We start from the raw sequence: 139,034 nt of genomic DNA, 5'->3' as shown, positions 1-139,034 counted from the left end.
CTAATGAACGAGCAGGGGGCAAAGTCTTTGTAAAATGAATGCAGAAATAAACAGGTCTCATCTCTTCCCCCTTCTGTCTGTTTTCTTTCTATTCCAGGTGCAATCGCTGGTTCCCCCTCCGGTGGTGGTTCTAGTAAGTCCCATGCAAATAAAGTAGAGGATGTGGCGTTGACGGGCGTCACTCTCTTTCTCTCCTTTATTTCTGTCCTACCCCTCTCACTGTTTTTCATCCTTTCATCCTCTTAAGCCAGTCATCTGCCTCTCTTCTCTCACTGCTGCAGCGCTGGTCTTGTCTGCTTTATTATTGATAGTCCTCCCTGTCGCCTTGGCCTTTCATCCCAACCGCACTAACTTAGACTGGAGGAATATTTCCACAGTTCTGCCTTTCTTATTTAGACTGAAGTCACTGGCTGGGAGGGAAGGAGGAAGAGAGAATGAGAGAGAAGGGAGGGAGGGTAGGGGCAGGAAGAGTGGGTGGTGCGTTGAAAAACATAGGCAGGGAAAGGGATGAGAGAGAGTGAGAAAGCGCGAGAAAGAGAAAGGGATAGAGAGAGAGAAGGATGGGGGTAAGTGTGTTGTAATGCAGTGCGAGGAGTGAGGAGCTCCTAGAGGAATGAATAAAAGGGAATTTGATTAAGGATTCTCTCTGTGGAGAGGCGCTCAGCTCCGAGCTGTTAGATAGAAACGATCAGCAAAGTAGCAACATCAGCGCTGACAGCAGTGGGTTCTCCTGGTGTAGAGAACATAGGAAGGACCGGACTGGGGTTAATAAGCTTGCAGTATATGCCTTCTAGATATAGATATAGTTTGTAGATATTCGTAGACGTAAATATGAGATAGCTGTGCTTTTCCACTAGTCTCATCGTTAGCTGGTGTCTTTGGATATGTTGTTTTTCTGTCAACTTGGAATATGCTTTCTCACAGAGACAGTAGACGCATCGTTGTCTGTGCCGTTCACTACAGTGACTGCAACCACAACTTTAGCCGCCACCACAACCACAACTGTAACTGAAACAGTAACTCCAAGCCCAATCCCCACTACTACCCCAGAGCCAGTCTCAACCACAACAGCTACTCAGGGGCTCTCTTCAACCACTCAGGAAGGTGGGAACTTGAAGACGGTGTGTGTGTGTGTGTGTGTGTGTGTGTGTGTAATACATTCTCTTTTATCCACCTATGTAACATGTGTGATCCGTTTGCCCAAGGCTGGATTCGCACCATGTCATATGATCACAATGTACAAGTGTAATTACAACCATTACCCTTACCAAAACCCATTGGTTGGGCGAGGGAGACATTACTGCTACAGTAGGTCTCAGGTCGGCAACATCACTGCGCCATGCTAACCATAGTCATCCACTACATATACATCTTGGGGACGTTACTGTAATGCCAGTGGGCGTTGTGCTATGGACAGTCTGAATGTATTTGTTCTGACTGGCTGGGTTTGAGGAACCAAGGACGGACATTAACACACTCTGTCAGGCAGTGAATGTAAAGTGGTCCTCAAAGCCAGTCCGCATTCCAACGGTCAGTCCCATGCTAAATTTAAACCTGCCATCATGGGAGAAAAGCGCTCGACTTCCTCCAGAAAAGCACTTAGAATGTGGGAGGAGCAGGAATGCCAGGAACGCTGTGATGTCGTCTGAATGTTTTAGGAAATCCTTTAAGTGCTTTTGTTGAACAGCGCAGCACTTTTGCCTTTTGGTCGACTTCAGGAGCTCTAAGAAGTGATAAGCTTTGGTTTAGGAGGAGCTGACAGAAGCTTTAGGACACAAAACAGAAACACTATCCTTTTATGACCCTCTCGTTGTCCACATTTTGGGCTACAGTAAATATGTTCCTACAGTGACATTGCAAAAAATGTTTCAGGTTTATCACGCATTGTGTATATTGAGAATGGCGACAGCTGAGACAGTTTGAATGGGACCACATCTCACCAAAATACACTACAGTATACTCCCAGTAAATCAACAGCTTACAGTTAAGGGCCTGTTTTATCTTATGTTTAGGGTATTTTATATGGCTTGGACCTGACCCCAATGTGAGAAGCGTCTCGTTACCAGTCTATAGTGTGTGTGTGTGTATGTGTGTGTGTGTGTGTGTGTGTGTGTGTGTGTGTGTGTGTGTGTGTGTGTGTGTGTTTGTGTGTGTGTGTGTGTGTGTGTGTGTGTGTTGTGTTGAGATGTACAGTTGGCATATGGCGCGGCACAGCGAATCTCATAAATCATCCTCATCCTCTCCTCTTCCTCCTGGGGATCCGAGGTCTGAGGGCTCATTCTCAGGGAGGAGCTGCCCCGCTGCTGAACACACACACACACACACACACACACACACTTCCCCTCCACATTTCTCCCACCATCCAACCTCTCCATCACCTGTCTACAGGTACATGCTGTGCTTGACCATGATTCTCCCCTGTCTCCTAGGCCCTAGCTCTAGCACAGACTCATTCCCAGTGTCTCAAGAGTATGACTTGTCTATGTTTAGATGGGCAGGTGCATAGAAGAGTGTTACTCCTCTAGGTACTAGTGTTACTCCTCTCTCTGCTTCCCTACACACAACATGCTGAGTGAGTCTGCATCTAGACAAAGTATGATTGACTAGTGTGTTGTTATAGGAGTAGAGAACTAGCTCCGCCCCTACAGTAGGTATCCCTCCCCCACTCTCACTGAGCATGCCCAGGCGAAGATTAGTACTCCAGAGGCCAGAAAGCCTGATCCACAGAGTCCTCAACTGATTGGTCAGATGGTTGTGGGGGGAGGGGTGGTAGGATGCATCAAATCCTATCCCACCCCACTTTCCTAACTCCCAACTCTCCCCAAATCAATAAGCACTACAGAGTGACATTTGTACACACACACACACACACACACACACACACACACATATAAGACTTCCTACATAAGAATATACAAATAGACCCGACCCCTATCCTAGGTGATTGTCCTTCTCTGCTCTATTGAAAGGCCATTGAGATCCATGGCACGCGTTGCATAAACAGTGCATCAAACCCAGCCAAATCACAACCCAAAGAATGGAGACTGTAGGAGAAAAATAACCATCCTGTCACTCCGCTGGGTGTCATTAGGTGTTCTAGCAAACATAATACTACCCTGAATCACAATAACATCGTTAGTGTGCAGCAAAGCGCTCGATCGTCCAGCGCTGCAGTAACAAATGACAAGGACACTAAGACTGACAGGTGACATTAAATGTTATGGCTATCATTTATTTTGCCTACATTAACCTAAGCAACAAATTATCCCAATATATGCGAATGTGTTTGTATAAAAGACGCAAAAAGGGGACATGGTGGTGAGTGTTTTTGAATGTGTGTGTGTGTGTGTGTGTGTGTGTGTGTGTGTGTGTGTGTCTGCGCATAAGTGTGTGTCGTAGGATCTACGTAGTGAGTCCATCTGTGCGGCGAGGCGCATGTCATCAGATTATGTAATTATTCAGAGCAGAGTTCACTTGGTGGCAGTGGGATGGAACTGTTGTATGGCTGTGGACGGTTCTAAGCCTCTGTCCCCTCTCTCTGTAGAATCTACCAGCATCATCCCCAGCTCCACGCCTGGGCCAGGAGACCCAGAGCTCAGCTCACTGCCCACTGAACCTCTCACTCAGACTCCAGGTGCTAGACTAGTCACTAGTGCATAGGTGACTGCTAGACTAGTCACTAGTGCATAGGTGACCGCTAGACTAGTCACTAGTGCATAGGTGACCGCTAGACTAGTCACCAGTTAGACTAGTCAATAGAGCAAAGAGAATGATATGTAGTAGTGCGTACATGTGTGTATTAGCCAGAGCTAGTCAGAATGTTAGACTTAATATATCTACCAGTCTGTGCTTAAGGATCTAGGTGAACCCCTTAAGATGATGCATTTAATTTGTTGTTGCATGTATCTGTGCATTTGGAGTTTATAATAAAATGTATAAACAAATGTAATAATCCATAATCTCAAAAAACAGGAATTACTGCAGACTCACAGACACACACGCACACATACACACACACACACACACACACACACACACACACACACACACACACACACACACAGGTGTCAACCTGCAGAAGCCTGTAGTAAAATGTGTCAAATGTTCTCACTTCACAATGTTCTCACTTCACAATGTTCTCACTTCACAATGCAGAAAAAACTAAATAACTTGCCTCTGCAATTATTTTCTCTCTTGCTTTGTTAAACTGGGCTATGGGACGGTGCTGCTTCCCAGTACTGAAAGGGTTAAGGCACAGCTTTTGTCTTTAGTCTATCTCAGCAGTGTGAAGTCTCACTTCCATTGTGTGTCTTCAGTTCTGTGCGTGTGTGTGTGTGTGTGTGTGTGTGTGTGTGTGTGTGTGTGTGTGTGTGTGTGTGTGTGTACGCATTGTGTATGTGTGTGTTAGTATTGAAGAAAAAGGAAAGTAAGGCTTTCTTTGGATAAACAATCTGAGGCAGCATCCCTTATGCTAATGCCTTACCCCACTCATCCCTCATCGCTTTCACACTCTTTCCTCAAGAGCCCCTCCCTCCAACCGGCGCCACAACCACCAACACTCCCCCAACGGAGCCCCCAGCTACGGACCCAGAGTCCCCCCTCACTGACAACATGCCCCCCACCACCACCATCATTACTACCACCAACGCCCCTCAGCCGCCTATGGAGGAATCTACCTCCATCACTGCAGAGGCCCTGCCCTCTAGCACAACCCCTCAGCCTATCACAGAGGAGCCCATACCACCTCAACCTATCACAGAAGAGTCCTCAAACCCTCAGCCTATCACAGAGGAGTCCACACCACCTCAGCCTATCACTGAGGAGTCCACACCACCTCAGCCTATTACAGAAGAGCCCACGTCTTATCCACCAATCATAGAGGAGTCCACATCCCCTCCACCAATCATAGAGGAGTCTGCACCACTAGCCCTAACGGAGAGCCCTCCCCCAATTATAACCCCACCCACAAAAGAATTGCCTGAGCCAGTGGTTATTGAGAGTCAAGGTAAGCCACACCTATAGTCGAACTCTGGTCATCAATAGATTTAGATTAGACATAGACCTATAGCGTAGATCAAATGTACAATCTAGATTACAGTCTTGATTATAATAATCAGAGTCATTTGTATGATTTCTGTGGTGTGTCTAAATCTCCTCATATGAAACAAGACGTTTTGAGTACTGAGCGGACGGAAGTGGACAACTTTGTCCTGGTCCTTGAACATATTACAGTATATTATATTACACAATGATATCATATCAGATGTCACTGTTCATTCCATTTAGATAATGACACTGGAACCTAGTTAATGTGGGTTAGCGTGTGTGAGAGACTGTTTGAGAGAGAGAGAAACGGAGGGAGGGAGAGGGAGAACATTGGCAGTAGTAATAAAGGTCCTGGTTCACTAAGTGTGATTTCTGCACGGTTCAGAAACACTGGCTCCCTGTGGAGACACTGGCAGAGGAACAGAGAGATATAGCGAGAGAGATAGAGAGAGAGAGAGAGAGAGAGAGAGAGAGAGAGAGAGAGAGAGAGATAGAGAGAGAGGCCAGAATCAGGAGGAGGCCAAAACAAAACTACTTCCATTTACATCACAACCCCAGGGAGTGTGTACATTAGTTCATAAGGGTGGTGGCGGGGGGGCATAGGTTGTTGATGGTATGGGTGGTCCTGCTTGATCAGAGTCACTCTCAACATATAGTGGTCCTTATTGTTAATTTCAAATGTTTTGCTTATAACTGTGTGTGCCATCTAATGAGTGCCTCCACTTGAGTTGCATGGTTATGTCGAGGAATGTTGTTAGGGTTAGGGTTAGGGTTACTGGAATCATAGGCACTCATCATCCTGCATGTAACCTGTTGGTTTAGTGTTTAGTGTCACTGTGTTGCTGTTGGCTCTCGATCACACTGCCAGTGACCGGAGTAGATGATCTGAGAGCTCCATCACTGTACCGCTTTGCTAAGCCCTCCACACACACACACACACACACACACACACACACACAAACACACATGCGTGCGCACGCACACACGCGCACACACACACACACACACACGCACACACACACACACACGTACAAACACACAAACACACGTACACACCTCCCCCAGCCTGAACGAAACTGCACAACCCCTGCTCCCTGGGTCTGGTGTCAGACAGTACGAGTTGAGCCGACGAGCTGATTGAGATTAATGCCAGTAGTGCTGTGAAACGGTCTCTCCCCCAAGGCAGCGTGGGTAACTGAGATTAAATGCATTTATGCTCTCTGTTGTGCTACACAAGCCTGTGAAACATCGGTTTCCCTGAAAGCCTACCCACTGGGAGGAAGTCAGTATGTTCGAGGGGGTGTTGTGGAGAATGGGGAAAGGGCTAGAGTCAAGCATGAGTGGGGGTCACGATGATGTGGTATTATGGCGAGATGCCAGCTGTGTGAAATGGGACAGGGAGTTTAGGGAGCAGCTGCCAGGCAACGTCCCGTCCCTCTGGAGCCCGCAGGACGGCTGTACTAGGATTAGTAGGCGGGAACTGCCTGAGGGGTACTCCACAGAGAGCATGTTAGCCAAAATGACCCTCCACAAGTACACCTGGATCTGTCCTAACACCCAGTAACCAGTAGAGGGGGCACTGCTGAATAGATGCATACAGTATTTGGTCTGGTCTTCAAAATACCCCAACTCTCTTCAAACAACAGAATCACATTTCCCAGTTAAAGAAAATACCTGATTCCCAAACTCACCTCATGTCTCTTTGTACAGCCAATGCTACAAATAGTGACAAAAAATAAAGATGATGAGAAGAGTGAGAAAGCCTCTGAAAAAGAGGGAAAAGAAGATGAGATTCAAGAACAAGAGTGAGGGAGAGAAACTGAAGAAGGCTTATCTGGTGCCTTTGTGTGTGTGCAGGGTATGTTGTCCATCTTTGGACTGTTTCCTCTGTGTATGAGAATGTGATGGACTAGATCTCTCAGTGTTCATTTCCCAAACCTGATGCCATCACTGTAGTGTCGTTATCAAAGAGTGACGCTATCTCACTGGTGCTCACAGTTACTCCAAAAACTTGAAGCAAAGGATTCTGGGAATGGCAAAAAGCCCTCTGGGAGTGGGAAACTAAACAAGAAAGAAACAAAAGAGAAAAAGAAAAACAGGAACAAAGGTTATACAGTAGCTGTTTGTGAGCTCTGTTCTGTAGTACTAGTAAGGTATATGTGTGTGAGTAAAAGTGTGAAGTAATCGCACTTACACAGTGAATCCTCCTGTATCTGTAATATTGAATGAGCAACATATTTCAACTGTGGCAGCATTCACTTCTGTAGCTGTGTGAATTAGTGTGGGCAGTTTCCCCACACTTAGTTGTAGAGTGACCTGTAGTACATGGGGAACAAGTGAAGCCTTGGAGAATCAAAACTGTCATGACCTTCAGATAAAAGGAAGGAGATGTTACTTTTTCACACCCTAAGTAAAAGAATTCTGATGTGTCGGTCTTCAAACCCTTTCTGATACTCACAGTTCCTCCCGAACCTGAGGCAGAGGCCCCTGAAGAAAGTGAAAAGCCCCCTGAGAGAGAGGCAGAGAAAGAGGAAGTGGTGGAGGAAGAGAAAGAGATTGAGGCAGAAGGTATATTGTTTAGCTGTAACGGTCTAGTGTTGTAGAGCTGGATATCTGTTAGAAGAGTTCGATGTTTCTAAACAAATGTAACAGTAACTGCTAGCTTGTTATCTATGTAATGGGCATCCTATTTATTGTTTCTTAATTTTCCTCTAACTGAACATGTGTGATCCTTCAGTGCTCACAGTCCCCTCACAACCTGAGGGAGAAGTGACTGAGACTGGTGACACAGAGGAGACTACACAACCCTCTGTGGAAGTAGGAGAGATTAAGGAGGAGGACAGAGAGAGAAAGACTGAGACTGGTGACACAGAGGAGACTATACAACCCTCTGTGGAAGTGGGAGAGATTAAGGAGGAGGACAGAGAGAGAAAGACTGAGACTGGTGACACAGAGGAGACTATACAACCCTCTGTGGAAGTGGGAGAGATTAAGGAGGAGGACAGAGAGAGAAAGACTGAGACTGGTGACACAGAGGAGACTATACAACCCTCTGTGGAAGTAGGAGAGATTAAGGAGGAGGACAGAGAGAGAAAGACTGAGACTGGTGACACAGAGGAGACTACACAACCCTCTGTGGAAGTGGGAGAGATTAAGGAGGAGGACAGAGAGAGAAAGACTGAGACTGGTGACACAGAGGAGACTACACAACCCTCTATGGAAGTGGGAGAGATTAAGGAGGAGGACAGAGAGAGAAAGACTGAGACTGGTGACACAGAGGAGACTATACAACCCTCTGTGGAAGTAGGAGAGATTAAGGAGGAGGACAGAGAGAGAAAGACTGAGACTGGTGACACAGAGGAGACTATACAACCCTCTGTGGAAGTGGGAGAGATTAAGGAGGAGGACAGAGAGAGAAAGACTGAGACTGGTGACACAGAGGAGACTATACAACCCTCTGTGGAAGTGGGAGAGATTAAGGAGGAGGACAGAGAGAGAAAGACTGAGACTGGTGACACAGAGGAGACTATACAACCCTCTGTGGAAGTGGGAGAGATTAAGGAGGAGGACAGAGAGAGAAAGACTGAGACTGGTGACCCAGAGGAGACTACACCACTCTCTGTGGAAGTGGAAGAGATTAAGGAGGAGAGGAACCAGGACAGAGAGAGAAAGACTGAAGGCAAAGGTATCTGTTGTAGATTAGTGGTAGAAGTCCATGTAGGCCTATGCAGCTAGTTTGTAGTAATGAGTGTGTGAGTTGGTATGATAGAGCCTACTGACAACTGTGTATGCAACCCTCACATAATCAGAGCTGTTTATCTGGTCCAGATGGGTCGGTTCAGGTATATCAGCTGTAGTTTAATTTACCTGAGACCCGTGGCAATTCAACAATACTCGACCCAGATCTGAGGCGTTAGTTTAAGTTTTGGACAGCTTAGGTCCCGGATCTGGTCTTGGGTTTTTGGGGGTTCAGGTGGACCCATGAAGACCTCTAAATGACTGGAACTGAGTAGAGATGGATGCTGTTTAAGATGCAAAAGCAAACACATGACAAAGAAGTTGCTTTTTCAGACAGCACCAGTCAATGTGTAGAGCCATTGATCCGGGCTGGAGCTAGAGACTGTAGCTGTCAGACAGCACTAGTCAACAAGAACAGCAGAGATCTAGATCTGCTGCAAAGCTCTCACTCCTCCTCTGTGGTAATCCTAGTTTCACTGAAACCTGAGACGGAAACCCGGGGTCAGGAGGCCACAAAACCTTCTGAGAAAGAAGCGGACACGGTGGAGAAGGAAGAAGAGAGTGAAGAAGAGCGTGAAAAAGAGGAGAGAGAGAAGAAGAAGAAAGGTAAAGGTACTGTAGTGTGGTATAATCGCTAGTGTGTTGGTGTAGGGTATACCACCTCAAGCGTAGAATCCGGTAGATCCCCAGAGCCTTGGGCTCATCCTTTCCATAGTTGGTTGGGGATAACCCTCCTCTCTTTAACATGCAGATACCTTAGCCCATAGGATATATGTGCTCCAGTACTGGCTGTTTGAATGTTGAGTGCTGGAGGGGGGGTGGGGGTTGGTTGTTAAATGGATCCAGAGAACCCATCTAAAACAAAGACTCCTTCATCTCCTAAGGGCTCCTGAAGCTCTTGCTCTCAGGAGAGCCCCAGGCCAGACAGCTGTTTGGGATCATATACGATGATTTCAAAGGTAAGAGATCAGCACTAGTAGGCGTAGGAGTGACTGGGGATGCATACATACCATTGCAATGCATGGAACGGAATAAGGAATGGTATCAAACGTGTTTGATACCATTCCTCAATTCCGTTCCATGCATTACAAGGAGCCCATCCTCTGATTTTTACCTCCACCAGCCTCCACTGATACATGCAGAAGACTGAGGCTTCATGAAACCCTTTGTGATTGTAAACTTAGATTAGTGGAATTAGGAGTACGTGGACGTACGTGGAGGATGTGGACATTGTCAATACCTGAATGGGCAGCAGACCAGTGGCTACAAAAAAACTGTGGAAAAATTCCTTTGAACCTGCATGTCTTAGTTTTTATTGTTTGACTATTCAACAATTGTTTTCTCTGTCTACCTCCATCCTCCCTCATCATGTGTTGATTGTATATGACTCATTACTAAGGTAAGCATAATGGATGATTTTTTAATTATCACACTTGTTAGAGCCAATCAAACAGGTCCACTCTCTCGCTGTCCAACATTGATATTATCTGTGTCAGTGATATTCTTTTGTCCCCAGATTTAACGGCTGTCCTCCATACTTCAAACACAAGGGTCTCTCCTTGTTATCAATTTACAGCCCTCCATAAAGATGTATCTTCATTTTGTGTTAATTGGTGAAACAATGTCCCATTCTCCCTCCCATCTGTGGAGTAATTGGGCATTTATATTTAATTAGCCGGTTTCTCTCTAACCCGGCTTCTGTGCTGAGAGAAGCACTTTATGTGGCTCCCTTAACCGGCTTCCTTAAAACCAGAACATAAATATTTCAGCTGGCATCATCAACCAAACAATAATAAAATAATAATGTGACGGCTGATTAAACAGCTAAACTCCGACTTTTTAATGTGCATTTAAATGTGTATTTGCATAAACATGCCTGGTAAACGCCTCTTTAGAGGACAGAGATGCCTCGCAGCACACTAACGCAGCCGACTTCTAAAGCTTAATAAAACCTTAATTAGGTACCGACCTCAGCCAAGATAATCTGAAAATGTGGAGCAACCCCCCCCCCCCCCCCCTTCACAGTGCAGAACTCGAAATTGCAAAGATATTACTGAGATTTCTCTCTCCGTGGGAGGAATGGAAAGTTTTTTTCTATTTTCTGCACATTTACTTGCATTAAAACTTTGGTCAGAGACTCGCTACATTTAGATCTGGTCTGTAAACATAGTAATAAAATGTAAGCATAATCACATGCATTTTAGATTAAAACAATTATAAGAACCTTCAAGGTTTTGAGTAGGAGTAGAACATGATAGCATTACGTTTAAATCTGATACTTTGCATGAAAGTAAATATGGACATTGATATTGGGCATTTCACATCCGTAACTTTCACTCTGCGTCCACTCATCGGAACTGTGATTTTGCTTAAAGTCTCCCATGTTTGCTAATCATGGCAATGTGGAAGACTTTGAGGGAAATCACCATTCCGATGAGTGAATGATGAATCACCGTTCCAATGAGTGGGCACAGAGTGAAAGTTCCGGATGTGAGAGCATTTGAGAGATAAGATAGGTCTATAACAAGGCTGTCAGGATCTTGTAACACCAAGAAAAAGATACTTTCATCTACCCTCAAACAAGCCTCTTTAATCTCACTTGCATTGAAATCAACTCAAATCCCCTCCCACAACACACACACATGCACGCACGCACACACACACACGCACACACACACACACACACACACACACACACACACACACACACACACACACACACACACACACACACACACACACACACACACACACTCCATCAGTAAAGCTCAGTAAAGCATAGTCAGCGTTTTTTCTCTCTTGGGGAGGTTATGTGGTAAAAGAGTGGGAGAGTTATCAGTTACAGAGTAGTCTCACTAAGTCAGGATCCTTATTTAAATGGAGAGACTGACGGCACAACCATTGAAAAGTGCTGATGGGAGGCGGTGCATCCGGTGAATTTCAGAGGAGAGGAGTGCTTCAAATGGAGGCGGGGATTTCAAACCAATGTTTTATAGATAGATCATGAAGTCACACAAGTCAATATGTAATAGTGTCTGCTGTGCTCTTCTCTCTCCTCTCAGACTGTGAGTGCTATGGCCACGCAAACCGCTGCAGCTACATTGACTACCTGAACATTGTGACGTGCGTCAGCTGCAAGCACAACACCAGGGGGCAGAACTGCCAGCACTGCAGGCTGGGATACTTCCGTAATGCCTCTGCTGAACTTGACGACGAGGACATCTGTATCGGTCAGTCTGAGGAGTCTAAGCCCACCTCTGTTGTGTGTGTGTGTGTGTGTGTGTGTGTGTGTGTGTGTGTGTGTGTTTTATAGAGGATACTTATGTCTTCTACTGAACAACGAACAATGTTTTGACCCATGTTGTATAAGCTTTATAATCAGCACATCCATCTCCAACCAGACACAGAGAGAAAGAGAAGAGAGACTTCTCTTGAGATAAGACTATTCCTCATGCATTTGCTGTGGAGATAAATCTGGTGTTGATTTGAGTCTATTTGTAGGTGAACTCTGGGGGGCTGGGGGGTAAACTTGCCACGGTGGGAGGACACACAGGGCCAGGCCTTGGAGTCAGCACAAATGAGGCCCCATTAGCTCACCTGCCAGCCTACTGGCACACAGAGCATGGCATAGAATCAATACAGAACAGACTCTTTCTCTCTCTCTTTCGCACGCACACACATGTACACGCACGCATGCATGCACGCACACACACACACACACACACACACACACACACACACACACTCCTTCCCCAGCCTCATAGAATAATTGATTCTCAATCCTCCACACTCCACACTCACAAAGCCTATATGAATGAACTGACAAGGAAATGTATTCTCTAACATGTTTACACATTTTACTATCCCTTTAATCCCCACCCCCCCTCCCATCCCCCCTTCTCTCTCTCTGTCTCTTTGTCCCTCTCTCCAGAGTGTAACTGTAACGAGATGGGCTCTGTCCATGACCGGTGTAATGGAACAGGATTCTGCCAGTGTAAAGACGGCGCTACCGGGCCCAAGTGTGAAGACTGTTTCTCTGGATACTACTGGAAACAAGGGTGTTACCGTGAGTATACAGGGGAAAAGACTAGACTGCACTTGCCTCTCTCTGTGTGTGTGTGTGTGTGTGTGTGTGTGTGTGTGTGTGTGTGTGTGTGTGTGTGTGTGTAGCTACCTGGGGGAATATGTCAAAGTACCCTTATTACAGGCCTGGAGCTTTGGCTATACTGTGTACCTCTTTGTCTTTGCGTGATCAGTCAATATTTCCTTTACTACCCGTGGTACTGGGTCATGTAGCTCATTACTGGCATCACCTGTTCCTCTAATTGATGATCCTGTCACACCTGAACCCCATTAGGGAACCGCCTTTCCCCAAACATCTACCATCCTGTCAGGGGCTGCATCTCAAACAGATCCCCCGATCCATCTGTGCCTTGTCCAATCAGAGGCTGCATTTGGAAGGAATCCCTATTTAATGTAGTGTGTAATCCAATTGGGTCAGTCAGAAGGCCATACACCCTTCAGTTTAGTGTGGAAGAAAACTGTAAAAGGTTGAATCCTTATTTGTGTTAAGAAACAAGCAATGGACGCACTGTAGATGCATAAAACCACATTGTGGTGTCTACAGCAAGAGACAAAAAAAAATCTCTCTTTCTCTCTCTCTCTCTCATACACACATGCACGCACACATGCAAATACACACACACACACACACACACACACACACACACACACACACACACACGCACGTACACACACACACACACACACATATCCACACACCGACTTTTTAGGTCAAGTATCTTGTGCAGTATAAACTACCTCTGTGTTTTCCCTAACCCGTTTTATAGCTTTTTAATGATGTTATTTTTTATACCTAGACTGAAAATACAGGAAATTAGACGCAGGGTCTCTTTGACCCAGAGAAAGTACATGTACAGGAAAATATACAGGGTAAAAAAAGGCAAAAAGGCAGATGTTACTTGTTGTGTTCCCTGAGGTGAGGCTAGGAGAATTTATCTTTTCCTTTTTTCACTTTCTCCCCTCTCTTTTCCTGTTCTTTACTTTCAATCGCTTGGTTCTCGCTTCATCTCCTTTTCTCATCGTGTTGTTTCCTTCGCACTACCCCCCCTCTCACCCCCCTCTACCCTTCCTTACCATAAACCTTACTTTTTACTCTTTGCTCTTTCCTTCCCCAATTCCCATTCATCTCTCATGACACCCTGTCACCGTGTCACTCCCTCTCTCTCTCATTGCACCTTCTCGCTTCCCTTCCTTTCCTCCTCTACCTCCCTCCACCCTCTCTCTCTCATTGCACCTTCTCGCTTCCCTTCCTTTCCTCCTCTACCTCCCTCCACCCCCTCTCTCTCATTCCACCTTCTCGCTTCCCTTCCTTTCCTCCTCTACCTCCCTCCACCCCCTCTCTCTCATTCCACCTTCTCGCTTCCCTTCCTTTCCTCCTCTACCTCCCTCCACCCTCTCTCTCTCATTCCACCTTCTCGCTTCCCTTCCTTTCCTCCTCTACCTCCCTCCACCCCCTCTCTCTCATTCCACCTTCTCGCTTCCCTTCCTTTCCTCCTCTACCTCCCTCCACCCCCTCTCTCTCATTGCACCTTCTCGCTTCCCTTCCTTTCCTCCTCTACCTCCCTCCACCCCCTCCCTCTTGTTGATTCTACCTCTCTCTTGCCCTATTTCTACCTTGGTCTCTCTCTTCCATAGCAAACATTTGTGATGAGGAGCTGCAGCTGTGCCAGAATGGTGGAACATGTTACCAGAACCAGAAGTGCATCTGTCCTCCTGAGTTTAAAGGGGTGCTGTGCCAACAGTCCCGCTGCGAGGGGGGCAAGAACTGCAACGCCGCCTGTGCCCCCCACCACTCCCTCGCTGCCCTGCTGCTCTGTGTTCTGCTACCCCAACTTCTGGCCAGATTAACTGCACACTGAGCCCCCCTCCTCAACCAGGGAGTGTGTGGTCAACCCAGAGTGGGATGGACCTGCTAGCTGGCCATGGACCCAACAGACAGACACACTTAAACACACACACACACACACACTCACATGCCTCACAGGACTGTTTCGGAACTGGGGAACTCCCAGGTGTGAGAGAGTATGAGTGGACGACAAGAAGGAGTGGAGAAAATCAGACAACCAACCACTGTCTCCCTTTATACCAGAGCTGGAGGAAACTCATACCAAAAAACCCCATAAACAAACATTAGAGAACACTTTAATCACTGCTGTTCACTACAAAGGGAGGCAATGTTAACATAAGGACGTTTCCTTTTTCTTTATTGATTGAGTTGCAGGCCCCTCTTTGGAGATACTGTTCAGTGTGTTTGGGTAGACTTGCGGGGAAGTGTGTGTGTGTGTGTGTGTGTGTGTGTGTGGGGGGGGGGGGGGTGAGGGGGGAAGGGGGGGGGGGGGGTCTGCTGCTGAAGCCTACTTAGAATATAAACAAGGTTTCATTTCTACGTAAAAATGAGACTTGTTTTTGCATTTCCTTTTTCTGCTGCAGTTTTTTTTTTTATCTTCTGTCATTGTATCTTATGTGCCCACTAACAGATGCTGAGATTATACATATAATTATAATATCCAGAGGGTTATGAATATTAAGATTTTAGTCACTATTATGGTCGTTATAGGAATGAGTGAGTGTTGCCACACTTAGCGAGATTTATCTTCACACAGTATTCAGGAAACAGAATTTAACTTATCAAAAATCTAAAAGAGAGAAAAGTATCAATATTATATGACATTATTTGAATATTTTTTGTAGAGATTATTTTTGTTTGGAGTTATAATAAATGAACTATTACAGATGAACATTTTATTACACTGTAAACTTTACAGTAAATGTGACTGTTATTTGCCTTTGCTTGTATGTTATTGATTCAATTAATTGCTCAAAGAGAACAAACTGTTGTCACAACCAACAGAAAACATCTGTTGTTGACTCTCAAGTGGAATATCTCTGAAAAGTTGAAAAAAGGACACCGTTCATGGTATTTTATTTAATTCAGTCCAGCTATGTAGAATATAAATGGGAGAATGAGGAAGAGGTACATCCTGTATTGAGCTGATGTGGTAACTGAATACACCCTTCAGCTTGAGACTGAACAGTTGGGAATTATAAACCTCTTAACTGCATATGTCAAATCACAAAGATTAATGTATTATATGACACAGAGTACAGTAGTTCATAACAGAGAATGTCAACTCTTCAGTAGACAAAGGATATCTCCCCATAACAATGTACAAACAATAAACATTTTATGACCCAGAAGGTTCTGAGGAATCAGAATGAAACCTCTAAGCGAGTCTTCTCTCACGCTGCTCCACTCAGATATCGCCGTGGAAACCCTGGGCTTAAAAGGTCATACTGATGATACCCATGGCACTGTGGCGTCCTTCACATGGACGTTTGATTGAAAAAAATAAAACACTTCTGTGAGAAAGTTCCCATCTTTGCTGATTCAGCTACATTTAAAGTACAGTAAACAGCTATGGTAAACAGAGGGATGAGAGATACAGAAATACTGCATCATTTTATAAAGAAGCACATCCAGACAAATCCAGCCACACTACATCTGTGAGAACTGAGGGGAGAGTGATTTATTTGTCTGCTTGTAGAATTATTAGCTATTCTGTCTGTAAGGCATATGTACCCCATCTCAGAAGAAGTCTGCTATGTTAACATGAAGGGTTGAGTGAAAATGAGTGAACTGAGGCATTTAGGGGAGTATCGTTCATGGATGTGACCCTGTTGAGAGACAGGGTACAGACCAAGGTGTGGATCAGGGAGTAGGTTATCCCCATCAGTTCCCATCGTATTATCAGTGTAATCAGAAGCGGAGGTAATAGGAGTGATAGATGGGCAAGGCCTCAATGAAATGAGACACGTGAGACGAGACCAAAATGCACCCTTTATTTTCGTCCTTCAGTATGGAGTTAAGAAAACAGGGCCTCATCATACAATTTAAAGACTAATGCCCAATATTGTAAGAATAAAACTGGAAGATCCTTGATAACTAAGGCATGGAATCAGTTTGGTAAGTAATGCACAGAAGAACAAGGCAAGAAAGTCCAATAACAATTATAGACGTAAAAATAGCAAATTCTAAAATAATATGGACATATTTAGTTCAGGGAAACTGTGGATCCTTTCACCAAGACCAGCAGTACATAACAAAGTACAGGTGTTTTGCATAGAAATGCTTTGACACTTTCATCATTGCTAAACCAAACACAGAAAATCAAAAACACTGGAAAAACTGTAGGTGAAATTTCTGAGATACAAAATGCTAGATGTATTTATCCCTGCTGAGACACCAGAAGCTCTCACTTTGTGCCCAAACACAAGGGCAGAGGGTCCAAATCCTTGTGGTGGTAAGTACATTGATATGTTCTTTCCCTAAAAGAAGCATTATTGAGAGGGTAACCAATATGATGTTCTGTTTGAAATTAGTCACTGTGAGGGCCGGCATTGAACCATTCAGAGAAACACAACGACAAATAAAGTGCATCAGTACAAACAAAAGCATACTCTACAGGTAAAAAACAATATTATGCTCACAACATATCATTAGACCACACAGAAAAACCTTTTTACTTTTCTAAATTAACTAGTAGTAGAAAAGAAATGTGTCCCAAATGTTGATTCCAGCTTCCACTGGGCAAAAAAAATAGCTTTGAAGTGTACAACATCATGCCTCATGAATAAATAAAACATATACGGCACTGGAAAATGTGGGGCGAAGATGTGGTCTGTGTAAAATATACCAGTAAAACAATCACTGAACACAGTAGAAAACAAATTGAACCCTTACGACTGTGCTAACAAGGATAAGACCTCAATATGCAAAATAAGCATATTACTATTTTTGTTGCAATCCAATAAGCTAACTCCAAGCAACGGTGGTAATTCTGTACAGTGATCTGTTTTACTGACCAACACCCAGATATCTTGCGTCTAGCACCCAAAGAAACCACAATGTTTTTGTCTCATGAAGACATAAACATTTGTATAGTAGCCTAATGCAGAGCACATGGAGGAATTGTGAAAGAAGAGAACTGAAACCATAGAGCACAATCAGGGTGAAGATATAGAGAAATAATTTGCAATGAACATACAGGTGAGCCAAAGCAGATATAGCGCATCAACCTGGTTTCAGTTTAGTTGTGTAAAGTCACAATTTACTTACCCTAACAGCCATTTCCTCAAAAACAGCTCCATTCCACACATTCAAGCCTTAACATTAACTAGTTCAAGTTACAGTGATATTGGGGCAGGGGCAGTATTCTGAGGCAGTCATCTCTCATTTTTCTCTGAACAAACAACACAAAAAAAAAAAGATAAAAACAAACCAAAACAAAAGACAGAGTTCTCATCTCTTTCCTCTCTTGGAGTGGGTGGGTGGGATCAATCGGGTGTCGGAGGCTCTTTTCTGTGGCGGCTGGGTGTGGCGTCCCAGAGTGTGTGTGTGGGGATTGTGAGGAGGGGAGTGGCGGTTATAGTTTGCCTGTCTGGGGTCTCTGAGCGTGCTGACACTCGGGGGGGGCATGGAGCCAGGTGAAGACCGTCTCTCCCTGTCCCGGTCCCGATCCCGGTCCAATCTTTGGTTGTGGGAGTACCCTGTGGGGTGAAGCTTCTCTCTCCCATCTCCTAAGCGTGGGTTTTTGATGCCCTCAACTCGTGGGTCACTGACGCTCTCGACTCGTGGGTCCCTGATAACCTCAGCTCTGTATTGGTAGAGCTGTGGGGCTGGAGGGTGCTGAACAGGTTGGGGAGCCAGGCGGGGGTCCCTGGGCCTGTCGGCAACCTGGGGTGGGGACGCAGAGCTGGGATGTTGCAGGGGTGAGGAGCCTCTGCCCTGGATGGAGGAGGAAGCTGTGGTGTGGCGGTGCCTGGCGAGGGCAGGGGCGGTGGGCCTCTCTGTACCCACCCTGGCAGGGGCGTCAGCGCTGGCCCGGAGGACAAGATCTCTGGGGGGGTAGGACAGGCTCCGGCTGAGCGCTGGCTCCGGCTTGAAGATCTTCTTGCCGTCGTTCTTGAAGGTGCTCTCCTCCGTCTTTATGATGGTGTCTCTTTTACCAGCGTCGTCTATCAGTGCACCCCACTCCTTGTCTGTCTGTATGTGTACCCCAGGAAAACAGAGCTTTAAAAATGCATTGAGTTCCATTGATTTGATAATAAATAACAATCAAATAATTCAAATTTAAATCACAGAATTCACCATTCATTTCTATGCTGTAATTTCTGCAACCAACTGTTAATATGAATGAATAGAAGCACATACACAGACATACAAACATACAAGGCCTTAGAGAGGGAATTTACCATGAGTGTCCGCAGGTGCCCCAAAATAAACAGACTGAATTTGGCCCGTGTGATGGTCACATTCAACCTTTGTCGATTACCCAGGAATCTGTGGGAGTGAAAACAAACATTACTCGGACCAAATCCTCACCCGGGTGCTACTCATTGGTAGTGGATGAGAAGAATTCTACCCCGCCCCCAAGTGGGTTGAAAGCCTGAGAAAAGCTTTTCCTAAAACCATTACCATAACCCATGGTAGTTCCCATTAATCTACCCCACTTTAATAAGTGCCCCTGCCTTCCCTCTACTCACCCCCCCTGCCTTCCCTCAACTCACCCAATTCCTCCTTCGTTACTCGCCCGGACGCAGGACACAATGATGCAGTCCATCTCCCTTCCCTGAAACCCATCCACGGTGTCCACCTCCACCCTGGAACACAAAGCAGGACAGGAGTCATTAAGAGTCATGCAAGTCATTAAGAGACAATTCTAACTTTCTTATATATTTTCAGACATCAAAAGCAGTCCAATGTCGAGATAAATCCACATCCCACATTCCTGCAGTGAGTCCTGCTTGAATTCAAATAGAGTGTGTGTATGTGTTGTTAGAATTTGAAGTTGAAAACAGTCCACGACACAGAGACATAATATCAGATGCTAGGGAATGGGGGGCCTAGGACATGTGCCCCTCCAAGCCCAGATTCCAATGCAAGTCTATATATATATATATATATATATTCACTGGGAGATGAGACTCCCAGAGAGAGAGAGAGAGAGAGATAATATGCCAGCCTGAAACATCATTTCTTTGTAACATCGAATAAATGATCCTCTCCAAAACACGTTGATCTCCTTATTTCATCTCATTGCAAACCTGAAAACGACTGTGTTGCTGCAGAAGAAATTACTATCAAACTTACTTACGAAATTACTAAATAACTATATAACTGTGTGTGTGTGTGTGTGTGTGTGTGGGTGTGTTGATGTTAACTCACATCAGGTGTTTGTTGCTCTCCTTGTTCACCTCTCTGAGGATCCTGTCCTTCTGGGCGTTGTAGGGGGTGATGACCCCCACCTTCACCTGTCGCCTCTCAGCTATCAGCTTCAGCAGAAACATCACCAGCTTCACTTCCTTCTCGTTACTGAACGATCTATAAAAACAACAATCAATCAAATTGTATTCATATAGCAAGCATTTGTCAGTAGTTGGCCTGACCTAAATACAGGGGGATCTGGGTTAGAAATCTGCATAGTGCCCTAGCACAGCAAACCAAATATGTGAACTCATAGGAACATCACAGGGAGCCATCTTACTCTCGTTCTTTGACCTCGCATCCATCCCTCACATCAAACAGTCGGTAGGACTGGAAGGGCCAGCTGGTGACGCACCTCTTCTCTGCAGTCCCACTGTAGACGCACAATAAACACACAATAACATGAACAACGCTACGTATATCCTAAACATGGAGAAAACGTTGCGTGTACATTGACATGACACCGCAGTATAGTTCAGAAATTAAAACTACATCATCCAGTTGATTTGGAAGGGTATTTAGTTTTTAGAAGAGGAGATGAACATACACGTCAGTTTTGAGAGCCTTGTTGTAGATGTACTTGGAGGGGAATTCACAGATGTCGGGGTGCATGCGGTACTGTAAGCTCAGGAAGACAACTGGACTGGCCAGGTTGCTGTCCTTACAGGTGTGATGTAGGCTCTTACACAGCCGAGCCATTAGGGACTGACCAAAATTGAGCTCCTTTGCTTTCTGAGAGAATATACAAAAGGTGAACAACATGGACAGATTGAACACATAATGACAGCAATACACAAAAACAAAAAAAGGTTGCTGCCCAATGATGATGCTATTTAAGTTGGAGAGGGGAAAGAAGAGAGAAAATATAGAGAATATCATGTCGTCTTAGTCTTCTCACCCTCATCAACACATGACAAAAGTTAGACACGCCATGTGTAAGTTCACCATGCCCCTTAGAAGGGTGCTTTACCTGTGAAATCACAGTAGGGGGCAGCTGCTCTGGGTCTCCCACCAGTATAAGTGCATTGGAGCGGTAGAGCATGGGGATGAGCGTTTCAGTCTCTGTGGCCTGCCCTGCCTGTACAGAGCCAAGGGAACAGAACAAACAAAGTGAGTGTCAGTGTTCGTCCTCGTTCGTGAGCAATTAAGAGCAGTGAAAGGCTCCGTCTCAAGCTTCCTTTCCTCAGCTACTCATCTGCAGTAATCTGTCTCATGTCTACCTGTTAACCGTTTGTCTTAGTGTAATTGTTTGTTATGTCTTTTTAGTTCGGCATCAGCTAATGGGTATCCTAGTAAAAATTTAAATTCCAATCTGCACTGACAGGTGAAATTAAATGTTTGTTGCTTGTTGCCGTCACCCAACATCTATCTGTGTCTTAAGATCAGTGCAGATGAACCAGGAGACGGGCAAAGGAAGCCACTTCAGACCAACTTCAATCCTTGGTGTGCAGATGCCAGATGGTCCCAGAAGCTGTGCAGGCTTTTGCTCTAGACCTTGATTACCAGTAGTTGAATTAGGCGTGTTAGTGGTGATCTGGAACAAAGGCCACACCTTGTAGGTCCTCCAGGACAAACTTTTCTTTAGATTATTGGGTAAGAGCTGTCAGGGTTCTGACCTCGTCCACTATGACGCAGCTGAAGGGCTCATGTCCCAGGCGACGAAAGGCTGACTCTAGGACAACGCTCCCGCTGGTGCTCAGGGTGCAGCAGATAATATGAGCATCCTGCAACACCTTGGCCTGGGTGTCCTGCTTCTGACCGCGAGTCTGGGAGGGAGGGAGGGAGGGAGGGGGTGAGAGGGTGAAAAGGACAAGGAAAGAGAGAAATGGTAAATAATAATTCAACAAATCTAATGAGCTCTTAAAGTTGCTAATATACAATAAGATATGTCATTTGGTGCCTCACCTGTTTGAGCTGATAGCTAAGCGTCTGCCTCTCTCTGATCAGTCTGGTACTCTGCTCCAGAAGATCACGGTACTGGGCGCAAGCAAAGCGATAAAACAGTATATGAAAAGCAAGTTTTGATGACAATTACAATCATTATGTCTTCGGCCAGCATGGACAGAGGACACAGCAGGGTGTATAAAATTTACTTTGCATACTTTTAATGAATGTACCAGCGAGGGTCAGCTCTCTGGTGGCCCCTGCTGGAGAAGGGCTGTGTATACCTCTTTAGAGTCCTTGTTCATCAAGATGAATCTTTTGGAGATTCTATCAATGCTCTCGTCCAGTTGCACTCTGCGTAGTTGGACATCTGGCTCGAGTGACATCTGTGCTTTTTCTAAAGGGGTCGGGGATTGACACAAATCAGCAAAGATCAGCAGTTTTCCCTCTCAATAATGATAATCATTTTTGTGAGATGATGTGATTGTTGGACATTTCATACTCAAAATTGGCTTCGAGTCTGCATGAGATTTGTTAAGGTATTGCTTCTGGCTCTGGTCTGACTGTGCCTGTGCGTGTGTGTGTGTGTGTGCGTGCGTGTGTGCGTGTGTGTGTTCAAGACTCACGTGTTCTGTTTTTTGTCTGACTGTCAAGGCTAAATAGCTTCAGACTTTTCGAAATGGCTCTGTCCATCCCAAGTCGCACCACATTTATGTCCCCGCAGTTGCCTGCAAACATAGCCAAAACGTCAACATTGATTTGTCATCAAAAGCTCTAAAAGTTCTAGGCATCCTGAGTGTGCTCAGGTACCGTACCCTGTGGGGACATGAAGTTCTTGCACTTCTCCTTAAAGACGAGGATGATCTTCTTCATCAGGTTGTCTATGGCGGCGTTGGATGGGGCACACAGGAGTACTTGCGTGTGGCGGGCTTTCGAATGCCTATTCCCTGGGAGAGGAGCCATACTCTGGTGACCCTGTTGGTGGTGACGAGCACAAACACATATGAACAAAGGTGATCATATCAAACTTTGACAATGTTAGCCAGAACAAGACAGAAGGGGTGGAGTGTACCAATTAAATTAATGCAACCTCTGTGTACCTCAGAGAAAAACCTTTCCAACAAGCCCACAATGGTTTTGCTCTTTCCTGTGCCTGGGGGTCCGTGTATCAGGCAGATTTTTGGGGTCCTCTGCTGGTTCTTGATGGAGGATATGCCATGTCTAACAGCATTCACCTGGTCTGCATTGTAGCCCTTGGACGAACACATCACAGATGTGAATTTAATACAAATACAACTGCTACGGAAGACATGATACATAACATTTCCATACAAGTTGTAATGGCCATGTCACATTTGCAAAACAAGAAACAGAACCAATTCAAGTTTGTGTCAACATTTGTGTCAACCAATTCAAGTTGTGTCAACATTTCTAGTCAATAAATATGCATTCACACACAAACCCTGTAAGGTGGTTGGCAAAGGGAAATTTAAGAAAACAAATCTGTAAATGTCATATTCTTTTTAAAAATGTGGTTTCTCACAGGCAAGTTCAAGTTGGGAATGGTATCCTGACCGGGTTGGAAGCAGGAGACCTGGGGGAACAGGAGCTGCCTAAGCATGGGGCTGCTCTTGAGATTGGTCAGTGCCCTGTATTCCCTGAGGGTGCTGATAAGAGAGCCAACTACTTCGCAGCGCACTGGCTGCTTATTCACAGATGTCACATTCCCATGGGTCTTAATCACTAGGTTCAAGGTGGGACACTGATCTGTGGGGGCAGAGATAAACAAATGCACAATAGTGAGGACAGATGGAGAGAGGTTAAAGCGGAACTTTACCCCGTAATCCAGTGGATTTGTTGTTTTCATTAGTTAATAGACACATTCACAAAAAAACTATTGGATTTAAAAACTTCAAGATCTCTCGCTTTGAATGCCCTGATGTCACAAATTGCTCATTTGACTCAATTCCTACAACTCCCAAGATTCCCCTCTCCCTCCCATGTGAGGTCCTTCAGTTGAACATCCCAAGAGCTAGCTTGTGCTGCTCTGGCATAGTAGAGCAAGGTCAGAGTGTAAAAACTATTGTTTTAGTAAACACAGACGTGTTTCGACAGCTATGCTGCAGCTGCACACGAAATTATGATAGTTCGAGACGGTATGCATTGTGGATTGACCAGAAATAGATTTCGGGTAAACTTCCTCTTTAAGAGGCTAAAAAACATGACGATGTTAAATTCTTGTGTCCGGCAACTATCACATTGAATTGCTCAGCTCATTCAATCCCTACACTTCCAGTGGGAACGTCATATTGCAGACTCTACTTTAAGTCGATTTCCCATTTTTATAGATCTCAACCCCCCCCCCACCCCGTGCCAACTTTCCCTACTCATTAGAAAACATTCACTCACTCACACCTCCATTAATGACGTTGGATCTGTACACACAGCCCAAATGGGCCTTGGGTTCCAGGTACTCATGTTCATCACTGGAGTATGCCCCTGTATTCTGGGGCAGCCACAGAATGACCAGGTCATCCTCCTTAGGGTAAAGTTGACGGGACTCCTCATCAGCAGTGATGTTTGCTAAAGAAGAAGTGTGGAGTAGCATTGCATACAAATAAACACACAATCAGGGATCAATGTTTACTGGGGTCCAAGACTAGGACTGAGCTTTCTACTAAAGGTTTCAACCCTATACGTAACCAAAACAATATTGTAAGTTGTGAAATGTTTATGGGTCATTCATTTTGATTTCTTTTAGCCATCGCTTGAGATTAGAGTTATTATAAACAGTTATTTCAGAAAGCATACCTGAAAAACGGGCATTCCACACACCGTTGCTGTAATCATTTCCATCACCTCTTAAATTCTTAGATATCAGCCTTCTTGACAAGGTGTTCTTCAGCCATTCATTTACAAGCTTTGAACAGAGAGAGGAGAATTTAGGCCACTTAAACCAAATGATCAGCTTTAAGAGACATTTTAAAAAGTGCTTCATAGCATCTTTAAAAAGCGTGGACAAAAGTAGGAAACTACTCAAAACATTTAATTATGTCCAAAATGTCAATGCCATCTTTATTACTCTCTGTAGGAACTATGATTACTGTAAAAATGAATTAAATTGCAGACCTAAACCAGCTACCACATCATACAGGTTAAGTACCCACCTTTTCAAAAGTATTGGTGAGAAGCAGGGGGTAAATGGTCCTGTAGTACTCATTAAAGCTCCTGAACCTGGTGCCAACTGGTCCCAGTGGGAATGCACATAGATCAGAGGGCGGACCAAACTGTTTGTAGGAGCAGAACATATCATAGGTCCATTTCAAAATGTGTTGGATCGGAGTATAGGGGTCAAGATTTATGCCAGCGTCCATCGTAGGCATTTCCCTAGCTACAGGTGCGTCAGGTCTAGGATAGGTCTTGTAGATGGGGGGTTGAGGCGTGGAACAGTTGGTGCCGCGATGGAAAGGACGAGAGGCATGGGTAGGTGGTAGGGGGAGGGGTCTAGGTGGTAGCTGTTTTGGTTGGAGTTTAGGTGGTGGTTGTTTTGGTGGAAGCATTGGATGAAACTCTGGCTGGGGTAGTGGTTGAGGTTGGGAAGGACTAGGCTTCCGGACAGGCCGGACAGGCCTACCCCTTCCAGCAGAGGCAGCAGCCGGAACATTGGCAGTCTTCTCCATCTCTAGCACCAGGGAGGCACTCCTAGAGCTTGTGGGGGCATAGATCTTGGTGGTGGACGGTTTGGCATTTTTAAGGGAAATGGGCGACATTCCAGGTTTCAGGAACAAGCGATCATCGTCCTGAGCAGATGTAGTGCGCAGGATCTTTGGGGCAGGTTTCTTAAAACCTTTATCTTCATCTGCTGGTGAAGGACTTGTTGAATCACAAGGTTCTCGCTCAGATGGCATTTGGCTGGCTGTGTCTAAGTCCATGTCTACAGGGTCCCGTTGCGTGTAGAAGAAATCTGCTCCCTCTTCCTCCATCTGTGAACACAGCTCCATATCTGTCGGCTCCATCTGGGTGAGATACATCCAGTCTTCGTCATCTTCCTCCTGGTTCCCTCTGACAACTTTGTCAGAGGTGCCAGTAGAGACATCAACAACATTATTTTGAAAGTATGGAGATATCTGCTGGTCCCTAATGGGGGACGCATTGCTCACTATGTTGGATGATGCTGGTTCTTTGCTCACTACGGTGGATGATGCTGGTTCTTTGCTCACTACGGTGGATGATGCTGGTTCTTTGCTCACTACGGTGGATGATGTTGGTTTGTTCCCATCAGAACTTTCTTGCAAGCGACGATTGAGGCTCTGATTTTCCTTACAGAGATCAGGATCTGGTTGCGAAGAGGGCAGAAAATAGTCATCATCTTCCTGTTCCTCTTCCTCCTCGTCTGTCACACTAGACCTTTGAAAAGTGTCATCATTTGGCATGTTGGCATTTCTCCTCTTTGGCCCCGATTCCCCATTGTCTGCTGCCTGTTTAGGGGGTCCTACATCAGACACTTGCTGCTTGGCTCTGCTCTGTCTGAAGAACTGAAGGTCTTGGGAGGCCATCAGCCTCTTGTTACTACCTTTTACAACAATCTTCTGAGGCAATATCATCTTTGACTTCTTAGTCTCTCTGGTACGTTTCTTCTTCTGCTCAACATGAACTCCTTGGCCGTAGCGCCGCAGTTGATCAACACAGTCAAGAGATCGCTGAGAGAGATCGAAGGCCTTGCGCTCCCTCTTTTTCAAGCCCAGTTTCTCTGCTGTGGACAGGGGTTCTGTAGGCGTGCGTATCTTTTTGTAAGGAACTATGGCTGGAGTGGGAGGTGAGATGGATGACGTGGAGGGATTAGCCTCCATTTCTGCGCTGTTTGAGTGTGCCTTTGATTTTCTTTTTTCAGGTGGGGGCGTGGTGATTTGTGGGGCTTTCCTCACAGGCGCTTTAATTTTCTTCTCTCCTGACAGGACTTTCTTGCTAGGGCACTTGACGGGTAATGGTTTTGGTTCCACAAAAATACTCCTTTTTTTAACAACAACAGCACGTTTGAGACCTTGAGGGGCCATCTTCTTTCCCAGCTCTTCCTCCACCTGCTGACAGGCTCTCTCGATGTCCTCATCAGAGATGGGTTGGGTCGCATAGTCAGAGCTGAATGAGGGCTCACTGTGGGATGGATTGACCGGAGGTCTGACAGCGCTATCTTCTCTTGTCTTTTCAGATGTTACGTTATTTTCCAAACCTGTATCAGTCCAGACAGACACCACATCTTCCTGTGTTTCAAATTCAAACACCTGAGATTCGCTAATGTCAACGTCATAGTCCAGCAAAGAACTGTGATTCAAGTCAGAGGTATCGGAGGGTTCAGTCTTCATCTTCAGTTTTGCCAAAGGCCCTTTTCCTTTTTCTCCATCCGCATCATCATCATCATCAGATAAGATTATGACATCTGCAAAAGTGCTCTGATTACAACCGTATTTGGGAGAATCACTCATATCTTCAGACAATTTGGGTCCATTTTGTTTTTCAAGCTTACTTTTCAAAACAGAAAGGGGCATGTCATCCCCTTCTTCACCTTCGAAGGATTCTGCTTGAGGTGTCCTCATCATGTGGGAATCAGATGTGGAGGGCCTTGGGCTTTCTGCCTCTTCTTCATTTCCTGCTAAAATATGTTTCGGGCTGTCTCTAACAAATCTACTGAGACCTTCAGAAGGCACACCTCTCTCCAAGTCCATAGTCTTACTTTTGGGCATAAATTGGCTGACTTTGGATCTTATAACCTGTATTTTACTTGGATCTAGCCTCAAAGAAGTCAACTCAAAGTTTGGTCTTGAACCATCCTCTATAAAGTCCTCTTCAGGGGTTACAGGCTCCTTTTTCAGGGATAAATGATCTGTTTGAACACTTGAATCCTTGCAGACAGAGCTACTATTTTCACCGTTATTGCACAACACTTCCTCCTTAATAGGACGGTGGGCTTGTCCTAAGCCGCTAGGCTCAGAGGTGTCACTGTTGAATTGAAGTGCCGATGCCTGTGGCGCTGGAACCATGTCCAGGGGTTCAGGTGATGGTGTATTTGTGGCTGGCCTGTCCATCATTTTGGCCAGCTGTCTCAGACAGATCTGTAAATCCTTTATCTCCGACCCCATCAGGCTCCACTGCCTCTGCGGACCTTCCCTGAGCTGCTTGTTTAGAAGGTTCAGGAAGTGGGCACACATTTTGTTGGAAGTCAGCCTACTCCCTTCCTTGAGCAGTGACCGGAGGAGGGACATACATGCCTGTGGCACAGCACTGCTCGCAGTTGCCTTGCATGGCGCACTGAGCCTTGACGAAGATGTAGAAGACACTGAGTAAGATGGAGGCCCATCTGAGCGGTGAATGAAAGCCTCTCTAGGAAGGGTGGCACATTTCACCACCACCTCAGCCCACTTCGGGGCACAGTAAAAGAGCATGTTCATGCGGCCACTTCTGAGGTGCAAATCAATAATATAAACAAGAATGAGGGTGAAGAACTCTGTGACCTTGTCACAAGTGCAGACACGGCGGTTCAGCAGGTCTCTGTTGATCTCTCCGCACAGGTAGTGGATGACCTCATTGATGTAGATGAGTTGATTGAGATCCATGACAGACTTCACAAAGGGGATGAACCATAGAAATGTGCTGTTGTGCACTCGCATTGCCTGGCCCATATCTGACTGCAGGAGGTTTACCAAAGAATTCATTTCTTCATAGACCACACTGCCATCCACACCACGTGAGCCTCCGACAGCCTTCAAAAGAAAAAAAGAGAAAACCATAATAACACTAAACAGAATTAGGCCAAAGGGTAACACTTTACATTATCTTGCCCTTATACCTGTGTTGTAACATTGTAATTCCTGTAGTAACACCACTGTATTAACATGTTGTTACAGAGCCATTAGTTAATTACATAGTATATGTAGTTGAGTAAGCAGAATAAGTATGTAGTAGGACTAACTTCTCAACTTCATTACTATGCAATTACAAATAAATGACCATTATTATTTGTAATTGCATAGTAATGAAGTTAACAGCATGTTAATACAATGTTGTAAATAGGTGTAATTACAGAGTTACTACATAGGTATAGTGGCAACTTAATGTAAAGTGTGACAAACCAAAGCCACATACAGCAAATACGCAAATATAGCCTGCTAACTAATACATTTTGTAAGGTCATATTCAAATGGTTAACTGTGGCAGGATTCCTGATTTTCATTCCTAATAAAATCATCAGTGTATGCAATAGTGCATCTCTACCCTGTCTCTGACTTGTATAATCTTTTGATGAGGAGCACATTCCTACACAGTTCTGTAGGAAAGGGAGGATTGTTCATGAGAAAACTCATTAAGTCCTAGCAGAGATCTTGTTTTAAAAAAGCTTCCAGTGCAAAACATACTGAAACTGAAGTATTCAGCAGTTTAGATGAACACTTACAACTGACATAAAAAAAAATGTAGGTGCCATACCTTGCTTTTTTTGTCTTTGCTGTTGCATTCATATACCATCTGACTGCAAGATACCATGTCGTCACCACCATATGCAGGTTCCACTTTAACCTGTGAGCTGCAAGAAAAAGAGAGAATGGTATCAAAATTACAGTGAACTCCAAACATCTGTCTTACGATCAAAGAACAAAATGAGCAAGAGAATTTAAGTTTAAGAGCGACTCACGTACATCATAGTTTCGTGTCTAATATTCTCGATTTCTGCCATGTAGCTAGGGCTCCCTGTAATTGTCTGGAAGGCGGGGGCTGGTTCAATCTGACCCCAAATCTTAGAGCCCAAACGATCCAAGATCACCATAAAACACTGCAAGGCAGGCCAGAAGGAATCTGTGTTCCTGTCTGTCTCCTCATCTAGGCGGTGAAGAAATATATTTTAATACATTGTGTTCAAACGGTAAATTGTAAGTCAATCAAATTCAATGTTGCTGGCCAGGTACAAATGGGATTGTTTTTTTTTTTACCTTCCATGCTTCTCTCCATAGTGTTGAGGATGCATTGCAGTATATTAGCCTGTTTGTCTGGGCCCAAGAAGAGGGAGTCCATAGCCTGGGCATCCAACTGAGTCAGAAGCATACATACACCTGACGGTGAAGAAGGAGAACAAATCAAAAACACAAACAAATTTTAAAACAAGCTCGAACAGGCTTGCTTAAGACAGTTGTGCTAAACAGTAAGGGAATATATACAGTGCCCAAAAAGTGGAAAGTTGTTGACTGGCCATGTCAATCTCAGGATTTAAATTCTATTGAAAATGCATTTCATTTGCTGAGCAGGATACTTAAGGCAAAACCTCCTGAAAACAATCAACAACCGAAGACGGCTGCAGTACAGGCCTGGCAGAGCATTACCAGAGAAGATACCCGGCATCTGTGAAGGAGGAAAACTTAAATTCTGCCTCCATCTTCAGTTGACCCTTCACCCAATGGGACAAATTGTTATGGTATTTCACAACGTCTCAAAAATGTGACGATGCGGATGTGTTGGTTGGTTGGTTTTTCCTTGCAAACAGCTAATTTAAATACTGGGGTTGTAGATGGATATAAAAGCAAGATGAAGGGAATAACTTGCTCTCTTTTTCCTTGTCCTATTGTGAGGTTCTCAACTGAGCTGTGAGTACAATAGTGCATAGACCATGTGGTCTGTCTGTCTGTCTGTCTGTCATTTACCAGTGAGGGTAGAATGTAACATTCTCGAAGTATTTCCCTTGTAATAATTGTTTAAGTTTACAGTATTATTAAAGCCTAATTTGATTCATTTTATTTGATCATTCTTGCAATAAATAAGCACAAACTCAACAATTCTTCACACGTAGTGATAATTACATTACTTGGAGTCAGATTATTACTATTAGTTGTGTATTGCTATTAACAAAATATAGCCAAATTTCCTCATCAAACCTGCACATGTAACTGCCATCCTAAATACGGCCTACATCTGGTGGGGTCAATAGGTCGCAAATTTCAGGCAGTTATTGCATGCAAAGGATTGTCGACAAAATACTAAAACAGGAGTGCTTAATTTGTATATTTGATAGATCCAAATCCAAACTTACTATGATAAAGATGTATTGCATTAAGCAGGTGAAAATACCCTAAAATAAAAGCTGAGAATCTATACTTGACCATACTACCTCATAACAATTGTTTGATTTAAAATACAACCATCCAATGGTTGCCAGTCAAATCCAGTTGCCAGTATTCAATTCAGAAATGCTAAATTTGGCTTCCTGCACTCACTTTTCACATTTTAAAAGGGAAAGCTGGGCGAACAAACATACCCAGCCAGTAGTTTTTCTCGTTGCTGGAATCATAGAGGTGTGATGGCAGCCCCCTCATCTTGGTCGAGGGATCATAGGAGGTATCCATGTCTGGGAAATTCCGGGAGACTAGCCAGGAGAAGATGTCCTGGAGGTCATAAAAGTCATCCCTGTCCACATTCCCCAAAGATCTGGCAACCCCAATAGCCCACCGCCGAACCTGGAAAAGGGGAATGTCGTAGAGCACATTGGGAGGAGAGTTAATGCCCATGCCTTGTAATCCAGGCTAAATTAGTAACTATTCCCAAATAATACAACCTTCACATGTGGTGTATTAATACAACAATTGCTTATTCATTTACCACTTAAACAAATCTGAAATAGTAAGATATTACCGTCTCACTAGGGTGGACCAGGAGGAGGTAGATCCCGGGATATTTCTCAAACACCTGGAAGGAGTTTGATTTCTCCATTTTACAGAGGGCCTCAACACACATTTCACCTGGAGCATGAGTAAATCAGCATTGAAAAACAGTTAAAGCACAACCATGCCTCTCCTTGAATTTTGAGTGCATTGACAGAAATGTTACTTGTTTATTGAGGAACCTCATATACCCAAACCATCCATTCATCCAACCATCCGAGTGGGGTGGTGGAGGGATAAACTCACTTAATTTTGGGTGGCCCATCAGGTAGGGGTATTTGAGGATCTCTAGCAGGGGGAAACGCAGAAGATTGGCATATTCTGCAGCAGTCGTCTTTGATACTTTGATCTCCTTGTCATCCTCCACTACAAAGAGGTCATCATCCTCCAGTTCCTCCTCTGCCGCCTGAGAAAAACGGCCAAGAAGGCGGGATGTCTCCAAATCCCACAGGCTCTTCAAGTGTGTGTGTGTGTGTGTGTGTGTGTGTGTGTGTGTGTGTGTGTGTGTGTGTGTGTGTGTGACAGAGAGAGAGAGAGAGAGAGAGAGAGAGAGAGAGAAGATTAGATTAGATTCGATTCAACTTGATTGTCATTGTGCAGAGTACAAGTACAGAGACAACGAAATGCAGTTAGCGTCTAACCAGAAGTGCAAAAAAGCAGAAAAGTGCAGTGAACAGTGTATACAAGTATAAGAGGAGGGAGAAGAGGGAGAGTTGATGAGTAGAAGCTCAGAAGAATGACACATTGTGGAAAGCATTCAGACACTACACTTAAGCTACAAACATGAGATTTAAAGGTCTTCTTCCCCCACAGACCTGCATCATGATCATAGTCTCATTTTAGATCATATTTGACACTTTTGATACATCAATTACTCCTTTACCTTATGCAGACTAGGGAATTCCTCCCTCACCCTGTGGTACTCCACCACACACTCCATGCAGTAGCAGAGGTCCTCGTTGACGGCTTGCTCTTCCTCTGCTGATAGAGAGCCAGCACAGTAACTCTGGAGCAACTCCGCAGCACCTCCATCATCCACTGATGTGCACCAACGGCACAGCTAGAAACATAGACAAACACGTTGATGGCTGGTTACTATTATTATGATGCAGTGTTGCCTGTAAACATGTACTTAATTGAAATAAACCTAGCCGTTTATGTAACGAGTGATGACTGACCGTCACAGTTTGACAGCTCTGTGTAATGTCAAATTACATAATTTTCATTACAGTCGGGAAGCATATAGCTATTTATAAGTGATTAGCTCATTAGCTGGTATGGCTAACGACTTAAAAGCATGCACGTTACCATGGTCCATAGTATGGAGTGCAGACAGGATCAAACTGAGAAACGAAACTCATCTAGCTAATCCGAAAATGGCATTAGATCCGACATTAGCTAGCTAGCCTAGGGGTGCATAAACAGCGGAGTGCATAGACGAATCATTCCAGTGGGGCAACTTGCAAAGCAAGTTGTGTGAAATAGCTAGCATAGCGAGTAATGTTGTTGTTGTTGTTGTTGTTGTAGTAGTAGTAGTATCAGCTAGCTGTATCTCGAGTTATGGAGTTGTCAGTGTCCCGCGAAATTCTTATTTTGGAAAAAAAAAAACAAGCTCACCATATTTCAAGAAGACTTAATCCAAACCTGGTACCGGGTCGTTGCTGTAGACAAATACGTTCCTATTAATAAATGCAACTACATTTCTGGCAAGCATGCTGTCTGCTTCCATCTAAAACAGTTCCCTGCTACTTCCATGCACAGACTAGCCAGTTCACGCCACACACCTCGATTCATCGCCAACCTTATCCAATCGAAGCGGGGAAGTGACGTCTTTCTTTCGCTCTCACCAAGTCAAGTAGTGCCCAATCGGTAGATGCTAAATGGGATGCTTGGGACGACCCTGCTATACCTAATATACCACTCTGCCCTAAACCAGAGATGGATATGCGCCTAAACCCTAACCGTAATAATATAACCCTTAAAAGAGTAACAATTGTTTCAATGAAACTGGGATCCAGAGAACGTCTACTACTAACAGAATTGGAAGTCAATGACAATCTTACATTCATAAACAGTGGTACACTAATTATAACCAACTTTACTGAATACCTTTGAGGGTGCCCCTCTCCACTATCCACCTTTGCTTTTCTTGATGGCATGTTGTTAGCGCTTATATCATAGCCATTCAAAGTGGTTTGTTAAAAACAAGCACCATTCCATAGGGCAATAAGCCTAACTAGTAGCCTAATTATATTTACTGCCTGTAGCGGAGTAATCGTAAATCCAGAGGCACCCTATACAACTTGTTGACAACTTGTTGATACACATTAGTGTCTTTTCATAGGTTCAGTCTGTCCCCAGGAGATAGAGACGTAACCGTCTAACTACAGGACCATTGTTCTTCGAGGCTGTCCCCAGGGTATTATCTAGGACCGCTGTAGATCATGCCACCTGTTTTCAAGGTTACATTATTATCATGTGAGGGCCCCGCCTCATCATCGGACCATCTTAAGGGTATAAATTGTATGCTGTAACTTGTATCGTGGCTCTCTGTTCGTACGGTGCTTTCTATCCGTATGGTGCAGATTGCTATGCTTGCAACCATTATTAAAATCTACTAAACAGATATTGTGTTCGTGCATTTTTGCAAAGTCTCACCGAGATCGTTATTTGTGGTAAATCCCCTAGACAAAGATTTCCACCACAATTGACATGATAGCATCACGCAGTTGCTGCAGATTTGTCGGCTGCACGTCAGAGAATATAGTATTCACCTTCTGTCAAAAGGTGATGACGTCACATGAATTTAATCATCAAAAATAATACTTGAAAATTATAAGTCCCGCCCCTTTGGGCGGATGTGGTGGGTGTTGATGCTTGCACAATGAGACGTTGGTGAGAGGACAAGGTGTTCTGCTGTTTGTGAAATTAGATTTAGGAACTTGACAGTTTTTTGAGGATGTGGTCACCCCCATAGGATATAGAACCGTTAGAACGGTTGGATTAGGGGCCTTTCTCTTTCTAGGAACCCAGGGGCCCTGAACTGTCTGAAGACCAACCAAGGGCCAGCTAAAGTTTGTCACTGATAAGTGCTGTGTGATGTGTCGTGATGACTTCATGCCGCATACATACATCTAGACATGCATACTATAAACGTTTATTGCATATGAGGCTTAAAATAAAAGCTCAATACTGAGGGTTAAAATGTGCAATTAAAAAAAAAGGCAATTAAAAAATGGTTAGGCTGCTACTCTAGTGGCAGTAATGTGTTCAATAATGAAGAATAAAAATAAGTGTTCAATAATGAAGAATAAAATGGGGAATTAAAAAATGGTTAAATTTTTAAAAATGTTTAGTTTCAAACATGGGTATGACACATGTCGTGGGCGTGTCACTGATAAGATCACGTGTTTTTTTTAGTGTCACTATTGATACATGACGCTCATGGGCTTGCCCATGTAGCGAGGGGGGAAGTGAGAGGGAAAATGACAAAAGAATACGGATTTTGGGCACCATATCTACTAGAACAAATTGACCATGTCATAGGTAGATGCACAATCTGTTTGAAAAACAATATTAGAAGAGGAGTATTAACTCCTCCAGGACACATCCCAACACCAAATGGGCCAATGAAAGAACTAGTCCTCGACTACGTGGATATGATTCGCCCGGTAGGAGGCAAAAGATATTGTTGGTTGTTGTCGATAGATTTGTTGTCGATAGATTTAGCAGATGGGTAGAAGCATGCCCAACCAAAAGAAAAGATGCCCAGTCAGTTGCTAAATTTTTATGTCGTGAGGTGATACCACAGCAGTACTAGAATTCCTCACAGATACAGTTACTGAGGAAATAGAGGAATTGGAGACAACAACCAACAATATCTTTTGCCTCCTACCGGGCGAATCATATCCACGTAGTCGAGGACTAGTTCTTTCATTGGCCCATTTGGTGTTGGGATGTGTCCTGGAGGAGTTAATATTCCTCTTCTAATATTGTTTTTCAAACAGATTGTGCATCTACCTATGACATGGTCAATTTGTTCTAGTAGATATGGTGCCCAAAATCCGTATTCTTTTGTCATTTTCCTTCTCACTTCCCCCCTCGCTACATGGGCAAGCCCATGAGCGTCATGTATCAATAGTCCTAGCAAGTTAGGAGGTGCTACTATCAAACCCTCATGGTTCCTCCAGAGGCCTGTAGCATCCTGACTCGCTCCTCTGGCAAGCCACAAGTTCTTATCCAGTGCACTTGCATCCTCTTGCATCATGATCAAGTCTTTGGGAGTCATTTTCTCCTCTAACTCCACTTCGTGTGTCACCAAAAGAACTGCACCTGGTCTGTCTGCTCCCGTTGGCTGGGGGATGCTCAAAAATTGTTCCGTTCCCACCTGATGTGGTATCTGAAGTTTTCAGGTGATGGGAATTCTCAAGTCTTGGTTCTGCCATCCTGGTAGGTTGGTGATGGGCTGTTTCCTTACCCCATCTCAGTCGTGCTCCTGAGCGGATTCAGCTAAAAGTGAATCAAAATATGTTTAGCTAAGTTTCGCAAAGTATTCTCTTTCTATGTCTCAAGACGAGCAACATATAGCCTACATAAAAAAGTTAGATTTAACTTTGAAACATTCACTATTGCTAAACTTAAAGTCAAAGTTCTGAATGGCAACACTTGTTACTCCTCAAATGATTCGTCAGAGCTATTGTAGCTAACTATCGTCAACTATTTCAGTGCTGCTAGAAATCGTCGTCTTTTCCAAGTTGGAGCTTCGTCGTCACAACAGTGTCCAGTGTGCTATGGATTGTCCTAAATAAACTACACGTTCCTGGCAATATTGCAATCAAGTCTTCTGAGAGGCCTTGTGTCCTTTTTCATCATCTTGTTCTGCTTGTGGAAGAACTCCACTTTGATGTCTTCACAGACAGGCAGTGGCTGGGGGAACTCAAAGTACATACGCTTGTCCTCTCGCCTTGTTGGGTTGGACTGGGTTGGACGTATGGATCTTTGACTTTTAGTTGATAAACCACAAACTGCGGATCCCAATGCCAATTCCCTTTCTTGAAGCCCTGAGGAATCGGGTCACTCCTGTTTTTAATGGTACTGTCCCTGCAGGTGCCTCCACTAAACATGGGGAGCGTCTCAAACACCATTTTGTGAAAGAGCAGAGCGATGGGCTTGTACTCTAGCTAGTTCTTCAGAAGGTAGCTGTAGTAGTACACATAGCGTCGCTGGCTTGGGATTGTGACTCCCTTCTTGTCTCTTGTCCGCACTTCCCCGTAGAAGTTAGTTACATTCGTCATCATTAACGTGAGACTTATATATACCGGTCCCACTGTATTGAATATGCTTTGCATTGGCTATTGCTTATACTTTGCTGGTTATATATATCTGAATCAACTTATCAATCAAGGGTATCACCTTGGCGATCAGGTCCATCCTCATCATCCAGTTCTGGACTTCAGGAGAGCACAACATCTAAGGACCTACACGCCGCTGGACAGGGTGAGCAGTTTTAAATACCTGGAAGTCCACATCACAGAAGACCTGACCTGGACTACCCACATCAGCACACTGGTGGGAAAGGCAAGGCAACACCTGTTCCATCTCAGGCAGCTGAGGAAATGTAAAGTCTCCCAGAGGATCCTTCAGTCCTTCTACTCTGGAGCTGTGGAGAGCATCCTGGCTGGTAACATCACCGTCTGGTACGGCAACAGCACGTCCCAGGACAGGCGAGCTCTGCAAAGGGTGGTAAGCCTTGCAGAAAGGACCATGGGAGCTCCAACCCCCCCCTCCATGTCCTGTACACCAGGAGGTGCAGGTCCAGAGCCTTGTAATGGAAAAACCAGTATATGTAATACCAACAAATTATAATCATTTATTGTGTTAGCATACATCTCTTTACAAATTGTACTGTGTGATTCTTTCTTCCAAGTAGTACTAGAACATTCCAGATGTTAACCTTCTAAAACTGACCTGATCCTGTATGCACCCTAGGGGGTATCATGTGCTGGTCTCCCTATCCATTGTGACCTGTAAACTTGGGCTCCTGCCTCAAAATTCGACCCTATGACCAGGCCAGAGGGTAGTTGCCCGGTCAACAGATGGCAATCCCTAATTTAGTGTGACAATTGTGTGACCTCGTATTTGCAGCCTGTAAATTGGAACTGACCAACCTCCCCAAATTGATGACAGGAGCAGTTGAGAAAACACATTAGTGTCTTCTCAAAAGTTCAGACTGTCCCTAAGAGATACACTCCCTAAGAGATACACACTGTAGTTAGAAGTAAGACTTCTAACTACAGGGTGATTGTTCTCCAGAGCTGCCCCCAGGATGTTATCTGGGTTTGCTGTAGATCATGCCACCTGGTTTCAAGGTTGTATGTTGATATATGCCCATGTGAAAACCCCGCCTCACGATCGGACCATCTAAAGGGTATAAAGTATGTGCTGTAACTTGTATCGGGGCTCTCTGTTCGTACGGTGCTTTCTATCCGTATGGTACAGATTGCTATGCTTGCAACCATTATTAAAATCTAGGGTGATCTAAGCCTGGATCTGTCATAAAGGTCAAGCATACCTCAAGCATAGATCAGACCTTGGGGTGGGAGTATGGTGTGGTGAGAGGGTAAAATAATCAGAAGCGGAGGTAATAGGAGTGATAGATGGGCAAGGCCTCAATGAAATGAGACGAGACCAAAATGCACCCTTTATTTTCGTCCTTCAGGACGGAGTTAAGAAAACAGGGCCTCATCATACAATTTAAAGACTAATGCCCAATATTGTAAGAATAAAACTGGAAGATCCTTGATAACTAAGGCATGGAATCAGTTTGGTAAGTAATGCACAGAAGAACAAGGCAAGAAAGTGGCAATAACAATTACAGACATAAAAACAGCAAATTCTAAAATAATATGGACATATTTAGTTCAGGGAAACTGTGGATCCTTTCACCAAGACCAGCAGTACATTACAAAGTACAGGTGTTTTGCATAGAAATGCTTTGACACTTTCATCATTGCTAAACCAAACACAGAAAATCAAAAACACTGGAAAAACTGTAGGTGAAATTTCTGAGATACAAAATGCTAGATGTATTTATCCCTGCTGAGACACCAGAAGCTCTCACTTTGTGCCCAAACACAAGGGCAGAGGGTCCAAATCCTTGTGGTGGTAAGTACATTGATATGTTCTTTCCCTAAAAGAAGCATTATTGAGAGGGTAACCAATATGATGTTCTGTTTGAAATTAGTCACTGTGAGGGCCGGCATTGAACCATTCAGAGAAACACAACGACAAATAAAGTGCATCAGTACAAACAAAAGCATACTCTACAGGTAAAAAACAATATTATGCTCACTACATATCATTAGACCACACAGAAAAACCTTTTTACTTTTCTAAATTAACTAGTAGTAGAAAAGAAATGTGTCCCAAATGTTGATTCCAGCTTCCACTGGGCAAAAAAAATAGCTTTGAAGTGTACAACATCATGCCTCATGAATAAATAAAACATATACTGCACTGGAAAATGTGGGGCGAAGATGTGGTCTGTGTAAAATATACCAGTAAAACAATCACTGAACACAGTAGAAAACAAATTGAACCCTTACGACTGCGCTAACAAGGATAAGAGGGTCCAAATCCTTGTGGTGGTAAGTACATTGATATGCAAAATAGGTAATATGCAAAATAAGCATATTACTATTTTTGTTGCAATCCAATAAGCTAACTCCAGGCAAGAATCAGGAATACCATACCATGCACGTAAACGGTGGTAATTCTGTACAGTGATCTGTTGTACTGACCAACACCCAGATATCTTGCGTCTAGCACCCAAAGAAACCACAATGTTTTTGTCTCATGAAGACATAAACATTTGTATAGTAGCCTAATGCAGAGCACATGGAGGAATTGTGAAAGAAGAGAACTGAAACCATAGAGCACAATCAGGGTGAAGATGTAGAGAAATAATTTGCAATGAACATACAGGTGAGCCAAAGCAGATATAGCGCATCAACCTGGTTTCAGTTTAGTTGTGTAAAGTCACAATTTACTTACAGTACTACCCTAACAGCCATTTCCTCACAAACAGCTCCATTCCACACATTCAACTAGTTCAAGTTACAGTGATATTGGGGCAGGGGCGGTATTCTGAGGCAGAGTCTCTCATTTTTCTCTGAACAAACAACAAAAGAAATAGATAAAAAACTAACTAAAACAAAGACATCATCTCTTTCCTCTCTTGGAGTGGGTGGGTGGGATCCATCGGGTGTCGGAGGCTCTTTTCTGTGGCGGCTGGGTGTGGCGTCCCTGAGTGTGTGTGTGGGGATTGTGAGGAGGGGAGTGGCGGTTATAGTTTGCCTGTCTGGGGTCTGTGAGCGTGCTGACACTCGGGTGGGGCATGGAGCCAGTTGAAGACCGTCTCTCCCTGTCCCGGTCCTGATCCCGGTCCAATCTTTGGTTGTGGGAGTACCCTGTGGGGTGAAGCTTCTCTCTCCCATCCCCTAAGCGTGGGTCTTTGACGCCCTCGACTCGTGGGTCCCTGATAACCTCAGCTCTGTGTTGGTGGAGCTGTGGGGCTGGTGGGTGCTGAACAGGTTGGGCAGCCAGGCGGGGGTCCCTGGGCCTGTCTGCAACCTGGGGTGGGGACGCAGAGCTGGGATGTTGCAGGGGTGAGGAGCCTCTGCCCTGGATGGAGGAGGAAGCTGTGGTGTGGCGGTGCCTGGCGAGGGCGGGGGCAGGGGCGGTGGGCCTCTCTGTACCCACCCTGGCAGGGGCGTCAGCGCTGGCCCGGAGGACAGGATCTCTGGGGGGGTAGGACAGGCTCCGGCTGAGCCCTGGCTCCTGCTTGAAGATCTTCTTGCCGTCGTTCTTGAAGGTGCTCTCCTCCGTCTTTATGATGGTGTCTCTTTTACCAGCGTCGTCTATCAGTGCACCCCACTCCTTGTCTGTCTGTATGTGTACCCCAGGAAAACAGAGCTTTAAAAATGCATTGAGTTCCATTGATTTAATAATAATTAACAATCAAATAATTCAAATTCAAATCACAGAATTCACCATTCATTTCTATGCTGTAATTTCTGCAACCAACTGCAAACTGTTAATATGAATGAATAGAAGCACATACACAGACATACAAACATACAAGGCCTTACAGAGGGAATACAGAGGGAATTTACCATGAGTGTCTGCAGGTGCCCCAAAATAAACAGACTGAATTTGGCCCGTGTGATGGTCACATTCAACCTTTGTCGATTACCCAGGAATCTGTGGGAGTGAAAACAAACATTACTCGGACCAAATCCTCACCCGGGTGCTACTCATTGGTAGTGGATGAGGAGAATTCTACCCCACCCCGAAGTGGGTTGAAAGCCTTAGAAAAGCTTTTCCTAAAACCATTACCATACCCCATGGTAGTTCCCATTAATCTACCCCACTTTAATACATGCCCCTGCCTTCCCTCTACTCACCCCCCCTGCCTTCCCTCAACTCACCCAATTCCTCCTTCTTTACTCGCCCGGACGCAGGACACAATGATGCAGTCCATCTCCCTTCCCTGAAACCCATCCACGGTGTCCACCTCCACCCTGGAACACAAAGCAGGACAGGAGTCATTAAGAGTCATGCAAGTCATTAAGAGACAATTCTAACTTTCTTATATATTTTCAGACCTCAAAAGCAGTCCAATGTCGAGATAAATCCACATCCCACATTCCTGCAGTGAGTCCTGCTTGAATTCAAATAGTGTGTGTATGTGTTGTTGGAATTTGAAGTTGAAAACAGTCCACGACACAGAGACATAATATCAGATGCAAGGGAATGGGGGGCCTAGGACATGTACCCCTCCAAGCCCAGATTCCAATGCAAGTCTATATATTCACTGGGAGATGAGACTCCCAGAGAGAGAGATAAAATGCCTCCTTATTCCATCTCATTGCAAACCTGAAAACGACTGTGTTGCTGCAGAAGAAATTACACAACTATCTAACTGTGTGTGTGTGTGTGTGTGTGTGTGTGTGTGTGTGTGTGTGTGTGTGTGTGTGTGTGTGTGTGTGTGTGTGTGTGTGTGTGTGTGTGTGTGTGTTGATGTTAACTCACACCAGGTGTTTGTTGCTCTCCTTGTTCACCTCTCTGAGGATCCTGTCCTTCTGGGCGTTGTAGGGGGTGATGACCCCCACCCTCACCTGTCCCCTCTCAGCTATCAGCTTCAGCAGAAACATCACCAGCTTCACTTCCTTCTCGTTACTGAACGAACTATAAAAACAACAATCAATCAAATTGTATTCATATAGCAATTTCCATTGATGCATTTGTCAGTAGTTGGCCTGACCTAAATACAGGGGGATCTGGGTTAGAAATCTGCATAGTGCCCTAGCACAGCAAACCAAATATGTGAAATCATAGGAACATCACAGGGAGCCATCTTACTCTCGTTCTTTGACCTCGCATCCATCCCTCACATCAAACAGTCGGTAGGACTGGAAGGGCCAGCTGGTGACGCACCTCTTCTCTGCAGTCCCACTGTAGACGCACAATAAACACACAATAACATGAACAACGCTACGTATATCCTAAACATGGAGAAAACGTTGCGTGTACATTCACATGACACCGCAGTATAGTTCAGAAATTAAAACTACATCATCCAGTTGTTTTGGAAGGGTATTTAGTTTTTAGAAAAGGAGATGAACATACATGTCAGTTTTGAGAGCCTTGTTGTAGATGTACTTGGAGGGGAATTCACAGATGTCGGGGTGCATGCGGTACTGTAAGCTCAGGAAGACAACTGGACTGGCCAGGTTGCTGTCCTTACAGGTGTGATGTAGGCTCTTACACAGCCGAGCCATTAGGGACTGACCAAAATTGAGCTCCTTTGCTTTCTGGGAGAATATACAAAGGTGAACAACATCGACGGATTTAACGCATAATGACAGCAATACAAAAAAACTAAAAAAGGTTGCTGCCCAATGATGATGCTATTTAAGTTGGAGAGGGGAAAGAAGAGAGAAAATATAGAGAATATCATGTTTTAGTCTTCTCACCCTCATCAACACATGACAAAAGTTAGACACGCCATGTGTAAGTTCACCATGCCCCTTAGAAGGGTGCTTTACCTGTGAAATCACAGTAGGGGGCAGCTGCTCTGGGTCTCCCACCAGTATAAGTGCATTGGAGCGGTAGAGCATGGGGATGAGTGTTTCCGTCTCTGTGGCCTGCCCTGCCTGTACAGAGCCAAGGGAACAGAACAAACAAAGGGTGTCAGTGTTCGTCCTCGTTCGTGAGCAATTAAGAGCAGTGAAAGGCTCCGTCTCAAGCTTCCTTTCCTCAGCTACTCATCTGCAGTAATCTGTCTCATGTCTACCTGTTAACCGTTTGTCTTAGTGTAATTGTTTGTTATGTCTTTTTAGTTCGGCATCAGCTAATGGGTATCCTAGTAAAAATTTAAATTCCAATCTGCACTGACAGGTGAAATTAAATGTTTGTTGCTTGTTGCCGTCACCCAACATCTATCTGTGTCTTAAGATCAGTGCAGATGAACCAGGAGACGGGCAAAGGAAGCCACTTCAGACCAACTTCAATCCTTGGTGTGCAGATGCCAGATGGTCCCAGAAGCTGTGCAGGCTTTTGCTCTAGACCTTGATTACCAGTAGTTGAATTAGGCGTGTTAGTGGTGATCTGGAACAAAGGCCACACCTTGTAGGTCCTCCAGTACAAACTTTTCTTTAGATTATTGGGTAAGAGCTGTCAGGGTTCTGACCTCGTCCACTATGACGCAGCTGAAGGGCTCATGTCCCAGGCGACGAAAGGCTGACTCTAGGACAACGCTCCCGCTGGTGCTCAGGGTGCAGCAGATAATATGAGCATCCTGCAGCACCTTGGCCTGGGTGTCCTGCTTCTGACCGCGAGTCTGGGAGGGAGGGAGGGAGGGAGGGGGTGAGAGGGTGAAAAGGACAAGGAAAGAGAGAAATGGTAAATAATAATTCAACAAATCTAATGAGCTCTTAAAGTTGCTAATATACAATAAGATATGTCATTTGGTGCCTCACCTGTTTGAGCTGATAGCTAAGCGTCTGCCTCTCTCTGATCAGTCTGGTACTCTGCTCCAGAAGATCACGGTACTGGGTGCAAGCAAAGCGATAAAACAGTATAAGAAAAGCAAGTTTTGATGACAATTACAATCATTATGTCTTCGGCCAGCATGGACAGAGGACACAGCAGGGTGTATAAAATTTACTTTGCATACTTTTAATGAATGTACCAGCGAGGGTCAGCTCTCTGGCAGCCCCTGCTGGAGAAAGGCTGTGTATACCTCTTTAGAGTCCTTGTTCATCAAGATGAATCTTTTGGAGATTCTATCAATGCTCTCGTCCAGTTGCACTCTGCGTCGTTGGACATCTGGCTCGAGTGACATCCGTGCTTTTTCTAAAGAGGTCGGGGATTGACACAAATCAGCAAAGATCAGCAGTTTTTCCTCTCAATAATGATAATCATTTTTGTGAGATGATGTGACTGTTGGATATTTCATACTTAAAATTGGCTTTGAGTCTGCATGAGGTTTGTTAAGGTATTGCTTCTGGCTCTGGTCTGACTGTGCCTGCGCGTGTGTGTGTGTTCAAGACTCACGTGTTCTGTTTTTTGTCTGACTGTCAAGGCTAAATGGCTTCAGACTTTTCGAAATGACTCTGTCCATCCCAAGTCGCACCAGATTTATGTCCCCACAGTTGCCTGCAAACATAGCCAAAACGTCAACATTGATTTGTCATCAAAAGCTCTAAAAGTTCTAGGCATCCTGAGTGTGCTCAGGTACCGTACCCTGTGGGGACATGAAGTTCTTGCACTTCTCCTTAAAGACGAGGATGATCTTCTTCATCAGGTTGTCTATGGCGGCGTTGGATGGGGCACACAGGAGTACTTGCGTGTGGCGGGCTTTCGAATGCCTATTCCCTGGGAGAGGAGCCATACTCTGGTGACGAGCACAAACACATATGAACAAAGGTGATCATATCAAACTTTGACAATGTTAGCCAGAACAAGACAGAAGGGGTGGAGTGTACCAATTAAATTAATGCAACCTCTGTGTACCTCAGAGAAAAACCTTTCCAACAAGCCCACAATGGTTTTGCTCTTTCCTGTGCCTGGGGGTCCGTGTATCAGGCAGATTTGTGGGGTCCTCTGCTGGTTCTTGATGGCGGATATGCCATTTGTAACAGCATTCAACTGGTCTGCATTGTAGCCCTTGGACGAACACATCACAGATGTGAATTTAATACAAATACAACTGCTACGGAAGACATGATACATAACATTTCCATACAAGTCGTAATGGCCATGTCACATTTGCAAAACAAGAAACAGAACCAATTCAAGTTTCTATCAACATTTGTGTCAACCAATTCAAGTTGCGTCAACATTTCTGGTCAATAAATATGCATTCATACACAAACCCTGTAAGGTGGTTGGCAAAGGGAAATTTAAGAAAACAAATCTGTAAATGTCACATTCTTTTTAAAAATGTGGTTTCTCACAGGCAAGTTCAAGTTGGGAATGGTATCCTGACCGGGTTGGAAGCAGGAGACCTGGGGGAACAGGAGCTGCCTAAGCATGCGGCTGCTCTTGAGATTGGTCAGTGCCCTGTATTCCCTGAGGGTGCTGATAAGAGAGCCAACTACTTCGCAGCGCACTGGCTGCTTATTCACAGATGTCACATTCCCATGGGTCTTAATCACTAGGTTCAAGGTGGGACACTGATCTGTGGGGGCAGAGATAAACAAATGCACAATAGTGAGGACAGATGGAGAGAGGTTAAAGCGGAATTTTACCCCGTAATCCAGTGGATTTGTTGTTTTCATTAGTTAATAGACACATTCACAAAAAAACTATTGGATTTAAAAACTTCATCTCTCGCTTTGAATGCCCTGATCAGTCCTGATGTTACAAATTGCTCATTTGACTCAATTCCTACAACTCCCAAGATTCCCCTCTCCCTCCCATGTGAGGTCCTTCAGTTGAACATCCCAAGAGCTAGGTTGTGCTGCTCTGGCATAGTAGAGCAAGGTCAGAGTGTAAAAACTATTGTTTTTAGTAAACACAGACGTGTTTCGACAGCTATGCTGCAGCTGCACACGAAATTATGACAGTTCGAGACGGTATGCATTGTGGATTGACCAGAAATAGATTTCGGGTAAACTTCCTCTTTAAGAGGCTAAAAAACATGACGATTTTAAATTCTTGTGTCCAGCAACTATCACATTGAATTGCTCAGCTCATTCAATCCCTACACTTCCAGTGGGAATGTCATATTGCAGACTCTACTTTAAGTCGATTTCCCATTTTTATAGATCTTAACCCCCCCCCCACCCCGTGCCAACTTTCCCTACTCATTAGAAAACATTCACTCACTCACACCTCCATTAATGACGTTGGATCTGTACACACAGCCCAAATGGGCCTTGGGTTCCAGGTACTCATGTTCATCACTGGAGTATGCCCCTGTATTCTGGGGCAGCCACAGAATGACCAGGTCATCCTCCTTAGGGTAAAGTTGACGGGACTCCTCATCAGCAGTGATGTTTGCTAAAGAAGAAGTGTGGAGTAGCATTGCATACAAATAAACACACAATCAGGGATCAATGTTTACTGGGGTCCAAGACTAGGACTGAGCTTTCTACTAAAGGTTTCAACTCTATACGTAACCAAAACAATATTGTAAGTTGTGAAATGTTTATGGGTCATTCATTTTGATTTCTTTTAGCCATCGCTTGAGATTAGAGTTATTATAAACAGTTATTTCAGAAAGCATACCTGAAAAACGGGCATTCCACACACCGTTGCTGTAATCATTTCCATCACCTCTTAAATTCTTAGATATCAGCCTTCTTGACAAGGTGTTCTTCAGCCATTCATTTACAAGCTTTGAACAGAGAGAGGAGAATTTAGGCCACTTAAACCAAATGATCAGCTTTAAGAGACATTTTAAAAAGTGCTTCATAGCATCTTTAAAAAGCGTGGACAAAAGTAGGAAACTACTCAAAACATTTAATTATGTCCAAAATGTCAATGCCATCTTTATTACTCTCTGTAGGAACTATGATTACTGTAAAAATGAATTCAATTGCAGACCTAAACCAGCTACCACATCATACAGGTTAAGTACCCACCTTTTCAAAAGTATTGGTGAGAAGCAGGGGGTAAATGGTCCTGTAGTACTCATTAAAGCTCCTGAACCTGGTGCCAACTGGTCCCAGTGGGAATGCACATAGATCAGAGGGCGGACCAAACTGTTTGTAGGAGCAGAACATGTCATAGGTCCATTTCAAAATGTGTTGGATCGGAGTAGAGGGGTCAAGATTTATGCCAGCGTCCATCGTAGGCATTTCCCTAGCTACAGGTGCGTCAGGTCTAGGATAGGTCTTGTAGGTGGGGGGTTGAGGCGTGGAACAGTTGGTGCCGCGATGGAAAGGACGAGAGGCATGGGTAGGTGGTAGGGGGAGGGGTCTAGGTGGTAGCTGTTTTGGTTGGAGTTTAGGTGGTGGTTGTTTTGGTGGAAGCATTGGATGAAACTCTGGCTGGGGCAGTGGTTGAGGCTGGGAAGGACTAGGCTTCCGGACAGGCCGGACAGGCCTACCCCTTCCAGCAGAGGCAGCAGCCGGAACATTGGCAGTCTTCTCCATCTCTAGCACCAGGGAGGCACTCCTAGAGCTTGTGGGGGCATAGATCTTGGTGGTGGACGGTTTGGCATTTTTAAGGGAAATGGGCGACATTCCAGGTTTCAGGAACAAGCGATCATCTTCCTGAGCAGATGTGGTGCGCAGGATCTTTGGGGCAGGTTTCTTAAAACCTTTATCTTCATCTGCTGGTGAAGGACTTGTTGAATCACAAGGTTCTCGCTCAGATGGCATTTGGCTGGCTGTGTCTAAGTCCATGTCTACAGGGTCCCGTTGCGTGTAGAAGAAATCTGCTCCCTCTTCCTCCATCTGTGAACACAGCTCCATATCTGTCGGCTCCATCTGGGTGAGATACATCCAGTCTTCGTCATCTTCCTCCTGGTTCCCTCTGACAACTTTGTCAGAGGTGCCAGTAGAGACATCATCAACATTATTTTGAAAGTTTGGAGATATCTGCTGGTCCCTAATGGGGGACGCATTGCTCACTATGTTGGATGATGCTGGTTCTTTGCTCACTACGGTGGATGATGCTGGTTCTTTGCTCACTACTGTGGATGATGTTGGTTTGTTCTCATCAGAACTTTCTTGCAAGCCACGATTGAGGCTCTGATTTTCCTTACAGACATCAGGATCTGGTTGCGAAGAGGGCAGAAAATAGTCATCATCTTCCTGTTCCTCTTCCTCCTCGTCTGTCACACTAGACCTTTGAAAAGTGTCATCATTTGGCATGTTGGCATTTCTCCTCTTTGGCCCCGATTCCCTATTGTCTGCTGCCTGTTTTGGGGGTCCTGCATCAGACACTTGCAGCTTGGCTCTGCTCTGTCTGAAGAACTGAAGGTCTTGGGAGGCCATTAGCCTCTTGTTACTACCTTTTACAACAATCTTCTGAGGCAATATCATCTTTGACTTCTTAGTCTCTCTGGTACGTTTCTTCTTCTGCTCAACATGAACTCCTTGGCCGTAGCGCCGCAGTTGATCAACACAGTCAAGAGATCGCTGAGAGAGATCGAAGGCCTTGCGCTCCCTCTTCTTCAAGCCCAGTTTCTCTGCTGTGGACAGGGGTTCTGTAGGCGTGCGTACCTTTTTGTAAGGAACTATGGCTGGAGTGGGAGGTGAGATGGATGACGTGGAGGGATTAGCCTCCATTTCTGCGCTGTTTGAGTGTGCCTTTGATTTTCTTTTTTCAGGTGGGGGCGTGCTGATTTGAGGGGCTTTCCTCACAGACGCTTTAATTTCCTTCTCTCCTGACAGGACTTTCTTGCTAGGGCACTTGACGGGTAATGGTTTTGGTTCCACAAAAATACTCCTTTTTTTAACAACAACAGCACGTTTGAGACCTTGAGGGGCCATCTTCTTTCCCAGCTCTTCCTCCACCCGCTGACAGGCTCTCTCGATGTCCTCATCAGAGATGGGTTGGGTCGCATAGTCAGAGCTGAATGAGGGCTCACTGTGGGATGGATTGACCGGAGGTCTGACAGCGCTATCTTCTCTTGTCTTTTCAGATGTTACGTTATTTTCCAAACCTGTATCAGCCCAGGCAGACACCATATCTTCCAGCGTTTCAAATTCAAACACCTGAGATTCGCTAATGTCAACGTCATAGTCCAGCAAAGAACTGTGATTCAAGTCAGAGGTATCGGAGGGTTCAGTCTTCATCTTCAGTTTTGCCAAAGGCCCTTTTCCTTTTTCTCCATCCGCATCATCATCATCATCAGATAAGATTATGACATCTGCAAAAGTGCTCTGATTACAACCGTATTTGGGAGAATCACTCATATCTTCAGACAATTTGGGTCCATTTTGTTTTTCAAGCTTACTTTTCAAAACAGAAAGGGGCATGTCATCCCCTTCTTCACCTTCGAAGGATTCTGCTTGAGGTGTCCTCATCATGTGGGAATCAGATGTGGAGGGCCTTGGGCTTTCTGCCTCTTCTTCATTTCCTGCTAAAATATGTTTCGGGCTGTCTCTAACAAATCTACTGAGACCTCCTTCAGAAGGCACACCTCTCTCCAAGTCCATAGTCTTACTTTTGGGCATAAATTGGCTGACTTTGGATCTTATAACCTGCATTTTACCTGGATCTAGCCTCAAAGAAGTCAACTCAAGGTTTGGTCTTGAACCATTCTCTATAAAGTCCTCTTCAGGGGTTACAGGCTCCTTTTTTAGGGATGAATGATCTGTTTGAACACTTGAATGCTTGCAGACAGAGCTACTATTTTCACCGTTATTGCACAACACTTCCTCCTTAATAGGACGGTGGGCTTGTCCTAAGCCGCTAGGCTCAGAGGTGTCACTGTTGAATTGAAGTGCTGATGCGTGTGGCGCTGGAACCATGTCCAGGGGTTCAGGTGATGGTGTATTTGTGGCTGGCCTGTCCATCATTTTGGCCAGCTGTCTCAGACAGGTCTGTAAATCCTTTATCTCCGACCCTATCAGGCTCCACTGCCTCTGCGGACCTTCCCTGAGCTGCTTGTTTAGAAGGTTCAGGAAGTGGGCACATATTTTGTTGGAGGTCAGCCTACTCCCTTCCTTGAGCAGTGACCGGAGGAGGGACATACATGCCTGTGGCACAGCACTGCTCGCAGTTGCCTTGCATGGCGCACTGAGCCTTGACGAAGATGTAGAAGACACGGAGTAAGATGGAGGCCCATCTGAGCGGTGAATGAAAGCCTCTCTAGGAAGGGTGGCACATTTCACCACCACCTCAGCCCACTTCGGGGCACAGTAAAAGAGCATGTTCATGCGGCCACTTCTGAGGTGCAAATCAATAATATAAACAAGAATGAGGGTGAAGAACTCTGTGACCTTGTCACAAGTGCAGACACGGCGGTTCAGCAGGTCTCTGTTGATCTCTCCGCACAGGTAGTGGATGACCTCATTGATGTAGATGAGGTGATTGAGATCCATGACAGACTTCACAAAGGGGATGAACCATAGAAATGTGCTGTTGTGCACTCGCATTGCCTGGCCCATATCTGACTGCAGGAGGTTTACCAAAGAATTCATTTCTTCATAGACCACACTGCCATCTGCACCACGTGAGCCTCCGACAGCCTTCAAAAGAAAAAAAGAGAAAACCATAATAACACTAAACAGAATTAGGCCAAAGGGTAACATTTTACATTATCTTGCCCTTATACCTGTGTAGTAACATTGTAATTCCTGTAGGAACACCACTGTATTAACATGTTGTTACAGAGCCATTAGTTAATTACATAGTATATGTAGTTGAGTAAGCAGAATAAGTATGTAGTAGGACTAACTTCTCAACTTCATTACTATGCAATTACAAATAAATGACCATTATTATTTGTAATTGCATAGTAATGAAGTTAACAGCATGTTAATACAATGTTGTAAATAGGTGTAATTACAGAGTTACTACATAGGTATAGTGGCAACTTAATGTAAAGTGTGACAAACCAAAGCCACTTACAGCAAATACGCAAATATAGCCTGCTAACTAATACATTTTTTAAGGTCATATTCAAATGGTTAACTGTGGCAGGATTCCTGATTTTCATTCCTAATAAAATCATCAGTGTATGCAATAGTGCATCTCTACCCTGTCTCTGACTTGTATAATCTTTTGATGAGGAGCACATTGGAAAGTTCTGTAGGAAAGGGAGGATTGTTCATGAGAAAACTCATTAAGTCCTAGCAGAGATCTTGTTTTAAAAAAGCTTCCAGTGCAAAACATACTGAAACTGAAGTATTCAGCAGTTTAGATGAACACTTACAACTGACATAAAAAAAAATGTAGGTGCCATACCTTGCTTTTTTTGTCTTTGCTGTTGCATTCATATACCATCTGACTGCAAGATACCATGTCGTCACCACCATATGCAGGTTCCACTTTAACCTGTGAGCTGCAAGAAAAAGAGAGAATGGTATCAAAATTACAGTGAACTCCAAACATCTCTGTCTTACGATCAAAGAACAAAATGAGCAAGAGAATTTAAGTTTAAGAGCGACTGACGTACATCATAGTTTCGTGTCTAATATTCTGGATTTCTGCCATGTAGCTAGGGCTCCCTGTAATTGTCTGGAAGGCGGGGGCTGGTTCAATCTGACCCCAAATCTTAGAGCCCAAACGATCCAAGATCACCATAAAACACTGCAAGGCAGGCCAGAAGGGATCTGTGTTCCTGTCTGTCTCCTCATCTAGGCGGTGAAGAAATATATTTTAATACATTGTGTTCAAACGGTAAATTGTAAGTCAATCAAATTCAATGTTGCTGGCTAGGTACAAATGGGATTGTTTTTGTTTTTTTACCTTCCATGCTTCTCTCCATAGTGTTGAGGATGCATTGCAGTATATTAGCCTGTTTGTCTGGGCCCAAGAAGAGGGAGTCCATAGCCTGGGCATCCAACTGAGTCAGAAGCATACATACACCTGATGGTGAAGAAGGAGAACAAATCAAAAACACAAACAAATTTTAAAACAAGCTCGAACAGGCTTGCTTAAGACAGTTGTGCTAAACAGTAAGGGAATATATACAGTGCCCAAAAAGTGGAAAGTTGTTGACTGGCCATGTCAATCTCAGGATTTAAATTCTATTGAAAATGCATTTCATTTGCTGAGCAGGATACTTAAGGCAAAACCTCCTGAAAACAAACAACAACCGAAGATGGCTGCAGTACAGGCCTGGCAGAGCATTACCAGAGAAGATACCCGGCATCTGTGAAGGAGGAAAACTTAAATTCTGCCTCCATCTTCAGTTGACCCTTCACCCAATGGGACAAATTGTTATGGTATTTCACAACGTCTCAAAAATGTGACGATGCGGATGTGTTGGTTGGTTGGTTTTTCCTTGCAAACAGCTAATTTAAATACTGGGATGGATATAAGAGCAAGATGAAGGGAATAACTTGCTCTCTTTTTCCTTGTCCTATTGTGAGGTTCTCAACTGAGCTGTGAGTACAATAGTGTCTGACTGTCTGTCTGTCTGTCTGTCATTTACCAGTGAGGGTAGAATGTAACATTCTCGAAGTATTTCCCTTGTAATAATTGTTTACAGTATTACAGTAAAGTTTACAGTATTATTAAAGCCTAATTTGATTCATTTTATTTGATCATTCTTGCAATAAATGAGCACAAACTCAACAATTCTTTGCACGTAGTGATAATTACATTACTTGGAGTCAGATTATTACTATTAGTTGTGTATTGCTATTAACAAAATATAGCCAAATTTCCTTGTCAAACCTGCACATGTAACTGCCATCCTAAATACGGCCTACATCTGGTGGGGTCAATAGGTCGCAAATTTCAGGCAGTTATTGCATGCAAAGGATTGTCGACAAAATACTAAAACAGGAGTGCTTAATTTGTATATTTGATAGATCCAAATCCAAACTTACTATGATAAAGGTGTATTGCATTAAGTAGGTGAAAATACCCTAAAATAAAAGCTGAGAATCTATACTTCACCATACTACCTCATAACAATTGTTTGATTTAAAATACAACCATCCAATGGTTGCCAGTCAAATCCAGTTGCCAGTATTCAATTCAGAAATGCTAAATTTGGCTTCCTGCACTCACTTTTCACATTTTAAAAGGGAAAGCCGGGCGAACAAACATACCCAGCCAGTAGTTTTTCTCGTTGCTGGAATCATAGAGGTGTGATGGCAGCCCCCTCATCTTGGTCGAGGGATCATAGGAGGTATCCATGTCTGGGAAATTCCGGGAGACTAGCCAGGAGAAGATGTCCTGGAGGTCATAAAAGTCATCCCTGTCCACATTCCCCAAAGATCTGGCAACTCCAATAGCCCACCGCCGAACCTGGAAAAGAGGAGAGCGGGTAGAGGGAATGTCGTAGAGCACATTGGGAGGAGAGTTAATGCCCATGCCTTGTAATCCAGGCTAAATTAGTAACTATTCCCAAATAAAACAACTTGGGATACAATATTACTAAATTAATACAATGGGATGTATTAATACAACAATTGCTTGTTGCATTCGTTAATTTACCACATTAACAAATCTGAAATAGTAAGAAATTACCGTCTCACTAGGGTGGACCAGGAGGAGGTAGATCCCTGGATATTTCTCAAACACCTGGAAGGAGTTTGATTTCTCCATTTTACAGAGGGCCTCAACACACATTTCACCTGGAGCATGAGTAAATCAGCATTGAAAAACAGTTAAAGCACAACCATGCCTCTCCTTAAATTTTGAGCGCATTGACAGAAATGTTACTTGTTTATTGAGGAACCTCATATACCCAAACCATCCATTCATCCAACCATCCGAGTGGGGTGGTGGAGGGATAAACTCACTTAATTTTGGGTGGCCCATCAGGTAGGGGTATTTGAGGATCTCTAGCAGGGGTACACGCAGACGATCGGCATACTCTGCAGCAGTCGTCTTTGATACTTTGATCTCCTGGTCATCCTCCACTACAAAGAGGTCATCATCCTCCAGTTCCTCCTCTGCCACCTGAGAAAAACAGCCAAGAAGGCGGGATGTCTCCAAATCCCACAGGCTCTTCAAGTGTGTGTGTGTGTGTGTGTGTGAGAGAGAGAGAGAGAGAAGAGGGAGAGTTGATGAGTAGAAGCTCAGAAGAATGACACATTGTGGAAAGCATTCAGACACTACACTTAAGCTACAAACATGAGATTTAAAGGTCTTCTTCCCCCACAGACCTGCATCATGATCATAGTCTCATTTTAGATCATATTTGACATTTTTGATACATCAATTACTCCTTTACCTTATGCAGACTAGGGAATTCCTCCCTCACCCTGTGGTACTCCACCACACACTCCATGCAGTAGCAGAGGTCCTCGTTGACGGCTTGCTCTTCCTCTGCTGATAGAGAGCCAGCACAGTAACTCTGGAGCAACTCCGCAGCACCTCCATCATCCACTGATGTGCACCAACGGCACAGCTAGAAACATAGACAAACACGTTGATGACTTGTTACTATTATTATGATGCAGTGTTGCCTGTAAACATGTACTTAATTGAAATAAACCCTCGTTTATGTAACGAGTGATGACTGACCGTCACAGTTTGACAGCTGTGTATAATGTCAAATTATATAATTTTCATTCCAGTCGGGAAGCATAAAGCTATTTATAAGCGATTAGATCATTAGCTGGTATGGCTAACGACTTAAAAACATGCAATGTACGTGTTACCATGGTCGACGTTACCATGGTCCATGGTATGGAGTGCAGACAGGATCAAACTGAGAAACGAAATTTATCTAGCTAAACCGAAAATGGCATTAGATCCGACATTAGCTAGCTAGCCTAGGGGTGCATAGACGAATCATTCCAGTGGGGCGACAGCAAAGCTGGCAAGTTGTGTGAAATACCTAGCATAGCGAGTAATGTTCTTCTTCTACTACTACTACTACTACTACTACTACTACTACTACTAACTACTACTACTACTACTACTACTACTACTACTACTACTACTACTACTACTACTACTACTACTACTACTATTTAGCATCTACCGATTGGGCACTACTTGACTTGGTGAGAGCGACCAGTAGTAGTATTAGCTAGCTGTAGCTCGAGCTATAGAGTTGTCAGTGTCCCGCGAAATTCCTATTTTGAAAACAAAACAAGCTCACCATATTTCAAGAAGACTTAATCCAAACCTGGTACCGGGTCGTTGTTGTAGACAAATACGTCCCTATTAATAAATGCAACTACATTTCTGGCAAGCATGCTGTCTGTCTCTATAAGTTTCCTGCTAATTCCACGCACAGACTAGCCAGTTCACGCCACACACCTCGATTCTTCACCAACATTATCCAATCGAAGCGGGGAAGTGACGTCTTTCTTTCGCTCTCACCAAGTCAAGTAGTGCCCAATCGGTAGATGCTAAATAGGATGCTTGGGACGACCCTGCTATACCAAATATACCACTCTGCCCTAAACCAGAGATGGATATGCGCCTAAACCCTAACCGTAATAATATAACCCTTAAAAGAGTAACAATTGTTTCAATGAAACTGGGATCCAGAGAACGTCTACTACTAACAGAATTGGAAGTCAATGACAATCTTACATTCCTAAACACTAATTATAACCAACTTTACTGGATACCTTTGAGGGTGCCATTCTCCACTATCCACCTTTGCTTTTCTTGATGGCATGTTGTTAGCGCTTATATCATAGCCATTCAAACTGGTTTGTTACAAGCACCATTCTTCCTTATCCTCTGACTCAGAAACATAAAAACCTGAAACTTCACAACGAGCCTTCCACTCTCCACCTTGCTATGATTACACGACTGGACGTTACAATGTGCATTGGTCTGGTTCCTTCAAATGTACATTTCCCTGTTAGAATTTGACTGGCAAAGCTGATGAGTGGGCTATCATAACCTCTGCTTCACATACAGTGCATTCGGAAAGTATTCAGACCCCTTCACTTTTTCCACATTTTGATATGTTATAGCCTTATTCTAAAATGGATTAAATTCCATTTCTTTTCAATTCATCAATCTATACACAATACCCCATAATGACAAAGCGAAAAACAGGTTTTTAGAAATGTTTGTTAATTTATTAAAAATAAAAAACTGAAATATCACATTTACATAAGTATTCAGACCCTTTGCTATGACACTCGAAATAGAGCTCAGGTGCATCCTGTTTCCATTGATCATCCTTGAGATGTTTCTACGACTTGATTGGAGTCCACATGTGGTAAATTCAATTCATTGGACATGATTTGGAACGGCACACACCTGTCTATATAAGGTCTCACAGTTGACAGTGCATGTCAGAGCAAAAACCAGGCCATTAGGTTGAACGAGACAAGATTGTGTCAAGGCACAGATCTGGGGAAAGGTACAAAACATTTCTGCAATATTGAAGGTCCCCAAAAACACAGTAGCCTCCATCATTCTTAAATGGAAGAAGTTTGGAACCACCAAGACTCTTCCTAGAGCTGCCCGCCCGGCCAAACTGAGCAATAGGGGGAGAAGGGCTATCGTCAGGGAGGTGACCAAGAACCCAATGGTCACTCTGACAGAGTTCCTCTGTGGAGATGGGGAACCTTCCAGAAGGACAACCATCTCTGCAGCACTCCACCAATCAGGCCTTTATGGTAGAGTGGCAAGACGGAAGCCACTCCTCAGTAAAAAGCACATGACAGCCCGCTTGGATTTTGCCAAAAGGCACCTAAAGGACTCTCAGACCATGAGAAAGAAGATTCTCTGGTCTGATGAAACCAAGATGGAACTCTTTGGCCTGAATGGCAAGTGCCATGTCTGGAGGAAACCAGGCACCGCTCATCACCTGGCCAATACCATCCCTACGATGAAGCATTGTGGTGACAGCATTATGCTGTGGGGATGTTTTTCAGCGGTAAGGACTGGGAGAGTAGTCAGGATCAAGGGAAAGATGAACAGAGCAAAGTACAGAGTGATCCTTGATGACAACCTGCTCCTGAGCGCTCAGAACCTCAGACTTGAGTGGCCCAGCCAGAGCCCGGACTTGAACCCGATTGAACATCTCTGGAGAGACCTGAAAATAGCTGTGCACCAACGCTCCCCATCCAACCTGACAGAGCTTGAGAAGAATGGGAGAAACTCCCCAAATACGGGTGTGCCAAGCTTGTAGTGTCATACCCAAGAAGACTTGAGGCTGTAATCGCTGCCAAAGGTGCTTCAACAAAGTACTGAGTAAAGGGTCTGAGTACTTATGTAAATGTGGTATTTCATTTATTTTTAATAAATTAGCAAACATTTCTAAAATCTGTTTTGGCTTTGTCATTATGGGTTATTGTGTGTAGATTGATGAGGGAAAAAATGACTTTAATCCATTTTAGAATAAGGCTGTAACATAACAAAATGTGGAAAAAGTGAAGGGGCTGAATACTTTCCGAATGCACTATACAAGTTCAAAATCTCTTGTGTTTTACACTTGAGCCCCAGAATGCTCGCTTAAAGGATCATTAATGCCAACTGAATTTATATCATCTTCAGCTTAACTCTTCTGCTCAGCAATTTAAAAAATGCAGTCATACAATTTTACATAAACACATGTCTTTATTCAGCCTGATATGGGTTACACATGGAAACATGATAACCTAAGAGAACTACTTCCCTTTATGGAGCTAATGATATGACAGTTCCAAATCAGCTTTTGACTCTCACCAGACAGCCGCAAACATCAGCTGTTGTGGTTATGAGAGGAACACAGCATAATCACATGCTACGATTGACCTGAGGTTTCCTTTTTTTCAAAAGCAACAAAAAAAAATGTCCCCCCTCAGCAGTCATGTCGTTTGTTTTATCACCAGATGATATGGAATGTTGTCTTGGAAAGGCAGGTTATAAGAAAGTTAGGAAAGACAAGTGGCTAGCCACAGTTTTGTGTTCTCTACAACCGCAAAAAAAAAGAATAAAATAACAATATAAATCCCAGGCTTCGCTTCCTAGGTTGCCAGACAGGCAGGGTTTCAGGGGTCGCTGCCGGTGTGAGGAACAGCAAAAAACAATACAGCTCGTTTCATTGCTTCAGTGTTCTCTTAAACATAAATCAAGACCTCAATGCTCAAGTATTACAGAGGGGACATTAGCTTTATACTGTATGTGAGGGCTTAAATACTTGCAAGTCAGTTCTGGAACCAAACACATAGGGCTGACAGTCATATACAGAGACAGAGGCAAGAGTTATCAGGGGGAGAAAACAAGGGGGTCTTTCACAAGTATCTAGTGTTAAAGTTTTTTTTTTACTTTTTCTTATTTTAATTTTCACAAAGTGCAAATTTTAGTTTATATTACTTTTTTTTTACCATAGCTTTAAAAATTGTTCTTTTCTGTAATACAAGACTGAAAAAAAAGGTAACTTCCATTTCCCCCCCCCCCCCATCACACACAACCAAAACTCCTCCAACTTAAACCAACCACTTGCGCACAACCCCCCCCCCCCCACGTCCACAACCCCACCCATAATTGTGTAATTTTAGAAAAAAACAATCACTAATTTCATGCTGTGATAACACCAGCCAATGTTTGTTACTTGACTGAGCCCTCTTTCTTGGCTTCTTAAATCTCTTACAGTACACTGTTACTGTCAGCGTGCGTTTACAGTTAAAATATATATTAATCTATCATTAAATAGTTTGCCTCTTGCACGGTCTTGCATGCATTGGGGAGCATTTGGGCAAGCTGTACAAGAAGGAGAGGCATGTGGACGGACTTGCTCAGGCTGTAGGCTCCGGGCCTGGTCCAGGCACTCTCTTTTGGTCCACCTGTAAACGGTTTGGCCCTTTTTTTCATTGCAACCAGGTCAGTCCAGAGGATGACTCTCCAGTGTGTTGTTTTGAGAGTGTGTGTACGTGTGTGTATCTGGTATGTGTATCTGGTGCGTGTGTGTGTGTGTGTGTGTATGGTCCTTTACTCAGTTTCACAGAAGAAGTGAGATCACTGAAGTTTTGTTCCAAGCTTTCGTTGTCTGTTTCTAGAGGATAAATGAACATTCAAACAATTAGATTGGCAATTAATTAAATGGTTGAAAACAATTACCAATGTGGAATATGGTGTTTTGCAGCATTTCCTCCCTAAATCTCACCTTGCCTCTGATCTGGTCACCGTGTACTCAAACCACAGGATGTTGGGGATCAGGCTTGTGTCTCGCACCAGAAAGAACTCTGATATCGGCCTGTCAGTGGTCAAAGATAGAGAGAATGTTGTGTGACAAAAGGTTAGAAACTGCAAAAGAATAACAATGAAAAGGTGCATCAAATGGAATAGAGAATCATGGAAAATCTCCATGTGGTGCCTAAATCAGTGCCACCCTTGAATCATTAACATCCTGCTAAGATTAGGCCAGGCCCCCCCTGAGATGTGTCCCCATTCTTTACCATGCCGCTATCTTCGGGAATAGTGGCGTCAGCACCTCCTGTGTGAAGAAAAACCAGACTACTCCGATGGTGCTACCGGCCACTCCCCCGTAGAAAACCTGACTCCAGGTGTGGTACAACAGGTAAACCCTGAGGGGAACAAAACAATTGATCATGCATTGAGCATATTTTTTGATAACTCAATGATTGTCTTGCATACTATTTCAGACTTTTCTAAAATACACCTAGACATCCATCAATAGCAAAATCATGAGGAGATTGGATCAATTTGGCAACTATTTCTGCTCATAACATTTTTTCAAAATACTTTTCTCTCTGACTACTTCACCCCTGGATTGTTCCTCCCTTCCTTACCTGCTGTATGACACAGATAAGGCCACTCCCAACAAGATGATGGACAGTATGTGTCTCCACAGCAGCTCCACACATCGAGCGTTGTTCGTTTGATGCATTCTAAACATTCAAGGCAAAGTGCAAAAGCAGTCATCATATTTCATGCACTGTAAGAATGCATAATGATGAGGAATCATTGCTGTATCCTCCTTTTCATTTTAAAAAGAGGGAGACTAATTTGACTCACCTTAAATAAAGGAAAAGAAAGAAGTAAACAACAAAAAACCAGATGAACTGGGAATGACTGGAGGGCATCCCATACTCTGTGTTCAGGGTTGCATGAGCCCCTAGAAAGAAAGATCCAGGGGAACAGGGATGACAGGAGCAACCTCAGAGATGCTGTTTCAAACCGTACCTTTTCAGAGGCACCCATCAGAAATGGAAGAATAAAAGAAGCCATGCTATTGATTGAAATGCAAGCTATTCTATTCATCCTAACAGCTGTTTCGCATTAAAGCTTCATCAAAGTAAACTGAATGCTCAACACTTCTTAGACCACAGTTAGACAGACCACAATTACACACCATTGCTACAGAAATCCATGGGTAGTATGAATGGGTACTGCCATACATCTACCATATTTCATGCACAGACAAATTAATGTATTGGGGGAACTAGGTTTCAACTACACAAGCTTGATGGTCAACTCATTGGTGCTCAATTTACTCACCTCCACATGGACGGGGCTCCCTTATAATGTGCTTCAGCAGCCAGTTCACTCCTTCATTCAGTACGAGCCCACCAAAGAAGGAGATCTATCAATGAGGAATGGGAAGAAGATAGTAGCTGATCACTGTAACTGCCCTGCTCCACTGTGTTGGTGCTGTGACACAGCTTTTAGAAGTTTATGGTTTCATGTAACTTCCATTGCACTCCCAATATTCATCTTTGCATATTAGCCAATAATGATCTATCTACATGAGCTTGGACAAACATATCCGTTTGTGCCCTGAATACTGCAGACTTGTAGCATGACTTACCGTGTGCAGTTCACGCTTGAACACTATGAGGGTGACAAAGCCCACGAGGACCGCTATTGGAAGGAGGCTGGTGTAGGCCAACACCTGTCCAGTCAGATCACCTAAGAAAACATACAAATCTGTTATAATACGTACACAACACATTAACAAATCAGTTTAATTAAAATCCAGGGGATTTTGATAGGAGTAAAGGATATTCTGCAAGTATAGCCATGACTCTCAGTGCAGACTTGCACCTTGCCGGATTTATTTGGATTTCTATAAACTATCTTGCCACTATCATCAGTGCTCAACCATAGGAAGACGAGGACATCTTATGCATTCCAATAAAATAACAGTATTTATGATAACTAGCATGAATTGCAGTTTGTTCGCCAAGCATTATAGTCACTCTCATATAGGAAATGTTTCCTAAGCAGCTAGCTGCACAAGTAAAATCTTCATATGGCGCAAAGTTAATGTTGCTAGCTTTGGAGCTGGCTATATGATGATGGCTCTTCTCAGCTAACCAGCTAGCTAGCGATGTGTCGACCAGAACCACAGTTTAGATTAAAAGCCACCAACTGCAAACTCGAGCGCTGAATTCGATCAGATACATTTATTTTATTATGCGGAACTATGAACATTTTCATCATCAACATTTAATTGTAAAATTTCTTTGTAGTAAGCTAGCTAGCCTATTTGGCATTGTGGACAACTTTTCGAACTGCGCATGCGGAACTGTCTCACTATTTGGCAGCTCATGTTACGTTGCCTGCAGACCTGTACATACGCTTTTTTCATGTCTCCCTATTTGGCAATTACCGTCGGTTGTGTCCATCCAGTAGTAAAACAACTCAAGATCGTATAAAGATTACAAAAGCTGTGAGCATTAATTGTACGCATATAATCGACAAATAACGTGTAGAGAGTACGCTTACCGGCGGGGAACTCTACGTGGGTTAAAGATATCGACCGCCATCGAGGTGGTACCGAGCACTGTTCTTCCGACGCCATCTTACCCGGACACCGGGCAATGTGCATTGACAAATCAAAATGTAACGCCCAAATTCGTCTAACCAATGGTGAACCTAGTCCAGTTCTGTTAAAGCAAGCCAGTAGTTGCGTTCGTTTTAGTTCTCAGACTACTACCCGCGAACCGGCTTTACCAGTGATTGCATTCGTTTTGTACCCGCGGGTTCCCTCTATTCGCTCCCTCCCTGGGCATCTCACCAGACGCTAGAGCCGGGGTGATCCGTTCACAAATGACGGTCAAAACCCCGACTCAAAGGAATGTGACTGTGTTATCATGGGCAAAAGTGTTATCTTGATTGATTAATAAACGTCCATTGACATATTGCTTCATGTGCTTTAAAAAGGAGAACTAGTCTGGAATTTGTCAGCGATTTCATGGAAAGGACATGTAGGCTACGTTCTGAATGATCCGCCATGATGCAGGTGGATTTCTCCTCGCCGCTCCGCTCTCGCCGATTTTACCTGGTTAATTTAATCAAACGCCACTACTCACAATGTAGGTTTCCCCAAAGACCGTATATCCCTCTCTTGTTTCCCTCCAGATTACATTATCTATGATATTCAGAGGGACAAATAATCCATTTAATTTGAAAATATTAAATGTCAAATAAGTACCTGAAATAGAAGAGGTTATGTAGCTTCTAGAGGTTATGTAGCTTCGTCCATGTAGCTTCTAGCTTCTATATTATTTGACCTAAAGTACTTAAATGATGGATTCATGTCATATTGATTTCTGATGAAATTCAAAAAGATAAACTAAAGAGGACAGACATATTAGATTGGGAAAAGGCAAAATTAACAGGCAATTTAATAAGAAATCAACAACAACAACAACAACTTTAAAATATGCAGATTCCAAAATGTTTAACAGTTTGTGCTGGCATTGTAATTTCAGAAAAAATGACAAAAGGCATAACTAGAACACAATACATAATTCCATACAGAAAACATTAACAATTCATCCTCCTTTCCTCTTTTTGGCCATCTGAAATCTTCCTCATCAACCTACAGACTTGCAGATATTTATGATTGAGAAGCTGAAATACAATCAGTACACAGTTTTAACAATTCAAGTTATCACTAAATCTGCTATTTTCATCACTGATCTCAGTGTTCCTATACTTGTTCCTATATTTGATACCACAATTACTGGCATCCGGACAGGTATACTGGAGAGTATGTAAGGGTGAGGGGGCACTAGGGGCAGGCCACCTAGTCTAAGCAATCCAACACTGAACTCATTGAAGGGGCAAGTGTGACTATCTCAAAGGTTCACAGTAGCTGAGGATAGTTATTCTCTGAAGATCTATTCTTAGTTCACCCACAAAGGGAAAGTAAACTAATCAGACAGCCCAAATGCCACAGTTTGAGCATCTGAGGAATTACTCAATATCCAATTGGATATGATATATATGGATTCAGATTATACTTGACAGTTAACAGTAACTAGGCAGAACTGTTTTCTGTTGTCAGTGGGTTGGGCCCAATGGATCCAATACCAGTAACAATTCTGACAGGGAGATTATATGCACCAGCAAATACACATGCCAAAAAATTTAAATTGATTGATTTAAATTGACTGATAAAAAAATCAACAGGATATTCTTTCATTGGTTCAATCAATTGATGAAATTATACAATGGATATTCAGTGCCTTTCAGCAAAAAAAATTACCTCTAAACTTAGCTTTTACCTATTTCATAATATCAGTACTTTTCGATGAGAAGGTTTAAAATAGAATTATTACAATGAACCATGCCTTAGGCGCTAATCAACTATTTCGATTTAAAAATAAATAAATAGGGTTAGAGCATTTCCATTCCTTTCTTTTTTTCCAATAAAGTGCAAAAAAGACAAACAAAGGCAGGTGCTTCATGTGCCAGAAAACAAAGCTAAACTCTGCTGGTTGAGTAGGTACTTTTAAATTTGACAAAACAGAATGCCCCTAAAGCATTGATTCTGAATACACAGCTACATTATGCTGTGCTCTTTTATAAGGATCACACCAATTTAATGTATTGCAATATGATCACCATATGCAGTATATGATTTTAGTGACATGTATGGAGCTTGACAACACGGTGTAGACCTGTGCAAGACATGTGGGCCCAGAGCACGGTAACTGTGAATTCAAAATACTTAAATGTCAGGAAGGTCCTTAAGTCTCAGTAAGGTGAGGCAGAGACGTTATGTTTCTTGTGTAAAACAGGCTGTTCTGGGAGTCAGGACCGCACTGTTAAATCAAACATGGAAACAGCCGAAATTACCTTGTGAAATGTGATTATAACATCTAACCCCTCTCCTTTTATTGGCTTGGAGGGCACCGTGACACCGTTTCTCTTACAGACATGACTACAACTCACTCACTTGGTCGCACGTATGCGCACACACACACGTACAGTATTTCTCAAAGCAGTAAATGATATTTTCCCGAGCGAAATTAAAATGCAGCCTGCATTACTTTATGTACAGGTCAGTTTGTAATTGAGGTAAAAGTTACAACTTTCTTATCAGGATTTGAGGTGTTGTCCCCGACTGCTTGGCACCATTGCACCTCAGTGCTCCAACAATATTGGGAGTCTGGGGTAGTCAGTGCACTTCTCCTGCACACACTTGTTTTAACTGTCCAGTGCCCTGACCCTAAGTATCACACATTCTTTTGAATTCTCAAAATGCTACCTTTGTGAAAACAATAGCAACAATCACGTCTCAGTGCAAGTCTTCATTTGGCCAAGCGTGTTGGGATGTTTGTCAGAAGAAGGCATAGCTTCTATCCCCTACTCCCAAAATATACACATACATACACACACCATGAACATATTCCCGCCTGTTATTTCTTCTGACAATGGAACAAAGGGATTATGAGGACACTGATTGATGGAATGATGTTGTCCAATCAGTTCCCTCCTCTACGATGTACAATCCAAGTCAGGTCCGGTACGATTGGTGCCTGTTCAGTCTGATGAACACAGACTGATCAGGGGTGAGTTTCCCGATAACAATGGATGTTTGAGTTTCATGAACCACTTCACGAAGGACTTGGCGAGTGTTTCCCAAACCACCTTGTAACTCATACATTGTGAAGTTAATCTTGAAGTGTAGAGGGGTATGCAATAAATGCATAATCGATAGGTTAGAATTTGAGCAGCTTGTCTGGCCTAAGTATAATAGGCTAATACAGAAGACACTAGACCAGTTCTTATAACAAACGTTCGGCGATGTTGTCATTGAGACACACACTTTGACAGGCCTGTGCACAACAGAGTGGGCTATCATAATCATGTTGATTAAGTAATGCCTTTGTTACAGTTCACGATTCAAAATATAGGCATACACAAAGCGCTTTTATCAGAAATGTAGACTTTATGCTGAGCTGTAAAAAGAAGCTGCATCTGTTTTCTCAATAATATGCCCCGCAATAAATCAAGATATTCACCGATGTCCATGCTTATGTAAAAAAAAACGATTAAGAACAGACTTTGTTTTGCTTGACAAGACCTACTTTTTGGAATCTGCAATATTTAAACATGTTAGTAATCTGTTTGTGGTGTATTGTAAATGTGTAAAGTGAAGCAGGAGGGCAAGTTTCACCTAACAACACTCTTTGGCTGCTCCACGAGTGGTCTTGCTGCTCTTGTAAATTCACAAAAGAATTTAAGTACTACGTGACCCACGAAGGGTTTCAGGAATCCCGCTTAAACTGCTGAAGGCTCCTAAGAGTGACTTCAAGAAGGACACTATAAAGCTTTCGGGAAACTCACCCCAGGTTCGCTGATGTTAGGTCTACCACGTCTACTAATTGAGGCTGGTTCAATCCCCATGCAATTCTTGATTGCAATTCTGTGGTGATTCTTTTCAGTTCTGCCTGATGAGTTCACTCTAGTCCAACCAAGCCAAGTCCACTCTAACTGAGCCCAGCCCAGCCCAGCCCAGCCCAGCCCAGCCATATCAACTCCAGTCTAGTCCAGCCCAGCCCAGTTGGGCCCAGGTCTTAATCGTGCCCTGTGGGGCAGTCTGTGTCTCTGGGCAGGGCTCCGTTGGCTTCCAGCTGGCTGTTGATGCCCAGGTAGCCCAACAGTATATCACTGCGGCGGTGGGACAGGCTCAGGATGTCCTCAGCCAGGGACTCAGCAGAGGTGAAGCGAACCTTATCATGGTCAAACATGTCCTTTAGATACTGCACGATTTGTTGCTGGGAAGGAAAGGAAAGACATATAGTAAAACAGTGTTTTAAAATACACAATATACATTGTAGGGGGGTATTGATGAGGTAAATTATTAGATATCTTCTTGTACATGAACTAGTGAAAAATTCAAGGTTCATTTCTCAAATCTCTGTCCTTATTCAGGACAGGTAGACCACAGGGATTATGGTTCTTTACAGATTAAGGCATCAGAGAGATTAAAGCATTGTGGAGCTCACAGTAATCAAATATAAGGTGTGTTCTGCAAGAGTGGAGGCAGTGTAATCATTTTACACAGAGATCCAACCATTATAACGCAGAACAGTCATTGGATAATAGGTAAAATCCTCACCTTGAAGATGGTGCACACCTCACTAAGGTGCTGTCTAGGGCCTAGGAACCCAAAGGCCAGAACCGGGCTGACGTGTTCTGATATGGCATAGAAATGGGATATGAAGCCATCTGGAACCTAGCAAACACAACAGGTCAGAGAAAAATTGTGATAATTTCAGTGCAAGGCACTAAAATGGTTTGAACCGAGAAGCAAGGTAGCAACACTAAGGGAGCAACACTGAGGGCCATCTCAATATGTCACCTATTCTACACAAGTGCATTTCAGACACATCCCTATTATTACTGTTTAGACTCACCATCAGTAGGCGTCGCTTGGCTTTCAGAACGGACCAGCAAGCAGTAGCCAAGGCCTGCGAAACATGCAACGTGGTTATTACATTTCAGAATATTCTCATCAGTAGCATAATTGAGGTGAATGCACTCTTACCCAGAATATAAATACACTCCTCTAGTCTGCCTGTGTGATGATTTACTAATAATAACTATGAAACTTGTCATCTTTTAATGACAGTAGTACCTGGGGGCATATGACCAACATACCGATGAGGCACGTGTTTGATAACATTCCTCATTCCATTCAATGCATTACAATGAGCCCATCCTCCGATTTCTACCTCCACCAGCCTCCCCTAGTGTGTGTTTACCGTCTCCTTGAAGCTATCAGAGAGCCAGCGGTTCCTTAGCACAGCCACCACGGACGTGGGTGGGCTCTCGAGGTCCTCAAACGCATCCATCAGGATGAAATCCAGCACAATGTCAAAGAAGTTCAAACACACCACCTGAGGAGATGAAAGGTCATACTAAATCAGGAGAAGGTGAGAGTTAACCAGATGTCAGATATCCTAAAAAAAATGCATACTAACAACATCTGCAAACAATTTCGTGTAGGTTTGAAGAGAGAACGTGGAGATATAAAAAAAAATAAAAATAAAAAAATAAAAATAAAAACTTGTCTCACCCCTCGTCCCTCCAGCTCCAGCTTGGTGACAGGCCATGTCTCCTCTCTCTGGGTGAAGAGAAGCATGTCCTCATAGCTCTCCAGGAAGGCTTTGGGACTCTGAGGGGGTAGGCACAAAACAAATCTTGATTAAACCACATTCACAGGAGATAAGAGGATTAAATACAACTAGAGTATGTACAGTATGAGGATTCTGTGCAAGTGTTTATCGCCACCTTGTTTGCCTTTATCATGAGTCCTGTGATCATTTGCTTCCCGGTTTCCATGAAAAACGTCCGGTGAGTTTCGTCCAACAACAGAACCTGCAGAAGCAACCACCAAACACTGCTGACCTCAAAACCTTTGTAACAGCTGTTTATAACCTCAATTTAATTTAATTCGAGTGCATTCTCTATCGACTCATCCACTATAGGCATTTAATAACTGTGATCACAGACCTGGAAGGCTTGCCTCACACAGTGAAGCTTGGCAAGAAAGTCTTGGTCACCATAGCATTCTAGCAGCTCTGCCCTGCAGGGGAAGAAAGAGAATTACATGAATCAGAGATGAGGCAGAGATATAGTTCATAATAGAGAGTTAGGTCTGTAGTTGTCAGTTACCTGATTGATCGACAGACCACCCTCCCCTCCCTGACCAGAGTAAGAGCCTCGTCATAGAGAGCAGCAGGCCTCAGTGGCTGGTACACCTCCTCCAGAGAGAGAGCATCAAACAGCTGTAGAAAGGAAGGACCAGCACATTCCTAGGTCACACACATGACATTCATATATATTCAAGACAGAGAGAGCGCAGGCATGTGAGTAGATACAGAAGAGTGAGAGGGGAAATGTGTCAGTGGGTGTGGGAGGGGGAGAGAGACTTGCCTCTGCTGCTGAGAAGAAGGAATCGTCTGAGGTGATGGTGGTGGCATCATCGTCACGCATTCTGTTTGGGCTCTCTATATTTGGCAGGATGAGTGTCCCTTCACTTTCTGGTGGAATGACAGAAAACAGTTTGAGCCATAAGAAAATAACTATAACATCAGTCAAAACACTGGCCAACCACTGAGATAAACAAACATGTGGTTTATGGGAACAGTTTGTTCATTACCGAAGTCTGCCAGAAGGCTATCTGGGGGGATGGTGCTACCAAAGTCCTCCTGTAGGTGGTATGCTCGGTGCAGAAGAGTCTCAAGCTTCTCTGCAAAGACCTTGTTGCGAGACTCCTAAAATAACAAAACCAAAAATTATTATTATTTCAGGTCAGTGTCAGTCAAGCTTAGACAAGAAACAGCATCACGCAATCTACATCAGTCTCTTTGGCGATGCAGAAGGAAACCAATATGGCAATGTCCATAGCAAAAAAACTTAAAAAACCATAATCACACACCACAATACTACACAGACAGTTATGTGCCAGGCTTTCCAGACTTTCCTTATAGCTACATCTGTAATGTCATCTCTGGTGGGTGTGAGAGTTGTGGGTACCATTGGCATGTCGGGGGCGGCGGCAGCGCATGCTGCCCCCTGCAGGGCGAGGCTGTTACTGGTGGAGGCGTTGGAGTGGGATCGATGGCGGAGGTTCAGAGCCTGCTCCCACTTCTGCAGGGCCTCCTCAAACAGCTCCATCCCTTAGGAAGAGACAGGAGACATGTCATTAATCACATCATACACTGTAAAAGACCATAGACGGTGGAATTAACTTGTCCGCTTGTGTTTGATGATACCATCAAAGGACTGGGAGTGTATGGCTCTTGGAGGCCTGTCAGGTTTTTTGAATGTTTTAAAACAACTACTTCCATCTTTGGCAGATATATTTCCTGATTCAAATCAATAAAGAGTACTCTCTAACAAACCCTTTTCTCCAAAGCTATGAGGAGAATCATGAGAGGAGTTACCTATGATGTAGAGGTTCTCTGCATTCGCGTCTTCCATTGCGCCCGGCTCCTCCTCCACAGGTTCTGCCTCCCAGGGAGTCGATGGATTGGCTGACTGGTTCGGAGAAGGCGGAACCCGCACCTATGAGAAAAGAAACAGCCAACGACATCCTGAATTCTAAAGGGCCATACACAAAAAGAGAAAGAGAGGCAAATGACAGAGAAAGAAAGAGAGAGTGACAGGAGGGAGGGACAGTAAAACGTACTGAAGCCAAACTGTGTGAGGAGCTAGAGTGTTTACTGGGAGCCAGAGAGGATATGCCACTCATGGTGTCATTGCTCCTCGTGCTGGGGCTCATCATCTGTCGCCCTGGAAAGGGACCTGCAATTAAATTGTGCGTTAATAACAGTGCTAATAAACCAAAGAAAAACTGCTAGAAAGTCTGATCGATGATCATGCTCAATTTCTTTTCATTCAAATTGTTGTACAAGTAGTCTTAATCCCATTGTAATCCTGATTGAGACTAAGATCACATCAGAGAAACTCACCTCTTTTTAGGGATGACGGCCTCCCTGTCCTTAGCAGCACCTCTGGTATTCCCACTGGCTTCTGGTCACCTTCCCCCGGCATCACCTGCTTCCTTTTTCTCCCTCGCCTCTTCATATGGTGGGCAGTGAGAGCCAGTGCTACACTCCCCAGTGCTGTTGCGAACAGTACCTTCTTCAGACTCGGAGAGAGCCGTAGCTGGGAAAATATGGACTGACAGGGATAGAGAAGTGTGAAGGCCAAGCAAGCCTGACGATTTGAAGCGTACATTCTTGTTGGGAGTAAATCAAATCAAATAGTAAATAAACAGTGGTTTGAATGATGTTTACCTGCCCAAAGGTGGAGTACAGAAACACAGGTATCTCAGCCACAGTCATGGCTAAGGCCTGGGCAATGGACATCCCGTCTGCTCTTTTCATTGACATTTCCGTGAGAAAGTGCCACACAGCTCCCAACACGACTTCACATCCACCTCCTAAAGGGCACTGTCCTGAGACCAGCCAGCACAGGGCCTGTTTTTGATCTGTCAGTGGTCATCCACCTCTGATGCCGGGTCCCACACTGGTCCAGCTTCAAACTGTAACAGCATCCAATGACCACAACTAGGTTTCAGGTCTTGTCTGGATTGGTGTTCTTCTTTACTTATCGAACAGTGCCATGTTTCTCAGCCCCTGTAAACCGGAGGACATGCATGTTGTCATCATCATCATCAGGGAATCAAGCAGATAGAGTGACAATGGCATTCCCTAGCTCAGTGCAATGTGTATCAGAGAGGAAGAATATAACCATATCGCTAACGGTAATGACCTTGAACATTTTCTGAGACATGTTTGGTGAGACTTTACAGGCAAAATGACGGTAGCATGCTACTTTTGCTAGCTAATAACCGACTAGTTAGTTGCCACTGAAGCTAGCCAAGTTACACTACAGTACACTCATCCAATGAGATGTCGGGCTGTATTCTTACCTAAATACACTCACCATTGCAAATGATTGACCTCTCTTCGCTCTACCGGAGAAAGAAAAGTTACAAACCAGTCCTGATTGCTGTCTACTAGCTATCAATGCAAGCTTGCTGGACAGTGTGGGGAGTTAGCCTAGCTAATAGCTAGCTAAGATAGCTAGCTCTGTACAATCTGACCTGTCAGTGCACTGCCACTGACTTCACACAGTGTGACAGCATAACTCTCAGCAACCCATGATGGGCCACTAAAACTAAAGCCATTGTTCACTGCCTGTTTATGAGATTGGCATATGTAGTTCAGGTTCCTTTATGGACAAGAGAGATAAACAATACTAATAGTTCATATACTCACAGTGAAGTAGTTAGGCATCCCGGAGAAGGGCATTCTCTCCCATTCTCAGCGCCGCATTTCACACACTAGTGTGATATTTGCTCAGGGGGTTGGCCCCCCATGTTATTGATAGGAAGAATTACCAATGGCTGTTCAGTATGAGCAGGCGAATTACTTTTTTGGCCAATCATATAAGAAATAGGAGAGGTACATATATTTGATATCCAATCAGATCAAAGATCAGGGCTTGACTTCTTCCGTGTGAAAAATGAGGTAAAAAGCAGGCCAAAAGTCCAAACGATGATGATGATGATGATGATGAAGAAGATGAAGATGAAGATGAAGGATCTTGAACAGCATGGATTTTTACCATTTAACCAGAATGTTTACATACCGGTACGGTAGTCTGCGGCTCTGCTATAAACAAGTTAATGATTGTTTTATGTAACCTCTGCACAGAAAGAAGTATAAGGGTATATAATAAGTATAAGTTTTCGAGAATTGTGATATTTCCTCAAAACACACATCTCTTCTATCTGCATTTTATTTGATTTCCACTCGCTTCCTTGGGTACTATCTTTAGCTAGTTGTGTGTTCACTGACGGAGCATATTTTGCGTAGCACCATAATCATAAAAAGGAAATATGAAGTAGGTGTTTACACTCTCTGGTTTAGCTTGCTAATTAGTGATATATTCCATATTCACATTAGATACATGGCCAGTCCAGCTACGTTTGTTAAACTTGTTTGTTAAATGATTTGATCTTTGTGAGTGTTATTTATTTGTTTACGATAATGAGCCAGAGAGTTAGCAGCATAATCTCATCTGGTTTTAGCCAGTTGTTGTCTAGCCATGTACGCATAATTAACGTCAAACAACAGTAGTCACTCTTACTAGGTCCTTAGGGTTGGTGGTTTAATTCAACAGGTGAGACACGCCCCACTCATCTTATTCATAGTGAAGATGAGCACCGTTTGGGTCGGGACTAGGGGGCTCAAAGGGATATGAAGTCTCTGGTAAATAACAACTAGTTTGTTCCTTAATTCTGTCAGTACAGCTAAATGTGCACACTGCTTTTATTTATCCTGTTCCTCTCATCCCACAGAGGATTCACTGGATTTGTCTGCTTATCATAGCTCTGTCAATGTTGTTATGGTATGGTCACGTGACCAAATCAGATGGGCCCTCCCCTATGGTCAACATTGGTCTCCGAGGGTACATCAGGATCAGTCCTGACAAGATGGATCAGGTGAGCTTATACATATATATATATATGTATATATATATATATATATATATATATTTTTTTTTTTTTATAAATATGTAGTTTTGTCCTCAGGCTTAGGTGCTGTCAGTTGCTTTTGTTACATTTGCGGCTGTACCTTATGTTGCCCACTTGATTTATCTAAGCACCTAGATGCTCTCATTCCCTGTTCTGTCTCCAGGTCCTCAATATGCACTGCAGCCTGTGTGCCTTGGTGTCCAGCTCAGGTCAAATGCTGGGGGCTGGACTTGGAGAAGAGATTGACAGGACGGGATGTGTAATCCGCATGAACAACGCCCCCACGTGGGGATACGAGAGGGACGTAGGGAGCAGGACCAGTCTGCGTGTTGTGTCCCACACAAGTGTACCCCATCTACTAAAAAACGAGACCTACTACTTTAGTGGTTCATCAGACACCACATATGTATTCTGGGGTCCTGACAGAAACATGAGGCAGGATGGGAAGGGACGCATTTTTAACATCCTTCTGAAGATAGCCAGCAAGTACCCGAAGGTCAAAATCTACATTGTGACCCGAAAGAAGATCCAGTACTGTGACAGCGTTTTCCAGAATGAGACAGGGAAAAACAGGTACAGTATGTCCTCTCTAAGCACTCTAGATCAAGCGTTTGACTCGGGGGTTGGATGGCAATGGTTTCGATTCTGAATATGTTTTCTATTTTCACAAATAAAACGAAAGGGAATGTGTCATTTTCAGGGATATTTTTAGAAAATCCAGCTTAATGACAGCTAGCGCCTGTTGTCTCTCTTTCAGAAAAAAGTCTGGGGCTTTTCTTAGCACTGGCTTCTTCACAATGATTCTTGCCATGGACATGTGTGACAGTATTCATGTCTATGGGATGATTGATGATAACTACTGCAGGTGAGACATTTGATGAGTCTTATGCAATTCAACAAGTGGGGGTTTTGCTTGATGTTAAATTTCAGTATTACCATCTTTAAATGTAAATCTTTAAATTTAGTAAGAGGCGCATTATCCACATCCCCTTAATTCCCTCTCTGCAGCCGTGCCAATCACAGTGTTGTGCCATACCACTATTACGAGCGGAGCCGGATGGATGAGTGTCGGATGTACCGGGTGCACGAGCGTGCACGTCAGGGTGGCCATCGCTTCATCACTGAGAAAGTCATCTATGCCAGGTGGGCTTCACTCCATAGAGTGGAGTTCAAACACCCGTCTTGGAGAAAGCAGGAGAAGAAGAGTGAGCCATGAATGTCCTCGGTGGTCCCTGGTGACGCTGCTATTGACTTTTGACTTCTATTTAAGAATTATGTTCACCTTTCACTGACAATTTTACTGTGGTGCTATTCTGTACAGGTTGACCCCAATGATCCTATTTTTCAAAATACTACTACTGAGTATATTTAAACAAAGGAGGACATGATAAAGTGACATGTAATGAATTTCAATTGCATGAATGTTTGGGATTTTCAAGGAATATTCTGTTGATATGCTAGTGTTTGCATGTATGTGTAACTCTTGATCTTTCTTGCTGAAGTACAGTCATTCAGCCACTATTCAAACGAAACAGCTGTTGGAAGTTCCAATAATGCCAAATCAAATTTGAACTTTTGGACAAACACGATGATGTTTCAATTATAAATGTATTGATTTATGTGCTCTGTTTTGACAATGCTGAGGTTGTTGTGTTATGTAATTTTGCTGTATGAAGCACTGACTATGGATATTCAGCAACCTAATGTGTTTCATCCTGCACACTACTGTATCTTAATACCCATCCACTGAAACTGTGTTGCTCACAGCCGAAAGCTTGTGTTTACAATATTTGAAATCTGAAAATGTTCAAAATGTTTCAACAAAGATGAATAGATTGTCATTCAAACTTGTTGAACACCCATGGTACATGTACCCTATTTACATTACAGAACTGACATTAGCTGAGCTGAGCTGTGCTGGCATTGCATCCACCATAGTTGCTGTTACTGTGCTCGAGAAGACAATGTGAATAGAAAATAGCCAAGCCAGCACAGTACGGCTCAGGTCGGCCCCCTTTGGTGTCTGTGGCATTCGTATTGGTACCAAGCAGATCAGCTCAGACAGAGATTTGCTCAGCGTGACTGTTACTCTAATGACATGGATAAACTCCTAGCATTGACAATTAGCTGTCAAATACTTGCAATGCCCAACTTAGTGTTTATTGCATATGCTATGCTATAAAGATGCCATGACATGGTGGAATAGCTTAGATGTAATGAGAGAGACTTATCCCAAAGTCACTCCTGGTTTGTGCCTTTTCCTTGTAAGCTTTTTTGTTGTTGTTTGAGATTTTTGAGGTATTGTAAACTAGTATTGTTGAATGTAAATAATTAAAATTACTTTCATGATGCATAGCTGCCGTACATAATACATTCCTTTTCTGCCGTACATAATGTCAGAATCGTGTGTATGTGAATAGTTGGTAGTGTAATCTTTGGAGCTCCATTTCAACCATGGGAAATATGAAATTCTCAATACTGCCGTTTGAAATTACTTTTATTGTAGACTATATTGTGGTGGATTAAAAATAAACCGTTTTTACAGTATTGTGATGTTTTCACAAAAACATGTTTTCAAAAAAATGTTAAAATAAAGTACTCCTATCTTTCAAATAGAATGTGTCTTGTCTGGATGTTGAGAAGGACAATCACGGAAACTCCACTGGCCGCGAGCGTTGCACAATTATTTAAAGCTTCCATACCATTCTATTGAATCACGCCGCGTGCGTCTACGAGCGTCAGCGAGCGCCTGTTCTCGCTCGAGTCTTCAATAGAAACTGGTCATGCACGAATGCTCGTCGGCGCACGTGCGCGGCGCAGTACACCACCAGTACCCATAAATCTCCCATCACCAAAACTACTGAACTACCATATACTAATTGATTTATCTGCTGCTCAGTTACTCCTAACTTTGTTGCTGTATACACCCGGGAGCGTGATTTGAACCAATCCCTTATAATACAGGTTGGAAATCCCGCTAATGAGGAACCGAGGGTACAGACGTGCAGTTCTGGAACCAAAGATAAAAGGGCGGAGCCGACTGCTGACAAGCCAGGATCCGGATCCGTCTCTGGCATTTGCACTGCAGCTAGTAAATATATGACGCAATTCGCGAGTCTCCTCGGTGGTGCAGGAAGATGGGAGGCGAGCTGACGGAGCAAACGTCAATGATGCACGGATCACAAACGGACAAAGCACTGAATTGGTAAGCAAGGGCTCTCAGCTATGTAGTCCTAAGTATTCTGTTACAAAATAATGACAGCCATTGTCCAACATTAGGTTTGAAATAGAGTGTCAACATGATTATTGGTCTGATGTGCGGCGAGACATCGGACAACGGGTACGGAGGCCTGCGCCAGGATCATATTATTGTCATTATATTTTTCACATTTCATAAGTGGAATTGCTAGAATAATAGTAAAACAGTAAATAAATACAGTATTGCCTTATAATGCAATTATGTGCATTAAGAAAAATGCCGCCCACGATCGGTGCGAGTCAGTCAATAGACCACGGGAAGATTACATTTAGGTAACATTTACTGTGTATGCGATCCAATACAGTTTTCAGTTTCCACAACATGCTTTTTCATTATGTCATGATTTTCACCAGAGATTAGATTTGACTAATGCCTGTTGTGTCATAATCATGACTGGTTTCTCTATCCAGGTACGATGACATACAATCACAGGAAATGTGATGTAGCTCAACTTGACCAAGAAGCATGGGGCTCAGGCTGGTTGGGAAGGTAAGACTTGGGCATCACATAGGCCGACATAACATTTACAATCATCAGCCAATTGGTGGAGGTTATTGAACAGTTATATTTTACTGAAAGACTGCAAACATACATTGATAATGATGTATTTTATTTGCATGGTTTTCATACCCTTGCCAGCAAGGGCAGCAGAGCCAGAGGATGGTGATCTTTGGGGCCATCTTCCTCCTGATGACCCTCCTCATCCTCTATAGCTCCAACAGTGGGAACGACATAATCTCCAGTCCCTTCAGGGTCTCCACACCCCACAATGCCATCAAGACTACTGATCTGAAGAAATGGGCTGGGAAAGACGGTTATGTGGCTGTCTATGGAAACAAGGTAACTCACATTTAAGGACAGAATTACCAAGTTGCTGGACCCCAACATAACATCAGGCCACTATTTTTAGGCCACCCCTAAAGCCAATGTGTAATTTTAACCATGCTCACACTTAAGTCATGTGATTTGCTGTAAATGTCAAAGGTGAAATCTGGTCTCCGATATTGCATGAGCCTAGAAACCTAAATGCTTATTAATGCAAAGCTCACATGCATGCCTTGCATGCACTAATTCATTTCAGGAATACTTTATCCCAAAACCAAGTCAATGACTACACTGGCCCCGGGGAGAAGCTGCTGTGTGCTCACAAACACTGTACTTTACATTTACATTTATGGCCTTTATCCAAAGCGACGTACAACAATACATTTGTATAAGTATTGTATAATGTGTAATGTACTGTATGTGTTATTGCATTTCCTCTCCAGAGTATGACCATGCACTGCCATCACTGTGCCCTGGTGACAAGCTCCAGCCACCTACTAGGCAGTGGAGCAGGTGAAGAAATCGACCACATGGAGTGTGTGATTCGTATGAACGATGCTCCCACCACTGGGTTTCAGGCTGATGTGGGGAAGCGGACCACTCTCCGGGTGGTGGCCCACTCCAGCGTGATCAGGGTGGTCCGACGGCCTGCGGAGTTCCTGAACCACACTTCCAACCCTGTGGTCATATTTTGGGGACCGCCCACCAAGATTGGGAAAGACGCCAAAGGCACACTATACCGTCTGATCCAGAAAGTCAGCATGACCTACAGTAACCTGTCCAGCTTCACCATCGCACCCAACAAGATGCGCAAGTTTGACAGCCTGTTTCAAAGGGAGACAGGACGAGACAGGTATGTAACAGGGAGGAAGGTGGATAGGGTTAGGGTTATGATGATGATGATGATGATGATGATGATTATTATTGTTATTATTTATAGTCATGATTATTCATTTAAAGCACTTAATGCTTTGTCCAACTAGCTGCAGGAGCCATTTTGTCTAGTCTCTATTAACAGAAAACACTTCTATCAAGTACTATCATTTACTTTCACAGACAGAAGTCTCAGTCCTGGTTGAGCACTGGCTGGTTCACTATGGTAATGGCCATAGAGATGTGTGACAACATCAAGGTGTATGGGATGGTGCCACCTAGTCACTGTGGGTGAGTGTGATACATGAACAGTGATCAACACACCAAAGAATGAGAATACACTTCAGCAGAGAATGAAACACTTATTAAGTCATTACATTGATGTGTATAATAATACATTAGCAGTGAATGAGCAATGATTAGTTTAGCATCTATACAAATAACTACAAGATGAAAACAGTAGCTCTCATATTATTGATTCATTCCTATTTAAAATTGCCTTGTTTGTCTTTGAGTAGCCTATGTTATCAATTTAGTTAATTTTGTACCCATCCTCTCCCAGGCGAAAATCTCTGCCCAAAAAGATGCCCTACCACTACTATAAGCCAAGGGGCCCAGACGAGTGTGTGACCTACCTACAGCATGAGAGGGGCCGGAGGGGCAATCACCACCGCTTCATCACTGAGAAGCAGGTGTTTGCACGCTGGGCAAAGCAGTATAAAATCACCTTCACCCACCCGACATGGTGAGAAGACATGGCACACAACCCACAGTTTGGCAAGAAGATTCACATCCACAAGTCTGATCAAGGACCTTGGACTGAATATGACGCGTTGAATTGAATATTCTTTATTCATCCTCTCACATATAGAGGGTATCACATGACCTTTCTGTATGTTCCTGCTTTCTGAATGATAGCCCATTTTGTTGGGGTTAATACCCTGTATTAAGAACCTGTGAGCTTGGAGGTTTGTGACTACGTTAACAGATAGTTTTAATGTTTTATTTAGCAAAGCTATCAAAACAAAGAAAAGTTCATTTTTACGGGATTTAATTTTTTTTACGGAAGTATTCATTGTATTCAGAAAAGGACTGCAGAGCACAATTTACAATGTTTTTGTAAATAGAAAAAAAAGTTATTTAAAAATGTATTTTTACATGTTTATAATGTTTTTGTTAAAAAATTTCCTTAAAAGCATCATAAGATAATTCAAACTTCCCGTACTGAGGGGAATTGTATTAGCCAAGATGTTTGATTAGATATCAAGGAATTCATATCTAATACCTCTTAGGTATATAGAGACTTCTTCTAAACTTACAGTTTACCTATACGTAGGTACCAGCAACATGCCAACCCAGTGGAACTACATGATGCCTATTGAATGTAGGAGGTAAAGCTGAAGAGGTGTGTTGTTCAGGCAATGTAAAACTGCAGTTCCCCTTTGCCTCTCTCTGAGCCAGGCCTTCCCACCACTGTGCTGTATTCCATGCAAAGTTTGTTCCCTTGTTTTCTGTCAGATTACGACATGGACACAGAAATGTTGCCTCATCATATTTTAACTTTTACCTCTGTGACATCCTGAGGCATGCAGCTCTTGAGTTTGGATGATGCAAAAGAATGTATTATGTAATTTATTGTTATCATTGTGTTGCAACTTGTTGTTCTTCATGGATGTTCTGTAATGTGTGTAAAGAGAGCAAATTACATGCAGTACATTTGAAAAACAATGCAAAGAAATGTGTTTTTAATGTACATAATTCAACAAACTGGGATGGTAGAAACATAAGGAAAAGCCAGCGAAGACAGAGTAATAGTGGACCAAAAGAGGAATGCCCACTGACCTGATAAAAAAAAAAAGTACTGGTCTTCTATCCTTTAATGAAATGCAGACAGTATGGAATGCTCCTAGCAATTTGACATCCCAGCACATAAATATGAATCCTCAGCTTCTGGACCACTTCCACATTGTTTCCCAAAGGTGTGACTTAGTCCTTTTGTTTCTCTCTGTAAGGGGTTGACTGCTGAACACTTCATTATGAGCCATTGGACACATCTGAAAAGGCGTCTGTGATTTTCTGTCTCAGCCCCGACATGGAGATCAAGATAGCCTCCTGTGAAAGACACCCGAAAGGGTCAGAGAAAAGACAGATGACAGATAAATGATACATGTAATGGCCACACTGTTTTCTCTGCTCTAATCTAGTCCTCTGTGGCAACAACGCTTAGGTTGTGGGTTCGATTCCCGCTGGGACCATATATAGTGAAAAATGTATGCACTCACTGCAATGTAAGTCGATTTGGATAAAATCGTCATCTAAATGGCATATATTATTATTAATCTACCTGTGCCCCCCTCTCACCTCTGTGCGTATGGTCCTGCTACCCTGGTTAGGGCAGGTGTTGAGGTACAGGTCAAACAGGACACTAGGGTCAGTCACCTCCAAGTTCTGATCAGCATCCACACTGGATTCCAATCCCTGCAGACCTCCAAACACTACCAGCAAGTGCCTGAGAGCAAGAGAGAGGAGACAGAGCAGGTAATGGAACAGATTTAGACAATGGAAGGCTAGAGTAATCATACTGTATGTACAATGTGTCAACAGGGCAGTGCTTCTACAATGCTGCTTATGTTAAGCATTACATGCACTGAACTTACTTGAAGGGAGGGAGAGAAGTTTGATCAATGTTGCTGCCTTTTTCTGATGTGCCAATAGTCACATCATAGCCCTCTTTGTATGGACACTCGGTAAACACACTGCCTGCAATCAAACACAGAAAATGTAGCTATAAAGACTTATCTTGTAAAAATGGCTCCAGATGTGTTGGTTTGTAATGTACTTACTGAGACCAGATGCCAAGCGGACACTGTAGCCCCAGTAATGACCTCCAGCAGTCCTTGGCAGATGAGGGGCCACCACCACCCCTTTGTTAAATCTACTGTCTGTGGAAACACAAACACACCATCAAATTACAGAGAGTGCTTCCATGGTTTTATGGTCAATAACCTAAGCTTCACAGACTAACACATTCATAGCCAAATATCCACTACCACTCTATTTTCTGAGAGAGCTAATGCGTGTTAGTCCCAAGGAGGCTCAACAAGCGATTACTTCCTGTAAATGACTAGTTTGGAAGAATTCTTTTTGACCTCTGAAATTGAATTGTCTTAGCCTATGACATCAGCATTACAGGAAGTGATTGCTTGTTGAGCCTCTCTGTTTGAAATCGTTGGCACTGCTATGCACTATCTTGCCTAGAAATAGCACATTAGTGGAAATTAATCTTATGAAAAGTAGGAGTGGTGGCACAGTGGACATACCTTTTTTCTGGTTCTTGTTAAGGTGGACAGTGACTCGGAGTCCAGACTGAAGCTGCTTATCTATCTGCACCTCCTATAGGCGAAAACATATATTAGTGTGACCCAAAGCTTTCTCTCTGTCTAACCTTCCATGCGGTTGTTCTTTGTGATTGATATTTGAGCACATATGGGGTATACAAAAGCACATGCTCACCTTCCTCATTCCGCAATTGACATAAGATCCTTTTCCTGGTTTGCTGGGCCGGTCAAGAACTACTCCTTCTCGATACTCTGACTCTTCATCTATCCTCATATGGTGAGGGCCGTCCAAAGGGTTAAGCAAGCCTGGGCAATATCAACATGTGTTGGGAGTGAGAATGCCAAGCAGAATACTGAAACCTTTGTTAATTTCAAAATGCAGAATAGCAGAAATGCTGCAGGGCTACTCACCTGCGTATTGAAGATCTTGATGCTTAGGGAAAAACCATTTGCGCAGATACCTTGTGAATAAACATAAGGAAGACGATCACAACCCTTTTCAAAGACGGTACATTTCACATGGTCGTCTCATCTTCTAGATCAGCACTACTTACTGTGGACACTCCAAATACTGGAGAATTCTAGCCAGCTGAATGCAAGCTTGACCCTTCTTCCCAACACCATTGAATTCTCCCTCCACACTCCTAGGAGACAAACACAACAAAATGATGTTTTATGGCAAATGTCTAAACCTGAAACAGTAGCAAACTCCTTTCTACCAACAGGAACATAAAATGCACAGAAACGTATATATGTCTTACTTTGTATCCTCCCCATATTCGTCAAATACAACGATCTCATCAACACAAAACACAGCACAGGCTCTGGCTATCTGTCCAGCAAGATATGTACGAAGTTCAGTTGACTGAGCGTTGTCCATGACAGACCCAGGTAGGGCAACGCTCACCGTGTATGGCCTTCCTAGAAACATAAAACCATCCATTACTTTACCGTAATGCATTAAGACCACAGTGGGATAGGCAGTGCACCCGCGTGCAGTGAAATTACCTCTGTTCCTCCTCTGGCTCTGTTGCAGTGTCGCCTCCCTCTCCTCCTCCTCGTCCTGCTTCTGCTTATCAAGTTGTTGAATGAGCTTGGCTTCTTTGATTCGCTTCTTATTCTCTTTACCTGCGTCAATCAGAAACAAATCAATGAGAGGCCGTAATGCGAGGAGAAACTTGTTGCGGTCGACAAGACCAGTTGACAGGTGAGCTGTGCACATGGCTACCACCTGTCAGTATTACCGATCAGAGACAGCGAGATAAATAAGCAACAGCCATAACAACAAACAAAACGATCACACAAATTTGTAGCTGATACTCACGCTCCGCTTTCCATTTCTTCCAGTCTACTTTCTCCTCGCCCTGTGAAAATAATGCAACTGTTATTAACCACTGATAGCTATGCAACGCGGAGGTGTCAAATAATGGTCTTTAGAAAAACGTAACAGATTCAATTTCAGCATAATATACCGAGCACAAACTGTCATCCAATGAATGACAATGGAGAGTTAAACTTTTTCCGTTATAAATACCTGAGAAGGGTCAACTTTAGGTTTCTTCAAAGCAATGCTTTCCGACATCTTTCCATGCAAAACGTGAAAACAATCTTGATGATATACTTCCGGTTCATTTAATGGATTTTCAAAATAAAAGTCACATATCTGCAACTCGGGATCCTATTATTAATGCTCAAGACTATCCACACATTCTACAGTATTACGTGACTATCACATCACATGGCATTTGTACAAGGATGATGATGTTGTTGTTTTAGGGAACAATACATACAGTGCCCTCCAGAAGTAAGCATTTGTCATGATTTGAAATCACAATTACTATGAGGTTAATTCAATGTTTTTTTTCAGATTGATTCAACATTTAGAAATTATAACCCTTTTTATACATAGTCCCCCTATTTCAGTTCTGGGAAGTGAGATAGGTTGGCTGGGTTGGTTGATTGGATGGATCAATGGGTAGATGAGAGAGGGGAGGTATATAAACAATTAAGAGGTTAATCAGTATGGGTTATACTGAGTGAAGCAGTAGTGACCGGTGAAAGGATGATGGCCAGGTAGATTAGATAGATGTTAGGTTGGAAAGATAGACCATAGATAGATGGTATGTTAGAAGGGTATAGACAGAACAGCTGACTGAAGATGGCTGCAGTACAGGCATGGCAGCATCACCAGAGAATATACCCAGTGTCTAGTGGGTCGAAGACTTTATATAATAAGACATTATATCATTTTGTTTCCTCTTTCCAATTCTTATGGAGGGCATGGAGGGTTTCTTGTGACTTCTCCTCACATGCCCCAAAAAGGGACACTAATTAAACACGACTCATTCAATGCTGCTTACAGTCTTTTGTTTAATAAGGATAACAGCAGACAAGTCTAATTGTGCAAATCTCAATTCTCTCAGTAGGTAGAGACAACCAGCTACCAGCAAAACCAACAAAAACCAACAGACAATTACATTGATAGACACATTGCTAGCTCCTAAAAATGTGATCATTTTAATTTACAAAATGTGTATTACTGTCATTTTAAGTAACATAGTGCTGATCTATAGAAATACTTTATAATATACATATAAAATAAATATTATATTAAACAATCAAACAACCTGCTAAGATTATGTATGTGGACGTATTTGAACAAAAACAGTCAATCAATCAATCAAAACAGAGCCAGTCTGGAGTGTGTAAGCACTTAAGTGTGGCATGGAAGGCATATCTAAGATACTGCAGCTATAGTCATGGCCAAAAATATTGGCACCCCTGCACTTCTTTCAGATAAATGCACCACTTCTCCCAGAAAATTGTTGCAGTTCCAAATGCTTTGGTATTGACATGTTTATTTATTTTGTTTGCATTAGAACAACACAAAAAAAGCAGAGAAAAAAAGCCAAATCTGATATCATTCCACATAGAACTCCAAAAATGGACTGAACAAAATTATTGACACCCTCAACTTAATATTTGGTAGCACACCCTTTGGAAAAAATAACTGACATCAATTGCTTCCTGTAACGATGAATGAGTTTCTTACACCTCTCTCATGGAATTTTCTTTTGCCAACTGCTCCAGGTCTCTCAGTTTTGAAGGGTGCCTTCTCCCAACTGCTGTTTTAAGATCCCTCCACAGGTTTTCTATGGGATTTAGATCTGGACTCATTGCTGACCACTTCAGAACTCTCCAGTGCTTTGTCCTAAACCATTTCTGGGTGGTTTTTGAAGTATGCTTTGGGTCATTGTCCTGCTGGAAGATGCATGACCTCTGACGGAGACCCAGCTTTCTGACACTGGGCCCTACATTGCACTCCAAAATTCTTCGGTAGTCTTCAGATTTCATGATGCCATGCACACGGTCAAGGCATCTGGTGCCAGAAGCAGCAAAGCAACCCCAAAACATCTGTGAACCTCTACCATGTTTCACCGTAGGGACCGTGTTCTTTTCTTTGAAGGCCTCATTTAGTTTTCTGTAAACGGTACAATGATGTGCTTTACCAAAAAGCTCTATTTTGGTCTCATCTGTCTACAGGACGTTCTCCCAGAAGGATTTTGGCTTCCTCAGGTAAGTGTTTAGCAAACTCCAGTCTGGCTTCTCTGTGTCAGCAGTGGGGTCCTTCTGGGTCTCTTACCATAGCGTCCCATTTCATTCAGATGGCGACGGATAGTGCGAGCTGACACTGTTGTACCCTGTATCTGCAGGTCAGCTTGAATTTGTTTGGAAGTTGATCGAGATTCTTTATCATCCATTCAAACAATCCTTTGTTGCAATCTTTCATACATTTTTCTCTTCCGTCCACGTCCAGAGAGGTTAGCTACAGTGCTATGGGCTGTGAACTTCTTCATGACTTTGCGCACAGTGGACACAGGAACAGTAAGATCTCTGGAGATGGATTGAGATTGTCCATGCTTTCCCCCAATTTTGGTTCTCAAATCCTTGGACAATTCTTTGCTCTTCTTTCTTTTCTCCATGCTCAGTGTGGTACACACAGACACACAACACAAAGGTTGAGTCAACTTTTCTCCTGTTTGCAAGTGTGATTTCTATATTGCCAGGACCTGTTACTTGCCACAGGTGAGTTTAAATACAAATTAAAGGAGCATCACATGCTTGAAATCCAATTATTTCTTACAATTTTGAAAAGGTGCCAATAATTTTGTCCAGTTCATTTTTGGAGTTCCGTGTGAAATTATATCAGATTTGGCTTTTTTTTCTCTACTTTTTTTGTGTTGTTTTAATGCAAACAAAATAAATAAACATGTGAATACCCAAGCATTTGGAATTGAAACAATTTTCTGGGAGAACTGGTGCATTATCTGAAAGAAGTCCAGGGGTGCCAATATTTTTGGCCATGACTGTATGTTTACTGAGGAAGGCCTCCCCTGTACCTGGCTCTGTGGAGGTCTTTTCCTACAAAACAACATAGAGGTGGGAAATCCACACACAGTGCCGAAAATGGCTTGTGATCTGAGTTAATGTGGGACTGTCTGGATACAGGCATGGTGGGACTGTCTGGCTGGATACAGGCATGGTAGGACTGTCTGACTGGATACAGGCATGGTAGGACTGTCTGGCTGGATACAAGCACGGTAGGACTGTCTGGCTGGATACAGGCATGGTAGGACTGTCTGGCTGGATACAGGCATGGTAGGACTGTCTGACTGGATACAGGCATGGTAGGATTGTCTGGCTGGATACAGGCATGGTAGGACTGTCTGACTGGATACAGGCATGGTAGGATTGTCTGGCTGGATACAAGCACGGTAGGACTGTCTGGCTGGATACAGGCATGGTAGGACTGTCTGGCTGGATACAGGCAAGGTGAGACTGTCTGGATACAAGCAAGGTGAGACTGTCTGGATACAAGCATGGTAGGACTGTCTGGATACAGGCATGGTAGGACTGGCTGGCTGGATACAGGCATGGTAGGGCTGATTGTATGCCTCCTGTTTTCTGGTCTTTCATTTCAAGTTGCTCCACTTTCTTAGAATGTCTTCGGCAGCATTCAGTGTTGAGTCCTCCTATTGAATGAGAGGGTTCTACAAGTGAGCAGGTTTGTCGGTGAAACAGAGCTGCAAACCCTCTGAGGGTCCATACAAATCCACCCATCAACGTAGAAGAAAAACAGTGTAGCATTCGTCCCCAAATGATTGTGTTTTGTGTAAACTAACTCCATATCTTAAACAATCATACATGTATGCTCAAGTTTACCTTGACAAAGCAGAACCGGATGTAGTTTTCAAAGTCTTTGCGGTGCTCAGGACTGTAGAAAGCTGAGACAGGGATTGTGGCTAAACCCTGCATTAAACAAATAACCAGACACGATATTGGCATTCTATTCTTTAACATATTATTATGTAAATAATGATCACCACTTATCTTAGATGGCTTATATCTTGGATACACAGCTGGTTGGAAAAGCCAAATTGTTGAAGACTTGATCGTAATCATAATTCAGATTTATCGTCACTGAACTTTAATCCTCACAAAGCCTAAACCCATCTTCACTCATTTACCTTCTCTTTAATCAGCCACTTCACAAATCTGGAGTCGTAGGGTTCATCCTGAGTGCTTGGATCATTCAAGTCAGCCTCTGCAACAAAACAAAAAAACACCCTTGATAAAGTCTTTAGGGGAGAGCTGTAACATTAACAGTTAAGTAACAATAACAGTTAAGACCCCCTAAAGAAACATCTCACTGACAGAGATGAAACAATGTTACACTAACTGCCAGATGAAACACTGAAGCACTCGGTGATGGGACACTGAAATACTCACTAACAGAGGAGATGTCTGCGATCATGAAATAGCCCCCCTCAGGCATGATAGGGTGCAGACCAACACTCTCCAGACACGAGGCCAGTTTCTTCCGCTTGTGATGCAGCCTCTCAGGGAGTTGAAGGAAGTAGCTTTCAGGAGTCCCAAAATGCTCATACTCTCTCTGGAAACCCTCGGCCATCGCCTCCTGAAGGATGCAAGGAGTTACCCCCCCCCCCACCAAAAAAAACATGAGCTGGAGAATGTTATCTTTCAAATGTGTGTCAAGGATTAAACCTCTGAATAGGCATCCACTAATCAAGGGCCACTGGCTCAATTTAAAATTATAAGCAAGCAAACACAAATCGAAAATCAATTAAATACAACCAATTAATCTATGAAAACTAGACACAAGTGTTTTAACAAGCATGATGAAACAGTCTTCTTGAACCTGAGCAGCCGTGGCACAGTGGTACACTGAGTTCTGATGGACTGTCTTCAGGTGCTTCACAATGTGCCCAGAGCCGATAGCCCAGCCAACCTGAAACACAACGAGGACTCATTCAATACACACTATATGGATTCATATGGCACAATGTCTCAAAACTATATTCCATTGCAGTATTATCTCAGTGGATTACCTTCCATCCTGTAGCACTAAAGGTCTTTCCACCGCTTCCAATAGTGATAGTCCGCTCCCACATCCCAGGAAGGCTTGCTTTATCAAATCCAGATAGCATTAGATTTAGGTCAGTGAAAGTCATTCACTTATTTTTAGAATCTGACTTGTGAATTTTAGGAAAAACCATGCATGCTTTTTATCATATCACTATCGTATCAGGGGAGGCTGGTGGAGGTAGACATCGGAGGACGGCCTCATTGTAATGCAGGAAATGGAATTATGGAATGGAAGTGTTTGATACATGATACCATTCTTTCTTCCATTCTATTCATTACAATGAGCCCATCCTCGGATGTCTACCTCCACTGCAGTGTATGTCTGATGTTGAAACTGTGCAGCGTCTCTCCATTGATTCCACTGTATCTTACCTATCTTCACATGCTTGGCTCCATCGTAGGTCAGCCACTCGTACACCTCATCACTAACACACACCACGTCATGCTTTATACACAGGTCAGCAATCACCTGGAGCTCTTCCCTCTTAAACACCTGTGTGACAGAGGGGAGAGCGGTCGAGGGTGTGATGCACAGTGAACATGGATAACATCTAAACAGCTTTATCTCACTATAATGAAACATATGTCTCACCTTGCCTAAGGGATTGTTGGGAGTGTTTATAACAATGGCTTTTGTGCGCGGGTTGAATTTACTGGCCAGTTCTTCGGAGGATAGAACCCAGTCTCCACTAGAAAAGGACTTGCCCCCCTCCACACTCTGGGATCAAACAAACACAGAATCAGCAATACATTAACCTTGCTCTCTAAAAACCAAAGGCATAAGACAATTAAAAGCACAGGCAACTAGGCTACTCACTGGCCTCAGTGGGACATAGACAGCCTTTCCTCCTGCCATCTTCACCATCGGTTGATAGCAGTCAAAAAACGGCTCAATAATTATGACCTAAAAGATCGGAGGGACAGATGACAGTAAGGAGCCATTAGATGAGGAGGAGTGCTTCTGGCCAAGTGTTGTTCTCTACATTGTCATTGGTACCTCATCCCCTTCATCGACCAGTGCTTGAAACGTGCAGAAGAGAGCCTGGTAGGCCCCGACAGTGACCAGGATGTCTTCAAAAACATCCACCTCCCGTCCCACAACTCTACCAAAGAATTTAGCTAGAATCTTCACAAGAGGGGGATGGCCCTGAGGAAGAAGTGCATATATCAAATAACCCGTAGACATGTAGGTATTATTGCATGGGAATGAATTAATTCAGCTAAATACAACTTTGGGACTTTTCTTCTCTTACAAAAGCGCGTGTATACTGATGCATTGGACATTCTCCGCTCACTGCTTTGCAGAAAGCCTCTTGGATGTAGTTGGGAGGGGAGAAATCGGGAAATCCTTGTCCAAGGTTCACTGCCTTGTAATCTGCAGCCAGTTGTGTAAATTCAACCCTGAAAATGTACAGAACAATGGATCAACCACTATGTGCATTTATGTCAAAGCAACAGATCTTAGCCCAAATTTGAGTTATACCATATATTTATTACCATATATTTTTGTCCACGCCATCAATTCTGCGAGCATGAAGTTGACGTGACATGATGATAAACTGAAATAAAATAATTCAGTTGTATGAGTGTCCGGAGCGCACTCATTCTTCCAGGGTGAAACTGCGATGAAGTTACGATTGTATAGGGCAAATAAATAACCTTACCTGATTAAAATCTGTGTTTCTAAAGTTTCCTCTCTGACAATTTACTATATCTGCAGCTACTCTTCTTAACATGCCAGTGAGAAATGCAGGTCACCTTCCAAAAGAATAATCGATCATTTACTTGGCACGATAACATTGCACTCTTGACACCATATGTTACTTATCTGGCACACTGTACCATACCGTAATATAAACATTCAAGAAAGTGTAAAGGGGCAAATTGATTCTACTAAAATACAGCCGAAGCTTGTTTACAGAATTAACGTATGCAGTTTAAAGTGTGTAAATTCGGCTTCTTGTTTAGATTTGTTACCTTTAAAGAAACATTTGGTCCCTCTCATTCGCGCAGTTCGGCGTTCCTTCAGCTGAGGAAGACGTCACATGACCACTCCCCCGAACCTTGATCCCCTTGTTTTTTAATTATGACTTCCTGTAGGCGGAGCAAGCTAGCAACGTAGAATCACTGAATTTAGCCCTACGGCTACAGAAAAGGCCACACAGGCCGGCTAATATCAAATAAAAATAAGTCCTTCATCAGTGGCTTTCTACAAGTTATTTCTCATATGTACATTCACCGAGCACTTTATTCGGAACACCTGTACACCTTCTGGAGGTGGTGTAATGGTGTGGGTAATGTTTTCTTGGCACACTTTGGGCCCCTTAATACCAATCAATGGTATTTATGCCACGAAGAATTGAGGCTGTTTTGAGAGCAAAGGGAGGCCGACCCAGTCTTAGTACAATGTTCCTAATAAGGTGTTTGGTGAGTGTATATACCCCCACTGAGGGCACACAAACTCAGAAAAAGGACCATGAATGGGCTTGAGTTCCTCAGGAAGAAATCTATTTACCACTCATTTGTCAATAATATGACTTTCCAATAGAGACAATAGATGTGGTGCTTGCAAAACAATGAATGTGAGTCATTACTAAAGACTGAAGACAAAATAATTGAGTTGAGCAAGAAACTGCCATTGTCTCTGCCAAGTCAAATTAGCTGAAGCCAGGTGACTTAACTGACATTTAGGAAGTCGTTCAAGAATGCACTCATACAACCAACAGAATGAAACCCACAACATAAGCCAGTGTCTGCATTTTACAAAAAGTATCGCATTCTGTTTATACGCCAACTACCAAACACATATCAAATTATACAGAACAGTAGAATCAACGCAACAGCATTTTTCAATGAAGTTCACAATATAGACAGTATTTGTCTCGTTTCCCCCTTCACACTGCAGCCTTCTTCAGGTCCTCAGGCAGCACACGGCCCCTCTTACGAGCTCTGTCCTTCTTCCTCTCCACTTTGCCCTTGTTTTGTTTCTGGATGTTCTTGCGCCGTTTGTCCTGCCGATGCTGCATCTTCTCCACCACGTTCTGGCTGCGCTCGGTCCAGCGTTTCTTCTTCTGAGAGCGCATCTTCTCCTTCCTCTTCAGCGAGGCGCGGAGCAGGTCTTCGTCGTCTTTGATCTTGAGGCCCTCGGCCTTGTACAGCACGTTGGTCCACTTCATCTTCTCCTCCACCTCCCGTGCCTTGTCCTCGTCTTTTTCCCGCAGCTCCTCCAGCTTGGCCTTGCGCAACTCCACACGGCCAAGGAGCTGCTTGTAGTTCTTCCCCGTCAGCGGCGTCAGGGTTCCCTTAACCCTGTTCTTCTTCTCCTTCTTCTGCTGCACTTTGTCCAGGTAGCCCACCTCGCCCATATCCACCGTATTGAAAACAATTGCCGTCTCGTCTCTCTTGGCTGCGGCTGGTTTAGGAGCCGGGGCCTCTTCCTTTTTGATCTCCTCCACCAGTTCCTTGCCTGCTTCTTCGGCTAGCTTTTTCCTTCTGAATTCTTTCCGCTTCCTTTTCTTACGCTCCCTCTCCTGCTTCCGCTTCTGCCGCTTTAGCATCACTGCCTCTGAAGACGAGTCTTTGGGGGTGCCCTGGGGTACAGATGGGGGGGTTAGGGTTAGCTAAGGCTATGATTATATCACTAACAAACAGACTGACAAGTTGTCAGTCACAACTGTTGATCTCCATGAAGACATTTGGTTGGCAGTATGAGAGACAGAACTCCTTTGATTACTTGATACATACCTGCCCACGAGACTCCTCAATCTTCTGATGAAGTCTCTGACGTAGAATATCTACCGTGGAGAATTTAGCCCCAGCCTTTCCACCTTTAATAGAGAACATAACTCAGTGCAGCAGATCCCATGTCTCTGACACCATTCTTACAATACTTACTGCAACTCTACATAAAATACAGACAGAGAAAAAGCAAAAACACAGGTAGTTTCACTGGACAAATTGAGGCTATATTTACCTTTGGACTGCTGAATCTTCTTAACCACTGGCCCATTTGGCTTGCCTGGGACACTCTGGCCTGCTGCATTAGGCCCTCTCTGTGCTGGGCTGATTGCAGGCTTCTGATTAGGCTTCAGAGACTTTTTGTGTTTCCCATTGATGCTGTTTCCTTTAGTCTGTTTCTGGTTGGTTTTGTTGTTGTTCTTGAGAGGACGACCTTCACCTCCACCTCGAAAAGGAACTACATACAAATTGATTGATAATGTAAAGTTACTCTTCAACTCAGTCAAGTACACAGGTTAGTACTTTTAATGTGTTTAATTGTTGTGATCAATGCGTTAAGATAAATAACTACATCCAACAGTCATCACCTCAGACAGCAAATTAATGATATTTCCAACACAAACTTGAAACATGTAACAAGCCTTAAGATAACTTAATCATTTACCATATGGCCTCTCCCTTGTTGTTTGGTTCTGTTGAGCACACACTTTACTAGCTAATTTTTGAAGGTATGAGTCTTTTGAAGCGAGACTTGCCATTTCGAGAAGACTTGAGATGCAGCTAGTATACCTTGAAGGACCACTATTATGCTAAAAAAAAAAGCCGTCTAGTTAGCTTAGGTACAGGCCTCTAACAGAGTAAATTAAATGCGCGAGAAATAGTGCAAGTCATCTCTCTATTATAAACAAATTACTTTTTCCAAACAAAATACCAAAATTGGTTGTTAAACTAACATCAAACAGCGTGCAAATAGTACATGCACGTGGATAGCTACGTTAAAATGGGTGTGGTTTGTAGTTCAACCGGAAGGGGTAATCTCCAAAACATTCCCCCCTGTGTTGGAAACATGTTGGTTATGTAGTTTGTTACTGTCAAATTGCCTCACCATCTCCGATTTCAATATTTTCATTAACTATGAGTAGTTTGAGGGGAATTATGCTTGCATGCTCAACTAAGACCCTGAACCTAATAACAAAAAACGTAAGTTGCTTTGTGCGGCTGACCGCATTAGAAATGGAGTTTTCCATCCACTTACGTTAGCTAGCTTGTTCCATAAGTGAGCAGTTTAATGTTGGTAATCTAGCTTTATTACATTACTATGTATATTGGAGCTAGATTCCTCTTTTTCAGGCACATGTCATTGATTTTAAGAGGAGTCTCTTTCTACCGCGGCTGCCGCTCTTCAAACGTACAGATGGTAAGTGTCAAAAAAGGTTAAGTTAATAACAGGCATCACTTCCTTGATATGTAAATAGATTGTTCTTAATTATCTGTCAGTCATTTTCCTGATCTACACATTTTTAGGCAAGTACATCAACTTGGGTCGACAGTCAAGCTCCACAGCTGCCAGTGCAGAGAAAGAAGATAACTCTTTTCTCAAATGGTTTCTGCTTCTGATCCCAGTCACCACATTTGGCCTTGGGTCATGGCAGGTTAGATTCTTAGATACAACAGAACATCTCAATTGTGCACATATTTGTTATTTCAAGGTCAACCTTGTTGCACTGAAAGGGTAAGAAAATGTGATTCACTTCCTCTATCAAGGTGAAACGACGTCAATGGAAAATGAAATTGATTGCAGATCTCAGAAGTCTTACCTCTGCTGAGCCCATACCCCTTCCTATTGAGTAAGTGCTCAGTAACCCACCCACTCTGTCAGTCAGACATTAGGTATCAGACTGGTGCCATTAGGTATTGTTTGCTTTCCCAAAAAAACATTTTTTTGTTCTGTGTGTCTTTGCCTTCAAGTCCTCTTGAGCTGAACCATCTGGAGTATAGGCGAGTCAGGGTGCGTGGAAACTTTGACCACTCCAAGGAAATGTACATTTTACCTCGCTCACCAGTTGACCCAGAGAAAGAGGCAAGGGAGGCAGGCAGACTGACAAGCAGTGGGGAGACCGGAGCAAATGTCGTAACCCCATTCTACTGCACTGAATTAAGGTAGGATGGACCCACTCTTTACTGTACTTAACTACACTAAACATACACAAAATGACCATTAACTATATTGGGTATGTGCACTTAATGATCATCATTTTGTGTATGTGCACACTCATTAGTGCCTTCCTTCACAAACGTTAATTTGCTAATATTCAAAATGTTATCCTATAGGATCACTATCCTTGTAAACAGAGGATATGTTCCCAGGAAGAAAGTAAGGCCAGAGACTCGGATGAAGGGACAGGTAAATCCTCTAATTCCATAATTTGGAACACATGGGTTTATTACCAGATCTTACAGTATACTGTGTGTTATGGATGACAATGTTATGGTGTTGTCCTGTAGGTGGATGAGGAGGTGGATGTGGTGGGGGTAGTGAGACTGACTGAAATCCGCAAACCTTTTGTGCCACAAAACGACGTGGAGAGGAACCGCTGGCACTACCGTGATCTGGAGGCCATGGCCAGTGTCTCTGGGGCTGAGCCCATTTTCATCGATGCTGACCTGGGTAGAGCTCTTAATTATCAAAGATAGCATGTCGTAGAATACTGTCAATAGTTCAATGATATATCAGCAAGTAAAGTGTGTGACTGACTGCATTGTGATTTACTTTGATTCGCTGTGACAGAAGCTACTATTCAGGCTAGGAATAAAGATATACAGCAGTAGCCAAATGTGCTGTTTAGTCTGATTGTGTGAATAGTTTTGCTGTACTGAGGATGAAGTAAATGCTTAAGTTAATGTTCCCTTTCAGCCAGTACAATTCCAGGTGGACCAATTGGAGGACAGACCCGAGTCACCCTCAGGAACGAACACATGCAGTACATTACGACATGGTGTGTGGGATTGTCTAACGACCTTTCAAATTATTATTAAAACATTACTGCCTGTTTTCTTTTTCATGGATTGTGCTCCTCAGCTGGTAATTGTTAATGCGTTGCACACAAAGTAAAAGTAGTGTTGTAACCCCTCACTGTCTTTACCTTAATTGATTTCAATGAATAGCAACTACACCATTATAAATATGCTTCTTTCCTTTCCTCTAGGTATGGCCTCTGCGCAGCAACCTCTTACATGTGGTATGCCAAGTTCATTAAAAGGATTAAGTTATAAGATGTTGCTCATAACACATCATGGCGAAATCAACAGCGAACTGTCTTGAGACAAAGTTGGCTTGGATTTTTATTTTGACCCCACCACCATTTTGACAAATGTGTAAATAGTGGGGTTCAATTGTTGTATGTACTCTACTATCATGTATAAATAAAGAAAAACACAAACACAAACAATGCGTTGATTCATCAGTTTGAAAGGAGACATGAAAATGGATGAAATGGAACATGTATCAAGCAGAGGTACTGTACACAACACCAAGGCTTCAACTGATGTTCATGAAAATAAGTGCTCTGTATAATCTTAACAGATGAAGCAGTCTGATGATTGAATGTATGGAACCCAGTTGCTCATACAAATAGCACCATGCTCCTCTGGCCCCTTGTGAGATTTGACTTTATACTACCATCTGAAGAGTTGTTTCCCCATCCTCCACTTCAGCATCACTACTGTCAGGCATATAGTGGCTGAACAATTGAAGACCTGTGTATCAGATAATCAGTTATCCAGCCAATACTAGAAAACTTGAGTTTCATAGTTGTATATCATATTTAGCCTTTATAACGTTCTAGGCAAAAACCAATCTTCAGAATAACACAACTGTTACAACAATTCAAGCATATGGTAAGCACATTTTTTCCCCCCCAGAAAAATGAAAGTACAACTGTCATAACTTGTTCACTTTAAAAAAAGCATCTTACCATCCTCCTTGCCTGGACTTACCTGATCCAACATGGTTTATCAACCAAGTCATGTGAGATCAGGGCTTTCACTACAAGAGGGTGGTGTGCTAAGAGTATTCAAAGAGGGCCTTCATTAATTCTAAGGAAGGTCACTATCAGGATTTCCTGATTTATCAAATTCATGAGTAATTAAATAAAATGAGACAAAACCAGGCATGTTTCTTCGGGATACATTTATTTTGATATCAAACAGGGTGGTATTCAACCAAGCTTGGTGGCCAGCTCCTTGGCCTTTGCCTTCTCAAGCTTTGTGATGCGGGCTGTGGACTTGGGGCCCATGATACCACCTCCCCAGTGACGACGGATCTGGAAAATAAACACATTGTTAGGAGTCAGTACAGTGGAAAATGGGACAATGGGAGAAGTCAGTTTGTGGAGCGAGGGAGGACTTGTCTTGATTGCAAACAGGACAACTGAAGCAAAAGACAGATGGTGAGATGTGGTTCTCCAGACCATTTCAAGTATGCACACCACAACCATCACAAAGTCTGACAATCAAAGCTGTGAACTCACCTCCTCATATCTGTCATTGTAGTTGGTCTTGATGGCTTCCACCAGCTTGGCAAGTGCACCTTTGTCCTCACTGAAAAGGGACAGACACGGTCAGTCAATTATCACTAACGTAGCACTCCACTGAGACGTAGCTCATTTGCACTCAAACCTTTGGCTCAGGGTTAAAAAGCTCATGGAACCACATGGTTGTTCAGTTGAAGAAATTCAAACATCATTGCCAGAGGGTTGAGTTAGCTTATACTTCCTACAGGTATTGATCAATTTAACTGTTGACATGCAATTACCATTACCAAACTGGTAATTAATTCTACCCAAACTGTTCAACATCATGGCTGTGTTCCAAAATGCATTCTTGCACTCTAGAGCGTATACCGTACTTGGTACAAAACCAAAAAAAAACAACCAAAAACAACATTTTGGAACACAGCGTATGTTTCCTTTTCAGGGATTGGTGTGTGTACTTACGGGTTTGTCTGTGTGATGGCGACTGAAGTGCAGGTCTTTCTGTGCACCAGTCTGCCCAGCCTGGCCTTGCCCTTGACAATGCAGTAAGGGACACCCATCTTACGGCACAGAGCCGGCAGGAAGACCACCAGCTTCAGGGGGAAACAAATGACCAGAAAACATCAATACCTGGTCTTGGGATATAAATAAGTACGGTGGTTGCGCTTGATCTGATTTCCAATACGTAAAATGGCTGTGGTCTCTGCTCAGAATTAAAAAGCTCGTATGTTTTCATCCACACAGTTGATTCAGGTGAAGAAATTCAAGCATCATTGCAAATGACCACATTTGCCCCATCAATAATCATGCCAGAGATGTTCTGACACTTGACAGATGATTCAGACATTGTAGTTTAGGCTCAATAAGGGGAGTTCACTATCACAGGTAGTATTCAGGACTTACCTCAATGGGGTCCACATCGTGAGCAATGATTACCAGTTGGGCCTTCTTGCTCTCCACCAGAGTGGTGACTGTGTTCACACCTATAGAAAAACACCAAGATGCCGATTATAATTTGCCAATTATTCAGTTATACTCTTAACAATGCTTGTGGCTGATGCTCAGGGTTAAAAAGCTCAAAAACTACATGATTTGTTTCAGTTGAAGAAATTCAAACATCATTGCATCAGGGCAAAAGTGTTTTGCCATCAAATGTGTACTTAATCCAAACAGGGCAGTCCACAGGTTTCTCAGCATGTTTCACCTGCACGGAGAACAGGTGGCCTCTTGGTTGGGGTGTCTCCCTTCCCAGCAGCCTTCTGCTCAGCACGGGCCAGCAGCCTCTGCTTCTTCTCCTGCTTAGTCTCGGGCCTGTACTTGTGAGCCAGCTTGAACAGCTGTGTGGCTAAAAGGGGAATATAAAAGTATTATAATACAATCATGTTTGAAAGATATGCACTTCAACATTGACAACACTAAAGTGGACTAGACAGTTTGTAGGTCTTTAGGCAGGATGCATCAGTGATCTTGGTGGGAGTCAGCATTGCAGTTCAGTTAGCAAATATTCTTTCACATCATCTGCAAAGCCTTTGCGTTGGAGCCCATAAACTAACCTTGCAATTCAGAAAAAATAATCAAAAATATTGACAAAGCTTTAAAGGAAACTTGCCACCTCCACGCACACCAACTACAAACACAAGTCCCCCTAGCTTACCGGTCTGACGGTCCAGTGCCTGGGTGAACTGGTTGATTGCTGGGGGAACCTTCAGACGCTTGTACAGGATGGAGCGCTGCCTCTGCAGGCGGATGTAACGTGGCCATTTCACAAAGCGCGTCAGATCACGCTTGGGCTGGATGTCTTGACCTGTAACAGACCATGGGATGGTTCAGTACCCCAAGTCAATTCATTTGTGAACAGAATGCACTGAAGAATATTGACAGGCCCCTGTAATCACAGGAAGTGCATCAGCGATCTTGGTGGAGTTGTCTGCATCGTTGTTAAGATAGCAAATATTCTTTACATCATCTGCACGGACTCATGGAGAAGGATGTGAAACCCATTCTCTTGGGAATCAAACACATCCCCTCAGCTATCTGATTAGAAGCCATACCACTATGGGCTACTCACCAATGCCATAGTTCTTGGGCCTCTTCTCGAAGAGGGGGTTGACCACTTTCTTGGCCTCATGCTTCTTGGCCACTGAAGGGGCAGGTGCCACCTTCTTCCCCTTAGCCTTCTTTCCTTTAGGCTGTCAATGACAAAATAACATTAATATACAGGTTAGTAGCTAGTGGCTACAAGACATCAGTAGGTAACCTAAATGGTACTATGGCTTTAGCTCGTATACAGAATCCATCAATGCTAGAAGATGCTTGTTAGCCTTCTTGCTATCCAACACTACTGTGAATCAGGTCAGGTAGCTACTAGACTAACAAGTTGTGTACTTCGCTGTCAAACAGGCATGCAAACGCTGGCGGGTGACATTGCGCTTATAATCTTCTACTGCTTTTGATAGTGGTAGCCAACCATGGTTGGGCACCAGCATAGTCGACTTAGAGGCAAGTTCGGGCCTTCGAAGCTAACGTTAGCTAGCAACCTAGACATGACTTGTCTACCAGCGGAACAAATACCCTACAGATTTTCAAAACTCCTTCGAAATACACGAGTGACTTACACGAGTAGACGCTGCATATCAGCAGCACACACATTTAAATAACTACGAATACATGTTACTAAAGTAAACACGTTGCAGGGGGGGGCTCCCGTGTGGACCTCTACCACCGGCAATATCACTGACTTTACAAAGGAGACGTCAGATAAAACAGCAAAACATATCCAAGCCATAATAACTTAATCTGGATATTTTGGTTATGTACGACTAATTCAAATAGTTGGTGTCATGCAACATTGCTTCAAAAAAGAAGATGCTGAAGGATGAAAACAGTAAGATTTTTTCCCCAGATGAAATATCCGTACACTCACCATGTTGGATCAGACAGAAAGGAAGACCCATGCATTGTGGGTAATTTAAGTACCGCGATACTATTCTCATGTGACGTCTTTAACAATCGACAGTAGTCGTAGTTATTTCGGTTTTTCCAAAGTATTACTAAAACAATGCATTAGAAGGTAAGTGCGATATTATGATTCATATTAAATAATTGTGCGCATATGTGTATACATGTAAGAACAACACATTTAGCTTTCTATGACGAGCGTGCTTAATTTCATTCATTTGTCCAATCTAGCTACCAAGACAGTGATGATTACAGTGTGAGGATGCTGGTAGCTTGTAATATCAGTCACATTCTGATTTATTTTGATTTAAACTTTAGTTGTTGTTTTTTCATTCTGATTTAAACTTTAGGTCTTTCCATTATCTGAACGCGATGGCCACTCAAAGAGTGCTCCCTCAAAGCAAAGAGACGCTTCTTCAGAACTATAACAAAAGACTAAAGGATGATATCAGGTCCATTCTTGACAACTTCACAGAAATAATAAAAACTGCAAAGGTAATGTGTGTGTGAGTGCGTGCGCGTGCGTGCGTGCGCGTGTGTGTCTGTGCTTGTGTTGTCAAGGAAAGGAGACAGAGAGAACTTTGCCAGCCATTGGTAAATGATATTCCAAATAGCAACTGTGATGTTTTTCTCTAGGTAGAGGACGAGACACAGGTGTCTCGTGCTACACAAGCAGAGCAAGACCACTATGAGATGCATGTCAGAGCAGCCAACATCGTAAGTCTTGTGAGAGGACTTACATGTACCCCAGAATGTGCATTCATGTTACTTACTGTATATAGTTCAAATACATGAAATGCACTCTTATAATGTGTGCTTTGCGTTTGCTGTTGTGGTAAAGGTGCGTGCTGGTGAGTCCCTGATGAAGCTGGTGTCTGACCTGAAGCAGTTCCTGATCCTGAATGACTTCCCCTCTGTGAACGAGGCCATCAGCCTGCAGAACCAGCAGCTGCGTTCACTGCAGGAGGAGTGCGACAAGAAGCTCACCTCCCTCCGTGATGAGATCGCTATCGACCTGTACGAGCTAGAGGAAGAATATTACTCCTCCAGGTACAAGTAGGCTCATACAGCCCCCTAGCCCCATGCCTAGCCCCATGTTCCCCTTCACCACCCCCTCTACCACTGTGCCTTATGAAGGGTTGATGTCATTATTACCCCACCTCATCCCATTGCAGGTTTGATCGCCTTCATTTCAATATATAACATCATATTCAACTGCAAACAAATGTGGATGATGTAGGTTCATTACATATACTGTTTATTTGTGATATAGTTGAGAATTAAGTGCCTTGTTTTTCATGCCTTTTACAGTCATCATTGGTTTTAAGGTTGGAAGTCCCTATTTAGTCTGTTACATGTGGAGTTTCTACTGTATCTGGTTGCTATATTCCTCCTCATTAATGTCCTTGTAACCATGTCATAATTGAAGTGATGAATGAGTCAATGAACACGTAACATGTATCATAATGAACATTTATTGTTGTTCATAAAAAAAAAGAAATGGCAGCCCATGTTTTAGAATATGGCATAGATATAATGTTGTTGGTTAAAATGGTGTTACATCTCCCTGTTTCAATCAGCAAGAGAAACAAAAAGCCAAAGTTATAAATGACCACATGTGTATTCTGCATTCTAAGAACAAACATGACTGTTTATGAGGTGAATAGTCTTGAGTTCCATGGCTTGAATCTAGGTATCACACTCAAAAGCAATAGAAGCATGTTAGTGTGTGTTCCAAGATCCTTCAGTAATGATAAAGACATGGTATTTATTTGACTTCTGGCACTTTTGCAGCACAAGGCTTTGGAAGGAAAGGGAAAATACTAGAGTATGCTGGCATTATGTGCTTTAGAGTTCCAAAAAATGTTAAACTTACCATATGAATGAACCTATATGAATAATTGTATAATCATACAATCACTGGAAGATAATTTTCTACATATCTTTGAAATCCAAATCATAAACTTGTTTTAGATTCGTTCTAATATTGATTATGAATTGTGGATGTAGATTATAGATTGATTTATAGTTTTAGAATCATTCCAGACATTTTAAGATTTTTGTGTTTATTTATGTTCTAAAGAATGATTTTTGACTATCTTCAGAAGTGAAATGGAATGATGGTTCCTGGAACGTTGCCTTCTGTAAACGGAATCCAGTGTTTTATTTTTACAGATTCCGTCCCTAGCGTACAAGGGACCCAAGCCCTAACCGTGCAAAGTGTGTCCATCAAGCAAGCACTGTTGCACACATTTACTATGGCCATATGTATTCAGTCTGTGTCAGCTATCTGCATAGACCCTCTCTCTCTATTTTCTAAACATTGAAAAATAAAAGTAGAGACTACAACACAATGTAGTTCTTTGTCTAATTTGTTTTTGCTGTGAGAGATCTTGAGAGCTGAATGCTGCTTTGGGCATGCTAGGTATGGGGCCACTCTTTTCTGCCTGTGTATGCACTCCCTCTATTTTCCTCCATATTGACTCACTGCACAGTTTACTGTGATGAGGCTGAATCCTGAAATGCATAATCTAAAAAGAGATTCATTGCATTTAAGAGCCCTTAATGAACAGCTACAGTGTATCTAACAGTCAGTTCAAGATGGCCAATTTCTCAGATGAATTATTCTCAGAAAAAAAAAGAAGCTACGGATGTGTTTCTTAACAACCATGCTGAAGTAATCGGAAAAAAACGGCAAGTTAAGAACTACACAGATAGTGTAGCCTTGCAATAGCTAACAGTCCTCTGTGATCCTTTTAGAGCTTATGCTTGCCCTTCTCTCTGCTGTTTCCTGCCTTTTATGAGTCTGTTTTTCTTGTTTGTCTCACTGTGTCCATTCTTTATGTGCGTATGTGTCTGCGCCAAATGTGAGTCGGGCAAACACACCTGCACCCCTCCCTGTGCTGATTCTATGCCCCCCTATGGTTTTTGTTCTGGAAAGCTACAGTCAGTGGGATAGTACCGACCTGCCCCTGTGTGAGGCCTACCGGCGCCTGGATAGCTGGGCCTCTCCGGGCACCGCCTCCGGGTCAGCCCAGGGGGGTGCGGAGGACACCGATGGACCAGCTTCACATGAGACCACACCCAAGCACCACCTCAATGGACATGGGACGAACTCCGCAGAGAAACCCTAGAACACTGGAGCAGACCCGATATGGAAGTCACATAGGAGCAGACCTCTACTCTTCACTCTGTGTATCTGAGTCTTATAGTGATGCATAGTTTAGTGAGTGTTTCATAGCCTTATCTATGTTATCCAAGTCTTCCACAGTCAGCATGTCTGTGTGCTGGACATGGGGCCAAACAGAACAGGGTATGACCTGCGACATCTCTCCAGTCTAAAGGATTTATTCTCATGTGACTTTGTTAGATACTACAAGAGAATAGTATCAAGGATGACCTTTACGAGTATGAACAGGATAGGTGGACTTTACACAGAGGCTACACTCATAAGCACAAACATCTCATACTTTATACAGTCAATTAAATCTCTGCTTACTTGACTTTCATGTGCAATATAATAATCAATTGCAACAGAAATGGAAAGGTGCATTTGGACAAGATAGAAATTTGAAATACTTCATAAAATATGTTTGAAGACTTAGCTGACTTAAACAACTTCAGAAATCAAGATCAGACAACACTTGTAATACTGTTTTCCATTTCAGTCTCTAGTGTCACCACTTTGTACAGTGTTGATTCAACTTGGTGAAAAACATTTAGGGACATGTTCCTAGATACCATTTCCTCTATGTAAAAAAACCCTAAATGCTTGACCATAGGACTGCATGAGTTTGTTATGTTCTTGGATTACTTTTGTAAAACTTTTGTTTTTTGTGTGTAATGTAATATCAGTTTATAAGCTTTTGTTAATTCCATGAAGGATTAGTCAACTCAATAAAATACCCTCACAAACTCAACATCATGTGACTCATCTTTACAAAACCTGTGATATTCCTGATACAATAAAATAAAAACTTGCGAAATGTACAGTAGATACCTAGGATGGAATGAAATGTGACATTCAGCCTTATGACATCACACATTCTATCAGTAATCTTAAAAGACAAATAAATACATCAATCATATTTCAGAAAACAGAACAAATGAATTTAAGGAGGAACACAAAGGAGAAGCGGCTATGATACGATAGATCAACAGAACAGAGAGTAATTTCCCCCAAATTACATCCTATCAGTCAGTATCTGCGGTTCATCTTCTTGAACTTCTCATAGTGGTAGTCGTCAGTAGCCTTCTCATTGTTTGGCCGCTTGCGATGGTTGGGTGGCGACACGGCTGTGGAAGATGAAGAGACCAGATTCACAGTTAGCTTCTCCAATCACTCAACAGCGAGGGGATGACTAACTTTTGGTATAGAACCAAGTGCCATATAGGTATATGGGTGTGTGTGTGTCTATCCTTGGGTCAAATGATGCCATGTAGGTGATACACTAGTGCAGAGTAGCTCCAGTGGTTAAATTGTGTTCTCTTACCCTCTGGTCCTGGTTTCTCGGTATCGCCCACACGGAGTGGCCTGGCCTTAGGCTCCTCTTTGTTGTGTCTGTTGAGGTGTCTCTGTGGAGCATTCACATCCTCACGATAGACTGAAAGAAGAGAGATTCACACCGTTAAAGACTTAACTGTCTGGTTCACTAATACAAACAACACAGCACAACATCACGCTGTCCACACACACACCAACGGGTTTCAGCTGTTGATGTAACCATAGTAACGAGGTAACTCACAGCGGTTGTGTTGGACGTAGTTGACGGCAATGTTGGTGGGTACGAAGGAGGTTCCGTTGTCCTTTTTCTTGTTCCTCTGCTCCGCCAGGAGCTTGGCCTTGGCCTCTTCTGTGAAGATGATGTTCTTTATCTTTGCACTAAGAAACAAAGACATAATTCTCTATAAGGAATGGGTTTTTTTTAATCCAAGCTCTAGTGGGTCTAGGGAACCTAGGGAAAGGTAAATAATGAGGTAAACAACCGCAAGACAATGCAATTCTAGGTTTTCAGTCATTTGATTAGTTAGTCCAGATATATAGGGACTCAAACCGCTACAGCAGCTCTCGGGAGATCCTGTCTACTCACTCAATGCCTAGATCCACCTCAGGGATCCCACTCAGCATCTGGTTGGACAACATCTCCTCAGTCTTCTTTGCAGAGTTGACCCTGATGTTCTCAGGCAGCTCATACAGGAGGTCCTCTGCATTTTTAACCTTAACCTTCTGTTCCTCTGCTTCAACCAGTCCCTTCTTCTTCTTCAGCTCCGTCTCAATATACTTCATCCTAGACAAGGAAGTGTCACGAGTGAGTAGGACTGAAGACAAGCTCAGAGTAATGTTTACTGAAGTGAAATGTTATAGTTGGCAGATGTTGGAGTCTACATACATGTCTGCATCCTCATCTCTTCTGTTTGTTTCTGCAGAGAAAGAGGTGCCCAGATTGAGGTCTGTCTCATCCTCTGTCCTAAAGGTGGAAAAAAGATTATGTTTCCCTTGAGGAACATACATTCATACACATAAACATTTACTTACACATTCCTTTGGGGAAAATATAAGCATAACACCTTATATGGACACACAATTGAAAACAACCCCACCCCCATAACTGGGACAAATGAAAACTTTACTTACATGTCTCTATTCCTGTCTTTCACTTTAACTTTTTTCATGTCAACAACCCCTCCCGTCTTCAATTTGAAAGGGTCATCCTGTTTGAGGAATGAAAGGTGAATGGCATGTCAGTGTTGAGGATCCCTATCAAGTTAAGAGCTGGAAAATATCACCCTCGTCAACCGTAGAGGAAAATCCTACCTCTGCGTCTGGGTCCAAGGGAAGTTTCTCCCCCACCAACAATGCGGCCACACTGGATAGCACATCATGGGAAACAATAATATTAACCAATCACTTTGTCATGATGCCAGGTTTGTTAGGCAGCATTTCTTCAGCCCTTACAATAGAGTAACTTACATGCACATAATAATAAATTAACTTTTCCCACCTGACTCCAGTCTGTCTTTTCCGTGAACTCTGGAGTTCTTTAGCTTCATCCAGTTTCGATCTGAGAAGAGAAAAAACCGAAATGTAACAGGTCAACGCTTGTTATTACTACTCAACAACGTCAAAAGGCTAGCATAGCTAGCTCACTGTGTGCACGCTTGCTAGCTAGTTCTTGCCAAACGTTACCTAACTTCAGCTGTTATTTCGTCTTCCTCTTCATCAGAGGAACTTTGTCTTCTCCGTCTAAAATTCTTATTCGACGGCATTATCGTTGAGTTTGCTAGAAAATGTTGGCTCCGTCTTAGTTTCTATGCAAGCAACAACAACGCATGGAGGACAGTTTCTGGCGATGGACTTCTATTATACGTCATTTCCCCAAACAGGAAGTGCGGTGCACTGTGTTCTGTGTTCTTGAACGAAATTAAGAAAATTGGTGGTTTAACTTCTTCTATGAATATATGTGGTTATTACTACTCAATTGTCTATGTCAGCATACCCTGTTTTACGTTTATATAAAAGCTCAGCCCTTGCTACAAAGTCAAGAGGTGGGCGCTTCAAATTCAAATTCACACAAAATACCAACACCAAAACGGTGCCAGGCAGAAGCAGCTATCTCAGTGTCTGACACCCACCACATCAATATCACCAATTACAATTTGGTAGCAGGCTAGTGGATAGCTAACCCTACAGAACTAGTCTGGGTGGTTTGAGTGTACTTTAGTTGCAAGTTTCGCTGACTGCTATTGTATGCTCCCATTTATCAATGGTATGCTCACAGCTGACGTGAGCATAACAAGCCTGACGTAAAACCGTGTAGAGAGTTGGGGCGGGGGGAGCATTCAGGCATCTCGAGTCAGTAGCTAGCTTTTATTGCTAACGTGTTTAGCTATCTATTTATTACACACCGTTATTGTAAAATGAGCATTTCTGGATATCACCGTGACATCACTTCGTGTTGGTAAATAGCTTTCCCTTACTATTAATACATTGCTATTGACATCACCCATTACTGATGATGGTAGCGCTCGCAGTAGTATAAGGGCCTTTAAATTGCAGCAGAGCTGTCATAATTGAGTGTCCTGCCACAGTCGAATAATGGTGCATGGACATGTCATAATTTCGTGTGTTTTGTTGGGTGAAGTCTATTTGTGATTGGTGATGGTGGCTATATGTGATGTGTGGGTTGATGACAGGCACAGAAGCTTACAGCGAACGAAGCAGCACTTTCAAGCTTTGAGTAATTCAGACACTGCTTTTTTTCATGGTAAAAGCACTGTCACAGATCATTATGTGTTTTTATAGGCTAAATCCGGTAGCGCTGTAAAAGCCCCTGAACAAACTGGGATGTATAACCGCATAATGTTTTGACAGCACACACTCCATACAACCTGTACTCTTTTTTAGATCTCCAGCAGAAGAAATTTAATAAATATGACAGACCAGGTGGACATTTGTCCCCACTTGGATTCCATAGGCGAGGTCACTAAGGAGGAACTTCTGCAAAAATCAAAGGTGAAAGGATGATATTGATAGACTTGCACAAAGTGTAAAGCCACTGAATTTACCACCTGATACAGGCTACTTAGAATTGCCTATATGTGGAAGTACACATGGCAATGTTACCAATGTCATGAATCTGAATGAGCTGCATGTCATGTCTGACATTCAAAATCCCATTGAGTGTCACATATTGAATGGCATTGCAGTTTATGTTAGAACAATTGTAATCTTATCCTCTCTCTGCCTCCCTCTGAAGGGAACCTGTCAGTCATGTGGAGCTGGAGGTCCCAACTTATGGGCCTGTCTGCAGGTAAAGCAAAATAAGTGCTTTCTGTTTGTCTCTTCGTCTTTACACTGTTAGATATAAGACCTTTGTAGTAAGCCTGAAGTTCATAAGATTTATAATGTGTCCCGCGTTATAATAGCAAGTGTTTAGCATCTTTTCCGCATGTAACTGGATAGTAAAATCTTTTTCAATCTCTAGACTATACTGTTTGTAATGTAATAATTACATTTCTCTTGTTCAGAGTGATTGTCCATATGTTGGGTGTGGAGAATCCTTTTCAGATCACAGCACTCTACACGCACAGGTAGATCCTTCTCAGTAAAAAAGATAATCTCTTTCTCTTTTAATTTTTTTCCATGTCTTACTCCCCTTCTTCTTGGTCGAATATTTTATATTTTCAGTCATGCTTTAACGTGTGTGTGTGTGTGTGTGTGTGTGTGTGTGTGTGTGTGTGTGTGTGTGTGTGTGTGTGTGTGTGTGTGTGTGTGTTATTTACCAGGCAAAAAAGCACAACCTGACAGTGAACCTGACCACATTTAGGATCTGGTGTTATGTGTGTGAGAGGGAGGTATTTCTGGAGCAGAGGCCAGCAGTGCCTGTGTCAGCCAACCCCCACCACTGTAAAGGTGTGGAGCAGGTACGACCTCATACAAAGGTCAGCTCAACTTTATGGCTACTATAGATGATGTTGATCAATAAATAATGTTGCAGATGCTGGTGTCATTGAAGACAGTGGTTTTCCACAATCACTCATTGTTATTTGTTATTTTGTAATGACTCACTTTCCCAGGATGCAGTGCCTCAAACAGTAAGTCACCCAATGAAGGCTGTCCCCATCGCAGTGGCAGAAGAAGAGGGGTCTGAGTCTGAGGAAGATGAGCTCAAACCCAGAGGTAAAGATATAGCCTCTCTTACTGACACAACAACCATCCTGAAACCTGCTCAAAATATGCATCTCATGCTTAAGCATATTTAGTATTTTCTCTCTGTGATTATGATTGAAATTGTGTTTTTGTTCTTCAATCATAGCTGTCAGTGTTGTCAATTAGTAATATCAGCTCACTAGAATCCTTTTTAGAACCTTCTCCCGGATAACTGTGTGGCAAATCTATTGCGTAATGCATTATGACAACCTCATTATGGCTGAGGGGGACCTCCCAATGCCCTGATCATCAGATGGTAGCTTAGGGTGATGAGAATATAATTGGTTTGCAGCCTAAGAATAGGCAGAGGCTCTATTCCATTAAAATGAGGTGTTTAAGTAATTGGTAATTAATTGCTTCTTTTCAGATTATTTTACTGTGGCAAATTCTCCAGCTAGATCTCAAGCCCCTATTGCGTGATGTTAGAGTGATTTTGTACCGGTCTTTCCCTCCTCTCTAAGGCCTCACAGGGATGAAGAATATCGGTAACTCCTGCTACATGAATGCAGCTCTTCAAGCCCTGTCCAACTGGTGAGGTCACCTCCTGTCTCATTTCCTCATTATAGACAGATAGGGGGTGTGTTTTGATGGTCTTGATATTGAACAGTGTGTGTGTGTGTGTGTGTGTGTGTGTGTGTGTGTGTGTGTGTGTGTGTGTGTGTGTGTGTGTGTGTGTGTGTGTGTGTGTGTGTGTGTGTGTGTGTGTGTGTGTGTTTACAGTATGTCACTGCATCACAGAGGAAGCCTGTGGGTTGTCAAATGTAATAGATTTTGAACTCTTCCTCTACTCTGTCCTCTGCAGTCCCCCACTCACCCAGTTCTTCCTGGACTGCAGTGGACTGGTCCGGACTGATAAGAAGCCTGCGCTGTGCAAGAGCTACCAGAAACTCATCTCTGAGCTCTGGCACAAGAAACGGTAAAGCGCCCTCAGCAATAACCCTGTACACACTTGAGACTACTTTTCTTATCTGACTGTACTGCTTACTGTGGACTTTTTAAGAACATAGTGTTCTGGGTTGAAAGCCAGGAATGCAGCACAGACAACAATTGAACCCCTTTTAAATGGACAATGTTTTACTTATTCTTTGCAATTAATCAACTCTCTTAAACCTAGACTGTGATTCCCAGTTGCCTGCCTCACACACCTCCTCTTCCCCCACAGACCCAGTTATGTGGTCCCCACCAGTCTGTCCCATGGCATCAAACTGGTCAACCCCATGTTCCGTGGCTACGCCCAGCAGGTAGGGGCAAGCTCCCAGCAGGTAGGGACAAAACAACGGCCGATGCCACACCCCGATGCCCCCTGTTTAAACCCTGACCTAACCCTGCCTCCCGTCTCCTCCCCCACAAACTGACCCCCGTTGTGTTGCTGATTGGCATCTCATGACAGTTATTGACATCCCCAAAGTAGGGTGCAAAGACTGAAATGACCTAGCTACCCACAGTATGTTATTGTTAATGCTTCATGTTGCTGTGCATTAGGATTTGATCGCAACTTGAATTGTATTTTTCGGCTTGTTTTGATTTTGATTGCTGTGGAAAAATAATCAAAGAAAAGGTTGAGGAAAATAGTGCTCAGTTGTGCCTGTGGTGGGAACGTTCTGTCTGGTGTTTGTCCTTGTGTTCTACACCTCCTCTCTCCTTTCACTCCGTCAATGGTTCTATTTGTCTCTTCAGGACACACACACACCCTCACCATGTCTCAGCATGGTGCATGTACCTACAGTGCATTTGGAAAGTATTCAGACCCCTTCACTTTTCCCACATTTTGTTATGTTACAGCCTTATTCTAAAATGGATTAGATATTTTTTCCCCTCATCAATCTACACACAATACCCCATAATGACAAAGCCAAAACAGGCTTTTAGAAATGTTTGCTAATTTATTAAAAATAAAAAAAATGAAATATCACATTTACATAAGTATTCAGACCCTTTACTCAGTACTTTCTTGAAGCACCTGGCAGCGATTACAGCCTCAAGTCTTCTTGGGTATGACGTGACAAGCTTGGCACACCTGTATTTGGGGAGTTTCTACCATTCTTCTCTGCAGATCCTCTCAAGCTCTGTCAGGTTGGATGGGGAGCGTCAGCTATTTTCAGGTCTCTCCAGAGATGTTTGATCGGGTTCAAGTCCGGGCTCTGGCTGGGCCACTCAAGGACATTCAGAGAATTGTCCCGAAGGCACTCCTGCGTTGTCCTGTGTGCTTAGGGTTGTTGTCCTGTTGGAAGGTGAACCTTCGCCTCAGGTCCTGAGCGCTCTGGAGCAGGTTTTCATCAAGGATCTCTCTGTACTTTGCTCCGTTCATCTTTCCCTTGATCCTGACTAGTCTCCCAATCCCTGCCACTGAAAAACATCCCCACAGCATGATGCTGCCACCACCATGCTTCACCGTAGGGATGGTATTGGCCAGGTGATGAGCAGTGCCTGGTTTCCTCCAGACGTGACTCTTCGCATTCAGGCCAAAGAGTTCAATCTTGGTTTTATCAGACCAGAGAATCTTGTTTCTCATGGTCTGGGAGTCCTTTAGGTGCCTTTTGGCAAACTCCAAGCAGGCTGTCATGTGCTTTTTACTGAGGAGTGGCTTCCATCTGGCCACTCTACCATAAAGGCCTGATTGGTGGAGTGCTGCAGAGATGGTTGTCCTTCTGGAAGGTTCTCCCATCTCCACATAGGAACTCTGGAGCTCGTCAGAGTGACCATTGGGTTCTTGGTCACCTCCCTAACGATGGCCCTTCTCCCACTATTGCTCAGTTTGGCCGGGCAGCCAGCTCTAGGAAGAGTCTTGGTGGTTCCAAACTTCTTCCATTTAAGAATGGTGGAGGCTACTGTGTTCTTGGAGACCTTCAGTACTGCAGAAATGTTTTTGTACCCTTCCCCAGATCTGTGCCTCGACACAATCCTGTCTCGGAGGTCTACGGCCAATTCCTTCGACTTCATGGCCTGGTTTTTGCTCTGACATGCACTGTCAACTGTGGGACCTTATATAGACAGGTGTTTGCCGTTCCAAATCATGTCCAATCAATTGAATTTACCACATGTGGACCCCAATCAAGTCGTAGAAACATTTCAAGGATGATCAATGGAAACAGGATGCACCTGAGCTCAATTTTGAGTGTCATAGCAAAGGGTCTGAATATTTATGTTAATGTGATATTTCAGTTTTTTATTTTTAATGAATTAGCAAACATTTCTAAAAACCTGTTTTTCGCTTTGTCATTATGGGGTATTGTGTGTAGATTGATGAGGAAAAAAATGAATTGAATCCATTTTAGAATAAGGCTATAACATAACAAAATGTGGAAAAAGTGAAGGGGTCTGAATACTTTCCGAATGCACTGTACATACACAGTCATACACACACACACACACACACACACACACAAGCATCCTTGTTATACTGTACTCCCACACAAAACCCTCATGTCCAATTACATACAACCCTTTCTCTGTTAGAACAACCCCTACACTCCCCTCCCTCTCTCTGTCCCTATGCTGTAGGACAGTCACACACTCTCCCCCTGCATCTCTGTGTTGGTATAGGACACTCAGGAGTTCCTGCGTTGTCTTATGGACCAGCTTCACGAGGAGCTGAAGGAGCCTCTGACTGAGTGCGGGGGTGGGGAGGGGGGCGAGGGGGATGAGAGGAGAGACGGGGACCGCTCCCCCTCCGAGGACGAGTTCCTGTCCTGTGACTCAGGCTCCAGCAGTGACCGGGGGGAGGGAGGAGGGCCCGGGGAGGCAGAGCTGCTCATCCAGGATGAGTGTTTGGGGGCGCGAGTGACAACGGCAGGTGGTGTGGTGAGGGGGCTGATCTCAGAGAAAGAGAGGCTGAAGGAGAGGAGGGTGTCTGGCTCACCCCTCCATGGAGGTTCCCAGGAGATGGATGAGGACGCAGATGTAGACACGGCTGCTGAAGAGGGGGCTCCTGAGAGGGCGGCCGAGGAGGAGGAGGGGACCCCCCCTAACCCCCAGAGCCAGAGCCAGAGCCAGAGCCAGAGCCAGGGCCAGAGCCAGAGCCAGGGCCAGAGCCAGAGCCAGAGCCAGGGCCAGGGCCAGGGCCAGGGTCAAAGCCAGGGCCAGGCCACAGGACAAGTGCAAACCAACAGCACTCCAGGTATTGACCCCATGATATAGCGATCATAGAGTTAGTTGAACGAACATCCCAATTTAAAGTTTGGAGTACCATTTGAAAAGAACCAGTTGTTCAATTCATTAATACTTCCTATTCTGTTGATTTCTCTTGGTTTGATACATTCAACAATCATCGACCCTCTCCTTCTATGCCTCTATTCTAGAGCCAGATAATGAAGCATCGATGCAGCGCCCCCAGTCCCGGCCCTGCAGCCCTGTTAGATCTGTCCAGGAGCTGCACCCCAAACTGTCCTCCAGCCCCCCTCGCTCCAGCCCCCTCCGCTCCGCAGGCCCCGTCTACTCCCTCAAGAAAGGTATGGAGCTTCTGGACTCTCTTTCACACTCACACAGTCACTCAACTGAAGATCTCATTGTGGTAACAATTGCCTTCTTGAATTCCTTCTGCCATACAAGTCTGTGTGTACGATTTGTGAAGAGGAAACAAAAGTGTCAAATTGTAGTATCATAGACTGCAGTTGACATTCTTTACTCTGTTTCCCATAATCATCCTCTGCAGCCCAGCTCCTCCTTGGTGCCAGAAAGAAGAAGCAGTCTTGTTACCGCAGCGTCATCTCTGACATCTTTGACGGCTCCATCCTCAGTCTGGTCCAGTGTCTGACCTGTGACAGGGTGAGCTGTCCTCTACGTCTACTAACACCAGGGGGCGCCACTTACATATGAACACAGTTTCAATGCGACAGTAGCTCAACATAACCTTATTTCATTAATGCACAGTACATGATTATAAATGCATGTTTTTAAAGTGCTACAGTTGGCAATATATGCCATTATTAAGCAATCAATGTCATCGTAGTTCACACTGTAGACAGGTATAGTCTGGTCATCCTCTCCTCTCCTACCATCTCCTCCCTGGCAGGTTTCAACCACAGTGGAGACGTTTCAGGACCTGTCCCTGCCCATCCCAGGCAAAGAGGACCTGGCCAAGCTCCATTCATCCATCCACCAGAACCTGCCAGCCAAGACAGGCGTATTTCCAGACAGCTACGGCTCCCAGGGCTGGATCACCTACATCATGGACTCCATCCGCAGGTCAGGGGTCAGCACAATAGGGCCATGATAAGGGCTAGGCTTAGCATAAGTGTGCAACTAAACGGGAGAATACAGATATAGTAATCTAGTAGTAAAAACCAGTACATTTGAATTGGGATAGGTGAACTGCACTGCACTAAAACAGTTTCAGGACCTGTCCTGAAACAGAAATACCAGATAGGAATCTACTGTATTTCTGTGTAACATTAGTCAACATCCTGATGATGCAGTACATGATACTGATCCTGATAATCGCCCAGACTATGAATAATAATGCTCCAGTCTCACATGCTATTAACCTCTGTGGGTAAAGGTTTAGGGTTAGGGTTGATATCAACATTTTAAACTTTTTAAAATTAATTTTTGTGTAAAGACTTGTAACTACTTGTAGTTAGGCACATATCTGGAGTTAAGCACTTTTACAGGCTGTTGTCTATAAGAGACCAATATTACAATGTGCTTCAAATATCATAATATTTGATAATATCTAATATTGGATACCAGAGTCTAATAACGTATCAGACTTTAAATAATCAACTGACAACTGACTATCTGATGTGCAATTAGCAGGATTGGACTTTATATTATTAGTGTAGTGCATTGTCAGTTGATTATTTAAAGTATATATGCGGTTCAACAGATGGCATCTCTGTGTGTGCCTGAGCCTCACTCCTCTACCCCTCCCCCAGGTTTGTGGTCTCCTGTATCCCCAGCTGGTTTTGGGGACCCATGGTGACACTGGAGGACTGCCTCGCTGCCTTCTTCGCTGCTGATGAGCTGAAAGGTGACGTGTGAGATGGGTTTTTTACTGCCTGTGTCCCTGTTCAGGAATTATATTCTACTGTACACCTCATCCTCCTCTCTCAACTGTTGTTTTTCTTTACACAACATATTTTGTATGTATATATTCATACACATTTTAATGACCCAGTCCATCTATGATCACAACTCATGTCTTTCCCTCATGGTTTTGCAGGGGACAACATGTACAGCTGTGAGAGATGTAAAAAGTAAGTAGAAATAGAATTTAAAAGGAAATGTACCATTTAATGGTGGCTGACTTACCCCTCTTTGATGATAGAAAAATCATTAAGATGAAACAGATTCATTAGTCATATAGATCACATTTCAGCCCTGTAAGTCCTCCTATAACATTCCTATAGACAACCTCAAAGAGCTTATGTTTCATGATGACTATGCATCATTTAAAGATTTTCTTCACTCATCTTGCAGATTGAGAAACGGTGTCAAATATTGCAAAGTACTTCGGCTGCCTGAGGTAGGTTTTTTTAAAGCATTATATCACACTTTGACATCCTGTGTAGGGTGTTTTGAAGCGTTTAAACATATTATATTACATATTACAGATTATCAATGCCTTTTTAGATAAGAGGTGATGTTCTTGTTGTTGTTACTTGGTAGTGCATTTGCTTCCAAAGAAATCAACATCATCTAACATGTTCTAATCTAATTCTCTGGCAGATTTTGTGCATTCACCTGAAGCGCTTCCGGCACGAGGTAATGTACTCCTTCAAGATCAACAGCCATGTGTCCTTCCCATTAGAGGGGCTTGACCTACGACCTTTCCTGGCCAAGGAGAGCCCCTCCCAGATCACCACCTATGACCTGCTGTCAGTCATCTGTCACCATGGCACTGCAGGAAGTGAGTTTCCGGGGAGCTTGCATCACTTTCTCTTGTTTAGAGAACAGTTTTGCAAAAGGATTTCTTTTGTAATTATTTGTAAATCGTGTAAGACTGGGCGGAAATGTGCATGTATATTCTCACTCACCGTTTTCTTGAATCCCATTACTCAACCTCTTTATCCCCCCTGCCCTGCCCTTTCTCTTTCATCACTCTCTCTGCCTTTCTCTTCTCTCTCCTCCAGGTGGTCACTACATTGCATACTGTCAGAATGTTATTAATGGCCAGTGGTATGAGTTTGATGACCAGTACGTAACAGAGGTCCATGAGACCGTGGTCCAGAATGCTGAGGCCTACGTCCTCTTCTACCGGTCAGTGATGACACCTCCTGTAACTTCACTATTCATCATGAGAGACCACTTCAGTCAACTTAATGTCTGTCTGTGTGTGTCTGTGTGTGTCTGTGTGTGTCTGTGTGTGTCTGTGTGTGTCTGTGTCTGTGTCTGTGTGTGTGTGTGTGTGTGTGTGTGTATGTGTATGTGTGTGTGTGTGTGTGTGTGTGTGTGTGTGTCTGTGTGTGTGTCTGTGTGTGTGTGTGTGTGAGTAGGAAGAGCAGTGAGGAGTCTGTGAGAGAGAGGCAGAAGGTGGTAGCTCTAGCTAGCATGAAGGAGCCCAGCCTGCTGCAGTTTTACATCTCCAGAGAATGGCTCAACAAGTTCAACACCTTCACAGAGCCTGGCCCCATCAGCAACCACACCTTCCTCTGCCAGCACGGAGGTCAGTCCCTACCATAACCATAACCATAACCACAACTACAATAACCTCATTCAAACCATCAACCACACCATACTGTGACAACACAGAGGTTAGCCACTAACCACATCACACTCCACTCCGCCTAAACACCAACCAACACTCACCCTGGACTAACCAGTCAACAACCCATTGAAAGTCTCCTGTTTGTGTTTTGTTCAGGGATCCCGCCCAATAAGTATCACTACGTTGATGACCTGGTGGTAATACTTCCCCAGAACGTGTGGGAGTACCTGTACAACAGGTGAGCTAAGACAGCCCGGCCCTAGTTAACTGGACTAGGGTGAAGTCTTGTCTCCTCATACCTCTTCTGTTTGTCTTTCTGTCTTTCTGTCTGTCTGTCTGTCTGTCTGTCTGTCACCCAGCTTTGGAGGAGGCCCAGCGGTGAACCACCTGTACGTGTGTGCCATCTGCCAGGTGGAGAAAGAGGCACTGGCCAAACGCAGGAAGATAGAAATAGACACCTTCATCAAGGTAAGGGGCAGGTATGAGAGATTGATTGCGTGCATGCATGCGTTGTATGTTGTATTAAAGGCCTCATATGTCTCTCTGTGTCTGTAGCTGAATAAAGAGTTCCAAGCTGAGGAGGCTCCTACAGTCATTCTGTGTATCAGTATGCAGTGGTTCAGGGAGTGGGAGAGCTTCGTCAAGGGCAAAGACAACGGTACTGTCATAGTGAAAATTATATATTAATATATATTATACTGTATATATATTACAATTACTGTAAGTCTATTATATTCAGGCCATATACAGTATTTTGGGAGATTACAGATAAGATGGGTGACTCGTTGTTTCTGAGGAAATATATGTATTGTATTGATGGTGTTATCCTTGTCATTGTCTACTCAGAGCCTCCGGGCCCTATTGACAACAGTAAGATTGGTGTAATGAAAGGAGGACACATACAGCTCAAGCAAGGTAAGCAGTGTAGGTTCACACACAAACACACACACACACACACACACACACACACACACACACACACACACACGTACACTCGATAACACTTTGTGTGTGTGTGTGTGTGTGTGTGTGTGTGTGTGTGTGTGTGTGTGTGTGTGTGTGTGTGTGTGTGCTTCTAGGGGCTGACTATGGTCAGATCTCTGAGGAGACGTGGCAGTACCTGCTGAGTATCTATGGTGGAGGGCCTGAGATTGCAGTGAGGCAGACAGTGGCCCCGGTTGACACCGTCAGCCTGCATGGAGAGAGGAAGATCGAGGCAGAGACCAGGGCACTCTAAGAAACACTGAGAGGTGAGTTTGCTCACACTCGTGTATACAAACACACACATGCTGTTTACACACACGCACAGACACATACACACACACACACACATACACACACATGCTGTTTACACACACACGCACAGACACATACACACACACGTGCACGTACACACACACACACACACACACACACACACACACACACACACACACACACATACTCCTACACATACAGTAGATACACATAGATGATGCTAACCGCCTCCCTTTCGGAGAAGTTTTCAGGAGGCTTATAAACATTCCTTGCTCTCACAAACACTGGGCTCCTATAACTGTCTGGTACCGTTACAGTCCACTTGTATTCCTGTCGTGTTGCTGACGTCATTCCCATGAGCTCACACATTCCTCCAATGCAGCAGAGGAGGAAGTCTGTGTGAAGAGGTGGAGGGGTGGCTATACATCATACAACAGCCTGTAAATCTGATCACAGTATCATACTGTGTGCCCCCAGGCTTGTTCCCCTCCTCTTTCATGTGGTTTCTGTTCTTTCCTTCCCTCTCTTCTAGGTTGACTGACTTCCCTCCACACTCGCCCTCACAGGAGCTGAGGATTTTGCACCTTGGTGAAGAAGCCTTGTCGTGAGCACTTTGTAAAACGTAGCAACGCGTAATTTTAATCGCCCGTGCGGGAGGACATAGTGATAATTATTATCATATCGTAGTGGAGAGGTATTTATTTATTTATTGAACAAATTTTAAGATGTTTAAGTCAAATACACCTCATGCCTCATGTGGAGCTGTCAGGGTAGCTGTGGTGTACAATGGCTGCTGTAGTAGATATGTGTCATATCGTTAACGATGTCTCGCTCGCTCAGACAAGTGGCGGAGTGGCGTTACGGACCATGATGCTGAGGGCGGGACATGCGTGTTAATTGCTGCTTGATGACTCCATCACTTGTGCATTCGTCTTTGCTGCAGGTTCCAAACAACAAACAATGTCAGCACGTTAGTCCCTTTTCTCTTCTTTTCCAAGACTGTTCTAGAGTCTAGAGGATGGATTGTTGGAAAATAAAAGAAAGGTCAATGCTCATTAAGTTTAGTGCTAAATGTGCAGCTGTGATCTCCTGGGGTAGTCCTGCTGGTCCCAGGGGACTGCAGGGGTCGCTCATCCTATAGTTGATTTATATACAAGTCACACCAAGTCCCCCAAATGTATGTTTACACATGAAAAAGCCCCCCAGAGAATGGTAAGGCTTTCATGTGTAGGAGACACCAGTAGACCTGCAGGGACCTCTGGATGCCTGCCTGGAACACCAGCCCTGGACAGCAGGGTACAAGGAGTGCCATCCATCCCTGTCAATCTGGAATTGATATGGTGGCATGCGCAGGAGCGGGGTGCAGGAGTATAGCTTTCACCTATTAGAACTGTGTGTCTCACTCACGTCTCATTATTTCGGCAGACTCTAAAACCCACAATTCACGACTCCTTCAGGCCACTGGTCTGCCACACAGTGGCTTTCTCTGCTGTGAGAACATCAACAAACACTCTGCCCGCACCTCGTAAAGCTCCTTCTGCTTATTGCATGTAAGTTCTGTATGATAGCACACATGTTCAATCTTGTTTTCATTTTCTTCTGTATGGGATGGGGAGACATTGTCTACATCAACAAGGAGGGAGATGATTGAAGAAGCTTGAGCTTGAAGAAACGTGCCCTGTGTATTCCAAATAGCCATTTATTGGTAAAATAGCTTATGTTGAAGCTTGTCTATGGCTAATGTTGCAGAGCATACGAATGAGATATCTACAATTCTGACTAGTCTGTTGTTCAGAGTCAAGTGTATATGAACTGTATATGAACCCAATTTAGAGACTTAATGATTCTGTGTTGCCGTGCTGGTAAGTGGTTTGTAAGTGTCCAAAGAGTAATTGCTCAGTTTTTAAAAGGAGAACGTGTTAATTTAATAAAATAATTGAATCCCTTTTTAAAATAAAGGTTTTTTTGTATTCCTTGTTTTCCAAAGCATCGGTCCTGTCTGTAGAGAGGTCAAACCTCTAGAAGTGTGTCTGTTTTTATTATTATTATTTTTTATTTTGGAGAAGTGCAATGAAATCCTTTATTTTTTGGCTGTCTAATCCCAGACACCTTCAAAGAGGGAAGCTGAAGTATTTGAACAGCTTACAGTGGTGATCCCTGTGCAGAACAGTATTTCAATGTTTTTGAAACACTCAGTGATTGATGTCTTAATTCACCTCACTTCTGAATTATTGTTTTGTGTGTCTACGTTTGGTTGTGTTAACAGCTCACACGCACCCATATAATGTGTGTACTGTAAGAGTTACATTTCACTGGCTGTTTGAACACAAAGGCGTTGCTGTGGTGGGATTGATTGAATGCATACATAAATAATGACTCATCACTCATGTCTATATCATCGAGAATTATAGGACTTAATCGCTCGAGTGTGGCTGTTGTGGTCTTAATGATAATGATAACATATGACTTCAGTGGTTGATCAAAACTCAGATGAGTGTCTGTGAATGTCTTTAAAACTGATGTATTCATGAATGACTATGATTAAAAGCCTGTTCTTTCATTTCTGGGTGTCTTTGGTGTAATATTTTCCAGATGTTGAATTAGAAACAGGAGCAGCAACAGTAGTAAGAGTTGGATTTGCACTTTGCACTGACAAGGGTGTGGCAGAATATAAACATCTCCCCATGCAATTGTCTCATTCTGAACCATGGCACAAGATGATTAATATCATTTTGAAGTATGCTAATGACTATCTGTCCCATCACCCTCCTCCCACATCACTGCTATATGGTCTGTTTACGGATTCAATTCACTCTCTATTTTTCCGGACACTTAGAATAGATGAGATTGTTATGATTTATAATCACATAGCCTGTGAAGCATCACCATGATCGTTTCAGTGGTGGAATGAGAGCCAGATCGATAAGTCATTTTGAGGACCCAGACGCTCCCCATTGATTAAGCTCTTAAGGGCACTGACCCCTACTGCATGCTGGGAATAATGATCTTATTGGAGCCATCCTCTCGTTGTTTAGGTGTTGCCCATTTATCTATCCATATGTGTGTGTGTGTGTGTGTGTGTGTGTGTGTGTGTGTGTGTGCGTGCGTGCGTGCGTGCGTGCGTGCGTGCGTGCGTGCGTGCGTGTGTGTGTGTGTATGTGTGTGTCTGAGAGAGAGATAGAGACTGTAAATAGGCAGCGATGATGTCATCTCAAGTCCCTTAGTCCCCAGCCTGGCCGTATCAAGCAAACACAGACAGAGGCAGACAGAGTGAGGACCAAGGAGAGGGAGGAGGAGAGAGATGAAGGTATAGAGGGAGGGGAGGAAAACAGAAACAAGGAGAAATGGCAGATGCAAGGATATGGTGCATCACAATCATCCTCTGCTGACTGGAGCAATAGAACAGCAAACACGGTAGGAAACAGAGGAAATCTACCTCTTTATTATTCCTCTGTTTTTAAACGCTCGTCCTCTAGATCAATCTCCCTCCTCTCTCTCCCACACACCCCAACACAAGACTGCTGCTGCTCCATCTGTTTATAGTTTCAAAACATTAACATGTGTTCCACTGCTCTGACTACTGCATGTGTGTGACCAGCTCTTGTGTATGACTGTGCATTCTTCACAGAGAGCTGTAGATACACAATGAAGACCGCTGTATTCCTATTCACTGTATTTCAGCACAGAATATGTACATAGGCAGGTGTGTAAACGTTGTCCTTGTACAGTAATACCACAAACTGGGGGTGAATTGGTCATTTATTTCAGGGGTGTTACTTGATTTTCTGATACTGTCATCATGACTTCTTACAGCCATGCCAACTTGTGTAATTTAGGAGAGTAATGATGCAATAGTTACGCTCTTATTTGTCAAGCCTTTGCTACAGTTGAATCTGAAGTTGAAGCTGGAGATAAGTGTGTGTGTGTGTGTGTGTGTGTGTGCGTGTGTGTGTGTGTGTGTGTGTGTGTGTGTGTGTGTGTGTGTGTGTGTGTGAGACAGGGACGCCCCCAGCCATGTACCTTAGATGGGATGGGGTGTGGCAGCAGCAGCAGCCCCCCATCCGTCTCGACCCAGTAACTGACTGCTGTAATGGCTCTTTGTATGCAAACCAGCCAGCTTTGCATGATGCACAGCAGGCTGAATGTGATGTTATTGCCCAGACAGAAGGTCACAGACAGTGAGACATTATCTGTTCAAATGGACTAGGATAATTAGTCATTATCCAGATTACATGGAAATATAGTAATGGCAGCAATAACCCCTATGGAAGAGCAAAATGGAAAGTGCAATTATATAGAGTTTGGCAACTGATGGCTTTAGGGGTGATACAGTATGGTCATATTCATAGTGGATACTGTACCATTACAACAGTACAGTATCTACATAGCATATCTGTATCTATACATATAGGAAGGAAGGACACCCTGGTTATTCCATGAATCAGCTGAAAGTTTGCTTGTTCTGGTAGAGTAGCAAAGTGAGTAGCTGCACATCTACACATCTCCCCATGTACAACTTAACATTACATACATACATACATGCATACATACAAGATCATTCTCTCTACAGTAGCACCCTAATCTATGTTGCGTTATACTACTGTACCATCGGCAGGAATGAACACCACAGCAAGATGTGTCAGAGGAGACAAGAGTATGTAACTAAACTGACTCTTTGTGTGTCAGCCTGTGTAGTGATCCTTGTCTGCTTCAACATGATGCAACATCACCCCAAGCAGACCAGATTCTACTGGCTTGGCTATGAATGTTTTATGTTTCAGATTACCAACACTTGAGTGATTCCTCAATTTTCACTGGAGATGTGTGTAACCTTTATGGTAGTCACACCTGTTCTCCAGAAGAATGACCAGATGATGGGAATGGTGTGGTTTAGTGAGTTCTGTTCAGACAGAAATGTCTTGCAATAAAGTGGCTTATCAGCCAGTCGCCACTTTATTTCAAGACATTTCTGTCTGAACTGAACTCACAAAACCACACCATTCCCGTCATCTGGTCATTCTGAGGTGGTAAAGTAGCCGTCCACGGCCCAGGATTAGACCTCTTTGTGTCGTAGAATGACAACATTCCAGTTAAATCCTCATTCCTCTCCTTCTGTTTCTATTCTAGTTAGACCTTATCTTCCTCCTGGGAATCCTCAAACTGAAGAAATCACTGCCTGAACAAAACACAACCACATTCAAAACCACACAGAACACAACTACAGTGTGAATAAAGGAGATATTCTAATGAGGCAAGAGCAGAGGCACCTGTTTACAGTACATGACCATGAACAGGACCTGAACTGAGCCAGGACTGAGCCAGAACAGAGCTACTATACTCAGAGTATAGTTAGAGTAGAGCTGTGCCAAAAGCCATGGATCATATCCTGGATTAAAGAAAGAGACTCACCAGAGCTACAATCACCAGGACTGAATGAAATCGATGAGCATATGCCACACTGAATCATGTGTATTTATGGGCCCTGCTGGCTTCTTCAGTTGGTCTTGGAGGAGTAACTGATGTAAATCTTTACCTTGTGTGTCTGCCTTGCCAGGTCTGCTCTGAGAGGGAGCAGCATGGGAGCAGCTCCGTAAACCTGTGACCTCTCAACTCACAGTGACCTCAGAGTAGCCCTGAAGGCAGGGCTGGCAGCTGTCTGCTGTCGACCGAGAGAGAAGGAGGAGGCACACAACGTCCGTTTCTCTTTCTTCTCGCCTCTCCTGTGCTACAGCCTCCCACTCTCTCAGCCTCAGGCAAAGGTTTCCAACAGGGGAAAGTTGGCACACAAACACATTCACAAGGGAAGACATTCTCACACACACACTCAATTGCTCTCTCAGTCACTCAGAGGCCAGAGTCCTATAAGAGAGAGGTGTGTGTGAGTGAGTCTCTCAGTCTTGCTTATCTCACCTACCCGTCATGTCTGTCTGTCTGTCTGTCTGTCTGTCTGTCTGTGTGTGTGTGTGTGTGTGTGTAAGTGAGTGTGTGTGAATAACAAATGTAACAAGTGTCAACCTGTCATTGTGTGAATACACTGTGCATCAGTGTGTGTGTGTGTGTGTGTGTGTGTGTGTGTGTGTGTGTGTGTGTGTGTGTGTTTGTTTGTTTGTGTGCAGTTGTGTAAATCCACTATGGGCTGTACCATGTGTTCTCAGTTGATTGACATGTTGACTGTGTCAGTGAGCAGATCTAGCCGCAGGGCTGTGGAACTCACGGCATTTCCAGAGGTGTTCCAAGCGGGATACCACAGAGTTACTGGCCTCCACTACATGTCCTCCTTCTCTGATGCTGAGGACTGCTGTGAGGACAACAGTACTAGCAGCTCTCTAACCGTGGACGGTCCGGGACAGGGGACTGACGACTGACACTCAAACACACTTCTCGAATGTGTCGAAACTCTTGCTACTGTACTGACCCCATGCATGGATGTTCATCCAACCATTAAATAAACAAAACCACTTCTGTTGGCTAAATCTCTTGTGTGATCAACAGTGAATTATTTCAACAGCATTTGTCTGTTTATTTTCCTTTTCTCTGAGTGGCGGGATAGGCAGCCTCTCTCATAACGTCAAGAACATCCAACAATAGTGTGGGCTTACCACTGTAGGAATCTCACCCTTGTGAAATAAGATATCTTGCTTATTGTCCAAGAAAAATGGTATTGTGTGGTACACAGAGTACACCGGGTAAATGAAAGGCAGCTCAAATACAACTACATGTTTGAGAGACATACATTTTATACAAGAGGCATCAAAGGTGTGGTGACCTGAAGGTAGGGGTGGTTAACAAATGGCCTGTCCACCCTTCAAGTAGCAGATACTCTTGCAGTTTTAGAGGTGTGGCTGAGACCCCTTATTGAATGTTCCCATGTGGTGACTAGACAGACCTGTTCGATTAGCATTATCATTGATTAAATTTCCTTACACCACCATGGCCCAGACCCATGTACTGTACCATAGTATATACATGCTTCATAGTCCATGCATGCTGTATGGTAGTCCATACTGTACATATTGTATCATAGTTCATACTGTATCATATAACATTTTGTATCATAGTCCATTCATACTGTAGCAATAAGAGGCCCAAAATACGTGTCCCGCGTACGACTGGTAAGCAACAGCCAGTGTCTTGTCTAAACTCACTGCTGCGGAATGCCTTGGCATTGGACTGTTAACATGTGCGTGAAGGGAAAATCTGCTACTTATCTACGCACATAACTCTGCCCTGTAGGAATCTCTAACCAGGACAGGATCCATTTCAGAGTATAGAGGACAACATCTTTCCTTTGGTGGAAAGGAACATTCTCATGGTCCATAAGCATCCTTATTGCTAATCACCCTCTCGCTCTCGTTCGCTCATGTTCACTACAATATGCTTTGTTTTCACAGGCGTGATGTCATATCAGAGTATACCATTAAAACGGCATTCTTAGGCTTTTGATTTCTGTGAGGTTATGGTAAAAGTTATGGAGAACATTGAACAGTTCTTGTGCACATGTTTGAGCAAAAATCATTAGTGCAGTATGCAGAGCCCAACAAGTATCTCAAAGAGCACAAAGCACGCGTCATTTCGCACGCTCAACAACCTCCGGCTGTGGCCGCTACCTGAGCGCGCGCACTGAAAATTCCGAAAGCTAAAAGTTTGCCAATGTGATCCTGTCTTAACGTCTTCACGTATCAATTAAGCACACGTGTTATCAGTGAAATTGCCTGGCATAAATGATTCTATACACACATACACACACACACACACAGAGAGAGAGAGAGAGAGAGAGAGAGAGAGAGAGGGTGGAGGGGGGGGTGGGGGGTGGGGGGGGGGGGGGGGTGGAGGAAGCAAACGTCAGGGAAAGTGAACACAAAAAGGTTTGTCGAGGGGCTCCATCCCTCACACACACTGCCCCGTTCAGCAGCGCAGACACACGCACCTCTCCTTCGGACTCGGAAAACACATCAGCAAAACTTATATATTATTATAAGTATATTAATTTGGAAAAGTAATGATGTTGAGGAACGAGGTTTTTTCATGCTTTGTTTTCTATAGTGTTCTCCTTATACTGAAGATGTACATTATAGCGGTTATCACTGGACAATTGAGGCTGCGTAAAAAGGTGAGTGGCTCCGATCCACAAGTCCCTGTCTATTCTATAAATTATATTTGCCATTACTTATTATATCCTGCATATTCGTTCTAACTTACAGGACTGCTCTATGGCATATGCAACCATTTCATTCTTTAACAGTAATTATGACTCTTCTTCCTCGTGGATAGGCTTTCGCGAACCCCGAGGACGCGATGAAACACGGGGGTTTACAGCATCACAGAGAGGATCCGGACGTGGAGCGCTACCGAAGGTGAGAGCTAAACACATTGATTTAGCCTACTATCTATGTTATAGTGTGTCACGCTATATACATCATCGATATCGGAATAATCTAGGCTAACCGCTGCTCACAAATGTAAAGTGATGGCCAGGCCATAGGATCTAGAATTAAATGGATAATTATTATTACACATTGTCTTCACCTGGACCCGGCTCCTTGGTTGACTTGGCTCCAGATTATTATCGTTTTTAATTTCTGACGCTCGCCCCAGTCTCCTGCAGCCTCGGGGATACGGTGTGTCTGGTTTGTTTTAACTTGTCGGGAAATGATCCAATGCCACTAGGGGAAACAGCTGTTTTTCTAACAGGGAAAACTTTCCTCTGTAATTTTCTACGTCCCGAAGGCCTGACCTGGCCCGTGTATGACAGTAAACAGGCTGAGCTGTGGCATTTACACACATCTAAAGTGTTCCCTTCTCTATTCCCTTCTGGTAGCAATTAAGTCCAAGTCTTAATTAATTAAGTCTTTGCCAAGTGAATGCCGCATTCACTAATCAGAGGGAGTCAGGGGGCATGTATGTCTAAGGCCCACTCCCCTGACTCCCAGCCAGTTGTTTTTACTGATTCTGAATGTGGTTAAGTTCTTATCAGGTCAGGACTCCTACAATAATATTTGTGCAGTGTGCTTTTTAGCCGGAGAGGAAGCTGTTTTATGGTGGGTCCAGTTGGAGCTCCTATTAACCGGACATATTTTGGAGCGGTTACTCTTTTTCAGCTCTGCCAACAGAAAGTCAGTCTACTCTATGGGCTATATTCTGTTTAGTTAACATCCTGTGAGGTCTATTGCAGTTTCATGGATTTCTGTTGAATGATTTGAATGTTAATGCTATATGAATCACCCTCAGTTCTCAGAGTTAAGCAAGGGCTAAGCAACATGATTTTTGTGAAGTACTGTACCATATCTTTTCAGTTCAACCTAGATTTAGTTTTTGATGTAAACAATTAGCAACTAAACTTCCATCGTGTATCTGTAATATATTAGGAAAGGGAACAGCCCTTAGTAACAGTAATAGTTTTCCTCAGCAGTCTCAGCTGACATATTGGTTCTTTAGAGAGATTCCTGAGTGGAATTGTCCTATCTGAGTGAAAGTGTGTGTCAGTCAATGGGGAGGAAACCACTCATGTTGAGGAAACCCTTGATTTGAAAACCAATGTGTGTGTGCGTGTGTGTGTGTGTGTGTGTGTGTGTGTGTGTGTGTGTGTGTGTGTGTGTGTCAGGCATGTCTCAGTGCAGCCCTGTCTCACAAGGATGGATGTACTTTTCCCTGTTGTTCATCACCCGTATTGGGTCATGGAGAAAGTTCCCTGTGCGTGAGCTGTGATGACGCAATAATGTGGTTGATATTTTGGCTGAAGCACTCTGCATGGTTGGTTAAGATCCAGGAAGTTGAGTCAGAATATACAGTATGCTTCAGCAACGTGGTTTTAATGAAAACCAGATGCAATAGGAGTTATGGGTGTATGCTGTCTCTCTGACTGTGGACCTAAGCTACGAGAATGACGAATACTCTATACACATTTTCTACTCCCTTGACCTTTCAGTGGAATTTTATCCACCCAGATTAGTCTCAGTAAGATACAAATCTATATTACACTTGTGTGTTGGTAAATGGGCCGCTCAAACCCTACCATGATTTCTTACCCTTATGCATCACCCTGAAGCTGGAAAAAATATCTCTGATGGCCTATTGCAGATAAAATAAGTGAAACCCTGTAAGGCCATAGCTCTCTCTCATTTGGTTTCTTTCTGTGTTTCAGGGCTCACCGGAACGACATGGAGAACATCTTCCCCTTCCTGTTTCTGGGAGCAGTCTACTCCCTGACGGGGCCGTCTCTGTCAGTGGCGCGCGCTCACTACCTAGTCTTCTTCCTGGGTCGCATGGTGCACAGTGTGGCCTACCTGTTTGCCCTGCGGCCGCCCACGCGTTCCCTAGCGTATGTCATCGCCCAGGTGCCCTGCGTCTCCATGGCCGTCCAGATCCTCATGGTGGTGGCCTCATACGCGTGACATACCTTAGTAGGGGTTGTAATGTCGTGATGTTCTGTCTCTCTTGATGACTGGATCAATCTGTGACTTTGAGATTGATGGCCATGACAGAGGACACTCCTCATAGGAGGGATGCATCGCCTACAAAAGAAATACAAAAGATACAAAAGTCGTCAGACTTGTTTCTCAGCCGTAGGATAGGAATGCTCACTTCTGTAAAACGTATGCTCTGAAATGAAGTCAGTACTGTACTCTTGTACATCAATACTGTATCTGTGCTGTATGTGTGTATATAACATGCTATGCAATTATGCAATGTTGAAGTATTTAACCTTCCTCTGATCTGCCACTATTTAAAGAGAAGATATATTTGTGTTGCCATGATTTTTCACAGATGAAGGTTATTGTTTTGTTTTGTCCTAACATGTTTCATATTACTCAAGTGACCTTTAAAAGGAAAATGTAAATGTGAGATATACGCAGTTATACTGTATGTTAGTTCAGTATGTTGGTTACTCTGTTTACAAAGCATTGACCACCATGCTGCTACCCCATCAGAGGTTATGATGACCAGAGATATCCAGTGCGACTGTTGCTGTGTCTATGGAAGCTACTTAGAACTGCTCCATATATAGTATGTTTCAACTGTTGACTCAACATTTGAGTATTTAGTGTTGAACAAAGTCATAATGGATGGTTTGATGATAAATGCTCGGTAGAGAAGTGTTCTACACGGCAGCCTTTTGAGGCTCAGTGGAGCAGACGTTATTTTCAAAACCTTTGTTTCAGTCAAGCATCATTACTACACAAGATGAGATGAGATTAATCTCAACTTGGCCTGAAGTTTGCTGTTCTATAGTATATTTCATTACTATACTCACTTTATATATGTTTGATTTTGAAAGTAATTTCTTTGACTGTGTACTTTATTTTGGAATGCTCATAATGTTGAATGTGCAAATAGATGTTTTTGGCAATGTACTGTATAGTGCACTTGGGAGCCAATGTTTTAGAGAAAGTAAAACAATTTACACAAAGAATTAGGTCTGTTAGTCTCACTCTTTATTTTATTGCACATTCTGAGTGGATAGAAAGTCTGTCTGTCTGTAATAAACACATCCAAAGGCTCCCTAGCTTGAACAAAACAAAATTAACCCTCATACTATTCATTTGTCTAATAAATGGGTACTTAAGGATTAATTTTGTTTTCTTAAATCTCTACTAGGGACCATAATATTCATGTGCACACAGCTTTAGCCGGCCACTACAGGCACACGTATCCTATAAGTGACTGGCCTGTAATATTCATTTGGCTAGGCAGTGGCTCCTCTACTGGGAGACATTGTGTTCTCTGGCTGGGGGAGAGAAAGTGCTGTGGCTGGGATGGAGTGATTTTTCTGGCCCCTCTCTGTGTTTGACGATCCAGTGGCACAGGGCTTAGTTCCAACATTCCTTTGCCTGTTATGTAAGGTCCTGAGCTTGGCTGTGTCCATAGGAAGGGGCCGGGGTGGGGTGGGGTGGGGTGGGAGGGGTAGGGGGTAGGGGGGGGGGGGTACAGGGAACAAGCAGGAGAACGCTCCATCATGTATGCTGGTAATACACACATACATGTTTTGTTGACTCTTCTCTTGCACTCATTCAAATACACTCTCATGTTCACAAATGGATATCCACTTACTGTTACCATATGTAGACACACATTCATAATGGGGCTGTCAGTCGATACAAATGAGTTGATTAATACACAGGACAGATACAAATCTAGTGGAAGCTAATTACAACATTTCTATGACAACAAATGCCACCAGGATGGTTAGCTAGCTGCTGTTGTCTAACTCGAGGTCAGTGTTTGTCCCCTCTCAGGTTATAACATTAGTTAGCCTACTCATTTAGACAAATGTAAACAGAATTTCAGTGACTGTTGGCAACTATAGATTTTCCATCTATCTACCTATACGCTACCTTCTGGCCATCATGGTCCATCCTACGATCTCACTTTCTTTCAACTACCTAGCAAATCTATCTGTCTATCATCCAAACCATCTTATAAGACTACTTATAAGATAAGAGACTACTTATTTTTGTAGTTTACAGTTGTATTTTGTTGCCTTAGCGATTTTTTTCAAATTATTAGACAAAAAAATGAAGTGGTGCCTAAACAATGAGTGGGGGAGCAGTCGAGCACTTTACAAGTTAATGCACCACATCAACCGCTTATATGACTGATGTCTAAAGTCACATTGATTTGAGGCGCAAGACCACAGAATTAATATTGCGTCCTACTAGTCCACAATAAAATGTTTTATCATCACCACATCATAAGCTCCACAGAGGATGTCGGAGGTGTATGGATTAACAGGTAATACTCTGTAATGGTGTATTACTGAACAATGCAGTCAGGTTCTGAGTTAAATGTTACTTGTGGAAGCAGGGCAGCGGGGCGAGCCCTGTCTTGCCCCACTCCGTGAGTGTCAGTGGGGTTTCCTGGTTGGGACCTGTCTGTATCCCCAGGCAGAGCACATGGGGAGGGACAGAGGAACCTCCTCCTTGCTGCTACAGTATCCTCTCCTCACGAGATGAACCCAAGGAGCTACTCATCTGAACACCACAGACCACAGTGCAGGGAGGGAACCTACAGTAACAACAACATTACTGATGTTCATGGATTTAATAACTAACACAGTGCTGTTGCCCCCCCCACCCCCCCCCCCCCCCCTCCCCCTTCTTTCAATAATACTAAATCAAAGCAAGTAGATGATGACCTGTGATGTGTGATCTGTAGCCCATCGTGCTGTCCGGTAACATGTGTGATAATACCTGCTACCTGACTGCTTTATAATGGTGATCTCATATTTCTTTTTGGTTGTAATATTAGCGTCGGATCTTATAAGACAAAAGTCATCTGAAGATCTGCAGGAGGCAAAATCAGTTCTGTGTACTATGTGTGTACGTGTGCGTGTGCGTGTGTGAATGCGATAGCTCCATCAAGTGGACAAACCAGTGTATAACATTCTTCCATTTAAAGAGACCGTATCTTTCCCAAACCTAAGAGCATTAAGTGTGGCTTTGTTAATCATATATTTACATTTACATTTATGGCATTTAGCAGACGCCTTTATACAAAGCAACTTACAACAAATACATTTGTTTAAGTAAGTGAATCATCTATCCAACAGTCATCATATGACAAAGTAATCAATGAACATTCAGTGATCAATGATCAATACATGAACATTTCATTACAGGGTAGTTCAGGTCAGTTAGAGTTCAATCCCATGGTGTCTACCAATTATCAGCTTTACCAGTCTAGAATCAAAACCACACAGTTACAAACAAAGGGCAGAGTGATTTAATTGCTTTTTGGCTAAAACACTCAAACTTTTGGAACAAGTACAACTGGAGCCAGGCCAAGAACACTAAGACAGACAGACTTGTGGGTTCTTGCATGATTGTAACAATGTAACATTGTCTTCTGCAAAACATTGTGAGCAATTAAAGAATTGTGAGAGGACAAACATAATCTTCAGATATTGGTCTTTGGATTGGCACTGGCACTCCCAGGGTGAGCAGACTGACAGACAGACAAAAGGGGGGTCAGGGCATTAAGGAAAAGGGAAAGTGCACTGAAAACACTTCACCCATTTATATGTCACTTAGAATGCTGTATGGTTGAGAAGGAAAAAAGTGCAGTGTGTATATTTCTGTGTGTATGTTTATGTGTGTATGTTTATGTGTGTACTGTATGTGTGTGTTTGCTTCTTCGCTTGTGTTGGCTGTATGGGAGCTGCTGTCACAGTGAGATAGATGAGTCTTCTCAGGAGAGGTGAGGGTTCAATCGCTGTGGAGACTGTGATCAGCTACCAAGGTAACCATCAGCTCACAGGTGACAGGGGCCTTGGCATAGTCATTCATCAGAGAGAGAGAGAGAGAGGGGGGGGGGGTGCAGGTGGGGGGGTGAGAGAGGTGAAAGAGATCCCACTGAAAAATAAATGATAACCCAAGCTCCCGACTGTCAACATTTATAGCAATGCTTCCCAAACACACACACACACACACATACACACACACACACACACACACACACACACACACACACAAACACACCTGTGTAAGCCCAACAGGTCTCAGGAGCAGAGCTGAAGCAGACACCAGATGTGTACTAACAAGAGGGTTATACAGACTTGACCTGCTAATATGCTCCCAATCCTTCTCTCAGTCTCTGTTGCCATCCCTCCAGGATCCAGGCAGATAGAGAGCAGTTATTCCATGTATGACAGCTCATGCATCATGGGAAATGTAGTTTATGCAGGTAGATCTATGTGCCCACAAACAGCACTTTATCGTGAATGACAAACCTGTTCAGATAAAGACAACTCCACTACAATTGGTTCAAATTTCATAAATATTTATTATATATCAATGAACAGAAATTACTACTTTCACAGCAGTGGTCTACAGCACTTGTTCAAATAATTGTTAAAATAATAATAATAATAATAATAATAATAATAATAATAATATTAATAATAATATTAATAATAATAATAATAATAATAATAATAGTTCAGTTTTGTTTGAGGCCACATTTGAAACACAAACATTTACAAGTAGTACTTGGCATTAAAAACGATGGCGATACAATATTTTAAGACACTTGGTGTTTTTTTTATTATTTTTCTTTCGTTTTGATATCACAGAGGTTCAGCAACAGTCTAAACAGTAAATATTGATTTAGATACAAAAACCACTGCGAAAACGTCAAGGGGCGGGACAACGTAACAGGGTTTACGGATGTAAAGGAGAAGGAAACAGGAATAACGATCAAAGTGATAGAAGCAGTATTACAAACCTCAACCGTCAGACATCCCCCCCCCATTCACCTACACTCATTAGGAACCATAATAATAAATAACAAGTAGAATTCCATTGTAAAAATATCCCCCAATTTTTTCCCTTTTTTTCCACCCCGGGTTGCGTAATAGTATTGAAGGAGTTCACATTGAGACAGGCAAATACAGAGAGAAACAGAGGAGAAAGGTGTGGGAGAGAGAGGGAGCAGGGGACAGGAGGAGCTCATGCAAGATTATAGGAGGGGTGCCATGTCGTGAGACAACCACACAAGGGCGTGTACATAGTCAAAATCTCTCCCTAACACTGCTCTCAGGTTGTAGTTGAATACTCCTCAGTAATATGACCCTGACCTGTTTCGCAATGTAATCTGAGAGCTGCAAAGTGTCTTACTGGCTCATTAATGTTATCCTACTCATTGGGACTAGTTCGATCTCTCTGCTATCAGAGGGTTAAGTGTTATGGCTGCCTCTGTGCGGTTTCGGCTGACTCCTCATGCATCAGACTGTTGTCTTTTAATGTCCTATTGCACTTGGTGAGTTATGCCTTGCTCCTACTGAAGACACAGAGCTGGAGACGGGAGAGGTCCTTACACACAGGTAAGTGATCCAGAGGTCTCTCTCAACCCTCCACGCCTCCACCCAGTACTACTGACTATCTCATGCTACCACACACAACAGTGTGAATATGGCCTTCTGACCCTGTCTGCATCCACACATCATCAATTCTCCAAGGCTGTGACCTGTGTATTGGAGACTTCTTTAATGTTGCAGTTCTGTAATGATGTGGACCCCATGGTTTCATAGGGATGGCAAGCCAAAGAGATAGTAGGATATTTGTAGCAAAGGCATGTCATGCAGGCATTTCTGGGAGCCCTTGACCTTAGGGGCATTGTTTTGTGCGCACGTGTGTGTGTGTGTGTGTGTGTGGGGGGGGGGGGGTATGTTTACTGTGTGCATTTGACTCTATATTGATTGAACATAGCTCAAAGAGTCACAGTGGGATGTTATCTACAGAGGGCTATGACTGCTACTGTCAGAGACCAGCCAATCTGAGGCGACTGGTGGCTGATGGGAGTTGTAGTTCACTGGGAAATGGCACTTGTGGGAGACTCTGCCTCCAGCCCTGTCTAACTGCATACTGTGAGTTGAGAGGAAATAACAAGACTAACAGACATGAAGAGCATAAAACATCATACATTTACTAAATATGTGAATAAAATATGTATTATAATATATCTAAAGGCATACATGTCTGTCAATGTGTATGCATCTTAATGTATAAATAGATGTACACATACATATGCATATATTATACTACATTTGAAAGTGGAAATAATAATCACATAATATACAACAAATGTTAAGCCATAGTAACTTCAAGAGGGCATTTTAAACACAGATTGTTGTCGTGCCTTGGTGCGTTGATTTACATTCAGTTTTGGTTTTGATTAAACCTTTAACATATCTAGTTGTCTGAACTCTGAACAAACCACACCACCTTAGAGATGACCTCTTCGTTTCTTTGGGTTATTCGCTGCGGTGCAACACACACAGACACACACGCACACGCACACGCACACGCACACGCACACACACACACACACACACACACACACACACACACACACACACACACACTGTGGCTGTGGGACCGCTAACGAAACACACACACGCACACACACATCTTTACACTTCTACTATACCCACCACGCCTGAGGATGAGGACCCAGACCACAGAGATAAAAACTAAACAAAAACAAAAAGAAAATCAACAAACAACAAACCTAACCAACCAAAACAAAAATGACAAAAGGAGGAGAGCAGAGGAGGTGGGCAGAGACGTGGATAGTGGGATTGTCTTCACTTTAGGTCTAGGATGTCTTCTTCGAAGGAGGTGGAGAGGGTGAAGGGGCTGGCCAGGGGCGGGCTCTCCTCTCTCAGCACTGCCTTCTCTTGCTCCGCCTCTGAGCTGGACGAGCAATGCCGTTGGACATCTGAATCCGTGTCAGCTGACTCTGAGCCCATCCTGATTGGACACAAAGAAAGGAATTACATATACCCAGATCTGACAAGGAGTTGGGTAAAAATCCTACATGAATGCAAATTGTATTTATTTGATTTTATTTAACCTTTATTTATACAGGGGAAACACACTGAGAACAAGGACTCTTTTGCAGGTGCACCCTGTCCACAATATTAACACAATAACTAAACAACACATACAAAATACAACACAGTTTAATACAGAAATCAATACATCATATAAAACTACAATATTAGGAAAAACAATCACATCTTTCACCAAGGAGGTCCTCAATTAACACCCTAAATTGCCCAAGCGGCACCAGAACATCCAACTGAATTTTTTCCCAAGATTATTCCAGCATTTTGGTGCACCATAACTAAAAGCAGATTTACCCCATTTGGTGGAGACATGAATGCTGTTTGTATGTATTACAATGATAATGATGATGGTGATGATGATGATGGTGGTGGTGAAGATGAAGACGTGGGTCACCTGTCGCTGCTGGTGGAGGTCAACGGCCGTGCCTTGGGCTCTTCCTCAGTGGTCTTCTTGCTCATCTTCCTCTGTTTGACTGTGCTGCTGTCAGACTTCCCACTAGGCTCCTCAGTCAGACCTGAGGAAACAGAGTAGAGACACTTGTAAGTGACAGAACAACACTGAATGTAAATTCCTCATATTGGAACGCTAGGATTCTTTGCCACCTTGTACTCTGACAGACATAAAACAATCCGAAAAGAAAGAGCACTCATTATTTCATGGGAATGATGATCTTGTTTATATTGTGTCTATGTAAATCCCTCTGTATGTTCTATGTACTGATGCACTGATGCAGTCCTAAATTCTAATAGCTCTAAGGGGACAAATACAGTTGGATGAAATTCAATTGAATTTATTGATAAGAGTGAGGGTAATAAGGCCACTTTAGATGGTTACCATTTTCATGTATATGTCCCGTTATTCCACCGTGCATACGCTCATCAAATGTCATTATTTAGCGATGTTGGAGCCCCATAGTTTTCCTAACCGAAAGCCTACGTTTACTTCCTGGTGTAGGATAACGATGCGTCAAATTCGTCATCAAATCACTCAATGAACTTTTGACCCCGCTCTGCCGTGCCTGAGGGTCCCAGAGAGCACTACGCACCAGCTGTGCTGATGACTTTGCACCTTGAGCTGTTGAGTGAATAGATTGCCCGGAAGTCAAATGACTTTGGTGAGGAGGAGGACACTTTCTCTCTAGACAACAACAACAACAACTACTACCTAGCTGGACAATAACTTATATTGTAAACGCCGTATTGACTTGGGAATTGTGGGTGCTGTCGTAATTTAATCAGACGAGGGGGTATAGTGAGATATCTTCAAAAAGTGGACATTTAGAACTGCGTTTTTTTGGAGAATGTATCTGGGGGTGGACGGAAATGAAAACAATAATAACAGATGGATCTGGAGTAAAATAACCCTTTAATTATCCTTGCGCCTAAGGATGACTGCCTGACACCATCTAGCTCACAAACACCCTACTGTATCTATAATATAATATATGCACATTTAGCTGACGCTTTTATCCACAGCGTCTTACATTGCAGTGAGTGCATACATTTTTCAGGATATATGGTCCCACACAGTTGGTGTTTCAGATGCTCCTGACTTACCCAGCAGCTCCTTGCGGGTGCGGCTAGCGATCTCTTTGATCTCCATGCGGGACAGTGAGAGGGAGTGTGTGGCTGGGAGGAGGGGGGCGGGGGCCACCATGGTGGGGGCAGGGGCCGTCACCACCTTGTTGACCAGGGGAGACTTGAGGGGCCTCTCGATACTGCGGCCCACCAGGTTACTCAATGGGATCTTAAAGATGTGCTTACACGCTGCCTCGCCTGAGAATGGGAGTGGGGGGGGGGAGGAGAGAGAGAAAGAGAGAGAGAGAGAGATAAAGAGAGGGAGGGGGTGGGGATGATAGTAAAGGGGATGGAGGGAGACAGAGAGAGAGAAATGGGGAGGGGGGTGATAGTAAAGGGGATGGAGGGAGACAGAGAGAGGGAGAGATGGGGGGGGGGGGTGATCGTAAAGAGAGTGCATGAAAGATCAGAAGAAAGAGACAGAGACCAAGAGTGGGAATGGATGGAGAAGGGGAGATACAAAGAGAGATATCAGAGTGTGAGAAAGTCATGATGTTGTTGACTAACAGCGATTATGTTATTATGGGGACTGAGGTTGAAATAAGTCTACTAGTAACAATGTCTCCAGATAATACAGGACACACACGTACATTTTCACGTACACGTAAATTTCCTGAATTTCCCCTAGGGATAAATAAAGTTTCTATCTATCTATCTATCTATCTACATTCGTTTTGGATGCTTAGCTGTAAGGGCAGAAGAACTTCAACTGTACAATAGACTCAAACGCCCATGTTCAAATGAAGACGCCTCTATCTAAACTGATTAATAGCCCTACTCTGCAACACAGTGTCTGATCTTATTATGAATTCATCATTGCTGTCTGTCATATCATCATAGTGTAATATGACCACTCAGTTACAGCCATTACAGCTGGACATCCATTATTCATCATTTAGAATCAATAATTAAAAGACTGTTTGAGTAAAATTAATTGGGTGCTTAGCATCTTTGAAACTGTGTCTCCCTATTCCAATAGCAGTTGTGTATTAGCATGCACCGCTCAATTTGGACACCAGGGGGTGATCATACCCTGATGCAACATTGGGCTTGATAAAAACAGGATGGAATACTAACAGACACAGCTATGTGATTGAATCAATGGGGAGGCTGCACTGCGCAAAAAAAGACCCTCTATCTCAAATGTCACAGGGTCAAAGGTGAGGAAAACAGCATACAGGGAGAGAGAGGGTCACTGCTATTGTTTTGACAGGTCCACCATGATGCAGGCCGCCTCTCTCCCCTTACAATACCAGATGAAGGCAAATGGTAATATAATACACCAAATATATCAAACAAGCATGCAACCATCTGGAATATTGAATCACATGGATCTATATATTCCACATGCGTTTCTGCACCAGGGGAAATCACTTTTGTCAGTGATGGGGGATTTGGACTAGTGTTGTACTGAACAAAATGATATGACTGTACTGTACTGAATGTTTGAATTGTTATGTAATGTTAAGTTCAATTGTCCAAATCTGAACATCGCATCATGAATGGCTCTGGTTCCAGATGTGTAGGTAGCCATTAAAGGTGGTCTGGATGTTCATACAACAGCATCCTGTTTGCATTACTGATGTGATTCCATCAAATGGAAAACAACCACCCCATAGAGCAGAAACGGCAGGCATAGGCGGTTAGAGGATAGCATTTTTGTCAGTGCCCCCCCCCCCCCCCCCTCCCTCCCCCCATCCTCCCGACCAATCCCCCCAGATTGTGGCACCTCTATTTGGACCACCACTTTGGATCGGAGAGGGGCTTTGACAAAAGTATCCATGGCGACAGTGCAATCTGTAAATCATGCTGCGGCAGACGTGTCTTCTCCTCCCCTCTGTCTCTCTCTTTCTCTCTCTCTCTCTTCAGTCTCACTCTCTCCCTCACACGCATTCTCCCCTTTTCTCTCATACATGCATCTATCCCCCCCCACTCTCATGCTCCTTTCATTTTTATCCTCCATTTCTCTGTCTCATCTTTCTCTCATTCTCTCTCTCCATCTCTCACTCTCAGAATCTCCCTTCACACTGCTTCAGAATAAAAGAGAGAAGGGGGGTTGGGGAAGACACAACGTCCACTTGACATTCAACCAACGTTCAGTCAACATGCCGCTTTATTAAAACAAAGGTGAGTTTCCAACGTGCATGTTAGTGGGGCAGCATATGCAGCATGTTGCACAAACTGAGGAGGAGTTTGGGAGACTCCTGAAGTACCTTCTGCATCCTTAGACATGTACAGGGAAAGCTTGGTACCATAGGGGATCCGTATAGAATCTGAACCAGGGACGAAGAAGAGGATTATACAATACACACTCACAGTCTCTCTCTCTCTCTCACTCTCACACACACACACACACACACACACACACACACACACACACACACACACACACACACACACACACACACACACACACACACACACACACACACACACACACAAATACACCCCACCCAGTATGACACAGTACACACAGACATTTCTTGGGAATCTCCTCCAGGGCTGAGAAGTCCCAGTGTTGGAGAAACACAAGCCCCAAGACTGAAGTTCACCAATCAAGGAAAAACAGGAAGCATACAGACAAATGTGTCCCATCCTACCCTTATAACCTTGCCCAAACCTATAGCCCAGCAGAGCTTCCATGCAAAACCTAACACCAAGTCAAACACACCAGAACCTTTTGGCGTAAGCTACCTACAGTACAGCAGTCCCGTCAGGACGAGAGAAAAGGGCGCCTCTGATGACACAAATGTCTGGCCTGACAGGAGGGCGTTGAGGAATGTTCACAGATTTGTGTTGTTTTCACCTCAGTGATTATGATGATGATGATGATGATGATGAGTCTCTCTGCTCTGTGGCCCTATGGTCATTAGATTTACCACCAGTGTGTCTAACAATAACACTATGTCCTTACAGATGAAAGTCAATGTGCAAAAAACAGATTGACCAGCCGCCACCTTCCTCTGTCTGTCTGTCTGATCACAACCGAATGACGTCCTTGTGTATCATTAAAAAGCCTCCCCTCATGGTGACTCATAAATACGTCCTATTTTAGACAGCAATATCAATTTAGACAGACTGAGGGGAGAAGGGTACCTTCATTTTCCAAAGTGAGACAAGTGTAGGAGAAAGGGCTGGGGGGATGGGAGAGAGGGTCGGGAGGAGGGTTAATATTGAGCTCCCTCCCTCCTTTCAAGAGGGATAGCCTGTCTCTGACAAGTGGTTGGGTCCACCTGACTGGGAGTATGTGATTGCAGGTTCTTACACAGGGACTCCTGCGCTATGTTGCTGATATATCAGCTCACCACCCCTCTGCAGAGGCAATACACAGGATTCTCCCTGAGGTGGAACCACAACTTAAATAGTAGTTTCTCAACTGGGACCAAGTAAAAACGTGTGTTTTGAAATACATTTGAAACAACTGAAAAATACAAGTATAGAGTTGTCACTTACCGTCGCCAAGTGGCGAGGGGAACACAGGCATCTCGTAGCCGGTGGGCGTCTGTGGGGAACTCTGGGAACTGGTGTCCCTGGAGCTGCAGTTGGAGGCAGAGTTTACCGGAGCAGACGACACAAAGTAGATGTCCGACTGAGAGAGAGAGAGAGAGAGAGAGAGAGAGAGAGAGAGAGAGAAGAGAGAGAGAGATGGGGAGAGAGAGGGAGAGAGAGACGAAGAAGGGAGGAGAGGGCGGCTGTTTAGTTAAATAATGCCATCATCTCCGAATACAAACTGCTGATGCAGTATGTTGTAGATTGGTAAAGATTCACCGTTGTCTGTCTGTAATGTTCCTTTGTGTATGAATAATGTGTACATTATTGTTTTCATGTGTGGTCCCTGCTTGCAAACCAAATTTCCCACTGGGGCAATAAAGATTGATTGAAACCGGTGTGCTGAGTCTGCTTCCACACACCAGTGTAAGGTCATGTTATGTGGATGGTACAATTCTATGCTGCTGTATTCTAGTATTCTAATTGATTCTATTCTATGGTGATAGTAGTCATAGTGGCAGTCTGGTTGACCATCTGTCTGTTCTTTTGGCACAGTTATGAATGGTGTGTTACTGTGGAAGCAGTCACTACCGCCTGTCAGTAACACACACTCACCCTGGACGCAGTCAGCTGCAGCTCCGGAACCACGGCTGTGTACACCAGGTTGCCGTTGACGACCAGCCGGATCTCGATGGAGTCTGTTGTGAAGGCCAGGATGTAGGGGAATGCACACACTGCAACACACAACAACTTCTGTTTAATAAAGAATGTATTGAAGAATAAAATAATATTTAGGCAGTAATGCCAAAGGAGGCATGATTTATTGTCAATATTGTCACGAGGAGGGGGGAGTTGTTAGGCACGACTCACAGCAGAGTCCAGCCAACCCTTACGAAGTACAATATTGATGATAAATCACGGCCTCAAGGGCATTATTGCTTTTATACCAGGGTTACACAACAAATCTG

At 43.5% G+C, this 139,034-nt stretch overlaps 16 protein-coding genes across 19 annotated transcripts in view; 7 read left to right on the top strand and 9 right to left on the bottom strand.

Annotated features, from left to right (window-relative positions):
• ntng2b (netrin g2b) overlaps positions 1–15,155 on the top strand; it is a 43,757-nt gene extending 28,602 nt beyond the window's left edge. Inside the window, exons 5-8 of the mRNA XM_083669938.1 lie at positions 98–133; positions 11,847–12,014; positions 12,716–12,850; positions 14,503–15,155. Coding sequence (XP_083526064.1) covers positions 98–133; positions 11,847–12,014; positions 12,716–12,850; positions 14,503–14,726 — 563 coding nt within the window. The 3' untranslated portion in view covers positions 14,727–15,155. The remainder of the gene's footprint in view (positions 1–97; positions 134–11,846; positions 12,015–12,715; positions 12,851–14,502) is intronic.
• Positions 15,156–16,692: 1,537 nt separating this feature from the next.
• Positions 16,693–33,464, bottom strand: LOC310804897 (putative helicase senataxin). Of its 3 annotated transcripts, none has more exons than XM_083670319.1 (25): positions 33,328–33,464; positions 32,594–32,770; positions 31,957–32,164; positions 31,682–31,788; positions 31,308–31,506; positions 29,992–30,111; positions 29,701–29,881; positions 29,492–29,588; positions 25,183–28,770; positions 24,827–24,935; positions 24,425–24,598; positions 23,559–23,782; positions 23,116–23,268; positions 22,831–22,990; positions 22,642–22,743; positions 22,300–22,412; positions 22,037–22,108; positions 21,748–21,897; positions 21,102–21,209; positions 20,679–20,863; positions 20,412–20,504; positions 20,093–20,248; positions 19,435–19,527; positions 19,120–19,207; positions 16,693–18,910 (listed from the first exon to the last, which is right to left on the bottom strand). In XM_083670319.1, the coding sequence occupies exons 1-25, from the start codon at positions 33,328–33,330 to the stop codon at positions 18,167–18,169; spliced, it is 7,404 nt and encodes a 2,467-aa protein (XP_083526445.1). In that variant the 5' UTR covers positions 33,331–33,464; the 3' UTR covers positions 16,693–18,166. The 3 variants fall into 3 exon arrangements, with proteins under 3 accessions (XP_083526445.1, XP_083526447.1, XP_083526446.1); XM_083670321.1 differs by having other exon boundaries at positions 22,831–22,981; XM_083670320.1 differs by having other exon boundaries at positions 24,431–24,598.
• A 4,902-nt stretch (positions 33,465–38,366) lies between these two features.
• LOC310804579 (putative helicase senataxin) lies at positions 38,367–53,709 on the bottom strand. 2 transcript variants are annotated; one of them, XM_083669861.1, is made up of 23 exons: positions 53,655–53,709; positions 53,380–53,486; positions 52,959–53,157; positions 51,646–51,765; positions 51,353–51,533; positions 51,142–51,238; positions 46,863–50,423; positions 46,507–46,615; positions 46,105–46,278; positions 45,231–45,454; positions 44,788–44,940; positions 44,518–44,668; positions 44,329–44,430; positions 44,015–44,127; positions 43,752–43,823; positions 43,463–43,612; positions 42,819–42,926; positions 42,400–42,584; positions 42,133–42,225; positions 41,803–41,958; positions 41,199–41,291; positions 40,884–40,971; positions 38,367–40,656 (listed from the first exon to the last, which is right to left on the bottom strand). In XM_083669861.1, exons 1-23 carry the CDS (start codon positions 53,671–53,673, stop codon positions 39,931–39,933), a joined length of 6,981 nt encoding a protein of 2,326 aa, XP_083525987.1. In that variant the 5' UTR covers positions 53,674–53,709; the 3' UTR covers positions 38,367–39,930. The 2 variants fall into 2 exon arrangements, with proteins under 2 accessions (XP_083525987.1, XP_083525988.1); XM_083669862.1 differs by having other exon boundaries at positions 46,111–46,278.
• Positions 53,710–58,294: 4,585 nt separating this feature from the next.
• dolpp1 (dolichyldiphosphatase 1) lies at positions 58,295–61,609 on the bottom strand (the record flags this gene model as incomplete). Its single annotated transcript, XM_083670915.1, has 8 exons — positions 58,295–58,810; positions 58,922–59,011; positions 59,214–59,342; positions 59,568–59,666; positions 59,794–59,893; positions 60,277–60,361; positions 60,587–60,687; positions 61,507–61,609. 8 exons carry the CDS (start codon positions 61,607–61,609, stop codon positions 58,774–58,776), a joined length of 744 nt encoding a protein of 247 aa, XP_083527041.1. The 3' UTR covers positions 58,295–58,773.
• An 809-nt stretch (positions 61,610–62,418) lies between these two features.
• Positions 62,419–70,871, bottom strand: miga2 (mitoguardin 2). Its single transcript, XM_083669386.1, has 16 exons — positions 70,812–70,871; positions 69,825–70,166; positions 69,498–69,708; positions 69,215–69,330; positions 68,970–69,090; positions 68,560–68,702; positions 68,183–68,297; positions 67,957–68,063; positions 67,696–67,808; positions 67,534–67,606; positions 67,312–67,398; positions 67,097–67,195; positions 66,783–66,917; positions 66,435–66,488; positions 66,137–66,253; positions 62,419–65,792 (listed from the first exon to the last, which is right to left on the bottom strand). The coding sequence occupies exons 2-16, from the start codon at positions 69,918–69,920 to the stop codon at positions 65,592–65,594; spliced, it is 1,788 nt and encodes a 595-aa protein (XP_083525512.1). The 5' UTR covers positions 69,921–70,166; positions 70,812–70,871; the 3' UTR covers positions 62,419–65,591.
• A 568-nt stretch (positions 70,872–71,439) lies between these two features.
• Positions 71,440–74,676, top strand: st6galnac4 (ST6 (alpha-N-acetyl-neuraminyl-2,3-beta-galactosyl-1,3)-N-acetylgalactosaminide alpha-2,6-sialyltransferase 4). Its single transcript, XM_083670698.1, has 5 exons — positions 71,440–71,807; positions 71,897–72,040; positions 72,237–72,646; positions 72,831–72,938; positions 73,082–74,676. The coding sequence occupies exons 1-5, from the start codon at positions 71,796–71,798 to the stop codon at positions 73,287–73,289; spliced, it is 882 nt and encodes a 293-aa protein (XP_083526824.1). The 5' UTR covers positions 71,440–71,795; the 3' UTR covers positions 73,290–74,676.
• Positions 74,677–75,188: 512 nt separating this feature from the next.
• Positions 75,189–78,928, top strand: st6galnac6 (ST6 (alpha-N-acetyl-neuraminyl-2,3-beta-galactosyl-1,3)-N-acetylgalactosaminide alpha-2,6-sialyltransferase 6). Its single transcript, XM_083669853.1, has 6 exons — positions 75,189–75,278; positions 75,743–75,821; positions 75,972–76,172; positions 76,601–77,010; positions 77,214–77,321; positions 77,593–78,928. The coding sequence occupies exons 2-6, from the start codon at positions 75,798–75,800 to the stop codon at positions 77,777–77,779; spliced, it is 930 nt and encodes a 309-aa protein (XP_083525979.1). The 5' UTR covers positions 75,189–75,278; positions 75,743–75,797; the 3' UTR covers positions 77,780–78,928.
• On the bottom strand, positions 78,923–88,854 carry kyat1 (kynurenine aminotransferase 1). Its single transcript, XM_083670005.1, has 27 exons — positions 88,793–88,854; positions 88,480–88,573; positions 88,313–88,374; positions 88,069–88,216; positions 87,813–87,962; positions 87,633–87,719; positions 87,408–87,533; positions 87,188–87,308; positions 86,779–86,855; positions 86,589–86,678; positions 86,159–86,345; positions 85,897–85,973; positions 85,592–85,678; positions 85,345–85,401; positions 84,769–84,790; positions 81,903–81,988; positions 81,693–81,732; positions 81,377–81,496; positions 81,130–81,289; positions 80,923–81,012; positions 80,780–80,829; positions 80,544–80,674; positions 80,351–80,423; positions 79,874–79,972; positions 79,688–79,790; positions 79,392–79,539; positions 78,923–79,142 (listed from the first exon to the last, which is right to left on the bottom strand). Exons 2-27 carry the CDS (start codon positions 88,549–88,551, stop codon positions 79,065–79,067), a joined length of 2,541 nt encoding a protein of 846 aa, XP_083526131.1. The 5' UTR covers positions 88,552–88,573; positions 88,793–88,854; the 3' UTR covers positions 78,923–79,064.
• Positions 88,855–89,569: 715 nt separating this feature from the next.
• On the bottom strand, positions 89,570–91,542 carry surf6 (surfeit 6). The gene is made up of 4 exons (XM_083670702.1): positions 91,218–91,542; positions 90,789–91,010; positions 90,560–90,642; positions 89,570–90,405 (listed from the first exon to the last, which is right to left on the bottom strand). The coding sequence occupies exons 1-4, from the start codon at positions 91,309–91,311 to the stop codon at positions 89,710–89,712; spliced, it is 1,095 nt and encodes a 364-aa protein (XP_083526828.1). The 5' UTR covers positions 91,312–91,542; the 3' UTR covers positions 89,570–89,709.
• Positions 91,543–91,619: 77 nt separating this feature from the next.
• On the top strand, positions 91,620–93,991 carry surf1 (SURF1 cytochrome c oxidase assembly factor). Its single transcript, XM_083669589.1, has 9 exons — positions 91,620–91,753; positions 91,904–91,970; positions 92,078–92,205; positions 92,318–92,400; positions 92,522–92,713; positions 92,885–92,957; positions 93,059–93,221; positions 93,468–93,549; positions 93,760–93,991. The coding sequence occupies exons 1-9, from the start codon at positions 91,688–91,690 to the stop codon at positions 93,824–93,826; spliced, it is 921 nt and encodes a 306-aa protein (XP_083525715.1). The 5' UTR covers positions 91,620–91,687; the 3' UTR covers positions 93,827–93,991.
• Positions 93,992–94,727: 736 nt separating this feature from the next.
• rpl7a (ribosomal protein L7a) lies at positions 94,728–98,056 on the bottom strand. Its single transcript, XM_083669588.1, has 8 exons — positions 98,009–98,056; positions 97,154–97,274; positions 96,740–96,889; positions 96,290–96,430; positions 95,989–96,068; positions 95,548–95,678; positions 95,083–95,152; positions 94,728–94,875 (listed from the first exon to the last, which is right to left on the bottom strand). Exons 1-8 carry the CDS (start codon positions 98,009–98,011, stop codon positions 94,771–94,773), a joined length of 801 nt encoding a protein of 266 aa, XP_083525714.1. The 5' UTR covers positions 98,012–98,056; the 3' UTR covers positions 94,728–94,770.
• Positions 98,057–98,086: 30 nt separating this feature from the next.
• med22 (mediator complex subunit 22) lies at positions 98,087–100,397 on the top strand. Its single transcript, XM_083669736.1, has 4 exons — positions 98,087–98,155; positions 98,394–98,538; positions 98,680–98,760; positions 98,885–100,397. Exons 2-4 carry the CDS (start codon positions 98,416–98,418, stop codon positions 99,101–99,103), a joined length of 423 nt encoding a protein of 140 aa, XP_083525862.1. The 5' UTR covers positions 98,087–98,155; positions 98,394–98,415; the 3' UTR covers positions 99,104–100,397.
• A 1,568-nt stretch (positions 100,398–101,965) lies between these two features.
• Positions 101,966–104,384, bottom strand: cUnh9orf78 (chromosome Un C9orf78 homolog). The gene is made up of 9 exons (XM_083669735.1): positions 104,231–104,384; positions 104,046–104,105; positions 103,859–103,910; positions 103,679–103,755; positions 103,434–103,511; positions 103,134–103,331; positions 102,789–102,925; positions 102,537–102,647; positions 101,966–102,339 (listed from the first exon to the last, which is right to left on the bottom strand). The coding sequence occupies exons 1-9, from the start codon at positions 104,308–104,310 to the stop codon at positions 102,242–102,244; spliced, it is 891 nt and encodes a 296-aa protein (XP_083525861.1). The 5' UTR covers positions 104,311–104,384; the 3' UTR covers positions 101,966–102,241.
• Positions 104,385–104,866: 482 nt separating this feature from the next.
• On the top strand, positions 104,867–118,215 carry usp20 (ubiquitin specific peptidase 20). The gene is made up of 25 exons (XM_083670351.1): positions 104,867–105,002; positions 105,449–105,556; positions 105,801–105,854; positions 106,072–106,134; positions 106,330–106,467; positions 106,621–106,723; positions 107,215–107,284; positions 107,556–107,669; positions 107,916–108,015; positions 110,297–110,870; positions 111,052–111,201; positions 111,405–111,517; positions 111,765–111,937; positions 112,627–112,721; positions 112,914–112,947; positions 113,171–113,216; positions 113,420–113,600; positions 113,824–113,950; positions 114,187–114,356; positions 114,555–114,636; positions 114,758–114,866; positions 114,954–115,056; positions 115,245–115,313; positions 115,478–115,648; positions 116,188–118,215. Exons 2-24 carry the CDS (start codon positions 105,476–105,478, stop codon positions 115,633–115,635), a joined length of 2,907 nt encoding a protein of 968 aa, XP_083526477.1. The 5' UTR covers positions 104,867–105,002; positions 105,449–105,475; the 3' UTR covers positions 115,636–115,648; positions 116,188–118,215.
• A 5,439-nt stretch (positions 118,216–123,654) lies between these two features.
• Positions 123,655–126,433, top strand: ptges (prostaglandin E synthase; the record flags this gene model as incomplete). Its single annotated transcript, XM_083670460.1, has 3 exons — positions 123,655–123,765; positions 123,927–124,009; positions 125,797–126,433. 3 exons carry the CDS (start codon positions 123,655–123,657, stop codon positions 126,044–126,046), a joined length of 444 nt encoding a protein of 147 aa, XP_083526586.1. The 3' UTR covers positions 126,047–126,433.
• Positions 126,434–130,478: 4,045 nt separating this feature from the next.
• The window catches only part of garnl3 (GTPase activating Rap/RanGAP domain like 3), a 51,250-nt gene continuing 42,694 nt past the window's right edge, over positions 130,479–139,034 (bottom strand). The window contains exons 26-31 of the mRNA XM_083670358.1: positions 138,682–138,800; positions 138,031–138,166; positions 136,791–136,850; positions 134,557–134,775; positions 133,394–133,514; positions 130,479–132,901 (exon numbers count right to left, since the gene is read on the bottom strand). Of these exons, the coding sequence (XP_083526484.1) occupies positions 132,736–132,901; positions 133,394–133,514; positions 134,557–134,775; positions 136,791–136,850; positions 138,031–138,166; positions 138,682–138,800 (821 nt within the window). The 3' untranslated portion in view covers positions 130,479–132,735. The remainder of the gene's footprint in view (positions 132,902–133,393; positions 133,515–134,556; positions 134,776–136,790; positions 136,851–138,030; positions 138,167–138,681; positions 138,801–139,034) is intronic.

The sequence above is a fragment of the Argentina silus genome (assembly GCF_951799395.1).
Source record: "Argentina silus genome assembly, chromosome: 5".
Lineage (NCBI taxonomy): Eukaryota > Metazoa > Chordata > Actinopteri > Argentiniformes > Argentinidae > Argentina > Argentina silus.
The sequence above is the reverse complement of the archived record's forward strand: the minus strand, read 5'-3'. Positions and strand labels throughout refer to the sequence as shown.

Bases quoted from the DNA above. Each gene is read 5' to 3' on its own strand.
- kyat1 (XM_083670005.1), bottom strand. From the start codon at position 88,551: ATGTTAAGAAGAGTAGCTGCAGATATAGTAAATTGTCAGAGAGGAAAC. The intron at 85,974-86,158 runs GTGAGTATTTCA...GTTTTGTTGCAG, and splicing joins CGCAGACATCTCCTCTGTTA to AGGCTGACTTGAATGATCCA. The intron at 84,791-85,344 runs TGAAAGACCAGA...GTTGTTTTGTAG, and splicing joins GAAAGTGGAGCAACTTGAAA to GAAAAGACCTCCACAGAGCC.
- st6galnac6 (XM_083669853.1), top strand. From the start codon at position 75,798: ATGGGGCTCAGGCTGGTTGGGAAG. The intron at 76,173-76,600 runs GTAACTCACATT...TTTCCTCTCCAG, and splicing joins TGGCTGTCTATGGAAACAAG to AGTATGACCATGCACTGCCA. The intron at 77,011-77,213 runs GTATGTAACAGG...TTACTTTCACAG, and splicing joins AGGGAGACAGGACGAGACAG to ACAGAAGTCTCAGTCCTGGT.
- LOC310804579 (XM_083669861.1), bottom strand. The intron at 44,941-45,230 runs GTGAGAAACCAC...TGTTCGTCCAAG, and splicing joins TTCCCAACTTGAACTTGCCT to GGCTACAATGCAGACCAGTT. The intron at 40,972-41,198 runs GTGAGTTGAGGG...TCACTCCCACAG, and splicing joins AGTAAAGAAGGAGGAATTGG to ATTCCTGGGTAATCGACAAA.
- LOC310804897 (XM_083670319.1), bottom strand. The intron at 24,936-25,182 runs GTGGGTACTTAA...CTCTGTTCAAAG, and splicing joins TCACCAATACTTTTGAAAAG to CTTGTAAATGAATGGCTGAA. The intron at 20,864-21,101 runs GTAAAGCACCCT...ATATTCTCTCAG, and splicing joins CCCCTACTGTGATTTCACAG to AAAGCAAAGGAGCTCAATTT.
- rpl7a (XM_083669588.1), bottom strand. The intron at 95,679-95,988 runs GTAAGTCCTGAA...TTCCCCCTGAAG, and splicing joins ACGATGTGGACCCCATTGAG to CTGGTGGTCTTCCTGCCGGC. The intron at 95,153-95,547 runs GTAAGTACACAC...GTCCCTTTTCAG, and splicing joins GCCATCACACAGACAAACCC to TGAGGACAAAGGTGCACTTG.
- surf1 (XM_083669589.1), top strand. From the start codon at position 91,688: ATGAGTAGTTTGAGGGGAATTATGCTTGCATGCTCAACTAAGACCCTG. The intron at 91,754-91,903 runs GTAAGTTGCTTT...CCTCTTTTTCAG, and splicing joins TGAACCTAATAACAAAAAAC to GCACATGTCATTGATTTTAA. The intron at 92,714-92,884 runs GTAGGATGGACC...GTTATCCTATAG, and splicing joins TTCTACTGCACTGAATTAAG to GATCACTATCCTTGTAAACA.
- st6galnac4 (XM_083670698.1), top strand. The intron at 72,041-72,236 runs GTGAGCTTATAC...TTCTGTCTCCAG, and splicing joins GTCCTGACAAGATGGATCAG to GTCCTCAATATGCACTGCAG. The intron at 72,647-72,830 runs GTACAGTATGTC...TCTCTCTTTCAG, and splicing joins AATGAGACAGGGAAAAACAG to AAAAAAGTCTGGGGCTTTTC.
- surf6 (XM_083670702.1), bottom strand. From the start codon at position 91,311: ATGGCAAGTCTCGCTTCAAAAGACTCATACCTTCAAAAATTAGCTAGT. The intron at 91,011-91,217 runs GTAAATGATTAA...ATTTGTATGTAG, and splicing joins AACAAGGGAGAGGCCATATG to TTCCTTTTCGAGGTGGAGGT. The intron at 90,406-90,559 runs GTATGTATCAAG...TCTGTACCCCAG, and splicing joins TTGAGGAGTCTCGTGGGCAG to GGCACCCCCAAAGACTCGTC.
- cUnh9orf78 (XM_083669735.1), bottom strand. From the start codon at position 104,310: ATGCCGTCGAATAAGAATTTTAGACGGAGAAGACAAAGTTCCTCTGAT. The intron at 104,106-104,230 runs GTAACGTTTGGC...TTCTCTTCTCAG, and splicing joins GAAATAACAGCTGAAGTTAG to ATCGAAACTGGATGAAGCTA. The intron at 103,911-104,045 runs GTGGGAAAAGTT...TGTGCTATCCAG, and splicing joins AAAAGACAGACTGGAGTCAG to TGTGGCCGCATTGTTGGTGG.
- med22 (XM_083669736.1), top strand. From the start codon at position 98,416: ATGGCCACTCAAAGAGTGCTCCCTCAAAGCAAAGAGACGCTTCTTCAG. The intron at 98,539-98,679 runs GTAATGTGTGTG...GTTTTTCTCTAG, and splicing joins AAATAATAAAAACTGCAAAG to GTAGAGGACGAGACACAGGT. The intron at 98,761-98,884 runs GTAAGTCTTGTG...GTTGTGGTAAAG, and splicing joins ATGTCAGAGCAGCCAACATC to GTGCGTGCTGGTGAGTCCCT.
- miga2 (XM_083669386.1), bottom strand. From the start codon at position 69,920: ATGTCAATGAAAAGAGCAGACGGGATGTCCATTGCCCAGGCCTTAGCC. The intron at 68,703-68,969 runs GTAACTCCTCTC...TCTCTTCCTAAG, and splicing joins AGAGAACCTCTACATCATAG to GGATGGAGCTGTTTGAGGAG. The intron at 67,809-67,956 runs GCAAGTCTCTCT...TCCTTTCTACAG, and splicing joins CCTTCTTCTCAGCAGCAGAG to CTGTTTGATGCTCTCTCTCT.
- usp20 (XM_083670351.1), top strand. From the start codon at position 105,476: ATGACAGACCAGGTGGACATTTGTCCCCACTTGGATTCCATAGGCGAG. The intron at 112,722-112,913 runs GTGACGTGTGAG...ATGGTTTTGCAG, and splicing joins CGCTGCTGATGAGCTGAAAG to GGGACAACATGTACAGCTGT. The intron at 113,601-113,823 runs GTGAGTTTCCGG...TCTCTCCTCCAG, and splicing joins TCACCATGGCACTGCAGGAA to GTGGTCACTACATTGCATAC.